The 137,575-nt window shown below is 48.9% G+C and overlaps 11 protein-coding genes across 19 annotated transcripts in view; 7 read left to right on the top strand and 4 right to left on the bottom strand.

The window, feature by feature from the left end:
* Positions 1–9,479, bottom strand: part of Mapk8ip2 (mitogen-activated protein kinase 8 interacting protein 2) — a 10,585-nt gene extending 1,106 nt beyond the window's left edge. Inside the window, exons 1-12 of the mRNA XM_032919570.1 lie at positions 8,690–9,479; positions 7,715–7,820; positions 6,202–6,480; positions 5,986–6,085; positions 4,635–5,885; positions 4,193–4,268; positions 3,904–4,076; positions 3,703–3,812; positions 2,773–2,880; positions 2,538–2,608; positions 1,863–1,961; positions 1–1,690 (exon numbers count right to left, since the gene is read on the bottom strand). The exon at positions 1–1,690 is cut by the window's left edge and continues 1,106 nt beyond it. Coding sequence (XP_032775461.1) covers positions 1,618–1,690; positions 1,863–1,961; positions 2,538–2,608; positions 2,773–2,880; positions 3,703–3,812; positions 3,904–4,076; positions 4,193–4,268; positions 4,635–5,885; positions 5,986–6,085; positions 6,202–6,480; positions 7,715–7,820; positions 8,690–8,754 — 2,511 coding nt within the window. The 5' untranslated portion in view covers positions 8,755–9,479 and the 3' untranslated portion in view covers positions 1–1,617. The remainder of the gene's footprint in view (positions 1,691–1,862; positions 1,962–2,537; positions 2,609–2,772; positions 2,881–3,702; positions 3,813–3,903; positions 4,077–4,192; positions 4,269–4,634; positions 5,886–5,985; positions 6,086–6,201; positions 6,481–7,714; positions 7,821–8,689) is intronic.
* Positions 9,480–32,376: 22,897 nt separating this feature from the next.
* Chkb (choline kinase beta) lies at positions 32,377–35,801 on the top strand. Of its 2 annotated transcripts, none has more exons than XM_032919567.1 (11): positions 32,377–32,932; positions 33,145–33,253; positions 33,480–33,593; positions 33,760–33,893; positions 34,076–34,171; positions 34,318–34,376; positions 34,465–34,546; positions 34,666–34,774; positions 34,910–35,013; positions 35,268–35,349; positions 35,498–35,801. In XM_032919567.1, the coding sequence occupies exons 1-11, from the start codon at positions 32,709–32,711 to the stop codon at positions 35,567–35,569; spliced, it is 1,185 nt and encodes a 394-aa protein (XP_032775458.1). In that variant the 5' UTR covers positions 32,377–32,708; the 3' UTR covers positions 35,570–35,801. The 2 variants fall into 2 exon arrangements, with proteins under 2 accessions (XP_032775458.1, XP_032775460.1); XM_032919569.1 differs by lacking the exon at positions 32,377–32,932 and adding an exon at positions 32,942–32,960.
* A 107-nt stretch (positions 35,802–35,908) lies between these two features.
* Cpt1b (carnitine palmitoyltransferase 1B) lies at positions 35,909–45,325 on the top strand. 2 transcript variants are annotated; one of them, XM_032919565.1, is made up of 18 exons: positions 35,909–37,005; positions 37,334–37,473; positions 37,772–37,949; positions 38,167–38,268; positions 38,429–38,566; positions 38,653–38,730; positions 39,572–39,679; positions 39,756–39,840; positions 40,370–40,565; positions 40,865–41,050; positions 41,748–41,853; positions 41,933–42,049; positions 42,391–42,555; positions 42,639–42,773; positions 42,867–43,019; positions 43,776–43,889; positions 44,499–44,591; positions 44,765–45,325. In XM_032919565.1, the coding sequence occupies exons 1-18, from the start codon at positions 36,865–36,867 to the stop codon at positions 44,846–44,848; spliced, it is 2,319 nt and encodes a 772-aa protein (XP_032775456.1). In that variant the 5' UTR covers positions 35,909–36,864; the 3' UTR covers positions 44,849–45,325. The 2 variants fall into 2 exon arrangements, with proteins under 2 accessions (XP_032775456.1, XP_032775457.1); XM_032919566.1 differs by having other exon boundaries at positions 36,846–37,005; positions 37,772–37,969.
* Positions 45,326–53,695: 8,370 nt separating this feature from the next.
* Syce3 (synaptonemal complex central element protein 3) lies at positions 53,696–79,033 on the top strand. The gene is made up of 3 exons (XM_032890909.1): positions 53,696–53,773; positions 71,455–71,563; positions 78,764–79,033. The coding sequence occupies exons 2-3, from the start codon at positions 71,455–71,457 to the stop codon at positions 78,919–78,921; spliced, it is 267 nt and encodes an 88-aa protein (XP_032746800.1). The 5' UTR covers positions 53,696–53,773; the 3' UTR covers positions 78,922–79,033.
* A 1,410-nt stretch (positions 79,034–80,443) lies between these two features.
* Positions 80,444–84,247, bottom strand: Klhdc7b (kelch domain containing 7B). The gene has a single exon (XM_032890908.1). It carries the CDS (start codon positions 84,245–84,247, stop codon positions 80,444–80,446), a length of 3,804 nt encoding a protein of 1,267 aa, XP_032746799.1.
* A 4,724-nt stretch (positions 84,248–88,971) lies between these two features.
* On the top strand, positions 88,972–92,212 carry Odf3b (outer dense fiber of sperm tails 3B). 3 transcript variants are annotated; one of them, XM_032919561.1, is made up of 7 exons: positions 88,972–89,193; positions 89,552–89,818; positions 89,913–90,116; positions 91,226–91,330; positions 91,445–91,566; positions 91,789–91,926; positions 92,069–92,212. In XM_032919561.1, exons 2-7 carry the CDS (start codon positions 89,707–89,709, stop codon positions 92,153–92,155), a joined length of 768 nt encoding a protein of 255 aa, XP_032775452.1. In that variant the 5' UTR covers positions 88,972–89,193; positions 89,552–89,706; the 3' UTR covers positions 92,156–92,212. The 3 variants fall into 3 exon arrangements, with proteins under 3 accessions (XP_032775452.1, XP_032775455.1, XP_032775442.1); XM_032919564.1 differs by lacking the exon at positions 88,972–89,193 and having other exon boundaries at positions 89,294–89,693; XM_032919551.1 differs by lacking the exon at positions 88,972–89,193 and having other exon boundaries at positions 89,295–89,818.
* A 619-nt stretch (positions 92,213–92,831) lies between these two features.
* On the top strand, positions 92,832–95,976 carry Tymp (thymidine phosphorylase). The gene is made up of 9 exons (XM_032919539.1): positions 92,832–93,039; positions 93,176–93,378; positions 93,823–93,921; positions 94,278–94,407; positions 94,512–94,630; positions 94,980–95,142; positions 95,235–95,465; positions 95,578–95,718; positions 95,798–95,976. Exons 1-9 carry the CDS (start codon positions 92,847–92,849, stop codon positions 95,953–95,955), a joined length of 1,437 nt encoding a protein of 478 aa, XP_032775430.1. The 5' UTR covers positions 92,832–92,846; the 3' UTR covers positions 95,956–95,976.
* Positions 95,649–97,657, top strand: LOC116915068 (protein SCO2 homolog, mitochondrial). Of its 4 annotated transcripts, none has more exons than XM_032919487.1 (2): positions 95,649–95,718; positions 96,825–97,657. In XM_032919487.1, exons 1-2 carry the CDS (start codon positions 95,705–95,707, stop codon positions 97,612–97,614), a joined length of 804 nt encoding a protein of 267 aa, XP_032775378.1. In that variant the 5' UTR covers positions 95,649–95,704; the 3' UTR covers positions 97,615–97,657. The 4 variants fall into 4 exon arrangements, with proteins under 4 accessions (XP_032775378.1, XP_032775401.1, XP_032775386.1 ...); XM_032919510.1 differs by lacking the exon at positions 95,649–95,718 and adding an exon at positions 95,754–95,772; XM_032919495.1 differs by lacking the exon at positions 95,649–95,718 and adding an exon at positions 95,870–95,976.
* On the bottom strand, positions 96,482–114,224 carry Ncaph2 (non-SMC condensin II complex subunit H2). 2 transcript variants are annotated; one of them, XM_032919520.1, is made up of 20 exons: positions 114,022–114,224; positions 109,816–109,917; positions 105,877–105,932; positions 105,676–105,760; positions 105,528–105,596; positions 105,363–105,442; positions 105,140–105,285; positions 104,499–104,582; positions 103,861–103,958; positions 99,989–100,060; positions 99,719–99,785; positions 99,369–99,476; positions 99,200–99,253; positions 99,011–99,081; positions 98,832–98,925; positions 98,669–98,743; positions 98,534–98,589; positions 98,298–98,399; positions 98,051–98,200; positions 96,482–97,983 (listed from the first exon to the last, which is right to left on the bottom strand). In XM_032919520.1, exons 1-20 carry the CDS (start codon positions 114,127–114,129, stop codon positions 97,843–97,845), a joined length of 1,818 nt encoding a protein of 605 aa, XP_032775411.1. In that variant the 5' UTR covers positions 114,130–114,224; the 3' UTR covers positions 96,482–97,842. The 2 variants fall into 2 exon arrangements, with proteins under 2 accessions (XP_032775411.1, XP_032775418.1); XM_032919527.1 differs by having other exon boundaries at positions 98,669–98,740.
* Positions 114,225–114,318: 94 nt separating this feature from the next.
* On the top strand, positions 114,319–118,818 carry Lmf2 (lipase maturation factor 2). Its single transcript, XM_032919478.1, has 14 exons — positions 114,319–114,599; positions 115,123–115,376; positions 115,482–115,510; positions 115,631–115,845; positions 115,923–116,101; positions 116,353–116,494; positions 116,601–116,735; positions 116,807–116,912; positions 117,013–117,109; positions 117,183–117,365; positions 117,443–117,611; positions 117,690–117,801; positions 117,876–117,972; positions 118,067–118,818. Exons 1-14 carry the CDS (start codon positions 114,506–114,508, stop codon positions 118,361–118,363), a joined length of 2,109 nt encoding a protein of 702 aa, XP_032775369.1. The 5' UTR covers positions 114,319–114,505; the 3' UTR covers positions 118,364–118,818.
* A 10,206-nt stretch (positions 118,819–129,024) lies between these two features.
* On the bottom strand, positions 129,025–131,538 carry Miox (myo-inositol oxygenase). The gene is made up of 10 exons (XM_032890907.1): positions 131,496–131,538; positions 130,947–131,027; positions 130,631–130,711; positions 130,328–130,490; positions 130,090–130,157; positions 129,874–129,983; positions 129,719–129,786; positions 129,573–129,622; positions 129,374–129,486; positions 129,025–129,284 (listed from the first exon to the last, which is right to left on the bottom strand). The coding sequence occupies exons 1-10, from the start codon at positions 131,508–131,510 to the stop codon at positions 129,176–129,178; spliced, it is 858 nt and encodes a 285-aa protein (XP_032746798.1). The 5' UTR covers positions 131,511–131,538; the 3' UTR covers positions 129,025–129,175.
* Positions 131,539–137,575: the final 6,037 nt, after the last annotated feature.

Raw genomic sequence — 137,575 nt, 5'->3', positions numbered from 1 at the left:
ATTTGCACATATCGTGAATATTTTTGTTTGTTGGCACACTGAAGAGACCTTAAGTAAAGATGATTTTTATAGTTACTGTTCTGGTGTGGGAGGGGGAGGATCACATCATAGAGCCTAGGTTGGCCTTAAGGTCACAGTCATCCTGTCTCAGCCTCCAATGTTCTTCTGTTAAATATGTGCTACCACGCCAGGCTAAGACGATGTTTTTTGTTTTTATATAGCAAACTGTCAAATCATTCCTTTGTTCACTGTGTGGCTCACAGCCGTCACCTGTTCTCTTTCTGTGGTGCTGCCTAAGGTCAGGGGCCACCTACTGTCAACCACCTACTGTCAAAGGATCATTCCCCCGAGGTTGGAATCACTCAGGGGTCCCAGGAAAGAATCTTGGTGAGGATCTAAAGTACCCTACAGGCACAGTTTTTTGTTTTTGCTTTGTTTTTGTTACTTATTTTCTGCTGGCTTACTGTGTAAGACTTTGAAAAAATACCAATTTGTGAGACCCAAAGACATTATTTCTCAAGTTGTTCATGGCATACACACACTCGAGCACACACATACACCCCCACCACCATCATCACCACTACCACCACGGTCTGAGCCACAACTCTCCCCATACCTCACATGGGAAAGACACAGCGTCCGTGGCCAGTACTTTCAGACCTGGGCTATCTCTGCAGGAAATCAAGTGCGTTTGGAGTAAATCCTGTGAGCACCTCCAGACAACACCTTCAGCAGGGCTCTAGCATAGCATGCAGTTATCCGCCCTCAACAGGACTTCAGGAAGCACTGAAGACCCCTCCCGTGACCCCTTCACCCTGGGTCCTCCCTTTCATAACCACAGGCAGCACCTGAGACCTGGACCCCACCTGGGCACCACCTTAAAAACAGCCAGCGTCACACCAAGCAGAGTTTATTGATGCCGTGGGCAGGGCCCACGTACACAGCAGGTGGCGCACGCAGGGCAGATACTCACTGGCTGGACTGCAGGGGTGTTAGCAGCGGCAAAAGCAGATGACCTGTGGGGAGCACCCTTTGAGGGTGCCCTCCTCCTAGCAGCATTGGGGGCTTTGGGTGAGCATCAAGAACCACCTAGTCACCCTAAGGTTCTCTTGGAAGCCCCTCCCCCTCCTTCCCGAGCTCCTTGTGAATTGGGGCCTAGGATCCCTTCCTGTGATCAAAGGTGGGATGATCCCTTGAGATTCACTATAAAAATTAAAATTCATTTATAAATCACAAGAGAAGGGCAGGAGGGAACACCGGGGGAACCTGACTTCATCGGTTACCTTGAGCCTACTCCCCTCCCTCAGGTTCTAACTCCAAAAGAGAGAGCAAAGAGCTAGGTCTACAGGCACAGAAAGGGGCGAGAGACAGAGGAAAGGCAGTCGGAAGAACGGGACGAGAGAGGAAAAAGATGCATCGGAAGAAAAGTATGGCTGCTGAGGCTCCTCTCCCCAACAGCTCCCGAAAGCCATGACCTGGGGATAAAGGAGAAAAGTTCCCAGCCCAGAGACTCCCACAAGGTAAGGTTCCAAATGTCCCCGATCCGGTCCTTGCTCAAGCCATGGCGGGCCTTGAGATACTCAGAGCTGTGTGGATGGGAGCTGAGGGAGGTGAGTGCTACTCCAGGTAGATATCTTCTGTGGGGCAGGCGAATGCCAGGTGCTCCTGGTAGTACTCCAGGAAGGCCCGGCTGCAAAGAGGGAGACGCAGGGCTTAGCTCAGTGCTCTCCCGAGTCTTGAGTAGCAACTGTGTCCACACAGCACCCTTTCTAGCAACCGCCAGTCACGCCCCGCCCTGTCATGCACCCGAGCCTTTCCATGCCCTGTGTCCTCCTGGGCCCCTGCTCCACCTTCCTACTCACCCCACGCTCCTTGCCACTGGCCTCATAGACTCCTGGGACACAAAGACGTGGCAGGCAAAGCGGCTTAGCAGCGGGTGTTTGGTAATGAAGCCAAAATAGCTGTGGGGACATTGACAAAGTGGGTGTCAGAGCACTGGCCTAGCCTTGGGCACCCCGGTAATACTAATAGCAACTGTTACCCAGACGAGTAGCTTGAGACTCCAGACCCCACCCCCAAACTGCGGCTAATCAGATCTACTATCCCCCACCTAACAGGTATTATTTATAAGTATTATTAAGGCCCCGCCTTAAGCATTCATATTCATTCACACATTTCATAATAGCTCTCTGAGGTACGTGCAGTGACCAATAGTAACACAGAGAGCATTAGTATCTTGATGAAGGGCACGGTCAATCGGCGGCAGCTAAGGGAGGCCGTCTGTGACCTTAGTACCTAATACCATGTATCCCTAACCGTATACAGACGTGGCACGCCAGGTACTCCTCAGCCTCCACCGTAGTGGAACTGGGGTGGATTCTGTTGCATCTCTGTGGGTGGACCAGCATCTAGCCTGAATGGCATGGATTGGGCACCGTATTGGTATGGGTGGAGCCCTAAGGGTGGGCGGGGATTGGAGAATAGGCAGCCCTCGGTGGCCTTTGAAGGAATAACAGACAGAGGGAACAGGTTCTTACCAGCTGTTTCGGGGATGACAGCCACAGAAGGAGATGTTCTTCATCTGGAAAAAGTGGCTGCAACGCTGGAACTAGAGGTGAGCAGAGTCGTCCCTGATTGGCTAGGGAGAGCCGTGACCACTCCCACTCCATGCCTCCTTGATGCCCCCGCCCCACAGTTTTCCTTGGCTTGAAACTACCCCACCACCACCACCTTCAAGCCTCCCTCTGGTCCCCAGTCTGTCACATTCCCCACCTCAGGTCCTCCTCCACTCAGACTCAGCTTGACCCCCCGCAGAGAGATCTCAAGGTCACAAGAGGCAGGAGGGCGCAGGTGGACCGTTAGTTTCCGGGCTGTGGCAATCTGAGGGAGAAGTCAGAGAAGATGGTGGGGAAGGGGGCCTTGAGGACCCCATCATGGGTGCGCTCTCTCTCTCTCTCTCTCTCTCTCTCTCTCTCTCTCTCTCTCTCTCTCTCTCTCTCCCCCTCCCTCCCTCCCCCTCCCTCCCTCTCCCCTCCCTCCTCCCCCTCCCTCCTCTCTCTCTCTCTCTCTCCATGCCTCTGTTCATTTTAGATTGTCTTCGTACTCTTGTCACCTAAGGCCCCACAGACAATTCTGGAAGAACAAAGGATGACCTTGGCTATCTTTGCCCTCAGAACAAGCCAGTCATCACTCTGTACCTGGCCTCCCTTCTGTTCCAACAGCTTCTCTTGGTTCAGGTGCCAAGAACTTATTCTGCCCACACTTCCAGCCACCTCACTGCCTGATCTCCATAACCTGGCTGGAGTTCTTTGGTATAGATGTGGTCTGTCCTGCCACCCAGGGCACATCAGGCTCAGTTTCTGCATGGCAGATCAGCAGGTACTGATAATTGTCTCAGGGAAGGGGGCATGAGCATTGACTTTAATTTCAGACAGAAGGTTGATGGCTTTTGGGAGGAGGAATCAGCAGAGAGGGGAAAGATTTGCTTGAACTGACCAATAGACCCAGAGGTAAGAGAGACAGGTGCTTTGCTCTGCTCTGAGTTTTTCTGACTGGGCCTCTGAATCAGGCCTGAGAGCCAGCCCTATATATAACATCTCTCTTCAAGAAGGCTTAGAACCACGGGAGCTGTGCCACCCTGTGAGACTGGAGTGACATTCAAGTGGGCCTCCAGCCTGTGCCTGACGCCATCTCCACACTGACCTTTTGCATGGCCGCACACAAGATACCATTGCCCTGGTGACATGGTACCTCCACGGACCCCAAGAACTGCACATCAAAGCGATCTACCCAGCAAGGGCTCCGCTTGCTCCCTGGAGGGTTGGGAGAGGAAGTCACATGGTCAGAGGGTGATATAGGGGGAAGTCTGTGGTGGCAAGCTTTCTCTGGTAGGTGGGATCTTACCCAGCAGGTCCTTGGCAGGACCAGGTACTGCATGGGCGTAGAAGGCAGGGAACACTCCACGCTCGCCGGTGCGCATGTTGAAGCCACGGAACCAAAAGTCATCCTCTTCGGCTTCCACCAACACCGGGTCGTCCACATCTAACTCTAGTTCATCCGGATGTCGAGGGATGAACCTGAGGGCAGGGGAGAGGTTGACTGAGACCACACTGGCCGAGATAAGTCACATACAGTAGTGTCCTAAGGAGTCTACAGACTGGGCCTGGGGTGGGGCTGAGGGAGGGTAATGTACCTGAAGACAGCCCGGTGTGTCTGCTCTCTCTCTTCTCCATTGACCACACAGGAAAAAAGACCGAAAGACTCAGTGCCTGAGAGACAAGAGAGACAGCGGTGGGGAGAGTCAGCAGTGCCATGGAGAAAGAAACGTACTGAAAGGCCTGGCCTTGGGCTGGAGCCAAATCCCCTCCCTGCAACAAACTGTTTGGACATCCTAAGTCAAGGAAGAAGGAAAGGGTAACCCACTACAGGCTGACTCCCTGCCACTTGGAGATGAACATTGCCTATTGTTCTAAGAAAGAAAGAAAAGAAAAAAAGAAAAAAAAAAGAACGGTCCAGCCTTGACCAACTCTAGAATTTAAGGCCCCCTGGACACTTCAGGGGACCAGATAGGGGCTGGGGCCAGGATGGCACTTCTTCCTCTAGGGCCTCCACACATCTCCCCACTTCCCACTCACTGGAAGATCGAGATGTGCTGTTGACAAAGACATTGAGGAACTTCTTGGAGAAGGTGAGGTCGGGACTGTCAGGAGAGGCGTCTTCTGGCACTTGGTCACTGCCTAGTAACGTAGCTCCCGCCTCTTCCTCACTGGCCTCGCAGCTGCTGTCCTCTTCACTGTCGTTGTCCAGGCCTGCACAGCGCCGCAGACTCACCAGCTCTAGCTGCGTGTGCTCATCCACCACTAGTGTGTATTTAACTGCGTCGTACACCAGCGAGGCATCCAGCGGCGCAGTAGAGCCTGTAGTCCTGGAACCAGGGGGAATCACGCTGTCCTCAGCATCCTCCTCATCCTCCTCGTCCTCTTCCTCGTCATCCTCCTCCTCCTCCTCCGAACAGGCAGCAGAACAGGAGCGGCCAGGGCGAGCAGTGCGTCCGGGTGGGGCCCAAAGCGGGGTGATGGTATCACGTGTTGGGTTACTAAGGAAAAGGCAGGGCCCAGGCTGCGCTGGACCAAGCCGAGGTGCTGCAGGGGCCGGCGGAGGTGGCCCGCAAAGGGTGTCCATGTCCACTAACTCCACGTGGGGCCCTGCTACTGCCTCAGGGTCTTGGCAGTCCTGGGGTACCGGGTTGGCCTGGGATGCAGCCTCTTCTGGCGGGCGTGGTGCAGGAGGAGATAAGCACTGGCCAGGGCAACGAATAGGCGAGGAGCCCTCGGAGATCATGCGGCTCACCAGGTTGCTGAGCAGCCAGGGCGAGTCAGCATCCTCGCTCAGATCAGGCTCAGACTCAGAGCCCGACTCATACTCGCTGTTGGTGTCGTCCTGGCCCACAGGCAGGAAGGCAGGGCGGCGGGGAGGTTCATGTAGTGGCTCGGGCTCGGGCTCAGGTTCAGGCTCTGAGGCTGGGGACGAAGCCTCCTCGATAGAGTTGGTGAGGTGTGAGGAGCGGCCGCTGCTGCTGCCACTGTCACTGCTCAGCTCCAGCTCCGTCTCAGAAATGGACGAGATCATGCGCCCTAGGCGTGCGCCGCCTGCCTCCTCAGAGTCCGAGCCTGGTGATGAGAGCTCCTGGCTGCTTCGCCGACCTTCATGGCCTCCACTAGAGTGGCTTCTCAAGTCAGCCTCGATACCAGGATCCGAGGAAGGGGAAGCCCCACCTGATGCTGGTGGCTCTGGGGGCTGGTTCCCTTCACAGTCACAACCAGGGCGTGCAAGGGACTGTACCTCATGGTGCTCCTCTTCTGCTGGCAAGAGAGGGGCTGGTAGCTCTGCAGGGCAGAGAGTTGGGTTACTGCCTCCTTCAAGCAACCAGCCATCCCTCCCTCCCCTTCCTCTTCCGCTGGGCTCCTAACTGCCCCCATCCCTCACCTTTAAGGGGCTCCTGGGCTGGTGAACGCAGCACTGTTTCCTGCCAGGAAGATGGGGGTGCAGAGGTAAAGCCTCCATTGCTGTTGTTGTTGAGGGAGTCCTAGGTAGGAGAACAAATCGGTATAGCTGAGGACCACTCCGTCAATAAGGAGAAGAAAGGGCCCGCTACAGCGGCCCCGAACTCAGCTCTAGTACTGTGGGTCTCAGGAGGCTCACCTGGGCTCCAAGTGTAGTCAGGTGGAGGGTGGTGGGTCGGAGCTTGTGGGACTCCTCTATGGAAGGAGAGGGAATAAGGGATTCTCCAGCAAGTGCCTGTGAACCAGATCCTCCCCCTGCTCTGCCCTCCCCGTCTCCATCTTCCTCCTCTTCCTCCTCTTCCTCCTCCTCCTCGTCTTCCTCTTCCTCATTGTCATCGATCATCTCAAACTCCTGGAAATCATCTTGGAAGGAACAGATAGGGTGCGGCTGCTCTGAGCGACCCAGGGAGAGACTGTCCTGCAGGAAGGAGGAATAAGACAGGGCTGGACCAGAGTACATCAATCACCTGGAGTCCCCGGCACTAGAAGAAGCGGGGAAGCAGGAAACTGGAGAGTTCCTTCCAGTTCACTGTACCCCATCAACAGAGCGAGGTTTGATTGATTAAGAAAAAAAAATCTGCTTAAGAGACATATTAACCACACTTCTGGGAAGGTCCCAGAGTCTGAGACATTTCACAATAACCTCAACTAACCTCCCAGCTTTATTCACCCCCTCCCCAAGCCCCATCATATCTACCCTGTTGGTCTGCTGCCTTCCTCGCATTTCTTTTTAATTCACAGTTTGTGGCTTACGCATCAAACTGTAAGACCACCAGAACAGGTCATGTCCACACTGTGCACTGGGGTACTCACCCATGGGAACATCGTCAGTAACTAACAGATGAATACATCAGTGTGGAAAGCCTTCACTCTGATGATTCACCAAATCTGTACCAAACTCAGGGTCTTTGGCGTAGCCAGACCTTCTGCCAGCAATTCCTCCCTTCCACATCCTCCTACCTAACCCCATCTGCCTGATTCCTGCTAACCTTGGGGGTTCTAAGACTGACATTTCCTCTGGAAAGTCTTCCTGATTCCCTCAGTCTGGATTGGGTTCCCTCCCCCGCTCTCCTCCCCCATCATGCTTTGTGTCCAGTTGGAACGGGGCCACTGGCATATGGGTGAGCACTACCTCTCACTTCTATTTGCCCCTCCGCCCCCGCTAAACTGAAAGTTGGGGTGGGGTGAGGCTGCTATCTGGCTGTGCTCTCAATGCCTGTAAGCCCCCCTGCACTTGACACGTGGCATTTCCTCAAAACGAATGGAAATGGAAACATGTATTAGCGGAGGGTTTGAAGGGGAAAGATGTTAGAGGGAGATGAGATTGGACAAGGCCACGGAGGTTGAGTTTTGGTAGAAACTGGAGGGTTTAGATCTTCGTGGTGAGTGATCTTAGGACAGAAGCACCCAAGCAAAGGCCCACACCTCCTCTTGTGGCACTACGGTGGGGAGGTCTGCCAGAGAAAGCCCTCTGATTGGCCAACAGTGTGTTAGGAAAGAAGACCAACACCAAGGGGCTATCAGCAAGAGCAGAGGAATTTTTACATGGAAGCTGAACTCGAGACTCCTAAACCCACAAGAATGCTGGGGAAACTGAGCCTATGTGGACCTCTCCTTTACTCAGACCCTGCACACCCAGCCCTTTCCCCCACCTTCTCGCAGTGGTCCGAGTCGTAGCTAAGGCCCAGGCCACAGTCGTCCGTGATCTCAGATAGGTCTTCATCATCAAATTCTTCCAGGCTTATGTCCTGGGGAGGCCTGAAGAGGATGCGGGGGTCAGAGAGTCACCTGTCTTGGGCTCCTGACCTGAGAGCTGATCCTGAGGACATTGGTGGGATATGTCCAGCTCCCAGGGCCCTCTACTCATATGCTAAAGCCACGTCATTTTGACCCCAGGCACTGCTCTCCCCTGGGTCCCCTCCTCCACCACTGCAAATGAGCCCAGAGGAGGCATCGGTCCACAAACCCCTCCCACTCCTTTTCAGCTCAGCTCCCAGCCCCTGTGGGCCACAGTTTCAGCCTCAGGGGAGACACCTTGAACCGACAGGGGGAGGGGTAATGGCGACAACAGGAGAGGGAGGGGTCCAGCTGTTCTGCTTGTGTCCCCACCCACTCCTACAGAACAGGCCTACATCCAAAGATCCAGCCCCCTCCAATCCCAACTTCTCCATCTCACCCCCAGAGCTTCAAGCTTGATTTCACTCTCTGCCGTCCTGGGGGGCTGGGGGACAGGCCCTAGCCTCTATGGAAGGAGACACAACAAGGCCAAAAGGACACTGCCAGGAACGGAGTAGGTGTTGAGCACCCTGCCTAAAATCCCTCAAAGGGTCAATCCAGAGACCCCACCCTTGCTAGGTCATCGGCCTTGACTGGGTGCGGTTCGGTGGCCCAACGGGAAAAGTGAATATGTGTCTGTGTTTGGGGAGGGGTGGGGGAGGAATGGGTGCCATCGGGTCTGCGCGACAAGGAGCAAACACGGAGGGACCCGGAGCCTAGGATGGGGGATGGGAGCATCAGGCAGAGGCCTGCAAACCAAGGAGGCGCTCCGGCCTGGGTAGTTGAAGTCGATGGGGTGGGGTGGCAGGCCGAAGAGACCTACGTGAAGATGAGCCCCGCCGAATGCGTACCTGCAGCCCGGAGGCGACAGCGAGTGAAAGGTTGAGAGAGAAAACATCTCCGCGCGATCCGCCATCTTCCCAGGAACCGCCGGCCGGCAGTGAGGGGGAGGGGTGAGGAGCACCGCGCGCCCTTGGTACTCAGGCTCGCGGCCTCTGTCTCCCCACTCACCTCGTGACACGCCCTGCGACACCCGTCGGCGACACACCTCAGCGCCCTGCCAGGACACCGCGGCAGCGAGCCGCGCCGCAGGGGTGAGGGGAGGGAGTGGCGCAGGGCGGGGCCTGAGGTGGGGGCGGAGGAATGGGGGTCGAGCCGAGGGGGGGGGGTGGGATGCGGGATGCGAGGTGGTGGTGGTAGCGGTGGTAGTGGTGGTGGTGAGATTCTGGTCGGGAAAGCTGGCGTGCGGCTTGCGTGGTTCTAGGCGACGAACTGGCGAGAAGGGATAGGTGGAAGCAGAGGCGCTGGTAGACCAAAGGTTTCTGCAGGAGCCGAAGAGATGCGAGGGGGAAATGGGTGCGGTAGACCCAGGAGCCAGGACCAAGGCGGCCCGGGTCTGTGCGCCTCTAGTTACGGCGGTGTGCAATGCTTCTGGGAGGTGGACGGCTCATGTGGGGTGATGGGCGAGGACTTAGGAACAGCATTCATGCCCGGTAAATTCGAAAAGCAGAGTTGGTCAGGAAGCCCCTCAGACCTCCTAACCAACCAGACCTACGAACCCGCTAGACCTCCTAACCCGCTAGACCGCCTAACCGGTGGCCGAGGGAGCTGTCCACTCCAGGGTGCTGATCAGACCTTGTCGGAGCTGTTCTCCACTGGGTGCTGATGGAGCCAAAAGAAACTTAAGATTTGCTGACTCCAGCTAGAGAAGTCATTATCCTCACAGTGCTAATGGGACCAGGACAGTGACTCTACCTCAAAGGATGTGAATAGATCTGGAATCAGAGTCCAGAACCCAGAGGCCGACGCTGAACTTTCTCTGTGTGGTACAGACTGAAGAACCTGGACAAAGATAGTGGTGGGCACCAGAGAGTTGAGGCTCTGTTCATTCAACCGAACTGCTGTTTCTTGGGGCCACCTATGCTCCTGGCTCTGTTCTGGGTATGGAAAACCTCCAAGTTGAAACATGGGCTTACTACGGAGTTCTGTGTGGAGAGAAAGGGCAGAAATGGATCCAACTGTGAAGTGAGAGAGAGGATCAAAGTTATGTTGGACAAGTTAGAGGAGGAGGGGTAGGGGACCTCACACTGGAATTAGTTTTGAAGGAAGAACCAGACACTAGAGTGTTAAGGCTGGAAGTCACAGAGCACAAGGGGCTCAGAGAGTCAGGTGGGGTGCCCTGATCAACCAGCTTCTTCATTTCTGAATGGCCAAGTGTGACTTCTCCAAGAAGTCTCCAGGCTTTCTCAGGATGCACTGGAATTGTCCAATCTAAACTCATCTCAGACTATAACTTCCACACCCCACACAAGCCTCCCTCTTACCAGATGATCACATCCAGATCCCCAAAGCATGAACAATCTGGGGAGGGGTCACCTCCCACTTCTCCTGTGGAGTTTCTCTTTGGCTCCAAGAGCACGGATTCTCCAGACTTAGGATCTGAGAGTGAATACCCATCTTCATTTAGCCACAAATGTTCTGGACATAAGGCAACTGTTCAGTGCACCAGAACCCAGTTTCTCCATCTGAATAAAGGCGCTGTCACACACACACACACACACACACACACACACACACACACACACACCACGCACAATGATTTAATAACGATCACTCAATAGTCATGCTTCAAAGGTGCAGCAGTCGGGCATGGAGGCATGTGTCTTTAATCCTGGCATACAGGAAGAAGAAGCAGTTGGGTCTCTGTAAGTCTGAGGCTAGCTTAGACTCCACAGGGAGTTCAAGGCCAGCCAGTCAGGACTCCATAGTGGGACTCCCACACACACACACACACACACACACACACCACACCATACACACACACACACCACACACACACACACCACACACACACACCCACACAAAAACCACACACACACACCACAACTCACACCCACACAAACCACACACACACACACACACACACATACCACACACACACACACACCACACCACACACACACCACACACACACACAACACACACACACCACACACACACACACACACCACCACACACAACACACACACACACACACAAACACACACACACACACCACACACACACACACAACACACACACACCAACCACACACCCACAACACACACACACACAAACACAACCACACACACACAACACCCACACACCCAACCACACCAACCACACACACACACCACACCACACCACACACACACACACACACACCGCACACAAACACACCACACACACACACACACACACCACACACACACACACACACACACACACACACACACACACACACACACCACACACACACACCCACAACAACACCCACAACAACACCACCAACCCAAACACCCAACCAACCCACCCCACACACACACCACACACACACAACACACAAACAACCACCACCAAACACAACCAACACACCAACACACACAACACAACACACACACACACACACACACACAAACCATGCACACACACACACAAACCATGCACACACACACACACACACCACACACACACACACACACACACACACACACACACACACACACACACACACACACACACACGACAAATAATGTATGAAAGGGCAGCGGTGACTGGCACACCTTCCTTACCAGAGCAGATTTTGGGAGAGCCTCCTGACCTGCTGACATTGGCTTAGAGCCCTTTTATATATCATACTCAGTGTTTTCCAACTTCACTGTTTTAATGTTAACTTTTCCTTTTGCCTTAACATCCATTTCTACTGCAACACAACACATTGGCACATCTCTTTCTGCTTCAGCTGCACATAGACCATTTCCATTGCTGGTGTTCTGAGGCTTCGGTCCGGTGTATCTTTGTGTAGGTTTATTTAACATGTCTTCTCTGCCTGAGGCTCACTGATCTTAATTACACGAATCTCTATTTCATTAATGAAAAAAATCTGACAACCATTACCTCCTAAAAGTATACTTCCCCATTATCTCATTCAATACTGTCTCGGAGCCAACTATGGTGGTGCACGCCTGTGATTCCAGCACTCACTATGCTGAGGCAGGAGAAGCTCAGGGTCGAGGCCAGCCTGGATTACATAGTGAACCTCTTGACTCAAAAAAAAAAAATGCAAGCAGAAAAAGATGGTCTTTGCTCCATTCCTTATTTTCTTCCAGTACTCCCATTGGTGCTTACGAGGCATAGGCATTTAGTAATTTTTTAAAGATATGATCCCTTGATTTTCTTGGGCTTCAGTTCACACGCTGGTGAACTTGTAGGCTTTTGCCACTTCTGCAGTCTGCAGGTCACTTGGTGCCTGGGGAAGAGCTACTCAGAGAACAGCTGTTAGATCCTTGCCTGGGGGCTAGAGAGATGGCTCAGTGGTTAAGAGCACCGACTGCTCTTCCAGAGGTCCTGAGTTCAAATCCCAGCAACCACATGGTGGCTCACAACCATCTGTAATGAGATCTGATGCCCTCTTCTGGTGTGTCTGAAGACAGCTACAGTGTACTCATATACAAAATAAAATAAATAAATCTTTAGATCCTTGCCTGGAAGGGTCACGTTCCTGTTCAGGTCCAGCTCAGTTTCTCTACCTCTCACAATTACAGTAAATATCTCAGTTTTAGTTGCTTTGTGAGAGCAGGGAAACTTTCCTTCAAAGGTCTGCCCTCTTGACCACCCCAGGCCTGTCTCCACTGATGAAAACCTGGGTTTGGAGATGCAGGTCGGGGGGGAGACTAGACCATGTCCAAGTCTGGTTGTCCACACAGAATTCCGACCTTGATCGCTGTGACAAACTTCCCAACAAAAGCAAAAAAGCAAATAAAAAGGAGGGGGGTTACTTAACACACACTCTCAGATTACAGTCCACCATGGCAAGGCAGTGCAGGCAGCAAGAACTTGAAGCATCTGGCCACATCGAATCCACAGTGAGGAAGAAGAGAGGAATGAACCCACTCAGATCAGTATCCCATGCACATACCCCAGGCCTCACCCACAGTTAAGAAGACAGTCCCCCACAGGTATGCCTGAGGCCCCTCTCCTAGGCAGTTCTAGAGTCTGTCGACAAGACTAACCATCACAACTAGAAATACATATTTGTTATTCAAAGACATGTTTCTTAGGTCTATGTAAAAGCAAAAATGTGAAGCCATAGACTCCCTGGAATCTCCCCAATCCCAGGTCTCTGACCTAGAGATGACCTCACCCCCACATCCACCAGTTTCCTGTCACTCTCCCAGTCCTCTTTGCCCAGCTCTCTCACACCTGATCCCCCTTCATTCCCCTCCCTGTGCCTTCTCTCACCCAGTTCCCTCCCTCCACCCACCTCTGGATATTTTATATCCCCTCCTGAGTGAGACTCAAGCATCCTTCCTTGAGCTGTTAGTGTCTTTGGGTCTGTGGATTGTAGCATGGGTATCCTGTACTTTATGGCTAATGTCCACTTGTAAGTGAGTACCATGCATGTCCTCTGGGGTCTGGGTTACCTCACTCAGGATGATACTTCCCAGTTCCATCCATTTGCCTGGAAATGTCATGATGTCCTCATTTTACATAGCTGAGTAATATTTCATTGTGTAAATGAACCACATTTTCTTTATCTTTTCTTCAGTTGAGGGACATGTGGGTTCCTTCCAGTTTCTGGCTATTATGAATAAAGTTGCTATGAACATAGTGGAGCAAGTGTCCTTGTAGGATGGTGGAGCATCTTTTGGGTACATGCCCAGGAGCGGTATAGCTGGATCTTGAGGTAGAACGATTTCCAATTTCCCGAGGCTCCAGGGAGTCTATGAGACTCTGAGACTCCTAGCAGTGGGAGATGTGGAGCCTGAAGTGGCCACCTGCTGTAGTCAGGCAGGACTCCCAGTGGAGGAGTAAGGACACTAACCCACCCACAAAACCTCTGACCCAAAATCTGCCCTGCCTAAAGAAGGGCAGGGACAAAGATGGAGCAGAGCCTGAGGAAACGGCCAACCAAAGACCGGTCCAACTTGAGAACCATCCAATGGGCAAGAACTAATCCCAGCCAGCATTAATGGTACTCTGTTAGGCTTGCAGACAGAAGCATAGCATAACTGTCCTCTGAGAGGCTTCGCCCAGGAGCTGGCGGAAACAGATGCAGAAACCTACAGCCAAAAATTAGACAGAGCTTTCGGAGTCTTGTGGAAGAGTTGGATGAAGGTGGGGGACCTGAAGGTGATGGGAACTCCACAGGGAGACCAACAGGGCCAACTGACCTGGACTCTTGGGACTCCCAACCAAAAAACAAGCATGGGCTGGACCAGGTCTCTCCACACATATGCACATGTGCAGCTTGATCTTCATGGGGCTCCCCCAGTAGCTGGAGTGGGGAGGCTGCCCCTGACTCTGTTGCCTGCCTGTGGAGCCCATCCCCCTAACTGGGCTGCCTTGTCCGACCTCAGTGGGAAAGGATTTGCTTAGTCCTGCAGTGTTGAAGTGCCAAGATGGGCCTCCGCCTTCTCAAAGCAGAAGGGAAAGGGGGGCAGGAGGAGAGACTTGTGAGGGTGTCTTAGGGTTTTTATTCCTGCACAAAACATCTTGATCAAGAAGCAAGTTGGGGAGGAAAGGGTTTATTCAGCTTACACTTACACACTGCTGCTCACCACCAAAGGAAGTCAGGACTGGAACTTAAGCAGGTCAAGTAGCAGGAGCTGATGCAGAGGCCATGAAGGGATGCTGCTTACTGGATTGCTTCTCCTGGCTTGCTCGACTTGCTTTCTCATAGAACCCAGGGCTACCGGGCTAGGGATGACACCACCCACAATGGGCTGGGCCTTCTCCCCTTGATCACTAATTGAGAAAGTGCCTTACAGCTGGATCTCATGGAAGCATTTCTTTCTCTGTGACAACTCCAGCTTGTGTCAGTTGACAAACAAAACCAGCGGGTACAGAGAGGGACACTGGGAGGTGGGGGACTGAGACTGGGATGTTAAGTGAATAAATAAATTAATGGGAAAAAAATGTAAAGCCAATCTGAGTATCTAATCAGGAAAAATAAGAAATTTTAATAATTTATTACCTGAGGGCATATGAGCAAATGGTATATAACCATGCTTTCAAAAAATATAAAATTATAGGGAAATTATGAATATATGATGTCAAATAGAAAAGCATGGTATGTGGTTGTATATAGTATAGCCTTGCTTATATAAAAGATTTGGGGGGTGGGGTTGGGGATTTAGCTCAGTGGTAGAGCGCTTGCCTAGCAAGCACAAGGCCCCTAGGTTGGTCCCCAGCTCGAAAAAAAAAAGAAAAAAAAAAAAGGTATAGTCTCTCAACAGCCTGATCTACAGAGAGAGTTCCAGAACTACAGAAGAGAAACTCTGTCTCAAAAACAAAAACAAAAACAAAAACAAAAACAAACAAAACAAAAGAAGAAGAACAACAACAACAAAAAGTCTGCGTACGTAGACCAGGCTGGCCTTGAATTCACAGAGATCCGCCTGCCTCAGCCTCCCAAGAACTGAGTCTACAACCATGGACCACTGTACCCGGCTTAAAACTCCAGGGTGTTTTTTGTTTGGTTGATTTTGTACCATGCATGTATGTCCATGTGTGTACATTCGTGTACTGGAAATCAACTCCAATGTCTGTACGCACTAAGCAGGCACTTTACTACTGAGCTGAGTTTGTCCCTCATTGCCCTTGTAAACTGAGTTAGGCTTCAGGAGAGTTAAGTGCTAGCACACAGAGAACGTTCTCTTATGTGTGCAGTTTGCAGTCAGTGCAATTGCAATGTAGGGCCTGAGTTTGATTCCCAGTGCCCACATGGAGGGAGGTTCAGCACCTCCTCTGGCACAAGCATGTGTGGTGTTCATGCACATGAAGGCAAAACTCTCATAAACATAAATAGAAATAATGAAAAACTGTAAAGAAATGCATATTTTAAAAAATGCTAGACCTGCAATAAATCAGTGAAAACTGAGAGGAAAAACTTAACTCCACACTGACCCACACGGGACAGAATGAGCAGACACGGACTTTAGGATAAAGAGCTTTTATATTTTATAGTCACATATATAAAAAAACATGGCCATAATAGCCAGCAAAAAGAGTCATAAAGAAGAAACAAATGGGGCTGGAGAGATGGCTCAGTGGTTAAGAGCACTGACTGCTCTTCCAGAGGTCCTGAGTTCAAATCCCAGCAACCACATGGTGGCTCACAACCATCTGTAATGGGGATCTGATGCCCTCTTCTGGTGTGTCTGAAGACAGCTACAGTGTATTCATATAATAAATAAATCTTAAAAATAAAAAAGAAACAAGTGGAACTTGTCTGTGGGTTTAAAAATTAATAAAAATAAATCTTAAGGGGCTGGAGAAGACACCTGCACTTATACACATAACCTACCCCCAAATATGTACAAATATACATTATTAAAAAAATAATAAGAATGAATTCGTAGACACTGTGACGAAGAGGGCTCGCGTCCCTTTTATAAATGGCTTGCACACTTATAAAGAACGTGTGCACTGGCTGCACCAGCCTGGCAATGGGAGATCCGCTACGTGGAATCCACACAAATGTCAGGTGTGATGGTGGGCATCTGGTTTGGATCTCAGTATGCCTCTAATGAGAGACAGGAAGCACCGATAAGAGAATTGCTGGAAGCTGAAAGAGGCCAGCTGGCCCGACACAGGGAGCACTGAACAAGAGACTGAAAATAAGTTAATAAACTGCCAAGGTCACCCTCTGGTTTCACGCGTGTGTGCATACACACACACACACACACACACACACACACACACACACAAAGTTCAGTTGTTTAAGGCCTGTAATCCACTCTAGAGCCTGGGGCTGGAAGTTAGGATTTGAGGCCATCCTCAGCTACATAAATGGAACATAACTTATAAAAGGCAATTTTAATTTGGGCTCATGGTTTATCCGAGGTTGCTTGATCCTGTGCATTTGCACAGAACTCGTGGCAGTGAGAACAGGTAGAGGAATAGATTACTCAGCTCTTCAGAGACAGGAAGCACGTAGTAAGGACCATAGCTAGGCAAACCTTCAGTGCGCATCCTCAGTGACTTACATCCTCCCAGCAGGGAACAACTTAACAGTTCTCAAAAACTAGCAAAACAGCACCGCGGCTCGGAGCCAAGGGTCTGACGCGTGAGCCTTTGGGACCGTTTATATTCAAATGATTATCGCATCCATAGATCCGAAGCACTCAACAAATCCCACAAAACATAAAAGTGCTGGAAATCTGGGGCTAAGAGGAAAAATCTTCAAAATTAATCAGGTTTTCCACGCTCTGGAAACACACATCTTTCTCATCAGGAAAATTGCTTGGTGGTATATTTTTACTTTGCTCAGATAAATGAACTCACATTAAGCCTCTGCTGGTGTCTCTGTCACTGAAGTCTTTCTCTGACCAAGAACCCCAGCATCCTTGGTCTGATATTCTCTCTTAAGGACCATAAGGGATGGTAGAGAAGAACCCTGGTCAAGGTTACTCCCTCCCGCTCTGTAAGCGTTCCTCTTCCTGCCTCCTTTTCTAACATCAGCTGCTTTATGTGGGGTTTTGTTGCTGCTCATTTTTCTGCCATTTTCTCCTTATTCTAAGCTAGCTTTGCTACTCAAAATGTTAAAATTTTGTTGTCTTGGTCAGCCAGGGCTACAGATAATCTTTTGTTATTCTTAGATTCACGTGAGACCAAAGAGGGGAAAAAATGTAAAAGAGCCTTTCGAAACATTATGCATGAATAAAGTCTATATAAAAACTTGAACAAAAATAGGAACTTGTAGTTTAGCTACGTATGGATAAATGATGTCGTTTCACCCTGTTATAAATCCAGTTTGGATTCAGCTATCTATTGAAAAGGTGGTGAACGTAGTTTGATATGTTGCTGTCTCTTGACTAGATCGCTAGTGTATTTTGTTGTTAACAAAGCAAACAGGGTAAAAATGTTCTAATAAGAGGGTGAAGAGAAGAAAGGGGAATTATGAGTAGGACGTTTTTGAATTAAGGATGGACTTTGTCCTAAGAATTGTTCCAAAATGGAAATAGATAAGGGCCAAACCAGAAACTCAAATGTATGTTGCAGAAGAAACACGACAGGACTTTTGTCGTGCGGGCATGCCATAAAATGGAGCTGAAAGAACTGTTCATTTCAGTGAGTGAAATAGTTCCCCCGTTCAGAAGCTGTCCATCTTGCTCTCCTCCGTAAAGTGGCACAAGTGAAGGGGCCGTGGGCCGTTGATGCTTTAGTTAGCTCCTGCGGTCCATGTTTTTATTTTGTCTGTTGTCCCTGTAAGCCTCCCTGTGCCCTCCCATCCCACGGGTGCAGGGATGCTCACACTTATTTTGCTGCTCTAGCTCCACACGGTAGAGAAAGAACCTATGTGTGTATCTTTGCTATGTGACATGAAGCCATTTCCCTCTGGGCATTGTCCAGTCTACGCCAACCTCCAAACCTGTTCTCACAGATGGGAGCAGCCAGGGCAGCGCCACACTTTTCCTGGTACCTCACCCAGCCACCTGAGGAACGCTGCAGAGATGTCCGCTCAGGTAAAACGGGGTTCCTGGCCTCACTGAAGAAACGAATTTTCAGGTCAAGCCAGCATGTTAGAGTTTATTAAAAGATATTTGAAACACAGATTTAGGCACACAATGGTACCCAGGAAAGGAGTGAAGCACATCCAAGAACACGAGTGTGCGTGACTTAGTGTCTCTGTTGCTGTGATAAAACACCATGACCAAAGGCAACTTGGGAAGGGAAGAGTTCATCTGGCTCATGTGTTACAGTCCATATCAAAGGAGGTCAGAGCAGGGACCTGGAGAGAGAACCGAAGCAGAGCCAGGGAGGGGTGCTGCTTACTGGCTTGCTCCTCAGTTGCTTAGACAAGCCAGGACCCTGGGGACACCACCCACAGTGGACTGGGTTCTTCCACATCAATAATTGATCAAGAAAATGGCCCCTAGGCTGGCTTGTGGGTCGATCTGATCAAGGGTTTTCTCTGCCGAGGTTCTCCCTTCTCAGATGATTGGCTTGTGTCAAGTTAACAAAAGCAAAACGATTGAGCAAACAGAAAAAAATAAAATAAAATAAAATAAAACCAACCAGGACTTCTTAAAGTGAGCTCCTTAAACAGAGTTTATTTCATTTATCTTAACAATAGCCATACATACAGTTTTTGCTGAGTTATGAGATCGTGAACTTGAAGAAGTTGCTAAGCAGCTTAAATGAGATCACAGAACGATGACCACTGTTATCCACAGCTGATGAGGTAAAACCCTACATCACACAGATGCAGAACTTAGGATATCTTTACTAAAAACAAAAGCCAACAATACAAAACTGAAGTTGTATTTCTGAGGCTCGGGAACTATGCAGAGAGGAGTGAGCCACGCCTAAGGACATATATATACCCCAAGCCTTTGACCTGGTTTATTGCTACTTTAACATTCTTCCTTAAAAATATCTCTATATAAAAGAAATAGTGTCCATGGAGCAGCCTTCACAGCAAATGACAATTGTGCTGCTGTCCTTCTGGCGCTCTACTGTTAAGTCTTACTTCCAACTGCCCCACCCCCACACTTCCTGCACCCATCTGAAGGGCACGTGGGCCCTGCCATCAGAGGAGTGGGCATGGGGTTGTGAGGTGGAGCATGTTCAGACCCTGGAGATCTCAGCATCTGAGACGCAGCAGAGCTAACTCCCTCCTTGTCCTCATGCCTACTTCCAGGCACATAACCGCTACCTCCAACCAGGTGATCACAAGCACCAGTCATGTAGCACAGCACCTGGACTTCTTCCCCATGCAAACAGAGCATCACCAGCATCACAGCCTCAGCCAATAGGATGTATTTATCCCCCAAATCCCATCCCTCTCCCCAAGGCTCATAGTCCCTGTCGACCTGGAATAAAGCACACAAGTTATTTCACCAAGAATCCTCGGAGACTGACTGTTTTTACTGAGCTGTAACACTTGGGGGAAGGCTCTCTACCTGGACGCTCTCATTGTTGGATCTTGGACCCAATTGCCTAGCCAGGCTCCCATTGCTAGCAGAGGCTCAGATCAGAGAGCTGGCTTCAGTTCACTTTATTTCCCGGGAACCTGCTTGGTTTCCAGGGAATGCTTGTTCACACCTGCCACCAGGAACTTTACAGGCTCTAAGTCTTGATTCTATGCCCCATGTTGGGCACCATTCGCAACTGCAGGCTTTCCTGCCTGCACATAAGACCCCTAAAATAACTACTCTGAGACTTAATCATACTTATGAATAAAGACTCAGGCCATGAGCTTGGGCCTGCTCCCTGACTAGCTCATAACTTAATTATCCTGTTTATCTAATCTAAGTCTCACCACATGCCTGGTCACCTGGTCCTCACTTTCATGCAGCCATCTTCCTCTGTGTACAAGTGAATCTCTCCAGCCTGACTCAAACCCAGAATTCCTCTCTCTCTCCTTCTAATCCTGCCTTGGCTCATTGGCCAATAGCTTTTTACTGACAGGTGACTGTTTTTACATAGTACACAAGAAACTATCTCTATATTTTTCCTTTTAGTGCAACAAACTCTCTTATAATAATAAACTATATACAATAATAATTATGAAAACTATCAGGTAAGATTACATCCACGATGTCTAGCTCATATGTATTGGGCAACCTTGGAGAAAGTATTCTATTATCTATCCAAACTTGGTGAGTTCAGAGTTCTGTACTTAAATAAATTTCTATCATAACTTGCATTAGCAACTTAAAAACATCTTAGGCCTTAAGAACATTTTCTTAAATCCTAAACAACTTAAGCTTAACTGTGAGACTCTATCTAGTCTTAAACCCCGTCAGAGACATAAGAAGGAATAAATATTACCTGAGGAAGTGCAGGCGAGCCATGTTTAAAACTAGAGAAACGACAGACACACAGCTGGATGCTTAGAGAGCCCCCCAAACTTCCCTGTGTTGTTGGAGCATCACCTTTAGTCTTCTGGCCCAGAATGTCTGACGGACTTTCCTGTGAGGCAGGAGTTATGAAGGACTGCTTACCCTATCTTGGCAGAGCTCTGCAGTTGACTTCTCTGCATCCACTTGTCCATTTTGGACAGCATACTGTCAACAGTTGATGTGAGGGCAGTTTCTTGCCCAGTGGCTAGCTTGCCACATACAAAGCAAACTCCATGAGGAGATTCCTCAATGCTCATCATCTGCCAGGAAGAGAACTGTCTCGTCAAAAAAGCCTTTTAATGATAAAACATTTTAAAAGCCGTATTGTGGATCTCTGAGGTTTTTGAAAACCATCTATCAGTAGTATTTCTGAATAAACAAACATGGCTTGTTTCTAGCTATCTACTATTTGTTTAACCTTGGAAACATATTTTGGTAATAAACTAGACTAGTATATAACATGATCATAAGTTTGATTAACTATTAACTAACATTTAATTATCCTAAAGAGCTTGTAATAGCAGCTTTCAAAAGGACTAGAACTTAACACTGTATAGGTACAATACCATAAACAAGAGTTGAAACATATATACATAGCAATTTTGTAGCAAAATATAACCCTAATCTGTACCAATATACAAAGATCTATACAAATGTAACTAAATATGACATTAATTTTGTATCGCTATACAAAGATCTATACCAATATACGATTTTTGGCTAGTAGTAGCTCTAAAATTTAAGAGCAGATTCAAGACTCTATCCTTTGTTCCTATTATTCCTATATCTCCCTTTCTCCTTTCACCCCTCCCCTTCCCTCCAATTTCCCCTAACACTATATAGGAGAGAAGGGAAAGAAAAAGAAATCCTGAGTCTAACCTCCCTCATTTTGATTCCTCCTTGTTCAACACCATAACAACTTGTAGCCACCACCCTTAAATGATTTAAACACTCATTGTGAGGAAACCCTGCTAATTAAAAGCTCAAAGTCTACCATTGTCCAGAGCCTTCTGAGCTCAGAGCAATACGGGACTCCCTTCACTGGCATGGTTTGCCTCTCTGACCTTGTCTGGGGAGTTCGAAAATTCCCCCCACATGCCTCTACCTGCAGACCAGTTAAGATTAGACTTTCTCTCTCCCCACAAGAACCCATTCAGCTAGCACCTGAGATTCCTGGAATGCCTCTCTATGCTAATGAGGCATGTTATTTTAAGCTTTCAGCCAATGATCTTTGCCCATCCTGGATACTCTGACCCTCATCCCCAAAATTATTTAAATCTTGAATCAGTCCAAGTAATCTGCCTCCCCACAGCTGGTCCCAGGGTGGGCTTCTGAATCCTTCCCCCCCAATTCAGTCATCTCTGCTCCCTTTGCCCTTCCCCAGAGACAGGGAGGGTCACAATGCATCATCAAAAACCACTCAACTCACCTCTTGGGGATGGGGGTGGGGTAGGGGTGGAGAATCACTCTCTTAAAATTGCTTACTGCTAATTTGGGACATCATTTTCCTTTGGGGGCACCCTAAAAATGGGAATATTGGTCAGTCTTAAGAAAACTAGCTGTAGGGGTTGGGGATTTAGCTCAGTGGTAGAGCGCTTGCCTAGCAAGCGCAAGGCCCTGGGTTCAGTCCCCAGCTCCGGAAAAAAAAGAAAGAAAAGAAAACTAGCTGTAGCATTTGTTATCCAGTCTCTGTATGCTGAGAAAGTTCAGGGCTTAACAGTCTGTGATGCTGGATGAATTGGGGTCATCTGGTGTCAGTAGCTGTCTTTGTTAGGGTTTCCACTGCTGTGAAAGGACACCATGGTCAAGGTAACTTTTATAAAAGAAACCATTTAATTGGGGCTGGCTTACAGTTTCAGAGGTTCAGTCCATTATCATCATGGTGGGAAGCATGGCAGTGTCCTATAAAAATAACTTTTATTCTTCTGTTGTAACTGTTGTCTGGGAGGCTTACTGCCTGTCTGCTAACCTAGGCTTAGTCCTGGAAGATTCTAGGCTCTGTACAATCTTATCTAGGCCTAGAACGTTTTCAGCCTCTGAGACTTACTGCTGAAGCTCACCCCTTCCTAGTTCTTTCTGATCTGTCTAGTTGGTTAAACTCAGCCATTCTGCCTCAAAGTCTTCTCCCAGCTGACTGATTCAATCTGGCTTTTTTTCTGGGCCTCTGAACTGCTTTGCTTTACCTCAAACTAACTCTAGCAATCTTTTCTAATCATCTGGCTCCTAATTCTTGTTCATTCTGTCTTTTTTTTTTCTTATAAGGACATTTAATTGGGGCTGGCTTACAGGTTCAGAGGTTCAGTCTATTATCTTCAAGGTAGGAATATGGCAACAACCAGTTAGGCATGGTGCAGAAGGAGTTGAGAGTTCTACATCTTCATCTGAAGGCTGCTAGTGGAAGACTGGCTTCCAGGCAGCTAGAGTTCATTCTGTCTTTACCTGTGTCTAGCTTGTTCCCTTCAATCAGTCTCTAAAACTCTCCCAGGAAACCTGCCTCCTTCTCCCTTTCAATTCTACTGCACTGTGCTGCTCTCCATGAACTCTACTGTATTCCTGTGCTGTCCTCTCTTCCTCCTGTACTGTCTCTCCCTTAAGTAGCTTCCCTTTCCTCTCTGTTCTCTTGACAGTTGGGCATATCCTATTCTGTCAAACTTTTCTCTGATTTGTCACTTTGTCTGCCATTCAATTAGACATCACTTACAAACATGGGTCCTTCCTTCTATAAACTAGCTTCATCTTTATTGTTTAGGATTAAAGGTAAACACTAAGGGCTGAGCCACACCACAACTAAATGGGTTTAACCGTCCTGTAACAGTGTCCAGGCAGACTTGGTACTGGAAGAACCGCGTTCTACATCTTGATCCACAGGCAGCCAGGAGGAGGGGTTCATCTGCACTGGGTAGAGTCTGAGCATAGGAGGAGACCTCGAAAGTCACCCCCACATTGACACTCCGAGGCCACACCTACTCCAACAAGGAGTACTACTCCTGATCGCGACACTCCCCATGGGCCAAGCATGCGCACACGAGTCTACAGGAGCCGAACTATTCACACCACCACAGCAGCTTGCTTTGAAGCCGGCCTGGAAGTGCGTTTTGATGAAACAGCTATTAAGGCCGTCTGAGGCTGGATCAAGCAGGATACTGGAATAAATATGTCCTAGCATCCTCAAGGAGAATGTTGTCAGGGCTGCATTGACTTTATTGGTGTGTACAGACATAAAACTGTCACAGGTAATATACATTTCCGAAATAACATGTATAGATGTGCAGTATGCACAACTCAGTTAAAGATGATTCTCCACTCTCTGTTCATGCAGGTAAGGCATCTGTCTTTCTTTACAAGTTAGTTTGGATTGTATGACCAAACTGAAATAGAAATTTCTATCTATGCCATTTGTAAGCATGGCGTAAGTCTTGAGTACTCTGTAGCCCACAATTATTGGCTATGCATGGCTGGTCTTGGCTGGAGACATTTTCATGTTCCCATGTGGAGCTGTTCCCATGTAGGGAGATGAGCACATACTTCACCTGTTTTGTTGGTCTTCATGATTTCTTTCCATTTCCAGCCAATATCTTCAAACCTGATTATCTATTTGGAACGAATCCATAATTTTTCTTTCTTTTTTTTTTTTTTTTTTTTCGGGGCTGGGGACCGAACCCAGGACCTTGCGCTTCCTAGGTAAGCGCTCTGCCACTGAGCCAAATCCCCACCCCCAATTTTTTCTTTTCCTGTGAAAACAAGTGTAAAATCTCTCCCCTAAAGGAATATTTCCTTCCTCCCATTCTGAGACTATGTATTTATGCTGATCTAATTCAGTAGTCCTTGATAAATTTCAGTTGATTTTAGCATTTATGTCATTTACCTCACTGACATTTTACATTTTTTAGGTCAATAAAGCATTATTTGATCGATCTCTGGGAGATCTCAAATCTCCCTCGTGTCCTTTTAAAGTTGTTAGACCTCTCTACACCTGCTTGACCCGTAGGATTGTAAGGTGTTTCTGTAACATGTGTCAGGCCATGATGTCTAAAATGTTGTACTGTATTCTATGGATACATGCTGAGGTATCACCAGCTTCCATGTGTAAAGGCATCTCCACCAAAGCCACTGTTGGAGCCTCCCCAGCATGGCCGTAGCCATTCTGCTCATGCCTGCTACTCATTCCATACTGTTACCGACACAGGAAAACAGCTTCACTCCGAGCAGGGTCATGCTGACCACACACCGTGTTATGCTCTGTATGTTCTGAGGTTTGTTAACCCTAAGAAATTCCACAACTGTGGAATCCACTTAGGACCAACCAGAATAAAGGTCAGAACTGCTCTGTCTGCCCAGCCTGAGTCAGAGCCGACCACTGGGCAGTGCTTCCTGCACCTGCACCTGCACATGCGCTCACTGTGGTTTCTGCCTTTAGACACCAGCCCTGGGAAACACTCATGGTTGCGGTCAGCTCCCAAGTCTGGTCTGCAGCTCTGATCAATACTTCCTGGGGATAATGCTCAATAATCTATCCCTATCTACCTGGGGTGGCTATACCTGTGGTTTGTGGGGCGATTCCTGGACCCCGACAGCCATCCACTCCAATAAATGTGCGATCTCAGATTCATCTTCTTCAGAACTCAAGGCAAAAGCCCACTGGGATTCTGCGTGCGGATCAACAGTGTGATGTAACAACACGTGTTAACACATCTTAATTCCCCAACTACAAGAGGGAACATGTAGTCTATTGTATGACACTGCTCTAAGGTGTTTTTAACTCAGCATATAGATCTTCATCTAGTAATTGATCCAGTCTGACCATGGTGATTTATGACTGAAGCTTGTTAATCCTACATCTCTATAGGCTGCCATTCTATAATCTCCTCAAGCCTCTGTGGCTCTTATCTGGAATTACTTTTTGCTGTTACTGTAGGTTCCAGACTGGATTCTTCTGAAGGGTTTTTATTCTGATTTAAAGAATCCTCTAACCTCTGTTCTATGTTTAATACAGTAATGCATTTCTCAGTCCTTTTCTAAGTCTGCCTTTTTTTGATCTTTTCAAAATGATATATAAAATTGTAATCATTATTGAAAAATAATTACTTGTATGCTGATAAGTGAAACAAAATCAAATGGGATCCAGATGCCTGTGTTATTGTATTTCTTTCCATTTTTTAACATAAAAAATATTTTTTCTTTTTTAATCTCTAATTCTTCCCTTCCCTTCAGAGACCTTCTCCCTATGACTCTATATTTTATTATATTAATTATACACTATAGTATTGTATATTATATGTATTTATATTCTTTCTTTAGCATTTAGCACAATTTCAAAGAGATTTACTTGGCCAGAGGTTTGTGTCTGGGCTTGGATTTCCTCTGTGTGCTGTCTCTGGAGCGCTGGAGCTTCTCAGCTTGTTCTTGGAGATGCTAGCTCCGGGCAGTGCCCTCCACCTACTTTGGGCCTATAGCAGGCTGCCTCCTTTGGGCTGCAGCCTGCTGATTCCTGTTTTTGCTCCACCATACAGATTTCCCTCACATGGACCAGAATTGGGTTGTTTTCTCACAAGCTGCCTAGCTTTTTTTTTTTTTTTAAACTGATTTAGCCTTCCCCTGCCCAGCGAGGCAATTGCCTCGGGCTTTGGGAAGTGCCTTCCTGTGAGGCCGCCTAGGTTCCAACTCTCCCCAGGCCTCCACTCTGCCCAGCAGCTAGCTTTGCTGCAGAGCTCTAGTTCCTTAAAGGAACCATGCCTGTGAAATGCATTTGGCTTCATTTTCCCGTATCTACCCAGGAACCTGCTTTGTTTCCAGGGAGTGCTTGTTCACGCCTTCCACCAGGAACTTCCCAGACTCTAAGCCTGGTTCTTGCTAAACCTGTTGGTGCCCCTGTTGGGCACTATTTGTAACTGCAGCTTTCCCAGCCGCACATTGTTCCCCAAAATAACAACTGTGAGACTTAATTACATGTATGAATAAATGCTTAGGCCAACTAGCTCATAACTTAATTATACTGTTTATTCTAGTTTAAGTCCTGCCACGTGGCTGGTTACCTTGTCTTCACTTTCACCCAGCCTTCTTAATCTGTGTCCCAGCAAATCTCTCCAGCCTGACTCAAACCTAGAATTCCCCTTCCTCTCTAGGATGTCCCAACTTCTAATCATGCCTCGGCTCATTGGCCAGTAGCTTTCTATTGACAAGTACACGCTTCTACACAGTACAAAAGAGATTATCGCTACCCTGGCTGTCCTAGAACTCACTAAACCAGGTTGGCCTCAAACTCACAGAAATCCACCTGCCTCTGCCCGCCAAGTGCTGAGAATAAAGGTGTGAGCCATTATACCTCACTTCAATTATTTTTTGAACTAAGATGACTTATTTCCAGGTTCTTGGTCAAAAGAAACCCTATTGGAGGGCTGGAGAGACAGCTCACTGGTTAAGACTGCTCTTCCAGAGGTCCTAAGTTCAAATCCCAGCAACCACATGGTAGCTCACAAGCATCTGTAATGAGATCTGATGCCATCTTCTGGTGTGTCTGAAGACAGATACAGTGTACTTATATAAAATAAATCTTAAAAAAAAAAATAAAAAAAAAAGAAACCCTACTAGAGGGGTTTGCTTCCCCCTTCCTCTCTCTCAAGATGAATGGGCTAACTACCCCCTCACTCTCACTAAACCCATGCCAACCCTGTAGTGGTTTGCCCTGACATTATCTGTATTTTGATATTAATTCCACTGCCCCAAGGACAGCTGCCTAGTCATGTATTCAGGAATCTGGTGACTTCACCAGAACCACCTCCCCATTGAATTTGTAAAGTACAGGTAAGGGGCAGGTATAGGATAGAAGGAGGCCTGTCATTGGAGGAGAAGGAAGGATGGGCGGGAGAGAAGTTTGAAGGAAGAGGAGACTAGAGAGAAAGGAAGAGAGGGAGAGGAGAGGGTGAGAAGCCATGGCAGGTGATGTTAAGATTGTGCTCTGTGTATTTACACGTTGTTATTAATGTTCCTAAGGGATGGATGGTACTGGGCTTTGTATGTTTAAGTGGGCAATTATATCTTATCAATTGGATCTAAGATCTAAGGAGGATCTAAGATCATTGTGTTGTGTGTTCTTTTTTTTTTTTTTTTTTTTAAAGATTTATTCATTTATTATATATAAGTACACTGTAGCTGTCTTCAGACAAACCAGAAGAGGGCATCAGATCTCTTTGCAGATGGTTGTGAGCCACCATGTGGTTGCTGGGAATTGAACTCAGGACCTCTGGAAGAGTAGTCGGGTGCTCTTAACCGCTGAGCCATCTCTCCAGCCTGTTGTATGTTCTTTTATGTGAGGGTTTGAGTGTAGGAAAGTGTGCAGCTGGGATGTGTCGAGCAGATATCTTGGGGCACCATGGTGGGGACCTAGCAGGGAAAAAGACAACATTAAATCTTTTTATTTTTATATTTTACAACAACAAACCCAACCCAAGCAAAAACTTTATAGGTCCCCCAACCTAATCTCAGCCAGTCAGGTTCCTGCTGTCATTCAAAATAACCCAACTCACAAAGTGTATCCTGCCAGGTCTAATTCAAGTCCTGTCCAATACCCTAATAAAAACATAAAACTCTGTCCCCATGGGTACAGCGGAGGGCAACACAGGGGCTGGGAAACGAGAGTAAGGATAGACAGAGACATGGGGCTCTAGGCTCGCTTCAGGAATAAACAATTTTTATTTCCCCCTGCTGTTTTTATTTAGCTAGTTACTAAAGACAGTTCAGCAGGCAGAACTTGGTCAGGCAGGCTCTGGCCCCTTTGTCTGAGCTCCCCCTTCTCTACTCCCCTATCTTTGCAGTCTTGTTTTGCTTTGCAAGACATTCCTTCTAGGTCTTACTTGGTGCCTGTGGTTTTCCACAATCGCATATAGGTCAGAGTTTGGCCCGAGAAAGGAGCTGCAGACCATCTGGACACTCCCAGGGGCAACTGCTGCTCTGCCAACACACACACACTCTCACACACACACACTCTCTCACACACTCAAACACACACACTCACACACACACACACACACACACACGCACACACACTGTGTTATTCAGTGAGCTATGACTTGGTATGCTGTGCTCTCTGTGTGTGCTATTTTTGCTGGGATAAACCTGGTGTGTACAAACTTTCCATCCTGTAACTATTTACTTGATGGAGAAACTGAAGCAAGAACTAGCAGGCTACAAGACTATTTGCCTTTTCTTGCAGGTTTGCACAGAAGTCTGTTTTGCATATTTCCTAAAGATTCTCTTGTTTTGGTTTTTCTGTCCTTTAAGACAAATTTAAGTACACTGCAAGAGAGAAGCTAATAGTAGGAGTGCCTACTCCTAACACAACACAGAGATTCGCCAACTTTTCCCACTAGTAACTTTGTTTACCTAAGAAATTTATACTGAACCACTGAACCCCAGGTATATAGGTAATATAAAGTATACCAGTAAACATTTGGTGGTAATTCATAAAATACATAAAAACAATTCTTAGGAATAGATATTATACGTGTGTGTGTGTTATGTGTGTATTTATATATTATATATATATATATATATGTAAAACTTTACCATTTGTTAAGATGGGAAAACTGCTTCCTAACGAAATATATGCTTAAGTTTAAATTTAATTTAATGTTTAATTTAAAACATTAAATTCTGGCCAGACAGTGGTGGCTCACACCTCTAATCATAGGACTCAGGAAATAGAAGTAGCCTGACCTCTGAGTCAAGACCAGCCAGGCCACTGTGCAGTGACTTCCAGAATAGCCATGGCGATGCAGAGAAACCCCATCTCCAAAACCCAAAGAGAAATACCAAAATATTGAATTTTGGCTGAATATTTGATACTCTGGGGTGCAGAATATCAACATTTTTTCAAAATTGATATTTTATAATTTTCAGTGCCGAGAGTTTGGCTTTAAATGTGAAGTACAAAATAGCAGAAATATGTTTAGAGCCATTTCAGAAATATGTCTTGGGGGCTGGAGAGATGGCTCAGTGGTTAAGAGCACTGACTGGGGGTTGGGGATTTAGCTCAGTGGTAGAGGGCTTGCCTAGCAAGCGCAAGGCCCTGGGTTCGGTCCCCAGCTCCGAAAAATAAAAAAAAAAAAAAAAGCACTGACTGTACTTCCAGAGGTCCTGAGTTCAAATCACAGCAACCACAAGGTGGCTCACAACCATCTGTAATGGGATCTAATGCCCTCTTCTGGTGCGTGTGAAGACAGCTACAGTGTACTCACATACATGAAATAAATAAATCTTTAAAAAACGAAAAAAGAAAAGAAATATCTCTTGTCGCTGAGGCCCTTGGGATGTTTTATTACCACAAGGCAAATAAAGTTACTCATGGTTTCCTTTGTTGTCTTCCCAGTCCATGCCTGGAGGAAGGATGAACAAGAACCTGGCCAGAGATAGGAGACCAACTTCACTGAAACACCAACTGTTTCAAGAGTATACCTGTCTGGCTGTCTCAAGTATCTGTTCCCACTCAGGGGCACAGCAGCACAAAGTGTGTTCAAAACCGAGGCTACCGTTTAGCTAATGATCAGCAACACCTTGAATTCTTTATGTCTGTTGGTTTTTTTTTTTTTAAGATTTATTGGGTTGGGGATTTAGCTCAGTGGTAGAGCGCTTGCCTAGCAAGCGCAAGGCCCCAGGTTCGGTCCCCAGCTCGAAAAAAAAAAAAAAAAAGAAAAAAAAGATTTATTATATACACTGTAGCTGTCCTCAGACACACCAGAAGAGGGCATCAGACCCCATTACAGATGGTTGTGAGCCACCATGTGGTTGCTCAGCACCTCTGGAAGAGCAGTCAGTGCTCTTAACCACTGAGCCAGCTCTCCAGCCCATGTCTGGATTTTTTTTTTTACATTAATTTCTGGTTATCACTTGTTCAGAAACCTCTACTGTCATCAAGTCTTCCCCAATCCCTACATTCAGCCAACCTCATAGGGTCATGCACGACTCACAGGTTAAGAAGCTGACCTCTAATAAGTCACAAAGGACAAGCTATGCCTATCCAGATCCAACTTTGTTTACTGATAGGAGTTATGTAAACACAGACTGGAATGTCTGCTCCAATCAGACAGCAGAATCAAGGCCACTTTGACCTAGAATCTCTGCCCAGAAAGCAGAGCTTAGACCCTCCCCGACGCTAAAAGCTAGCCAAAGGTGAAATCACCTAACGTCTCCAGACTCCTCCAGCTTTTTAACCTTGCAACATGACACAATGTCATCGCCTACAAAGTTCATTCTCCACAAAGTTCACAGTCTACAGTAATGCGGAAGTTAAAATACCCACCTGCACACGAGCCTGCATGTTTGTCTGTGTCCTGACCCTGTCCCCTCTGCTTCTCCAGTGCTAGGATTAACGGGGAGCTAGCCTACCTCTTTAGGTCAGCTCCCACAGCCTGAAGCAGGGGATACCTCTCTATAACTCTCGGTGGGATGTGGAGTGGAACTGCCCATGTTGTGACGTGACAATCTGTACACGGCTGCATGCTAGATAAGGTGACAGAAAACTTCCTGACAATCCTAAAAGCTTTTTTTTTTTTTTAAAGTTGATTTTCTCTTTTCTTTAGGAGATCGGTCTGGAAACACCTCAGTGGTCTGCTTCAAAGAGTGCTCTTAAGGCTGCTCTCTGATTGGCTCCTCTGTCCAGCCCACACCCATTAATTCTCACAGTATCTTTCTTCTCTCAGGGTTTCACTCCGTATCCTTGGCTGGCCTGGAACTCAATATGTAGACTAGACTGTCTTCAAACTCACAGGTAACCAACCACTGATTTCAGCCTTCTGAATGCTGGAGAGTAAAGGTTTGCACCACAGCTTTTACACACACACACACACACACACAGAGAGAGAGAGAGAGAGAGAGAGAGAGAGAGAGAGAGAGAGAGAGAGAGAGAGAGAGCGCTTCCTCTAGGCTTTTCAAAAAAAAGAATTATTTTTATGTGTATGAGTACACTGTAGCTGTCTTCAGACACACCAGAAGAGGGCATCAGATCCCATTACAGATGGTTGTGAGTCACCACGGGGTTCCTGGGAATTGAATTCAAGACCTCTGCAAGAGGGGTCAGTGCTCGTAACTGCTTAGCCATCTCTCCAGCCCTCTCCCTACTTTAAAGAGAAATCTTAAAGGATTTAATTCTCTCTCCTCTAACCCGAAACTCATAACCTTGAGGCCCTTTCATTCTAACAAACCTCATCCTTCATATGAATTATGAATTGTGTTGGCTTCCTTTCTGAGTTAATGCCCGCCCCCCGTCCCCGATATTTAACAGGAGACACACACTCTCGAGAAAGAACCAACCCCATATTTTTTTTTTAAGTTATTGTGTTGGGTCACATTAGTAGCGCTCATACGGTCCATGCAGGGCTGGACACGCCGGACTGATCCCTATTACGCCTTCCAGCAATGCATACACATGCTGCTTTGGGAAAGGGGGAATCGCTGCAATTTTTCATTCTTCCATTCACTTACCCCAAGTGCCACCATAGGCTCGATTACTCTACTCCCTCCCTAACCGGGCGTCTCACAGGGCAGATGCTATAAAGGAGCCACAAACTATCATCACTGTCCATTCATTGGCCAGAGCCTCGCTCGTAAGCTTTGCGGAGCTACTGTCCAACCGCCCAAGGCGCTCGGGATTGGCCTACGTCATTTCCTTAGTTCCGGACACAGTCCACGCAGTAACCTGTCTTTGCAGATACTGATAGGCGTGTCGGGCGGGACCAGAGCGCGCCCCACTCAGCGAAAGCTGCCGTCCCTCTTTGCCTTGAGCGCCGCAGCCCTGAGAATCGCATCTGGCTTGGAAACAGTCCTAAGACTGGAGTCTCGAAGAAAGCCGGAGACAATCGCGAAGAGCGGAGGACGCCCAGAGACTCTTCGGCTTCCCGGAAGTGGAACCGAGCATACCCGGAAGGAGCTAATCCCACCTGAAGATTGCTGAGCACCCGCAGGCGTTAAGCCTAACGGAGTCCACGTCATGGCGGCGGATGGGACAGGTGTAGTCGGAGGAGGGGCTGTCGGCGGCCCCCAGTCCAAGGACGGTTTGCTGGATGCTAAGTCCCCAGAACCAATCCCCAATCGGCGGCGCTCTTCCTCGCTGTCTCGTGACGCGCAGCGCCGAGCCTATCAGTGGTGCCGGGAGTACCTGGGCGGAGCCTGGCGCAGAGCGCGGCCGGAGGAGCTGAGCGTTTGCCCCGTGAGGTCAGGGGTCAGCCTCACACTCCTCCGGGTTCGGTTGCCGTCAGTGCTATGTGGGGGGAGGGGGAGGGGCACGAGGGAAGGGGCGGGGCCCCGTCGGGGTGGGGTGTCGCGGTCTCCCTGGGGGCATGGGAGGTCCTCTCGGGAAGGGTGTCCAGAGTGAGTCCCACCACTCGGGGCGACCTTTGGTGAGCCTGACCTGTGTGGATCTGCAGCGGAGGCCTCAGCAACCTGCTCTTCCGATGCTCACTACCGAACCACGTGCCCAGTATGGGCGGGGAGCCCCGGGAGGTGCTACTACGACTGTACGGGGCTATCTTGCAGGTGAGGGGGAGTGAGGACCAAAGCTTGGAGTTCTGACATCTGGAGCAAGTGGTGCAGAAAGTGTTGTCTTATTTGTGTAGCTGAATATACTGATGCTCTAGAATTCCCAGTCAGTAAGACCAGAAGTACAAGTTATCATAGATGAAGAAAACACCGATTTGCACCAGTACCCACGTACCTCTAACTCTTTCTGACTTGGGCCCCTTTGCCATACATCTTCCTTCAGGGTGTAGACTCCTTGGTATTAGAAAGCGTGATGTTCGCCATTCTTGCAGAGAGATCTCTAGGGCCCCAACTTTATGGAGTGTTTCCAGAGGGCCGCTTGGAACAGTACCTCCCAGTAAGAGCCCAGTTTTGTTGTTTTTACCAAATCTTTACCCTTCCCAAAGTCTGCCTTCTCATCCCAGGTAGGGAAATTTCCCTAAGACCTTGATCTCCTCCCATCCCGTATCCCTTCCCCCTCCCGCCCCAGCCCCCTCACCACCCTGAAAGGTTACTGGGTACAGAGCCGGCCATTGAAAACTCAAGAGCTCCGGGACCCAGTGTTGTCAGGAGCCATTGCGACAAAGATGGCCCGTTTCCATGGTATGGAGATGCCCTTCACCAAGGAGCCCCGCTGGTTGTTTGGGACCATGGAGCGGTGAGTCAAATTTGGGAACCGTGCATTTAAACTGAACCTCCAGTTGAGCGGATAGGTGCCCCGGTATCGTGGACTCTGTTTCCTAACCAAGTCACAGTGACAGGAAAATTTGTCCTGAGAGTGGATCGGGGAAGCGGGTGGGGAAAGAGAGACCGAATATATCCTATTTGGGCGGCTTACAGGTACCTAAAGCAGATCCAGGACCTGCCGTCCACTAGCCTTCCCCAGATGAACCTGGTGGAGATGTACAGCCTCAAGGATGAGATGAATCACCTCAGGTGAGGGCAGACGACTCAGTGGGTGGCGCTAGGCATTTATCAGTGTCCTCTCCAGACTTTGCTGAAGACTAGAGCCAGGACGTAGCCTGTGAAGGTGGCTGTAGTCACAGGACCTTATAACCACCTATGCCTCTCTACCACCACAGGACGTTGCTAGACGCTACACCGTCCCCAGTGGTCTTCTGCCACAATGACATCCAGGAAGGTAGGAGAGCATTTGTGAGTCCTTGAGCCCAAGCTAAAGGGGGCAGCCTGCCCTGGAGTGACCAACAAAAAAATCCCCATTCCCTCAGGAAACATCTTACTGCTCTCAGAGCCAGACAGTGATGACAACCTCATGTTGGTTGACTTCGAGTACAGTAGTTACAACTACAGGTAAGCGTGGGAGGGCGGCGGCCTCCTGCGGGTCCTGTTCCCACAGGGTCCTGGCCAGGCAGGCCTTCACCGCCACATCCCAGCTGCCCGTGGACTGAACGCTAGCTCTATCCTCCCAGGGGCTTTGACATTGGGAATCACTTCTGTGAGTGGGTTTACGATTACACTCACGAGGAGTGGCCTTTCTACAAAGCAAGACCTGCAGACTACCCCACTAGAGAACAGCAGGTGTGTAGTCTGGAGGTTGGGACGGCAGGGGCATTTCTGGTTCTCCGTTCTGCCTTGTTCGGAAAGGGAAGTAAAAGGCTACGAAGGGTGATATTCCAGTCTCCCCAGTCCCTGACTCTTGTCCATTGATCTCAGCTCCTTTTCATCCGTCATTATCTGGCGGAGGTTCAGAAAGGTGAGGTCCTCTCCGAAGAGGAGCAGAAGAAACGGGAAGAAGATTTGCTGATAGAGATCAGCCGGTGAGAAGGGATGGGGAGGAGGAGGGGGGAATCCTTACAGAAGAAAGGGAGAGCTGCAGGTGAGGTGCCAGGATAGAGGTAGAAGACCACGCCAGAGGCTAGCAGAGCAAGAGTCGCAGTAGGGCGAGCATTAGGAAAGCAGCAGAGCAGTGGGAGCTTTGGAGGCTGAGCAGCCTAGGGAGGTGGGGGAGGAGAGTCAGGCAGTATGAAATGGGCTCTTGATTGCACCTCCTTTCCCCACCCCTGTCCCCTAGGTATGCCCTGGCCTCTCATTTCTTCTGGGGCCTATGGTCCACCCTCCAGGCTTCCATGTCCACTATAGAGTTTGGCTACTTGGTAAGTAAGCCCTACCTACCGTGGGCCTTGTGGGTTGGGGCTGCAGAGCAGCACATGTTCCCTAGGGAATCTGGGCCGTCCTTGGTGGCTTTGGGCAGAGTCCTGCTTGCAAGCCATCTCACAATGCATTATGGCTTCCGTTCCCTAGGAGTACGCCCAATCTCGGTTCCAGTTCTACTTCCAGCAGAAGGGGCAGCTGACCAGCTTCCTGTCACCTTGAGGATCCAACCCCTACCTCAGATTTCTCCTGGAGCCTCCGGGGCAGGCCCTCGGAGGGAGGGGCAAAGAGCAGAAGCCCCCAGAGCTTGGGCTGTGCCTCTAAGTGAGACTGTCATTGAAGTAGCTGACCTCCGTACTCCTTTCTTAGTACTTGCCCAAGGGGGGCATCTGACAGCCCCTGGGGCTGTGCACCTAAATAAATGAACTTCACAAATACAACTGAGGAATACAGATTCAAGTGATTTCTGTTGAGTGCACTGGGCTTAAAAGTGGGAGGGGTCCATTCCACTCATTGAGATCTCCTATCCCATAATACTCCCTGGCTTCTGTTTAGAAGTAACAACTACTGAAGACTGGGCTTATGGCTAACCGAAAGGGGGTTTGGGGAAGAGGACTGGAGAGGAATGGGACAACAGTGGGCCCTGAATGCCACTGCCAACCTTGAGCCCTGGAATTAGGGAAGAGGCTACACAGCTGACTCCTGGTGACCTTTTCCCTACATTCAGCTATTTTTAGCACTGATGCAACCATGCTCACGTGAGACCCTCCCTTTCCCCAGTCCCAGACCTTCCAGCCACCTTCAGCAAGCTTGTGGGAAAACTCTACCCACCCTCCCTAGGCGCTCCCCCAAAAGGAGGGTGTCCTGGTTCCCGCCCATATCTGTTTTCTCCACCCCAATTTGGGAGTGGGTATCAAGTTCCCAGTGAGGACAGGGCGGGGCCGGGCAGGGGTGGCCAGGCCTGAAGGACGTGGGGACATGGGCCAGAGAGGCCAGACCCATACACCGACAGAAGCAAACCTGAGCTGTGAGTTGGGGACCAGCACAGGGACGCCATCCGGACCCAGAACCATTCCATCCCTCAACGCTTCACCCTTACTCTCAGCCGAGCTTTCCGAGCGAGGACAGTGCTGGGACCACACGAACCTAGTCTCTGTCCAGGCCCACTCCCTTCCCTGGGCGTCTTTCCCAGACCCCAAGCCGCTCTTCGCTGCCTTTGGGGCACCTAGAGCCAGACTTCGGCACCATTGCAGATCGGCCTATCCGGAACCCCACGAGGGTTCGGTGGCAGCGGCGGTTGGCCAGGCTTGGAAGGGCCCAGCAGGGCGCGTAGCGTTGGGGCACGGGCGGGTTTGGGGGTGGTCGTATAGGGGACGGGGAAGGGGTGGGGGAAGCGAGGACCAGATGGGGAGGTGGGGGGCGGAGCCTCAGCTAGAGGTGGCTGGGCGGGGGCGGGGCTGGGCTGGGCACACTAAGCACCTTCTGGCCCTACTCTTAGGTGCTGACTAAACCCCAGGATGGCGGAAGCACACCAGGCAGTAGCTTTCCAGTTCACTGTGACCCCAGACGGGGTCGACTTCCGGCTTAGTCGGGAGGCTCTGAGACACATCTACCTGTCTGGAATCAACTCCTGGAAGAAACGCCTTATTCGAATCAAGGTGTGGGTTGATTCTCCGTGTGGTTCTCCGGGGCCTCTTTTTTCCCAGCAGGTGCCTAGGCAGAAGCCAGCTGTCAGAAACTAAGTCTCATTGTCAGTGTCTGTCTCCGCTTTTCACAAGCAGTGCTGGTGGTTATAGATAGCCTCTATCCAGTAGTGCAGAAGCCAGAAAAATGAAGGTGTGGTGGGGACATACAGTGTAGGTGTACGTGTATGGACGAAGAACACCATGAATGGATGAGGCAAGAACCAGGAGCCCTTTCTCCAGACTTCCCAGGGTCCTAGTGATGTTTTCCTACTCCAGTAGGTTGCCTGTTTCTTCCCTACAGAATGGCATCCTTAGGGGTGTGTACCCTGGCAGCCCTACCAGCTGGCTGGTTGTTGTCATGGCAACAGTTGGTTCCAACTACTGCAAAGTGGACATCTCCATGGGGCTGGTCCATTGCATCCAGAGATGCCTCCCGACAAGGTAAGACACATGGAAGACACAAGTTTCAGAAAAAAGAGGCAGAACAGTTCCCAGCGGAGGATTCTTGTACTGAACAGATTCATAAAATCAGTCATTGGTGGGCAAGGGTCTCTCACAGGGCTGCCAGCTCTCAGTTCCAAGGCAGTTTGTAATTGGTACACTCCGACCTGAGTGCTCCAGAGAGGTCTTTTCCCATTTCTTCCCCAAGGGAGGGAGTTCACAGCCAACCACTACAGTCAGAATTCCCTGAAGGATGACCTCAAAGGGATACCCTGAAGTCCCCCCCCTTCTCTAACAGGTATGGCTCCTATGGGACCCCACAGACCGAGACACTTCTCAGTATGGTCATCTTCTCCACCGGAGTCTGGGCGACAGGCATTTTTTTATTCCGACAAACCCTGAAGCTGCTGCTTTCCTATCATGGGTGGATGTTCGAGATGCACAGCAAGACCAGCCATGCCACCAAGATCTGGGCTGTGAGCAGAAGCATTGGAGGGTGCAGGCATCTGGTTTGAGATCATGGGGAATCTCATTTGGGGTTCTGAGAAAGAAGGGAGGACTGGCCACCAGTGCTTGGTGCCTGGGTTCGTCCTGAAGTAGCTGGGATGGTTCTGAAGGTCTTAGTTGTTTTCTAGCTTGTGCCCATTCTTCCCAATAGCCCTCTACCCCAACGCTGTACTCTGTACTCTTTAGATCTGTGTTCGTCTCCTGTCCAGCCGGCGGCCCATGCTCTATAGCTTCCAAACATCACTGCCCAAGCTTCCTGTCCCCAGTGTGCCAGCCACAATTCACCGGGTAAGAGCCTGAGTACCAATGAGCCCAAAAATCCTCCATTCCCAGAACCAGTCCAAACAGATAAGGACTGGTTTGAGAAGAAGGGGGTCTGGTGGAGGAGAGGTGGCGAAAAGGTTAGGATGGAGGTAGCCGTCCTCATGATAATAATTTGGCTGAACAGTACTTGGATTCTGTGCGGCCCTTGCTGGATGACGAAGCCTATTCACGCATGGAGTCGTTGGCCAAAAAATTCCAGGACAAGATTGCCCCCAGACTGCAGAAATACCTGGTGCTGAAGTCATGGTGGGCAACCAACTATGTAAGTTTGCCCAGCCAGGCTTGTTCTTATCCACATATTCTTGGTCCACCCTCCTCAGCCCTAACCTCCAGCCTGCTTATCCACAGGTAAGTGACTGGTGGGAAGAGTACGTCTACCTCCGAGGCAGGAGCCCCATCATGGTGAACAGCAACTATTACGCCATGGTAAGAACCAGAGCCTCCTGGGGCTCCTGTGTGCCCAGCTCTGTCCCCAAGTTCTGGACCCAAGGATCTAGAGGACATCCCAGAGCCTTTGCCTCAGTAACCGTGCACGAGGGGAGTGAGGCCTGAGGGAGGGAAAAAGGGAAGAATAACAGGAGTAATGCAGAACCAGCCTAGGGGAGATGGGGATCCCGACCACAGCCAGAATTCTGATGCTGCCCTTGAATTTCCCAGCTACAGCACACTCCACTGCTTCCTAGACCGTGGCCCTCTCTGCCCTCTCAGGCACAGATCCTCAACTCTCTTGACACCATTTTTAGAGCTTCTTTAAAACATACTTTTTGCTTCTTGTCCCTTTGCGGAGCCAGGCCACAGGATGAATGCCAGCTTCTTGTAGTACTCAGGAAGTCCCTGTCTGCCTCACTTCATGTGACTGGTGTCCCCACCATATACCTGTGGACAGATAGCTGATCTTCCTGCTGCCCGGCGCCCAATCTCTCCTAGTGTCCAAAATGTACCCTGCTAGCCTCCCGGAATTCCCCTCGTCTAAGAACTGTCTTTCTAGCAACTTGGATTCTGCCCAAACCAAAGATTTGTTCTCGTTATTGTTGTTCCGTGGTAGAACCTCTTTGAAGCAGAGTATGAATGAGGAGTGAATAGCTCTGGTTGAAGCTGGAGCCTGTTAGCTTACGTTTCTGGAAGAGCACCCTGACGTGATGTCGGATGGAACAAAGACCGGGGGTACAATGCCTCGGGCCCCTGAAAAAGTTCCCTTAGGCTATTGAGACTCAGGTGACCGCCCCAGCCCGAGGTACCCAGCCTACTGACTCTGCTCCATCCATAGGATTTTGTGCTTATTAAGAACACAAGCCAACAAGCAGCACGTTTGGGAAATGCCGTTCACGCCATGATCATGTATCGCCGCAAACTGGACCGAGAAGAGATCAAGCCGGTGAGTTACATCAGGGTCAAGGGGCGGGGTAAGGAGAAGAGGCCTGAATCTAAACCACGCTGGGCCTTCCTCCCAGGTAATGGCACTGGGTATGGTACCCATGTGCTCCTACCAGATGGAGAGGATGTTCAACACTACACGCATCCCAGGCAAAGAGACAGGTACTGGGCTACAACCAGGCACCCATGAAGAGAAATCCTACCCTCCCTGGCACTCATGAAAAGGAAGTCGTAGCCATGGCAGCTAAGTGCCCAACTACTATTCGTCTCTAAGCACTCCAGTGTCTCAGGGCCATGAATGTGTAGTCAGTTCGAGAGAGATTCTAGGTGGTCGTTACTTACAGACATTGCTGATGCTGGGACCCCTGAGGGGTCCTTCTAGGGTCTCCATAGGGAGGTCGTCATGAATAAAGAGAAATGAGATGAGCTCTGCTGGGGTAGTGGAACTCAGGAGAATAGAGTCCATCCCTCATGGATCCATATAAGGAGGCAAAAGAGACTTACTGGGGAGGGGGGCGGGAGTGCACAGGGACTGACTGGCTTAGACAAAGGAATGCCCAGGTCAGATGTGCTGCAAATCAGGGTCTACAGGGACTGTGTGTTGGGGGAAGATAGCCCCTTTCTGGGCTGGAGAGGGGAACTGGGTATTTTCTGAGGTCCTGCCTCAGCTGCTTCCGGGTTTCTGTCACAGACTTGCTACAGCACCTCTCAGAGAGCAGGCACGTGGCTGTCTACCACAAAGGTCGCTTCTTCAAGGTTTGGCTCTATGAGGGCTCGTGCCTGCTCAAGCCTCGAGACCTCGAGATGCAGTTCCAGAGAATCCTCGATGACACCTCCCCGCCTCAGCCTGGAGAGGAAAAGCTGGCAGCCCTCACCGCAGGAGGAAGGTACCCAGGGTCTGTAGGGAGGGTTTGTCCAGGCCCAGGTTCAAGGCTTCATGAGAAAAAAAAAAAAAATGCTTGGCCCCACCTCCATCCTAGAACTGGGGGCCAGAGGTGCAACTGAGGCTAGGCACATAAAACCTAGTGAAGGGCACTGGTGGTAAGGACAGAGGCCATCTTTCAGGATCCCCAAGTGGCTATTCCTCATCTCGCCTCCAGATTCAGTCTGATCCTAAGAGGTACCCTGGTTTTAAAATATACAAACATACATCAGTTCCACTGCTTCCCTGACCTTGCATCCCCAGGGTAGAGTGGGCAGAAGCACGTCAGAAGTTCTTTAGCTCTGGCAAGAACAAGATGTCCCTGGATACCATCGAACGTGCTGCTTTCTTTGTGGCCCTGGACGAAGACTCTCACTGTTACAACCCTGATGATGAGGCCAGTCTCAGCCTCTACGGCAAATCCCTGCTGCACGGCAACTGCTATAACAGGTACGTGCCGCCCTAGGCTCATGGGTCAGAGGTTAAAGTTCAAGTTTAGTGATGACCATTATAGGCCAGTGGTTAGGGTCAGAAGATTAAGGTAAAAAGTCAGGTGCAGTGTTAATGGATAGATAGCATTATTTACAGGTAAGGTCGGATGTTGAAGATTAGGAATGGCGGTGGGGAGCGTGGGACTGGAGAGATGGCTCAGTAGGTTAAGAGCACTGGCTGCTCTTCAACCCCCAAATCTGACGCCCTCCCATAGGCACACATGCAGGCAAAACACCAATACATATAAAATAAAAATAAATAAACTTTCTTTTAAAAAGGCGAAGAATGGAGATTAAGAGGGCCAGTGGGGTTGCTCAGTGAGTAATGGTACCTGTGGCTAAGTCCTATGACCTGAGTTCAAACCTCGGAACCCCAATGGTGGGATGAGAGAACCAGGACCCCAAATTTGTCCTTTGACACCACACAGGCGTGTGCACACACACGTACATTATTTTTGCGCACGCGCACGCACACACACACACACACGCACAGAGACACACGTAATTTTATAAAATTTAAAGAACAATAGAAGTTGAGGTTAAAGTTCTGGGTTAGTAATTAGAATTGGATCATGAGTGTTAGCAGTATACGGTTAGGGCAGTGGGCTGGAGAGCTAATTACCCAGCTCTGGGTCTATCCTGATCTACTCCTGCAGGTGGTTCGACAAATCTTTCACTCTTATCTCCTGCAAGAATGGCCAGCTGGGCCTCAACACAGAACACTCATGGGCAGATGCTCCCATCATCGGTCACCTCTGGGAGGTAAAGTCGCGGACAGGGCATCGTCAGGGCAGGCACCTGTGACGAGGCTTATTTCCCAAGCTTGGTTTTATCCCTGCAGTTCGTCCTGGCCACTGATACCTTTCACCTGGGCTACACGGAGACAGGACACTGTGTGGGTGAACCCAACACCAAGTTGCCGCCGCCTCAGCGGATGCAGTGGGACATTCCCGAGCAGGTATTCAGACTAGAAATGGCCAGGTTAAGTCCCACCCTCAGGACAAAGGGACAAGAGCTTCTCGGGGTGCCATGTGGGACACAGGGAAAGCAGAGACCCCAGGGTTGTCTGGTTAGAGAAAGACTGAGATCCGTAGCTCACAGTGCCTGGTAGATGGCACCTCCCTCTCCACCAGGCTCAGCGTGGCCTCATGCCATATCCTCCCAACCTGTCATTTGTGTGTCCCGATGCTATTGAGCTGACCCCGCCTTCCATCACTACGTGAACCTTACACCTTCTTAGATCTAGAGGCCTCCTTTGAGGACTTTGCCCTCAACTGACCCCATTCCACGTCTTGGCAGTGCCAGACAGCCATCGAGAATTCGTACCAAGTAGCCAAGGCCCTGGCTGATGATGTGGAGTTATACTGCTTCCAGTTCTTACCCTTCGGCAAAGGCCTGATCAAGAAGTGTCGGACCAGCCCTGATGCCTTTGTGCAGATTGCCCTGCAGCTGGCTCATTTCCGGGTAGGAGCTTCTGAGGGCTGCTGCGGAGCGTGCAGGGCATCCTTGGGGTCCGCCTGCTTGATTCACCCCACTGTGTACCCCAGGACAAAGGCAAGTTCTGCCTGACCTATGAGGCCTCCATGACAAGAATGTTCCGAGAGGGGCGGACAGAGACTGTGCGTTCCTGTACTAGCGAGTCCACAGCCTTTGTGCGGGCCATGACGACGGGGTCCCATAAGGTGAGCCCCACACACCTAGTCCCCCCTCCCTTCTTTCACCCCTGTCTACTTCAAGGGCCAAGGCCACTTTACGCCTCTGCTTTTGATCCCCAGAAACAAGACCTCCAAGACCTCTTCCGGAAAGCCTCCGAAAAACACCAAAACATGTACCGCCTAGCCATGACAGGGGCTGGGATCGACAGGCACCTCTTCTGCCTCTACATCGTCTCCAAGTACTTAGGGGTTAGATCTCCTTTCCTGGACGAGGTCAGTAAAGTCGTCGGGCGCGACCTCTGTCCCCTTGCCTTTAGGCCCAGACCAAGGCCTTCTTGCGATAGGGCACTGCGGGATTAATGCTCTTACGAGGAAAAGCCGACAAACGTGTGTTCTGCCAGACGGTGACCGTACTTGCGAGGAGAGCGAAAACAGGCCAAGGCCAAGGAGGGGCGAGTTAGACGGGACTCAGGCAGCCTGGGAGAGTTTATGGCAGACACTGGGGGTTTCAAATCAACCATAGGGGCCTAAGGAACAGCAGTAGTTAAGTCCTGTGCCCTCGAGTAGAGCCTTTTGTACTTTGGTTTTGTTTGTTTTGTTTGGTTGGTTGGTTGGTTGGTTGATTGGTTGGTTGATTTTTGAGACAGGGTTTTCCTGTGTAGCCCTGGCTATCCCAGAACTCACTCTGTAAACCCAGCTGGTCTCCAACTCAGAGACCCACCCGCCTTCTGCCTACCAAGTTCCGGAACTAAAGGCATGCACCACCGCCAGCCAGTTTATGTTTTGTATCGTCTTGTTGGTTTATTTAAGACAGAGTTTTGTTATGTAGCTTCGGCTGGCCTGGAATACAGGCTGACCTTGAACACATGAATGACCCTCCTACCTCTGCCTCCTGAGTATTGGGATCAGAGGCGCTTGCCACCGTGCCCGGCTGAGAACACCTGTGTGGGAGTAGTTCTCTGTCACTACCAGAAGGACAGGCGTACACTGAGTGCCCAGTGTCTGACAGGCTACACCTTCCTGTTACAGGTGCTTTCGGAACCCTGGAGCCTCTCCACCAGCCAGATCCCCCAGTTCCAGATCTGCATGTTTGACCCAAAGCAGTACCCCAATCATCTGGGTGCTGGAGGTGGCTTTGGTCCTGTGAGTCCCCCCAAGAGGGTGGTGGTTGGCAGCACTGAATCCCTAGAGTTTGAGTTTGGAGGTGCAGGGCCTCCACCAGGGATATGGGTGTGAGCACTTTATTTATAGAGACCTGTGTAGAATAAAAAAATGATAGTTGCTGACCCAGGCAGGCAGGTACGAGAACTCACCCATTGCGTATGCCTCACCAGGGAGGCATCACCATGCCCAAGGCTAGCTTCCAGGGGACAAGCAAACACACCCAGACCCTTCAGAAGTGTCTTCACCTGAATAGAACAGTTCTTCCCCCTACAGAACATTCGCATGAGCTACTCTTGTCAGAAGACAGAGACTGTTACAGAGAGGGCTGGGGTGATCTCTAGTGTGGGCCCCCGAGGAAATGTGAGTCCTAGACCCACAAACACAGAGGGCAGCATCCTTTAGATGGAATAGAAGTTCCAGTCTTGGAACCAAAGGCATAGTCCTTTGGTTTGCATACAGTTTCCTAGATTAGGAGAGTGGGGGCTGATCTCAAGAATGCAGTAACCCACACGGGACCCCTTCCTGTGAGTCCATGGACAGGGAAATACATCAGGCTGTCTCTGGGTCTCATTTTCTTCCGGTCCTCAGGTGGCCGACCACGGCTACGGGGTTTCCTACATGATCGCAGGCGAAAACACAATGTTCTTCCATGTTTCCAGCAAGTTATCGAGTTCAGAAACGGTGAGTCTCCCCTGTTCCCACCAGGGGTTGTCCCAAGAAGAGGTGCTGTCTGGGACCACCCAGAAACACACTTCCTCCGTGGTGGGGAGGAGTCCAGTCCGCCGGTGAGGCAGAGTGAGCACGGCAGGGTGGGAGCGGTCCCGAAAGCATGTCTGAGCCCTCAGTTCCCACAGAACGCCCTGCGCTTCGGGAACCACATCCGTCAAGCACTGCTGGATATCGCCGACCTTTTCAAAATTTCCAAGACTGACAGCTGAGACCAGGAGAAACACCAGCTGCCCTTTGGTCCCCACCTGGTGGAGGAAGAGGTCTGTGGCCAGTTCACAGGCATAAGGGGTGGCATGCACACGTGCCCAGTTCTGAGACCAGCTCCAGCGGCAGGGGCTCCCCAGGCAGACACTGCTCCTCCAGGGCCCGGTCGGAGGTGGGATTGGAGTGGCGAGGGAACTTTGATCTTTTTTTTTTTTTCCCCCCGGTCTTGGTAGATGCTAATAAAAATAAGGCTGTATAATTCTCTCTCAGCCCTAAGATGCCTATGTTTGGTTAGAGAACTAGAAGGCCTTTCCCCTGCCCCTGCTCAGGTTAGGGTGGTGGCGACTGAAGGGCCGAGTGAATGTTCATAATGGCTTTTTACCTGCTTTGAAATGTGTGCTTTTCCTGAATAATGTGGACTTCGAGAGTGCTGTCCAACCTCTCATGTGCACTTGGAATAAATTCTTACTTTAGAACCTTTACCGGCTCCACGGGACTACTTCCGCTTGTCTGCCAGGGAGCGGGACCCACCTGTCCGTTTCATTCACTGGTATGCCTTCTGCATCAGTCTGGGCTCCAGCACAACCCTCCCAGGCCTGAGGCCAGATTGTCAGGTCTGTGAGGCCACACAGGGCACCGTGCAGCAACAAGCTACTCCAGTCTCGTATTTTTGAAATAACATCCAAGCGAGTTGGACATGATGGCTCAATACCATTTAGACTTGCCTTCAATACTTCTCAAACAACAGTGCCTCGTGCTCAGAGGGATGAGGCAGGAGGATTGCCGAAAGTTCAAGGACAGTCTGAGCTGCAGAGTGAGACCCAGTGAAAGAAACAAAAAAGAATAAACCAATAACAATCTCTTACGAGAGCATTAAGTAGCACTCAGTAATTATAGCTGCATACTCGAATGAGCTAAGACTGCGCTCTCCAGACGCTGAGAACCCACAAGCAACTCGGATTTAGAGATCACATTTGTTGAACACAGGAACGACCCTGTTCTGGAAACGCAGCGGCGAACAGGAGACCGTCTGTGCCGGTACAGAATTCACCACTAGAAGAGGCTAGTGTGACTGAGGCACAGGGCAGCCGATGGACACAAGGCTATTTTTAGGATGACCCATTTAGCAAGTGTTCGCTGGACACCCGCAGTGTGAGAGGCAAGTGAACTAGCAATGAAACGAGATTAGCAAACAGCCCTTCCTTTGGCACCCAAAGACTTCAGTAAGGGACACAGATGACGACTAAGAGTGTACACGGCAGTGGTCAGGCGAAGGAAAATGAAGGGACGGACAAATGCAGGGGGGCGATTTCAGATGATGGTGAAAGCAGGTTTTTTAAAACTAGGCTGCCAGCTTACAGAGCAGGAGGAGGAAGGAATAAGCCCCGTTCTCCCTGTCGTTCATGTCTCAAACTTGAAGGCAGAACATCCCCGGACAGAGGGAACAGCCAGAGACAAAGGTGTATGTCGAGAAATAGCTGTTGTAAAGGGTTAGCGCATGACAGACAGCCCACGGCTGGTGCGAAGCAAAGAGCAGGAAGGCAGACACGTCAAGATCGAAGACCAGATTCTGTCTTCCTCCAGTGATGGGATAGTGAGATCCTTCTGGCCAACCAGGATGGTATAGCCAAGTGGTATGCAGCCATGGGAGAATCAGGAGGCCTGACCAGAGGCAGTGGCTAGGACGGCAGAGGGAAAAAATGTCAGGGCTTGCACCAAGGCAGTGCCATACACAGGACAAGAAAACCCAGAGGCTGAGACTCTCAAAGGTAGGACTAACAAGCCTGATAAGATCTCAGAGACAGTTCAATTAAAAAATTATTACATTGACATTTTTACACCTACATATACACACACACACACACACACACACACACACATATATATATATATGAGTGTTTAATGGCAGGTATGCATGTGCGTGTACCACATGTGTGTCTGGTGCCTGTGGGACTCAGAATTGGGTATTGGATTCTTTGGGGTGCTAGGAACTAAATCCAGGTCCTCCACAAAATCAGCAAGTACTCTCTTAGTCAGGGTTTCTATTCCTGCAAAAACATAACCAAGAAGCAAGTTGGGGAGAAAAGGGTTTATTCAGCTTACACTTCTACATTGCTGTTCATCACCAAAGGAAGTCAGAACTGGAACTCGCAGGTCAGGAAGCAGGGCTGATGCAGAGGCCATGGAGGGATGTTACTGACTGGCTTGCTTCCCCTGGCTTGCTCAGCTTGCTCTCTGATAGAACCCAGGACCACCAGCCCAGGGATGGTACCACCCACAATGGACTGGGTCCTCCCACCTTGATCACTAACTGAGAAAATGCCTTACGGCTGGGTCTCATGGAGGCATTTCCTCAACGGAGGCTCCTTTCTCTGTAACTCCAGCTTGTGTCAAGTTGACACACAAAACAAGCCAGAACGTGTTCTTAACCATTGTGCCATCTCTCCAGCCACCAAACTATTACAGTTTTATTTTGCATGTATGTGTGGGTACATGCATGCTACTACATATGTGTGGAGAATAGAGGACAACTTTATAGGAGCTGATTTTCTCTTCCAACCATGTGGTTCTAAGGACCAAAGTCAGGTCTTTAGGCTTAGCAGCAGATTGGGCCATGTTCCTAGCCCTGTGATTTACCTTTTTTAAATTGTTATTTTGAGTAATATGGCAGTTAAATGAGAGGTTAAAATGTTAAATTTAAGGTCTGTAAGAAATATCTGTGAGGGACTGGAGATGTGTCTCGGCTGGTAGAGAGTTTGATTAGTATATATGAAGCTCTGGGCTTGGTCCCCAAGGCCGTGTAAACCAAGTATAATGGTGCATATGACTGCTTAGCTTGAAGCCACTGAAGTCAACAAGGAGAAGAGGAAAGAAGAGGAAAATGCTTGAAAATGTCTCATAGGTCCTTAGAATATAAATTAAAAGTTGAGAAAGATCTAGGCTCCTTAAAATAGGTATTATAATAGTCATTAAAACCTTAGTAGCGAAGCTAGGCATTGGTGGCACACTCCTTTGATCTCAGCACTTGGGAGGCAGAAGGCAGGCGGTTCTCTGTGAGTTCGAGGCCAGCCTGGTCTACAAAGCTATTCCAGGACATCCAAGGCTTGTAACAAAGAGAAACTCTTCCCAAAAGGAGGCAGAGGAAGGAGAGGGGAGGAGAAGGAGGATGGGGGGAAGGAGAAAAAGGAAGAGGAGGAAGAGGAGGAGGAAGAGGAGGAGGGGAGGGGGAGGAAGTAGAGGAGGAAGAGAAGGAGTGGGGAGGGGAGACATAACAGTAGGTGGGACTGGAGAGATGAGATGGCTCAGTGGTTAAGAACCCTGATTGCTCTTCCAGAAGATTGAGTTCAATTCCCAGCACACACATGGCATCTCACCTCTGTCTGGAACTCCATTTCCAGAGGATCTGTCACACTAAAACAGATATACATTCAGGAAAACCACCAATGCACATAAAAGTAAATCTTTAAAACAACCACATAAAGGGCTGGAGAGATGGCTCAGCGGTTAAGAGCACTGCCTGCTCTTCCAGAGGTCCTCAGTTCAAATCCCAACAACCACATGGTAGCTCACAACCATCTGTAACGGGATCCGATGCCCTCTTCTGGCACATCTGAAGACAACTACAGTGTACTCATCTATAATAAATACATAAATCCTTAAAAACAAACAAACAAAAAAAAAAACACTTAATAGCACAAAAGAGGGGCCCCAGAGCAGAAACTCCTAATGTCCTTTGAATCTCCACAAGCTTTAAAAGTGTAAATATGCTCACACAAGGTGACATCCCATGCTAGAGCACCCTCCTTGAACTTGGCAAACTGCTTTCACAGACGTCCTTCTCATGAGGCCCAGGTCACCTCCTGGGAAGAAGTATCCAGGTTTCAATAGGTTTGGCCAGCATCAGTTCACCCAGTCTGGGAAAACCAGGGGATTTCCCATGAGCCGGTTTGTAACTCACGGTAAAATTGAATCACTAAAGTTCTTATATCAAATCTGTTCTTTGTCAAAACACGTGAGAACAAACTGTGATGTAAAGCCACTCACCTGACCTGAATATACACCAGTAAGTCCTATGTGTTTGGGAAGTCTGCTTTAGTTGACTTTCGCTTTGGAACTGGAGAGTTAGCTCACTGGTCTCTTATGGCCTCTTGCAGACCATAACCCCAGTCTTCTATTTTACATATCAATCCAGTCATTTACTCCAGGTTCCCCTTTGAAAACACCTGTTGCCCAGGTTCAGTTACCAGCACCCACAGCCATCTGGACCTCCAATCCCAGCAGATCCGACACCCTCTTTGGACCTCTACAGGCATCGCGCATGACAAAACATGCACACCTCATGTCCAGACGTAAAATAAATCTTTAAAAAAAAAAAAAAACCAAACCCCTCAGCTTTAACAGACAAATCCGAATCTCACTGCCCAGTACTTTATAGTAGAAGACTCTAAGAAATGTAGTCACACTGTGTGCCTAGGATATAATAGGAACATCAAGGGGCAGTCTGCTGGTCTCAGATACCTGGACATACCTGGAAGATCCTCTGAGCTTCCTGAAAGCTCTAACTTTCATCTCTGGCTTCTGTAAGATGTTTCAGATAGCACAACTCTTTTCCAGAAGATACCACTCACATTCCACCTGAGCTGATCTCCCCTTCTTCCTCACTTCCACCACAGAGACAGACCCATCTATATCTATATTTTGCTCTTGCCATGTTCTCTGCCTGGGATTTCGGTCCCTTTAACTTCATTTCCCACCAGAGTTAATCGAGATGCATAGCTTGTTTACGGAGTGTTATACAACAGAAGTCTGGGGTGAGCTGTTTATGCAGTTGGAAAATGATTGGAAGTTTGAAAGGTTACTCAGGTTGAAAAAGGGAGAGTCAGAAAACCAGGTTCAGAAGAGAGGCAGGGGGAGCCCGACAGTATCTGGAGGGATTTGATTAAACAACTTTCTCAATAAACAATAAGTGGAACAGGGAGGTGGTGGCACACACCTTTAATCCCAGCACTCAGGAGATAGAAACACTCAGATCTCTGGGTTCAAGGCCAGCCTGGTCTACAGAGTGAGCTCCAAGACAGCCAGGGCTACACAGAAAAGCACTGCCTCAAAAAACAAAAACAAAAACAAACTATGAATGGATGGATGTTCACAATGTCTGTGCCAAGACCAGCCTCAGCTTGGAGAGGAGTTCTTCGAGAAGGGGTGTCTGGGAGCAGTGAAAACAAACTTCTCAAAGTCAAATCGTGGGGCCAAGCTAGCAGCCCGTGTTCTGCTCCAGATAGCTTTATAGCAATTCATAGATTGCTTTCTCTCTGTACTGCTCTTTCTGGAGATCTCCAGACATCCATCTCTCTGTCTCTGTCTCTCTCTGTCTCTCTCTGTCTCTCTCTCTGTCTCTCTCTGTCTCTCTCTGTCTCTGTCTCTCTGTCTCTGTCTCTCTGTCTCTGTCTCTCTCTCTCTCTCTGTCTCTGTCTCTCTCTCTGTCTCTCTCTCTCTCTCTCTCTCTCTGCTTGAGACAGTTCTCCAAGCAGTTCTCTCTTGCTATTCTAAAAAAAAAAATTTCCCAAGATAGCTCATCTCCTGCAGATCACAAGCCCAGTCTTTTACTTTACATTATCAAATCAATCCAGTCATTTACCCCAGGTTCCTTTTTTATTATCCTATGAATCAGCATCCCATGATTCCTAGGGGACAGCAAGATGCTTATTTTTTAACATTGCAAAAGAATTCCGAGATCTTCCTGCCTGTGTTAAGCACAGACAATGAGCTACCTGGTTGGGATCCTTTCCTGAATTTACCATTTCTACCACACCTGAGCCTACCCTTGTTCTGTCTCAGGCCAACCCTGAACTCAGGACTCTGCCTGCCTTTGTATCTTTCTGACAAGCTGGCTCATTAATGGGGCTGCCTTCATTCGTTTAGATTTGTGAAGCCCCTCATATAATTCATATTGCATCCCTATATTTCACTTAGTTGAAAAATTATGGGTTTTTTTTTTCCTTTTTTTCGGAGCTGGGGACCAAACTCAGGGCCTTGCGCTTGCTAGGCAAGTGCTCTACCACTGAGCTAAATCCCCAACCCAAAATTATGTATTTTTGAACTCATGTTTTTAGAGTTCTTTTCCACAGCCTTAAGAGCTGTCCTGAAGGTCCCAGCATTTACCATTTTCTTGAGACATCAGTCACACCTTCACCTCTCAGACTCATGCTATCTCTGATTTTCATGGAGTCATTAAAGTCAGCAGGGAGGCGATTCCTCGAAGGAAGAATATAAAAATATGTACATTATTATACACACAAGCCTTATGCCACATTGACACTCATGGAGCCCCATGCCCTGTTGATCCTGTCCCAGGGTCGGGAGTCATGTCATTCCATCCCCACTAAGGCCATGCTGAACTCAGCATGTCCAGAACTATTTGTCTCAACACCCGCTGTTTTCCCTTCAGACAGTCTGCTGAAGATAAGAATCCCAAAGAGAAAATTCTGTGGGTTAGTCCCAAACTGACCTGTCCCCTCCCCATCACACACCCCCATCCCCTATGCCTCTATGAGGGTGCTCCTCCACCCACACACCCCACTCACCCATTCCCACCTCACTGCTCTAGCATCCTCCTATGCTGGGGCATCAAGCCTCCACAGGACCAAGGGCCTCTTCTCCCATTGACGCCAGACAAGGCAATCCTCTGTTACATGTGTAGCTAGAGTCATGGCTCCCTCCATGTATACTCTTTACTTGGTAGTTTAGTCCCTGGGAGTTCTGGGGAGTCCGGTTAGCTGATATTGTTGTTCTTCTTATGGAGTTGCAATCCCCTTCAACTCCTTCCCCTAATTCCTCCATTGGGTTCCCTAGGCTCAGTCCGATGGTTGGCTGTGAGTATCTACATCCATATTCATCACCCGTCTCCTGTCCTCATACCTTCCAGCCACTGCCTATTTCTCTTTCCCTCACTCCCCCCACCCCACCAGGCCCCAATCAAATTGTCTTGGGTTTTGACTCCACACTTCCCTCCTTTGTCACCACACCTCCTTTGTTTTCTCTCCCATCATTCTGCAGCCTACTCTATCTCCATCCTGCCTCCAACAGTTAGAATTTCACTTAACCATTTCAGTCCTCTGCTGGCATGACCCAAACAGTACATCTGTGGCCTCTGAATAAAGATGAATCTGGGGTTGGGGCAATGGCTCAGGGAGGAAGAGCCTTTGCAACACAAGCATGAGGATCTGTGTTCAAACCTCTGGCACTCCCGTAAAAGTCAGGCACTGGCACATGGGTTTGTAACCCTAGTGTTGGAGAGCGGAGAGAGGCAAACCAGAGGCATTCACTGGCAAACCAGTCTTGTAGAAGCAGTGGGCTTCAATTTCGTTGACATACCCTGTCACAAGGACATAAGGCAGAGTGACAAAGCAGGAGAACCAACGTCCTCGTGTGACATTGTAAACATACTTGCATGTGTGTGCAAACACACACACACACACACACACACACACACACACACACACACACAGGCTAGAGAAGTAGTAAAGTGTTTGCCTTTCAAGCAGGAGGACCAGAGTTTGATCCCCAGGGTGAGACAGGGTGGTTTGGACTAGACTTAGTAGGGTTGGTATTGACCTCTTCCCAACTAGATTTAGGTTTTATTTTTCTTAAGGTATATTTGTTTATTTTTTGTATTTATGAGTATTTTGCTTGTATGTCTGTATGCATACCATGGAGTAAGGTGCCCTTGGAACTGAACTCAAAATTGGTTGTGCTGGGAGCCAAAATCAGGTCCTCTGTGAGCTATAATGCTTTGATTTGTTGTTTTTTTGGTTTTAGGGGTATGGGGTTTTTTTGTTAGGTTTTGGGGAGTTTTGTTTTGTTTTGTTATTGGTTCTGTTTTGCTGTTGGTTTTGTTTTGGTTTTTTTTTTCTTTTCTTTTCTTTTTTTCAGAGCTGGGGACCGAACCCAGGGCCTTGTGCTTGCTAGGCAAGTGCTCTACCACTGAGCTAAATCCCCAACCCCTTGTTTTCTTTTAAGACGGTATTTCTCTGTGTAGTTTTGGCTGTACTGAGACTCCCTCTGTAGACCAGGGCGGCCTCAAACTCAATTGCTGGCATTAAAGACCTGCACCACCAGCAGCCGGCTGCAAAAATGCTCTAAATGGCTGAACCATCTTTCCAACTCCACACTGAGACTCCACCTCTAGGTAGAGCATTAAGTTCTTGGCCCTTAAGTACTGAGTGGCTCTGTTGTCCATCCTTGATTATTGATATAGGGACCTATTCTGTAGAGAAACGGCCACTACAGGGCAAATTTGGGCTAGAATTGGTGTACAGCACTTCATCTGCGTGTGCTGTGTGGTAACACCCCTGCCTCGTCCCTTCCCTCACCCAGTGTCCTCCCTGCCTTCCTCCAGCCCCATCCCCACCACCCATCCCGTCACCCACAAGCACTGATTTCCCTGTAAGGCATGTACAACAATGTCTGTCACACATAATGCTGGACATTTAACAAATGTTTATAGCACCTTCCAAGCTGGGTGCTACCCTGAACACCAGGGACACAGTAGTTAGACAGGGCCCTGCCCACGTGACTGTACACGAGGCGCGTAAGAAAGGAACACAATTGTCAAGCACTGGGGACTGTGGGGGGGTTGGGAAGAACACAGGCAGGAGGCAGCTTGGGGCTTCCTCATCTCTACTCTGCCCTCACTCAACCTCCGGCCACCAAAACCCAGGATAAGACCAGGTTAAGGCCAAGTCGAAGACCACAGAACAGGCCCCGCCCACTGGAAAGTCCCGTCCTTAGAAGAACCAATGAGGGCAAGAGGCCAGTTCCAGTGGGCGGGACTAGCAACGGACAGGGGCGGGGCGTCGTTGCCAGGAGTCCCTCCTTCCTCTCCCGCCGCGTGGGCTGTGGAGCTGACCAGAGCGCGGGCCCAGCCAGAGGTGAGCGAGGCCGGCGCGCCCTGGGATCCGACTGTCTCGGCATGCCCGGACCTTAGGGCTTCTTGGAGTCCGGTGCGGTTCCCCACGGTACTTACCGCCCCACAGGAAAATCCTCAACCCTATAACTCACCACTTGCTTACGTCCCTCACGTCTCACCTGCCTCTTTTAACACCCCACCTTTCACCTTGGTTCGTTCCTACACCCTCAAAACCTGACATTTTCCTTCATGTTCTTATCCCACAGCCTAATATTCCATCCTTCAGTCTCCTCCTCCCACACTCCAGGTACCTCCCCTCAGTCTCTTCTTACCACAGCAAAAGTAGCAAAAGTAGGGATTTCCTCACCTACACCCTTGTTCCCCTCCCCTCAGCCTCTTCAACCCATACTGAAAATGCCTCTCCTCATCTCCCATATCTTTATCTTCTCAGCTTCCTCACCCCATACCCCTGATGCTACCCTTATCTCACCCCACATCCTTACCTCCCCACCTCAGCTTTTTCAGCCTAGACCCCCAGATGCTTCTTCTTATCTCAACCCACATTCTTTTGTTTTATGTTTTGTTTTGTTTTGGCAGGGGGTAGGGAGTCGGGAGTGGGGAACTTTCAAGACGGGGATTTCTTGGTGTAGCCCTGGCTGGCCTGGAACTAGCTCTGTAGACCAGGCTGGCTTCAAAGTCACAGAGATCTGCCTGCCTCTGCCTCCTGAGTGCTAGGATTAAAGGCCTACACCATCACACCAAGGCTTCAACCCAAATTCTTACTCTCTCTCCTCTACTTCCTCACCCCTCAGTCCAGATGTCTCTCCTTGTCTCTTCACTCCACATTCTATTATCCTCCCCCTTAGAATCTTCAGCCCACACCCTTATCTCTCTTCCCTTATCTCCTATACCGTTGCCTCCTTTCACCTTCCTCAACTCATACCCTAGAAGCCTCCCTTCAACTCCTCACTCCACACTTTATCTCCCTTCTATCAGCTTCTTCAACTCATATCCTTACCCCCTTCCCTCAATCTCCTTGTTCCTCTAGGACTCTGGTCAAGTCTTCAAATTCTAAAGGTCTCTTCTTTCAGTCTCCTTACCCTATATCCAAAAGAAAAAAAAGTGCCCTTTAGTTTCTCATTTACATCCAAAGCCCCCACTCCTCAGCACAAACATCTCCTTCAGCTTCTTCTCCTCACTGTTGTGTGGTTTGAATAAGAATGCTCCCATAGGCTCATGTATTTGAATGCTTGTCATGAGGGAGTAGAACTCTTTGAAAGGATTAGAAAAGGATTAGGAAGTATGGCCTTGATGGAGTAGCTGTGGCCTTGTTGGAGGAATTGTGTCACTCGGGGTGAGCTTTGAGGTTTCAAAAGCCCTTATCAGGCTTACAGGCCCTCTCTGTCTATGGATCAGGACATAGCTCTCTGCTACTGCTCCAGATCCCGCTTGCATGCTGCCATGCTTCCTACCGTGATGATAATGGACTACACCTCTGGAACTGTAAGCAAGCCATCCAATAAAATGCATTCTTTGATAAAAGTTGCCTGAGTCATGGTATCCTCACAGCAATACAACAGTGATTAAGAAAGAACTTGGTGGGGTTGGGGATTTAGCTCAGTGGTAGAGCGCTTGCCTAGCAAGCGCAAGGCCCTGGGTTCGGTCCCCAGCTCTGAAAAAAAAAAAGAAAAAATAAATAAATAAATAAAAGAAAGAACTTGGTTCCAGAGAGTGTGTATTGCTGTGACAGCCCTGACCATATGGCTTGTTGGGGGAATATAGACTTTAGGACTTTGGATTTGGAAAGCAGTTGAAGGCTTTACATGGGTCTTAATGGGCCATACTAGTAGGCACATAAAAGACGACGGTGCTGAGACAATGTAAATTCTGACAGCTCAGCTCATGAAGTTTCAGAGGTGAAGAATATTTGTAAGTGGCCTGGAGACAATTCTTGTGATAATTTGGCAAAGAATGTGACTACTTTTTGCTCTTCTTCTCAAAAAAAAAAAATCTGCCTGAGATTAAATTTAAGCTTTTTTTTTTTTTTTTTTTTGACTAATGGCATTGGCATAGGAGGTTTCAAGACAGTCTAATATTGATTGTTCCACATGGCTATCTGTGACTGTTCTTACACAGTATCTACAGTGAAAAGGAGCAAGTAGAGCAAGAAAAACATATAAAATGTGCAGTGCGAGGAGGAAAGTAACCCCAGGGAATGTTTTATGGGAGCCAAGTTCAGTAAGAGAGGGGAGGGGGAAGGGAGGGGAAGGCGGAGGGACAGGAGGGAGAAAGTGGAGAGGGAGGGGGGAGAGAGGGAGAAGAGAGAGAGACAGGGAGAGAGAGAGAGAGAGAGAGAGAGAGAGAGAGAGAGAGAGAGAGAAGCAGAGTTTGAAGTTTGCCCTTCGGTCTTGCTTTGGTTCAGTATTTCCTTGCTGTGCTCCCTTTTCTACATTTTGGAATGTTGATGTATATCTGTGCTATAATATGTTGGGAGTATGTGATCTGCTTTTTGATTTTTATTTCACATGGGGCGTACGGTTAAGAAAAATGCCACGAGTTTCAGAAGAGACTTTGAAAGCCTGCGCTAGACTACGGACAGGACTGTTGAAGTTGGAGTGAATGCATTTTTTGCTTTATGCCGTGACTATGAGCCAGTGTGGGCCAGGGAATGGAGTGTGGTGGTGGGAAGAAGAATGGCCCTCATAGGTTCACATGTTTGAATGCTTGGTCACAAGGGAGTGGAACTCCGAAAGGATGAGAGGGATTAGGAGGTGTGGCCTTGCTGGACTAGGTGTCCCATGGTCAGAGGAAGTGTGTCACTGAGGGCGGGCCTTGCAAAAGCCCGTGCTAGGCCTAGGTGCTCTGTGCCTGTAGAAGAGTTCGTAGCTTTCAGTTCCAGCTCCAGCACCTGCCTGTATGCTGCTGTTCTCCCTGCCATGGTGATACTGGACTAAGTCTTCTGAAAGTGCAAGCAACAACCCCCCGCCCCCCGCAGTTACATGCTTCCTTTATGAGCTGCCTCTGTCATGGTGTCTCTTCACAGCAATGGAACAATGACTAAAACAATACTCAAGTCCCCTCGCCTCACACCCACAGCCTACTCCTGCTCTCCTCACCTTCCTACCCTACAGGGTCATAGGACCCTTCCCTCCATCTTTTCTCCCCCAAACTCCAATTAGACCATACAGTTCCTAAATTTCTAATATATTCCTTTATATTTCTAATAAGCCTTAAAGCATTAGAGCTGGGCAGATATCAACCCTTTATGCTATTTTTGTCTACTTTCCTGTCAGTAACACTGAGATATGACATGCCGTGTTCCACCTGGGCTGCTCCTGCCCTGACAGGCCAGCCCTCATGGCCATGTGCTCATGATCCACCTACCCTATGATGACTTCTTCCTTCCTCCCTCCTCTCTCTCCTCATCATGGTCCTTGCCTGAGACCCCAAGCCCCAGAACCTTACCTCTGCCCCTTCTCTGCTGCCCAGCCCAGGTTATAGGCATCCTTATTAACCAATCAGGAATAATTTGGGGGACAAGATTTACACAACAGAAGCTGTTGTATGCGAGAATTCACTTGTCTTGGGGCAACCAAATCTTGGGATACAGTGTTTAGCATTTGAATACATAGCAGAACCAGACCAACCCCAACACACCTTCCCTCAAGTTCTTCACACCCTAAATCCCCTGACTTCAGTCTCCTCATCCCTAATATTCCAGATGCCTCCTCTTACTCTCCCTACCTCATACCCTAAGACCTCTTCCTGCAGTCTCTTAACTTCCTGCAGGGACCTTAAACTCCCTGCCATCATTCTCTTCTCTGCACACCCTAAGCTCCTTTTCCTCAAAATTCTTACATTACATCCCAAGACTCCTACCCTTAGTCTTTCCCTCCAAACAGAAGAAGCAGGAGGGTTCTTCTCACCCCACATCCTAAGTCCTCCCCTTCAGTCTCTACTTCCCACATCACAGACATTTCCCCTCAGTCTCCTCATCCCCAAACCCTGCTCCCTGCTGCATTCTCCAAACACTACACATCCCAAATCCTGAAGTCTACATGCCCTAGACTAATGCCATATGCCCTGGGTCTAACTCACCAATCTCAATACATGAATTCTAACCCTGAGATATTCTTCACCCACCTCAGCGCTCAGATTCTCTCCCTGGATCTACTTCCTGACTTCATCAATTTCTAGAATCCAAAGTCATGTGGCCACAGCTCCTATTTTTCTACCTGCCTCATGCTCTGTGCCTCAGTTTGTCTGATCCTCTGTTTATAGCAATATGTTTTGTTGCCTCATCCCCCCCCCATTATCTTGCCTGCCCCTTAAACATTTTCTACTTGTCCTTCAGTGTCCTTTATCTTGTTCATCCTCCACACCTATGTTTTATACCCAGATGTGTTACATACACGTCATCCATCTTCTCAGTACCATGTTAGGTACTGAGGAGCCTTCAGTCTTTGCTGAACTACCATTGCTTCTCTGTTGTACACCTAAACACCTGGAGGGAGGCAGTGAAACACCTAAACCAAAAGCAGGTTGAAGAGGAGAGAGAACTCAAGCAAGGCAGGAACCTGGAGGCAGGAGCTAATGCAGAGGTTGTGGAGGAGTGGCCCGTAGTGGTTTGCTCCCCTGAATTGCACAGCCTGCTTTCTTACAGAACCCAGGACCACCAGATGAGGGGTGGTCTCACCTATAATGGGATGGGTCCTTCCTGATCAATCACTAATTAAGAAAATGCCCTGCAGGCCTTCCAATAGACCAGTCTTACATTTTCTCAATTAAGGTTCCCTGCTCTCCCTCTAGCTGTGTCAGGTTGACATAAAACTAGCCAGCACATCTGTCCAGGTGCTAGTGACCTCCAGATTGTTAAATGTGATGATCACTTTTTATTTATTATTCTACTTAGAATATTTCCCTTCCTCGGCTTCAAAGACATTAATCTAACCTGGTTCTGTTCCTTTCTCCCTGACAGCTTCTTTTCCCTTTCCTTTGCTAGTTCATCTTCCCAATCAGACCTCTTATCAATTTTCCTTCATTTCCTAGGATGCTTCAACTAGTCGTGTGATTTTGAAAGTCATCTATACTCCAAAAACTCCTAAAAGGAGTGTGCAAACACATTTTTTCACTATACTGTTCACAGTATTTATGACATATTCACAATCTAGCTACTTTTTACTACTTCCATTTCTAACCAAGAGTCTGTTCCAAGCTCTCTCATCCTTTATCTGAGTGGGATTTTGAATCAACTCATCTTCTTTGGTCTATCCTTAATGGTGTGGCTACCATGATTCTTTTAAATTATCGTTGAAGGTGTGTTACACCTCTTCAATCCTCCAAAGAAAAGCCAAAATTCTACAGAAATACCCCCCCCATCTCTTAATGTCCCTCTCTCCACTTCTCTTCAGCTTTGCTAACTTTATTTTGCTTACCCACACCCAACACACTTGGCCTCAGGACTTTTCTTTGTTGCGTTCCTATACACTGAACTCTTCCCACAAGATATTCATAGAACTCTTGGGCTCAAGTACTTACTTCCTTCTAGTCTACTTCATCTTTCAACCAATCAGAGGACACTTTCCGGCCCACGCTAAATGGAGTGGTTCCTCCTACTTCATGAACCTCCGAAACTACTCCATTTTCTCCTTAGCACTTTTATCATCACCTGATATTTATATATGTGTGTTGCTGGCTGCCTCCTCTGACTGAAATGAAAACTCCACAGGGACCGAGACTGCTACGTTTTGTTCACTGATGTCCAAGCACCTAAAGTGCATAGTATCCAATAAATATTTGTTGACTACCCAAATTAGTCAGCTACACGGTCCTCTGTTCTTACTGGCTTTAATATTATACTCCTTGGCTCCCTACATTTCTGACTGCTTATCAGTCTTATGTCATTGTTTCCTTCTGCTTTTTAAGATGTTTTGGTTGTTGTTTTGAGAGCAGAGTGCAAAGAAATCAGAGGTAAAAGATTAAGAATGGGAAAATAGGACTCCTGCCTTTTACTTAGAGTTGGGGTCCAGGCTAGCCTCAAACTGATGATCCCCGTGTCTCAATTTTCTGAACAGCTAGGATGACACGCATCCTGCCACACCCAGCTTCTGCTCATTTTCTCTTCTTTCTAACTCATTGTGAATGATATCTCGCACTACATTTTGGGAAGAAATTGTACAGTGAAGAGAATCATAGTATTTAATAGCACTTACCTTGGGTTTTTATTGATGTGATAAAACACCATGACCAAAGGCAACTTGGAGAGGAAAAGAATTATTTCAGCTTACAGTTCCATTTCACAGTCCATCACTGAGGGAAGGCAAGGCAGGAACAAAGCAGGAACCTGGAGTCAGGAACCAAAAAGACCATGGAGGAATGCTGCTTACTGACTTGCTCCTCACAGCTTGTTCAGCCAGCTTTCTCTGAGAACTCATGACCACTCACCCTGGGTTGGCACCACCCACAGTGGGCTAGGCCCTCTCACATCAGTCATTAATCAAGAAAATGCCCAACAGACTTGCCTATAGGCCAGTCTTATGAAGGCATTTTCTCAATTCAGAGTCCCTCTTCCCAAACGACCCTAATTTGTGTCAAGTTGACATAAACCAAATACAACACTGTAGGGAGGACAAAATCTATGCTTGTTTAGACACTAATTATTCAAAGCTCTTTCTCACCTAATTTTAGTTCAGTATTTTTCATCTCTCTCTCCAGTCTAGAGTTTCACATGTTACCACTTTTCTACAGGTATAAGGACAACTACTTAGAAAGTAGTTGAAAACTACACTGGTTTAGGAAAGTGACAGCAGGGGCTGGAGAGATGGCTCAGTGGTTAAGAGCACCCGACTGCTCTTCCAGAGGTCATGAGTTCAATTCCCAGCAACCACATGGTGGCTCACAACCATCTGTAAAGAGATCCGATGCCCTCTTCTGGTGTATCTGAAGACAGCTACAGTATATATAATAAATAAATAAATCCTAAAAAAAAAAAAAAAGGAAAGTGACAGCAGTAGGTGCTCCTCTTGTTCCCATGACCTCGCCATCCACAGGCAGTGACTGGTTTTACGGTGCCAAGCATGAATCCCCTCCTCTTAAGAGGGTCTGTCCAATCAGGTGGCTGTTGGTTACCCACAAGCATCACCATTGCATCTTTTGGAATTCCCCGTTGTGCCTGTCATTATTGTGGTTCCTAGGCATTACAGCTGGATAGGACTACTGATCACGTTTTTCCTCGGCAGCTTGCAGGGCTCCTTCCAGTACTATGAGAGCTATTCCTCAGGGATGAGTCTTCCAGGTCACATCCAAATTGGCTCTTCCAATTCCAGTGTCCAAAGAGTGTGGTATCATCAGCAAAAGGGACTTACCTTCTTTTTCCATAAGGTACTAAGGGCACTGGCTGTAGCGTAAGTTTTAGGGGTGTCTTTTGAATTGCCCTGACCAAAAACGGAAAGGAAGTTACCTATACCTACCTAGCAAAGGGCTTTCTGATAGATGATAGTCTATGGATTTTGGGGTGGGAGGAGTACTGTCACTCTGGTTGGTGTAACTTCAACTAAACTCTGTGTGTGTGTGTGTGTGTACCCATATATACATAAAACATATAATGTAATTTTAAGTAACATAATTCCCTATGGCATTTTAAATATCCTTAGTGTTATTTGCCCCCTTCCTCTGTGTTGCCCTCCCCAACCCCTCCTTAGGTTAGTTTCCCCCACATCTATTTTTTTCCCATTTTCCCCTTCATAGCCATTGTATCCTACTATTCCCCTCTCTTGTCCCCCTACCATATATGCCACCCCCCCTTTTTTTTTTTTTTCTTTTTTTTTTTTTTTCCCGGGGCTGGGGACCGAACCCAGGACCTTGCGCTTCCTAGGCAAGCGCTCTACCACTGAGCCAAATCCCCAACCCAACCACCCCCCCTTTTTTGATACAGGGCCTTACTCTGTCGCCTTTGCTGGCCTGTAACTCCCTGTGTAGACCAGGATTGCCTTGAGCTCATACAGATCCACCTGTCTCTGCCTCCTCAGTGCTGGGTTGTCATCATTTAGACTTTCCTGGTATCTGTAGCCATTCAGACTAGACACTTGCTGTGGTGGTTTGAATGAGAGCGACCCCCATAGGCACATATGTTTGAACGCTTGTTACCCAGTTAGTGAAACTGTTTGGGAAGAATTAAGAGGTGTGACCTTGTTGGAGGTGTGGCCTTGTTAGAGGAGGTGTGGCCTTGTTAGAGGAGGTGTGGCCTTGTTAGAGGAGGTGTGGCCTTGTTGGAGGGGGTGTGGCCTTGTTATAGGGGTGTGGCTTTGTGAGAGGAGGTGTGGCCTTGTTGGAGGAAGTGTGTCACTGGAGGTGGGCTGTAAAGTTTCAAAAGTGCTTGCGCTCTCTCTCTCTCTCCTCTCCTCTCCTCTCTCTTCTCTTCTCTTCTCTTCTCTTCTCTTCTCTTTCTCTCTCTCTCTCTCTCTCTCTCTCTCTCTCTCTGCCCGCTGCCTGCCAATCAGGATGTAAAGCTCTCAGCTCCTGCTCTAGTGCCTGTCAGCTTCCCATCAGGAAGGTCATGGACTCTACTGCCCTTGGGAACCATGAGCCCCAAGTAAAATGCCCTCTTTCAGAGAAGCTGCCTTGATCATGGTGTCTCTTCACAGCGACAGAACACTAAGACACGATTATTTAAAAGTTCAGAGCTTGCATCCACAAGCAAGGGAAAAGGTGGTATTTCTCTTTCTGGGTCTGGATCACCTTACTGGATATAACCCACTCACCTGCAAATTTCCTGATTTTATTTCACAGCTTAATAGTATTCTGTTGTGTTTATGGACCACATTTTCATTATACGTTTTTCAGCTGAAGGGCATTTAGGTGTTTCCATATCCTTGATATTGTAAATAGAAAGGCACTGAATGTGTGCAGATGATATCTATGGAGTAGAATGTCAATGGCATATACCCAGCAGTGGTATACCTAGCTATACAGAGGTTTTATTTTTAGCTTTTAAAGAATTCTCCAGATTTCCAGAGTGACTGCAGTTTTAGTTTTATTTGTTTAAGGAAGGATGTCATGTAGCTCATGCTGGCCTCAGACCTGTTACATGGCTGACAATGGGATAATCTTGAATTCTTTCTCCTTTTCCCTCTAACTCCCAAGTGCTGGATTACGGCATGTGTCACCACGGCCAGGCCCTTCAACTCTTAAATGAACAGGTATGCAAGGACGGTGGTACACGCCTGTAATCCTAGTACCTGAAAGAAGAGGAAGAAGGATCAGGAGTTTGAGTATCTTTTATTACGAAGCAAGTCTGAGGCCAGACTGACCTACATGAGACTTTATCTCAAAAACAAGCAAAAAAAGTCAATACATTGACATTTCACTAAAGTTTAAAGATCTTTTTTAAAAAGTTACCTTTACAATTCTCAAATTTTTAGAAAATTGTACACTAGGGAAAAAATGTAAGTGCATTATTCGTGTCCCTCTAATTCTGCCTATATACCTATATACCACTGCCAGCTCTTGATTTTGTTAATAGATTTATTAACAGAGCCAACCACTTAGGGCTGGGTGCTTGACCCTGAAGAGAACGTGTTCTTCTTTCATCATCATTGACTGAATACCTGTCGATATTCACCTAAGAAGATAGCCATGTGACATCTTCCTCCCCTCAGGTTGGCATGTTGACTTCTATGGTATTTGTAGGTCATTTGCAGGCCGTATAACTAAGGTCCTGTGGTCACAATCTCCCTGTCGTGTCCAGGAGAAACAGTCTTGCAGCAGTCATTCCGGTCCTCAGGCTCTTACAGTATTTCCACCTCTCTTCTGTAATATTCCTTGAACTTTAGGCTGAACACCCCACAGTCACTTGGACTATGGGTTTTGACCAGTTGAAACAGCCTCTGTAATAGACTATCTGTAGTAGCCTCCGTCTGCTACAAAAAGGAGCTGCTTCAATGGCGGATGAGAGCTGCTCTTATCTAGAGTGTAAGTCTTAGAGTATTAGAGGACAGTTGGAAACGATTATTTACCAGCATGCTCGCACCAGGTCGTCCTCCAGGGCCTATGACCTCTGCAGCCACAGGCTCTTGGCTAGGTTTACAGTACCAGGCATGAGTTCCTCCCAGTCAAGCAAGCTTTTTAGGTCCAAAGAGATAGCTCTTGGTTACCCCCAGGATATAAATGCCACTGTTACAGCATTGAGAGTATCTTGCCTGCCCAGTAGGTGTGACTTTCAGGCTTTACAGTGGAGTAGATTTGTTGATAATTTTCCCCCTTTGGCAACTTATACATCACCTTTTGACACTATGAGACCTAACACCAGCTTCATTTCTTCACGCCCTGTGACAGACTTGTACGGGAGCATCAGCTATAGGGTGTTGCCTTCATGTTACGGCGAGCAGCAAAGAACAATGGCGATCACCTATATTGATTTGTGTGTCTCCTAGACTTCAGTCTTCATGTTTGAGTGTGTAACTTGGAGTAGCCGCCAGAAAAGCAGAAAGGAACCATTGTGGGGTGGTGGTGGTGAGAATGAGCTCTAGAGAGGAGTGTGGCAGGAGACAGATGCTAGAAAGGGAGCTACATGAAAAGTGGGAAGGGGGATGATACGGAGGGAGAGGAAGGAGGGGTGAATAACGCTAAGAATGTTTGGGAAAGTCACTGGGAAAGAAGCACCTTCCTCATGTCTAGGTCTCACAGTGTCAAAAGATGATGTATGAGTGGCCAAAGGGGAAAAGTACCAACAAATCTACCCCTCTGTAAAGCCTGAGAACCAGCCTACTGGACTGACAGGTTGAACAATGCTACTCCCAGGAGCTACATGCAAGAAAACCCCAGTCCCAGGCAAATGAAACCTCCCTGTGAGTTGTTTATAAAGCATATAAAGTCTAGCAGCAGATTTTAGTAATAACTTTTAAAACGTTTTGGTTCTTCCATGTACAAACTTAAGCTCATATCATTATAATCGCAATATTGTCTATATTTTTAAATGCCTCAATTGTGTTAACACCTGCGTGATTTTTTAATAGGTTCTTTTGTTTGGATGGGTTTTAGTTTTGGTTTGGTGTCTGTGTATGGTTCTTTGGCAGATTTCAATATGTAAAGCAAACTGGCTTAAAGCTCATGATGATCCTCTTGCCTCTGCCTCTCAAGGGCTAAAATTGTGGGCAAATACCACCAAGCCCAGTTCTCTTAATAAATTCTTACAAATATCACATCAGGCTTACAACGAAGCTTGCATTCTCTTAAATGCTCCCAAACTGTTAATAAGCTTTAGTTAAAAATTCTGGTCTGTAATCAAGTATACTTTTTAAAGTAGAATAGTAAGATTGATCTAATACTCTAATGTGCCAAATTCTTTTCTATATCCAAACGCACAGAATCATGAATATTCATAATTATTGCTTTATCCTTGTTAACATTTTCCACTTTAGTATCCTACTTTCTCAGGTTGTAAGTTGCTTGCATACTAACAAACACATCATCCCATACAATTTGGGAATTTCCACTCTTTACTTTTAAGTGCTTCCTTTTCAGTTCAGGAAATTCTTCACACTAGGAGAATAATGGTTTAAATGCAGCAGACTGGGCTGGAGAGATGGCCCGGTGGTTAAGAACACTGACTGTTCTTCCAGAGGTCCCGAGTTCAATCCCAGATGGCTCACAACCATCTGTAATGGGATCCGATGCCCTCTTCTGGTGTGTCTGAAGACAGCTACAGTGTACTTATATAAATAAAATAAATAAATAAATCTTAGAAAGAAAGAGAGAAAGAAAAGAATCTTCCTGCTCAATACCCCCACCTCTCTGATTTACCCACCAATGCACTTTAACCTTGCCTGAGTCATAACTTTCCTTGTTATTTAAACTCTAAAACTTCATGAAACTGCTTCAACATTGGAACATAAGGGTGGTTCTGATTGATTCCTATTCCCCAATTGGCTCTTGATCCACCAATACTGATGCTACTGGCCAATGGGTGTGACTCCCCCCACTCAAAAAAAAAAAAAAAAGAATGCAATGGACTTTGAGAAAATGACTCTGCCCTACTTTTACCTATCTGACACTGTATCCTTAGTCTCTGGGTAATTCCTGCACATCACTTCCCCATCTTGGTGCCAGGCCTCTCCACCTGTACTCTCCCCCTTGGCAATCTGATCTTTGTCTTTCAATAGCATCTCTATGTGGATAGTATTCATATTTCTATCTCTAGCCCGCCCTCCATAACTCAACCCATCTAGCTTCCTACCCAGCATCCCCATTCAGATGCATAGCAAGTACAATAAATTTAGATTGTAAAGGTTAGCTTTAATTGTTGCCAGGGAATACCATCTCAGTGAGAAATATCTGGATAAGGTTGGCCGGTGGGGGGCTGGAGGGATGGCTCAGTGGTTAAGACCACTGACTGCTCTTCCAGAGGTCCTGAGTTCAATTCCCAGCAACCACATGGTGGCTCACAACCATCTGTAATGGGGATCCTGTCCCCTCTTCTGGTGTGTCTGAAGACAGCAACAGTATACTCACATACATGAAGTAAATAAATAAATTCTTAAAAAAAAATAAAAAAAGGTTGGCCTGTGGACAGTCTGTGGGAGATTGCCTTGGCTGTGAAGTACGTGGATGGCATCATCCCCTGGGAGCTGGGCCCTGTCCTCTAGAGGAGTGGAGAACGTCAGCTGCACATTAGTAAGCATGCATGCATTCTTAATCTCTGCTCTTCTCGACTAGGGATGTGACTTAATGCTTCAAGTCTCTGCCTTGACCTCCTCACAGTGATAGACTGTGACCTGGAAGTGTAAGCTGAATAAACCCTTTCCCTTAAGATGGCGTCTGTCAGGGTATTCTATCATAGCAATGGGAAGCAAAGCTAGGACAGAAATTGATATAGAAAGTGGGGCTGTTGCTGTGATAAACCTGACCATGTAACTTTTAGGCCTAATTTCTAAGACATTTACTCTATGTGTGTGGGGGGCGGGGAGGGGGGAGACAGACAGAGACAGAGACAGACAGAGAGAGAGAGAGAAGGGAGAGAGAGACAGAGAGAAGGGAGAGAGAGACAGAGAGACAGACAGACATGTGGAGAACAGAGGACCGTTACAAGAATCGCTTCTCTTCTTACACGATGTGGGTTTCCAGGAATTGAACTCAGGTTTTCACGCTTGGCAGAAAGCACCCTTACCAGCCAAACCACCTCACATTCAAAATTGCTTTTTTTGTGGAAAGGATGTGAAACATTTGATACTTTGGGCTAGAAAAGCTATTGAATGACTGAGTGATGTAAGCAGAGCTTACTGGGCCGTTTTTGTGCTTGGAAGGGGAATGCAGACAGACAGTGGAGAACCAGCTCAGTGGGTTCAGATGCGAACAAGAAGTCTATTAGGAACTAGGCTCGTGAGCACTGGTGTGGATACTCATTCTGTTCATGTCTTGGGGCCTTGCATGAAGTTGGATTTGAAAGTAATGGACTGGTTTATTCAGCAGAGGAAATTTCAAAGCAAGACAGTATTCAGGCTGGTGTTGCAGAAGCAGCTGAAACTGAGAGTGATCAGCACCATTGTGGAGAAGCTTCCTGCTCTGCAGCAGAACAGTAGGAAGGGTTCCTTAGGGTCAACACAGAAGCTATACAGCTATGGTCCAAGGAAGCCAGGGTACACCATAGCTAGCAGCAGAACTGGGCAGTGTGGTAAGCATGGTTCCACGTGGTACTGGTTTGGGAACCATGCTAGACACCAAGATTCAGATTGGGAAGAATAGCTGAAGCCAGGCACCATGCGTAAGGGTCAGAGACCCTGTGGAAAGGCCTTAAAAGGCCACTGAGTGACGCTGTGAAGGTGAGGGCTCGGTGAAGGCATTGGAGTGCTGAGACACTGGAGATGCTAGGACAGATTTCTGTAGCCACCCACAGAGCAGAATTTTTCTCTTTCATTTTGTATTTCTTTTGGTTCTTGCAAGAGAACCATAAAGATTTTAACTTTATCATCTTGCTGGTCCTTAGTCATGGATTTCCTTCATCATATAGCATAGATTTTTAAGGAATAGCCATGATTTCTTTGTTCAGCTAATTGGGTACAACTCACGATTGGATAAGAAGAGTCATCAGAGCTACACTGAAACTCTTCAAACTATAGTAAAATCATTATCTTTTGAGTATTCATAATGCTGTACCTTGAACCCAGGGCCCTCACTGAGCTACATGAAGACTGTGTTTCATCCTGAAAGAAACAAAAAGCTCTTGAGTTTCAGTGGTACCATATTTTCACATCATTAAAAAAAATAAGTCAGAGGGGTTGGGGATTTAGCTCAGTGGTAGAGCACTTGCCTAGCAAGCGCAAGGCCCTGGGTTCGGTCCCCAGCTCCGGAAAAAAAAAAAAAAAGAAAAGTAGAAAAAAAAATAAGTCATCATGTAAAATGGGCAGGACAAGACAAAGTACAGGAGGAGGGTCTTTTACAGACTACAGAAATAGCCCAGGAGAAAGGTGAGGGTCTGCACTTCTGTTCAGATGCCGTGCCCTCAGGTTAATCTTCCTCTCCTTCAGGTGTACTCATTCAGCTGCCTCCTGAAGGCTCGGTTAGAGGCCTACCTGATAGAACAAGGCTCGTGGTTTGCCCTCTAATCAGCTCCTTCCCCCAGGCTTCCCCGTGTCCTGCATCACCCTCTGTCATTCGTTCCTGCAAACCTAGACTCATCCAATCCTCCTGGTTCTGCTAGAGGATTCTCATCCTGTGGATGTATGCTGGGCTCTTCTACTGCGTATCAATCATTACCACGCCATGATGAGCTCCACAGGGCAAAGTTTAGTTTGCCAGTAGCTCCCAAGCCCTGGACTTTCTTGAACCATGAATGTTCTACAAGCAGATAAGATTGGTGGCTTTCAGTGACTTACTGTGTTATATAAGAGGGCAGGCTTCCGTGCAACTTCCTAGTCCTGACTGGAATTATTTGATGAACAGTGATGCCATCCATTTGGCTAAAGATTGGGAAGGGGGAAACATTAAAGTTGAGTTTGACATTCCCTAAGGAGAAGGGTGTAGGCAAGTGTCCAAACAGACTGGGGTTTAAAAGCACGACTTGAAGACCAAGTGGTGGCAGTGCACACCTTTAATCCTAGCACTCGGGAGGCAGAGGCAGGTGGATCTCTAAGTTTGAGGCCAGCCTGGTCTACAGAGTGAGTTCCAAGACAGCCAGGGCTACACAAAGAAACTGTCTTAGTCAGGGTTTCTGCTCCTGCACAAACATCAGGACCAAAGAGCAAGTTGAGGAGGAAAGGGTTTATTGAGCTTACACTTCCACATTGCTGTTCATCACCAAAGGAAGTCAGGACTAGAACTCAGGCAGGTCAGGAAGCAGGAGCTGATGCAGAGGCCATGGAGGGATGTTTCTTACTGGCTTGCTTCACCTTAGCATGCTCTCTTATAGAACCCAAGACTACCAGCCCAGGGACAGCACCACCCACAATGGGCTGGGTCCTCCCCCCTTGATCACTAGTTGAGAAAATGCCTTATAGCTGAATCTCATGGAGGCATTTCCTCAAGGGAGGCTCCTTTCTCTGTGATAACTCCAGCTTGTATCAAGTTGACACACAAAAGCAGCTAGTACAGAAATTTTGTCTTAAAAAAAACAAAAACAAAAACTAAAAGCACCATCCAAATCTACAACATAAACAGGATAGTGAAGCAATGGGCATCACCACTGAGTCTGCTTTGTGCCACAAGAAAAGACCAAGGGGCCTTCACTGACGTTTGAATGCCAGTGAAGGAGACGGTCCAAAGAGAGCAGAGAAGGAGCGCTCAGGCAGTCAGAGTTTTTGAGAGTACTAAGTTCAATGCCAACAGGAGGATTTTGACCAGGAGAAAACAGCTGAGTGGTAGGTACTGAAGAGAGGTTAAATATAAGGAAAGAGGCACCGTGAATATGCCATTTGTCACTGGTGAGACCAGTTTCAGTGAGAGGCGAGAAATATCAGATTACCAGCGTGAAGAGGTAGGAACTCCAGGACAGGTCAGTGCATGCAGCCTGACTATAAAACAGGGAGGAACCCTACAATAAAGGTTCAAGGAACATGTTACAGGCCTTTTGTCAGACACTCACACTCAGCCCACTCTCATACGCACCACCCGTTCTTAGAAACCATGTTACTTACAAAAACAGAGCAACAGAGAGGTGAGTTCCCCAATGAGAAATAGCACCACATTCCAGAAGTGACACATTTACAGATCCCCAAAGACCATACGCCCTGGCCCAGACCCCAGATCTGCCTCCTGCTTGTCGGGGGCCTTCTGTTCTACCCCCAGAATTTCACCCTTATCCTGATGTGCTGACCTGTACCTGTAACCCCAGCACTTTGGAAGCAGGGGCAGGAGGATCAGGCGTTCAAGTTCAAGGCTAGCCTGGGCTACGTGAGACCAATCTTTCAAAACAAAACTTTCCTTTAACAGTTTAAGGATGGCAGATACTGACCAAAAGTAACTTGGGGAGGAAAGGGCTTATTTTGTTTTACAAATTTCAGTCCATAACCAATGGGAGCCAGAGCAAGAACTCTTGAGCAGAGCTCAAGCAGAACCGGAGAGGCAGAAACTGAAGCAGGGGCCGTAAGGAGTGCTGCTCACTGGCCTGCTTTCCTATATAGCCCAGGCACTCCACCCACCTTGGGCTGGGCGCTTCCATGGAAATTAGCAATTGCAAAATGTCCCACAGGCGGGGCAGCAGAGACGCAGCAGTTAAGAACACTGGCTGCTCTTGCACAGGACAGGAGTTCAGTTTGCACCAGCCACGGTGGCTAGCAACTGTTTAACTGTTTATAATGCTAATTACAGGGGATTCAGTGCCCTCTTCTGGCCTTCACTCATGTGCACATACCCTCCACAGACAGACAGACAGACACATAGACACATGTAGTTTAAAAATAAATCTTTAAGACTGCAACGATAGCTGAGCAGTTAAAAGCACGGGCTGCTCTTCCAGCAGACCTGGAGTCAGTCAATCTCCAGGACCCACAAAGCCCTTACAACTGTCTAACTCCAGTTCCAGGGGATCCGATGCCTTCTTCCGCCCTCCTCAGACACTGTAAACATGAGATGCACAGGTGTACAGACAGACAAAACACCCATACCATCAAAAAATAAAAATAAATGAACCTCTAAAAGTAATATTAAATTAAATAAATAAACCTTTTTAAGGAAAGGAAAGAAGGAACAAAGAAAGACAAAAGAGATTTTCCCACAGGCCAATGCAGTGCAGACAGTTCCTCAGCTGAGGTTCCAGCTTCTCAGATCTGTCAGGTTGACAACTGACAATAACTATGACACATAATAAGGGTCAAAAAAGGAAAAGAGCAGGGGCTGGAGAGATGGCTCAGCGATTAAGAGCACTGGCTGCTCTTCCAGAGTCCAATTCCCAGCAACCACATGGTGGCTCACAACCATCTGTAATGGCCCCGATACCCTCTTCTGGGTGTGTTGGAAGACAGCTACAGTGTACAAATATACATATCTTTAAAAACAGGAAGAAAAAAAGACAGTTCACAGTGCCATAGTCTGTGCAGACCCTTCCACACAGTTTTCGTCTAACCGGCACAGTACCTCTACTCTGGGGTGTAAGCGGTGATGTCTTACTCTGAGAGACAGGGAAACAGTTGTCTGAGGATTGCTCATTGGTGAGCTGTAGAGCGGGAGCTAAAATGTCAGTAAGTCCCATGCAGCTCCTCCTTCTTCCCTGCCTAGATGGCTGATTCCGATCCTGGGGAAAGAAGCTATGATAACATGCTGAAAATGCTGTCCGACCTGAACAAGGACCTGGAAAAGCTGTTGGAAGAGATGGAAAAAATCTCAGGTAGGATGCCTTCCCAGTCAGCGTGCCTCCTCCTTTCCAATGGCTTCACTGGTCCCCAGACATCCGAACCTCTATCAAGTGCTCTCTCTAAGGAGGGTTCTCCTGACATCCTTGCGACTTTTACGGCTTGTAACTATAGCAACACAACAGTTGACAGTTACAGTGATCGAGTTGTTCTGTGCTTTTCTTCCATGGGATGGCACCTAACTTCCACCATTGGACCCAAGTTGTCGCCTTCATGGGGCAGAGTACAGAGGCATGCACATGGCATAGCACCAGACGCTGACTCACATGTGCAGCAAACAGCGAGCAGGGGTCGCTACTGCGCTTGTGAGCAGAAGCTGAACAGTCTTTCTGTGAACTATTTCAGTAGGAAGGTTTGGAATGACCATGGTAAGACTCGTGTACCTGAAAACAGGAAGCACAGTACTGCGGGGTAAAACAGCAACAGGGTGGGTGCATTTCTTCATTCTCGAGAGGGAATGTGGTTTTATTCAACGTGTTTCCATGAAGCAGTAGCAGCAGCAACATAGTTTTATATGTTCTTAATTCAAAATATGTATAATTCCAGAGGCATGCGCGGATCTCTGAGTTCTAGGCCAACCTTGTCTCCAAAGTGAGTTCTCGGACAGCCTGGGCTACACGGAAAAGCCCTGTCTGAAAACAAAACAAAATACTTCTAAAAAAATCATAAGTCTTATAATCCATGAGCCCATATTTTGCTACAGAAAACAGGAGGGGCCACTTTACAGGGCACAGAACATAGATACTTTACTCAAACGAGAGCAAAGCTGGCTGTGAGAGCGTAAGGGTAGCTGAGCCTGACAACCTGAGTTCAGTCCCTGGAGCCCACCCAGTCAGTCAAAGGAGAGAACTGACTCCTATAAGTAGTCAACCTGCGACCTCCACACGTGCACCATGGCCCACGAGCATGTGCACACCAGCACACGTACACAGGCTCCTACGTGCACACAATGCACATAAACTCCTGTAGGCTCACACACATACCCATAAATACAAGATTAATGTTAAAAATGTATACCGAAAAAGCTAAATAACTCCAATCTAGTTGTTTGGCCTTTTATTGAATAGGTCCACTATGTGCCATTTTAAGAATAAACTTGAGCTGAGTGGTGCGGTCACGTGCCTTTAACCTCAGCCCTTGGAAGGCAGAGGCAGGTAGATCTCTGTGAGTTCGAAGGCAACCTGGTCTGCAGAGCAAGTTCAGGATAACCAAGGCTATACAAAGAAACCTTAAAAATTTAAAAATAAAAATAAAGGGCTGGAGAGATGGCTCAGCGGTTAAGGGCATTGACTGCTCTTCCAGAGGTCCTGAGTTCAAATCCCAGCAACCACATGGTGGCTCACAACCATCTGTAATGAAATCTGATGCCCTCTTCTGATGTGTGTGAAGACAGCTACAGTGTACTCATATACATGAAATAAATAAATGTTTTAAAAAAAAACCTTATCTGGAGGGTGGGGGAATATAAATTTGAATAAAAATTATTCCTTTCTTAAAAGTGGGTAAGGGCCAGGGATAGACATTGTGATGGTTTGTATATGCTTGGCCCAGGGAGTGGCACTATTAGGAGGTGTGGACTTGTTGGAGTATGTGTGTCACTGTGGGTGTGAGCTTAAGACCCTCACCCTAGCTGCCTGGAAGCCAGTCTTCCACTAGCAGCCTTCAGATGAAGATGTAGAACTCTCAGCTCCTTCTGTACCGTGCCTGCCTGGATGCTTCTGGACTTGATACTGGACTGAACCTCTGAACCTGTAAGCCAGCCCCAATTAAATGTTGTCTTTCATAAGACTTGCCTTGGTCATGGTGTCTGTTCACAGCAGTAAAACCCTAACTAAGATGGACATTGATGTGACTCTTTGTAATCTTAAAATATAAATTAAGATGAGAAATATGTACATGTTATATTAAAATGGCTAACACTAATAGCTATGTAGTGTTAGGTCTGAGAAAAAAAATTTCCACGACTGTATTTAGAAATGTACAAGGGACTGACCAAACATCTATCTTAGCCTAAGTTGGTGTTTGAGAGAGTAGCCCCTCACTGGCTTTTCAGATCCTTTTTATGGGGAAGGGCTAGGGTTCCTCGAAAACAGCTGTCAAGAGAATGAACAGAAGAGTGGGGGACTCAGGGATCATGGCCACCTGTGGGGTAGAGAAGTGTGAGAATTCATCCCAAGAAAGGGGAGTCACCACGGGTGTTCAGGAGGTTAGCAAGGTGAAGAGGGGGGCATACCTCATGGGGTTACAAGTTCAGCATAAGTTGAAAAACATGGTTTGCAGGATTCTTTGGCTCAGGAAACAGAAACCCATTCTTGTAAAGCATGGAGCGTTAGTAACAAAGTGTAACAGTGTGGTTCCTTAATAATGTGGCTGCTCTCTGGGCTTCATAATAGCTCTGATTGTCCTAGGATTCACTGTGTAGACCAACCAGCCTGACCTCAAATGCCCCATGCCCCTGCCCCTGCCCCTGCCCCTGCCTTGTCTCATAGTTCTGGATTAAAGGGCTATTTAGTATTCTTCTGAGTTATTGAAGTGTTGATAATAACAGTGTATGATTCTTATACACCAAGTTGATGTCTTTTCCCATATGCTCTAAATACATTATCTCTTTTACTTATAACAATTTAAGGGGAATGTATATAATTATTATCACTGTTTATGGATGACACAACTTGGTGGTGGAATGTGGCTACCATGTGTCCAGTGCTCTGGGCTCATTCCCCAGCACTAACTCTACCTCTCCTCACCCCTCCAGAAAAGGAAAGGAAAGAGTAACCTAACTAAGTTTTCAGGAAGAGCTCTCTAGGTCTTTATTGGCAGTTCTGGAGTCAGTGCACCCAAGGAACTGTACACTTTTGCTGATTCTCTCTTCACAGTCATCACAGCTTTCGTGCTCACTGTCTTTTTACAAAACTACCCCAGCAGCTTCCTAGTGTCAGCATCCAAATCTGTATCTGCTCTCTACTGCTGCAGGGCCAGTCCAAGAGGCTGAAACCAAAGCATCGGCTATGGCCCAACTTTGGAAGGTAATAAATCTGGACTTGGTGTAGCTTGCTGGTTCTAGCTGTTTCTCCTAAGATTGTAGTCACAATACCAACCATGGCTTCAGTCTCTGAACGCTTGAGTGGGTTCAGGAAAATCTGCTTCCAAACTCATGTAGCTAGTGACAGAATTTTGTTTCCCTTTCTTTCTCTTCCTTTTTGATGATGATGGTGGTGGTGGTGGTGGTGGTGGTGGTGGTGGTGGTGGTGGTGATGGTGGTGATGGTGATGATGGTGGTGGTGGTGATGGTGGTGATGATGATGGTGATGGTGGTGGTGGTGATGGTGATGATGGTGGTGGTGGTGGTAATGATGATGATGATAGTGGTGCTGGAACCTTGGGAATGACAGGCACATAGTCTCTCCTTGAGCTATGGTCTTAGCAGGTTTTTCTGTGTGGCTTCATAGGGCAGGTCTTAACTTTACCTGCCATTTCTTTGTCACAACACATACTGTTTACTTCCTTCTCAGCATGTTTCACAGCTTCTGGCGACTTGTTTCCTGATGATCTGATGATCTGTCTCCTACTGCAACTTATCACGGACACTTCAGGAGCACAGATGTGTCCACTCTATACCTTGCTATATAGTGCCAGAGATGCCCCAGCAAATGGCAGCACAGAGTGGCAATCAGTAAATAGTAAACGAATGGAAACCTCAAGAGACACTTCTGAAGTGGAATGTAGTAACACACACACACACACACACACACACACACACACACACACACACACACCTGTGTAACTCCAGTGCTTTCAAGGTACAGGCAAGAGGACCAGGAGTTCAGGGTCATCCTCAGCTACATAGCAAGGTTGAGGCCAGCTTGCACTACATAAAACTCTATCTTTACAAAACAAAACAAGACAGACATATCTCCTATTCTATAGATTCTAAAATATTTCCCTTAGATCAGAGGACACGAGAGCTATGCAAACGACAGAGTGCCTGCTGTCTTACTGCTTGTCTCCTCACAGTGCTCTGAGCCGTATGGCTAGCTAACCTTATTAATTATTCTAACTATCCACAGGCGTGAAGGGGCCTCCTTGTATTTAAAATACAGATGTCACCAAAGTCATTTGCAGCTACAAGTACTCTTTTTCTTGACTTTCATTTTAAATACATCTATTTTATGTGTAGGAGTGTTTTGCCTGCCTGCATGTATGACTTGCACATTTTTGCAATGCTCATAGAGGCTAGAAAAGAGGCTCAGATCAGTCCCCTGGAATTGGAGTTATAGACAGTTGTGAATGGTCGTGTGGGGATTAAATCCCTGTCCTCTGGGAAAGCAGCGATGCCCTCAACCACTGAACTATCTCCCCAGAATACTCTTTCTAGAGGAACCTCCTTGGGAAATTTTCTCTTAGGATAGAGTTCTTGCTTCTCTTTGTTGACTTTTTTTTTATTCATGAGGTTTATTCTTCCCATGTTAGGAATCAAACAGAGGTTTCATATATGCTATGAAGGGTGTGGTGTTTGAATGAGATTGGCCCCCATAGACTTGTACATTTGAATACTTGGTTCCCAGTTCATGGAACTGGGAAAGATTAGGAGGTGTGGCCTTGCTGGAGAAGGTGGGTCAGGACTCTCTGTCTTTGCCTGCAACTCATGGTTCAGATATGAGCTCTCAGCTACTTCTCCAGCACTCTGCCTGTCTGCCTGCCTGCCTGCCTGCCTGCCTGCCTGTCTGCCTGCCTGTCTGCCTGCCTGCCTGCTTCCATGTTCCCCGACATGATGGCTATGGCTCACTCTGAAACTGCAAGCAAACCCCAATTAAATGCTTCCTTTTATAAGTTGCCTTGGTCATGATGTCTCCTCACAGCAATGGGAGTGACCATGACAGAGAGCTTGACCACTCAGCTCCAGAACAGAGTAGTTTTAAAGGGTGCGTTCATCCCTGGGCCTTATACAAGGATTTTTCTTTCTCTGCCTTGGCCTAGGAAGCTCGGAGGAGTTAGTATGTAGTGCTGTGGGGTACTATGTGCGATTCGTTCTTTGAGCTTTTTATCCCCTACTGTTATTTTCTTTCTTACCTTAAGTCTTTGCCCTGAGCACCTAAATTATTTACTTTATAATAAAACGTTTCTAATTTTAAACAATTCTTCTCTTCTGGGTGTCTAGTTTCACTGCTCAGTATTCTATCTTCCGCACAATATTGAGTATGGACACAATCCAGCCAGGTCCTTTGACAGTCATGACAAGGGTCACCTTTCGTTTAGTCCCTGATAAAATTCCTTATTTCCATCTGATCTCTCATGGGATGATCTTTACGATCTGTAGGTCTCCAAGCATTCTGTCCAGCATTGCCTATATTCTCTATGAAGACACGGTTTCTCTCCAAATCCCTCTTCTCTTCCTGACCCAGGGTTTCTGTTAGGGCTCCACTTACTCACCGTGTCATGCACTTCTGTCGCACACTATTACCGCTGGCCACCTCTTCCCACCACCAAAGATGCTCCCATACTTTCGGGTGTTCGTTATAGCAACTCTCTCCATCCAGGCACCAATTCTGACTAATCATCTGGGGAGTCTATAATAAATGTCCACAGACAAGGTGGCTTTAAAAATAAGTATTTATTTTGCATGGTCCTAGCATCCAAGACATCCAAGATCAAGGTGCCAGCAGGTTATCTGGTGAGAAATCTCTTCAGTGTTTGTATAGTCGTCCACTTTCTCGTTGTCTCCTCACATGGCCAATTGCAAGTGCTGTGTCTCTTATAAAGACACCAACCCCAGGAGTCGTGAGGACTCCACCCTTATTGCCGTACGTCTGCCAGAGGCCCATCACCTAATACTGTTAACTTGGGACCATACTTGTACATAAATATAGAGCTGCACATACATTCCGTTCATAGCATGTATCTGTTTGGTTCTCACTGGAAGATAGTAGACGGTCTCTATTTTGTGAATGAGGAGACTGAGTTTGCAAATTTGCATCCTTGTTCCAGCTCACAGAGCTAGCAGGTAGGGAGAGGGCAAGCAGCTCTGCTCTGGCTTCCAGATCCATATGTCATCTGCTGTCTGGGGTTTGGAAAGGGTGGTCTGCAGATCCTTTGTGCTAGAATGATTCCCAACCTGCTAGGCCAAATATCAGTGTATAATGAAATGGGCCAGTGTTCTACATTATAGGAAGTGTCCCAAGTGCCACTCCTGATCCAAACACCAGAGACTCCCAGTGCTAGGAGTAGAGACGTACGCACTCTGTTGAGACCATGCATGATCTCATTACCTTTTCTGGTAATTTTTCTCTCCACTACTTCGAGTGTGTGATGAGGTGATGTCGCTTGCATGTATGGACACATGTACGTCTCTCCCTAGTCATTTTCCTATAGCCTCATTGGTTAATTTTCGTGGTGATATAATTTCCCAACATATCCACTGTTTTTTTACCCTCGTAGAGGAATCTTAAGGGCACATGTCTGCTGTGCTATGCTGTCATGCAGAGGGGCAGCCCATGTTCTGCTAAAGTTCTAGAGGGAAGGACCAGAAGTGGACGCTGCAGAATGAGTCACACACACACTTCACTGCGTTTGCACAAGAACCATGTGTTTACTTCGAGGCCTAGTAGATGCTACTCTGGAAAAAGCAGAGACGCTTGTCTGTGTGACGGTGAATGTTCAAGGATTCCTAACAGCGAGGCTGTCAAACCTTTCCAGGAGGAGGACCCCTGTGCCTTACAGGTGTCAGGGACAAGTAGATAGGTGTCCCAGGTCACTGAGCACAGGAAAACATACAATTTGGATCTTGTGGATCTAGAAATGGTCGGCTTACCTGAGCCTGTAAGCTTGGGTAGTGTAAAAATGCTGACTTCTTAGGTGTCACCGGCAACCATTAGCTGTGGACTACATACAGGTAAGAGCACATGTTTTGCTGCGGTTTTCCTCCCATTCCATATCAGATCAGCTTCCAGCTTGTTACTGTTACTGACTCAGATACTGAGAAGTTAAGACTTCTAGAATACTAGCAGGTGTCATTGTTGCTAATGTAGAAAGACGTTTTATAGGGGTTTATAGCACCTTATAAGCTTTCTCTCCTTGGGATACTCAGTGTCCCCAGGGTCTTACCCTAAAGCTGAGCACAGTGGGGCCTCCACAGCGTCAGCACCTGTCACCTAACTGGGCCTGTTTGGTTGTTGTAGTGCAGGCAACCTGGATGGCCTACGATATGGTGGTCATGCGTACCAACCCCACACTAGCAGAGTCCATGCGCCGGCTAGAAGATGCCTTCCTCAACTGCAAAGAAGAGATGGAGAAGAACTGGCAAGAGCTACTCACCGAGACCAAACGCAAGCAGTGAGCCGCCATCTGTCACCAGCCTGTGGGCCGAAGCCAGGGACATGGGTCCAGAAGCCCAGACGTGTAGCCGTGTGCATGGTACTTGTTTCTCAATAAACTTATTTTCAAGCAAACCAACGCCCCCCTCTCTGTCTTGCACAATAGTTGACCCAACTTGACAGCAGATTTCGTAAGCAAAGATGAAAAGCGTGAGGAATGCTTTCAGTGAGCCAAACGCCGGTCTGTGTCAGTTGTACCAAGCATAGAAGAGAAAGAAACAAAACTGGGCTGGCAAGATTGTGGATGCAGACACTTGCCCAAGATTGATAGCCCGAATTCAGTCCCTAGTCCCACATAGAGACTCCGGAGAGAAGCAATTCACAAAGCTGTTCTCTGGTCTCTGCACTCCCACCATGACACATGCATTCCCCTCACAATAATCATGAATAAACTCTCTTTAAAATATTTTATTATTTGACGTGCATGGGTGTTTCGCCTGAATGTATGTCAGTGCACGACCTGCACGCAGTGCCCACAGAGGCCAGAAGAGGGTGGTGTACAATTCTCTGGGGTTGGAATTACAGACAGTTGTGAGCTACAGTGCGGACGGATTCTAGGAATCAGACCTGGGCCATCTGGAAGTGTAACCAGTTCTCTAAAACACTGAGTCATCTCGCCAGCCCCTAAATTGCTTTTTATTTTTTTAAGGAAGAAAATGGCCCATTTGAGATAAACCAGGTTGAAGGTCAGGACAGACAGCAGCACTCAGACTTATCTACCTGCCTAAGTGGGCTCTCCCTGGATGAAGGGAGAAAGCACGTCCTTTTGAATGTGGTTTGCAGAAACAGGTGTCCAGAGAGGTTAAATGCCTCGTCCTGGTTCGTCCTGGTTCACACCAGTAACAAAAGGGTATATCTAGAGTAAAGCGCAGGGCTCATCTAGAAGGGAGCTTGTAAGCCTGGTGTGGGAGAAAGCTTTAGAGAGACTCACTGGTGCCAAGTGGTCCTGGGCCAGTCTGGGCTAGGACTGTGGGCCCTAGAGTGACGATCCAATCAGGAAATAGGATATTTAAGTATCTTTCAGACCTGGGAGGAGAGTCAAGCCTGACTCCCAAATGACTTCAGGATAGCAAAAAATTCCCAGAATGAGGACGTTTCCTGAGGAGCTCTTTGCGTCCTCCTCCATCTTGAGGGAACATAGAAGTTCAAATAGGTTTCTAGTGAGTACCAAAGGATCCCACAGACAGACGCAGCTTTGATAAAACTAAGACATTCTAAGCAAGTAAGGGCCTGGGCCAAAATCAGCAAGGTGTAGTGGGATCCAAGAGGGATTCGGGGAGCCATGGGTCCCCCAAGGGTCAGAAAGTAGAAGGGATCTCACTTCAAACATAGTTAACAGTCCTTAACCTGCAGGGGAAAGCTTTGGGCACAAGAGCAGGAAGTTCTGACCCTAGGCTTCTTCCCATGTTCCAGGTCCACTCAGACCCACCCAGAGCGGGGGCGTCCCTGAAGAGCTGCCGCACAGATCTGGTTGTTTTCCAGCACTCAGATTGTGGTCTGCAGCCAGGTCTTAGGGGGCAGAGTCAGAGTGAATGGATAGAGGACCCCCTTACTTCCCAGCGGGAAGGGCTGCAGCTCCTTGGCTTGAAACAGGGCAGTCCCCTCTGAAACTGTGAAGGTAGCGGTGACCTGGTGGTTGAGACAGTAAATGGTGTTGCCCAATACTGTGCAGTGGAGCGGGGCGGGGTCAGGCAGTGGCAGGGAGGCAGCGCGGCTCCAGGAGCCCGTCACTGTGTTGTAGCGCATCACCGCAGCACCTACACCCCGCAGCAAGTCAAACCGGTATAGGAAGCCCCCGAGCGCCACCATGTCACTGGAGCGTCGGTGGCTGGCGCTGTAGGGACACTCGTCCCACGAGTCTTTCACAGGGCTGTATCTGAGCAGGCGATAAAAGAGATGACCCCCGGTGACATAGATTTCTCCTCGGCACACCACAGCCTCATGGGCCACAGGGAAGGTGCCCTCAGGGAGGGATGCTCTCAAGGTCCAGGAATCTGTGCGTGGGTCATAGCGCTCCATGCTGTACAGGCACTCGCCACCAATGGCGTAGAGCATTCCATCCAGGGCCACCAGCTTCAGCTGAGCCCGGGCTTGCTGCATGGGCCGAACCTGGCTCCAAATGTTGGTCAGAGGGTTGTAGCAGAACACCTTGTTGGAGCAGACAGCCTTGGCACCAGAACCCCTGATGCCACCCGCTAGAAACAGATAGTTATGCATAGTGCAGAGGCCACAGCCCCGAAGTGGGACCTCCTCCGGTACTTGAGTCAGGGGCCGCCACACATTCTCTTGTGGGTTGAACACATGGAGATATGTGTGAAGGGGCAAATGCTCAGACTTGGTTGCAGGCGCTTCCTCGCTATGGGGGCCCCTCGTGAGCCCCGAGCGGCTCACCTGATAAAGGCTGGGCAGCACAAGGACCCCCAGCACTGTCTGGCCCTGGCAAGTCCGCAGGTTCAGGATGCGCTCCCTGTCGGCTCCGCTCAGCTGTCGGTAGAGGTGCGGGTCTCCCAGAACGTGCAGTAAATTGTTGCTCATCAAGGCATAGGTCTCCTGGGCTAAGCCCAGCTCTCCATGCTGCTGGGCAAAGGCCAAAACCTCCAAGCAGCTGCCTAGATCGAGCTTTGGGGGCCACAGTGCCGCGGTTGTGCTAGGCTGCGAGGCCTGTGAGCAGTACTTCTGAGACCCCTCCACCACTCCCCAACTCCCAGGCTTCTGCAGAAAAACCATAAGCTTTTGGGTCTCTTTCTGCTTCTCTGTGAGGATGTCCCTGCTGTCTGTAGGTCTGGCTCCCTCCTTTAGCACCTGCCCCTGGGGCTGCTGGGGTACTTCTTGGGTCAGTATGTGTTCAGAGCTCTGAGCTATGCTGCGTTTCCTCCTCCGTTGCCGAGGCTGAGGGATGGGTTGAGCATCCTGCCTCATAGAAGGAGATTGTACAGGACCCGCAGGGACCTGTGGGGCAGCCATAGGCTCTACAGCTGGGGACAGCAAGTCTAGACTCTTCTGCTTAGTTTCATCTCCTCTAGGGTCTGGGGTGAGAGATGCATTAGTCTCTAAACTCATTGGTGGTGTTTTACATCTTGCCTCTGCTAGGCTCTCGGAGCCTGCTGGTGTGCCTAAGGCTGGCCTGTGTTTGCTCTGGAGGCTGGAGACAGCTCCTTCAGAGGAGGGCCCTGGCCGTATATCTTCAGAGTATGTGGTTGGCCTGGGCCCTGCAGGACTCTCCAGATCTGCCCTTGGGGCACTGCCTTGGGCCTTGTCTTGCCTGGGGAAGGGGTGGCTTCTAAGAACCATAGTAATTAAATTGCCCCAGCTATTTGAGATACGTCTTTCTGAGGAGCTCTTGGAGAGGCCCTCATTAGACTCCACAGACATAGGCCTTGGCTCACTGTCTGTTGCAGGATCTTGGGCTGCAACTAGGGCAGAGGCTAGAGTTGGGGGTGATGTTGGAAGTGGGGTTGCCGTTGAGATTAGGGTTAAGGCTTTAACTGGAGTTGGGGATGAGGTTGTGGGTGATGTTAAAGATGGAGTTGGTGTCGAGATTGCGGTTAAGGCTGTAGCTGGGTCTGGGCAGGGGGACAATGTTAAAGATGGGGTTGCTGTTGAAATTGGGGTTGGGGCTGCTGTAACCGGGGCTGGGGTTAAGGATGAGGCTGAGGTTGAGTTTGGGGATGACTTTGAGGGTGGTGCTAGGATTGTTGCTGGAGCTGAAGTCGAGGCTCCTGCTGAGGTTAAAGTTGGGGTTGGAAAGGGAGCTGGCTCTGCCCTGAGACTGTCACCACCAGAAGGACCCTGGCTAACCTCCGGGGGCAAATTGTTTAAAGGAGCAGAGGTGGAGACTGCATGTAGGAACCCAGGGCTGGAGTGCCCAGCCGTGGCAGAGGATGGATCCAGCTCAGGGGCCCGGGTCGGAGCAGAGGCTGGAAGGTTGCGGGAGGCAGTGCAGCTGAAGCTATGTGTGGACTTCTTTGTGTCCACGATAAGTGCAAGGCTCTGGTCTGTAGCTGTCCTGCCAGCAGTGCGCTCACGTTCCTCGCCTTGACTTGACTCTCTCCCTTTCCCAGTGACGTGGCCCTCCCCACCTAGTTTCTCCAACTTGCTCTGGTCAGCAGCTTGGTCCAGCGCACAAGCCTCAGAGCGCAGCTCCTCTGGCAAGACACCTTGCGAGGGGCTGAAGTTGCCAGTGACAACAGCCACCCCCCTGTCCCGGGACCAGGCTTCCTCACTAGCCAGGATGTCCCGAGTCTCCCTAGCGGCCAGGGATCCAGTCTCCTGACCCTTACCCCTCTTAGCCTCTGACCCTGCAGTGCTGGTGGGAGGGAAATGGAGGCTGCTTTTCCCACACACATCCTGGAAGGAGTCCACCTGAGGTCGACTACCCACAGCATCAGCTAGGCCCATCTCCTGAGGAGCCTTGAGCCCCTTGTCTGAGCGGTGTGGTGAGGGGCCTGCAAGGGAACTGCTGGTGAGGATGTCCTGGCTGGCCAAACCTCCCATGTCCACAGCATCCCATACACTCACCACGGTGCCCAGGCGGAGAGGGTCCAGCCTCAGAGGACGGCAGGGTCTGTCTCCTGAGCTGTTACCAGGCCGCCGCCGCCTGCGCAAGCTGCCTAGGCCTCTCCCCAGAGGGCCGGAAGGCCCCACAGCCAGGTGCCAGGGGCTGGTGTCCTGTTGCCCCTTACGGACAGGGCCTTGCCCAGCTGCCCCTGTACCATAGGTTCCAGTTGCCCCCAGCTGCACCTCTGTTTTGCTGTCAAGACTTCGAGGGGTAAAGTGGATCATGATGGGAACAGGGATATCCTTTGCTTTGTGGTAGCCCAGGGAGGGGGGTTCTGGCCTGGCTGGCTCCTTTCTTTTCTTTCCCAGGGCTGCTGGGATGGTCCCTCTGCTGGCCACCTCTCCAGGTGTCCTATGAAGAAGCTGGTCATCTGAAGCCACACTTCTGTCTATTGAGGGCTCTGGGCCCTGGGTCCCAGCTGTAGCAGATGTCCCCTGGCCACCTCCGGGAACCTCTGGTTTCTGCTGTCCTTCACTGGCATCACTGTCCTTGGATGTTGGGTGCAGGGCCTGCTTGACTCCTCCGGCCTGAGCAGGTTGTGTACCTGGAGCCCTGGATGGGGATCCTTGTGTCTCCTGGTCCTCCCTGGAGCCAAACCAGTGCCAAGACAGTGCTAAGGTGGCCACCACTGCTAGTAGCAGCCAGGTGAGTACAGCTGCATCCCAGTCATCATCTCCTTCGTCATCCCAGCCCCAGAGGGGCCCTCCAGCCTCTGGAGCCCCCTGAAGCATGGCGAGGACCGTGGATCTGCCTGTGAAGGGCCTGATCTGCCAGGCAGCTAGACACACCCCACACCCACCCAGGGCTGCTGGGGTACAGATGACACTGCAAGCAGTTCACCTAGGACAGCCCTGTTAAGGTGGACTGGTTCTCCAGGCCCTTGAGGGATCCTGTCTGCACTCAGGCCTGCAGGCTTGTCAATAAACCCAGTTGGGCATATCGAGAGCCTGGGGTTTGCAGCAGCCTGCCCTGTGGTCCGCCCCCATCCCAGCCCCGACCCTTCCTCTTTGCTCAGGGTACTAGGGACAAATGGCACTGTTCGTGTACACTCTACCAACATCACCCCATTATCCTCTGCCCTAAAGACCCCCATACCCCTAAGTTCACCCTACACCCTATAGGCTATACAGAGATGCTGGCAAGGAAGGGTTACCACACAGGGAGATGTTATCTTGAATCTTAGCAACATGATGCAGCCCTGATGAAGTTACCAGAAACCAGAGAGGCCAATTCCACCATCGCCACCAGGGGCGGGAGTGGGGGTGGTTATTCTGGTGGGCTTTCAGGCCGAACACGAGAGCCCGGGTTGAGGGTCATGTAAGTGGCCATCTGGGTGTGGTTGGGACAAGTACGGTTCTCATCCTCCCTTGCCCACCAGCTACCAAGCATTGCTCCAAGAAAAAGTCAAGAGGGTAAAATAGAAGTGAGGAAGACTGAAGGAAACCCAAACACTGTACCTCCTTCTCTCCCTGTGACCAGTCTTACGCCATCCCTAACCTAACACCTAACGCTGGAGCCCTCCGGCCTCCCTTCACCCTCTCGGCCGGCTCATGTGCCACCCCAGTGAGCCTCTGAAAAGCTCAGCGCCCAGCCTGCCTCTCCTGTCGTCACTCGCCAACATGCGCCCAGACCCTTCAGAGACCCTTGCTTGGCTCAGGTGTTTTCAGGCCAGTTCCAAAGTACCCTCCCACTCCTCTGCCTTTCCTGTGTGAACCAAACCTCACACTGTCCCACCTCCTCGCCCCGCTCGCTTCTCCCAGGCGGGCACGTGGACACTCCATTAGGCATAGGTACTCGCTTTGTTTCTTTCTTTGTTTTAGGAAGGGACCTTCTCTACCCGCTCACCCCGGAAATCTACATCAGGAGTGAGTCTTAACATATTTACCAGGTAGGACCCAGACTCCTAAAAGAGACCGGGGTCCCCCAGAATAAAGGTAGCCCTCCCAACGAGAAGTAGACGTCCTCTGAAACAATGGGCCCAAGGACTCCTTTGACTCAGCCATCAAAGAGGTGCCAAGAGTGTCCCTGGCACCTCGCCTGGGCTCTGCTGAGCCTCGAGTATCTCATCTGGCCTGGGCCCATCCCAGCTCCCACAGTGCTATTAAGTGACAGTAAGAGGATGGGGTGAGCCCCACACCTTAAGGTGGACTTCAACTGCAGAGGACTTCCTTGTCTTTATCCTCTGCCCCAGTCTCGGGCTCTGTCTGCTCTTGTAGTTATGTTTGGAGACCCCAGGCCCAGCTGTAGATATAGTGGGCACTTTCCCTGGAGTCCTTTATGGGCTGGTGAGCGCCTTGTTAGCTCCTGAAAATCCAGGGCAGTTAGAGTGAGGAGGGTCACAGGGGAGCCACAGAGGGGGAGAGGATTGCAGGAATCAGTACAAACCCACAAGGAAGGAGGGTCACCTTGGGGACAGGGGCTCAGGAGATGGGCTGGGTATGCTTGGTACTGTCAAAAAGAAAGCACCCACCTTGGCCAGGGTCAGACAGAGGACAAAACTTCATTGTGTCTAGAGCAGAGGTTCTCAGCCTTCCTAATGCAGAGACCCTTAATACAGTTCATGTCATAGTGACCCCAACCATAAAACCATTGCTACTTCATAACTGTAATTTTGCTGATTATGAATCATAATGGAAATATCTGATATTCGGGATAGCTGATGTGTGGGGGTCGCAACCCACAGGTTGAAAACCACTGGTCTTGGGCGATTCTCTTGGGGTGCCCCACCAGCCCCCACAAACAGACAGCCACTAGCACCCATCATTTACCAGACCAAGTTTTTAAAGAGAGCACGGCTAGAAAGGTTACAAATTGTGAGTCGCACAACCAGTCTGTGTTGGCTTTAATGGCATAGGCAGCACAAATATTGAAGAAAACAACAAAAATTGGGAAAGGGGGGCCCAGGAAGATCTGATTAACATTAGCAACCCCCCAGGAGCCCTCTTTCCCTGGGCTCACTAAATACTACCCTCTCCATCTCCATAGGAGGGGACATCTGCTTGCATAGTTAAGGCTGGTTTCTACAGAGAGGGGCACAGCACAGCACATACATAATTCCAGATGTAGAGCTGAACACCAAAGAAGACACATAAACTATGCAGACTCGCCAAAGTCCATCCCATATCAAACTTCTCCATTAGTGAAATTTCTTAAGTTAGTTATAATCGAAACATCATGTGACATTGATAATCCCATCTCTAGATTAATTTTAAAACTTAGAAAATCTTAACCTCTGTCAAGCGTGACGGTGCACGCCTTTAATCCCAGCACTTAGGATTGAGAGTCAGGGGGGATCTATGTGAGGTTTTGGCTAGTCTGGTCTACAGAGTGAGTTCCAGGATAGCCAGGGCTTTATAGTAAGACTCTGTTGAGAGAGAGAGAGAGAGAGAGAGAGAGAGAGAGAGAGAGAGAGAGAGAGAGAGAGAAAGGAAATAGGAAGAAAGAAAAGAAAAAAGGAAACAGGAAGAAATTTAGATCTGTCACAACAAAAGTTAATGAAATGGGAGTTTTAAAGAGAAGCTGGAGAGATGGCTCAGCAGTTAGGAGCACAGGCTTGCAGAGGACCCGGTTCAGTTCCCAGCACACACACGTACCATCTGTTGACTCACGTCCCAGAGCATCCATCCCTCCGTCCTGGCCTCCTCAGGTGCTGCATGCAGATGGGGCACAGAGCTACTCTCAGGCAAAGCATCCGTACAAGTAGTATCTTTTTAAAAGAAAGTTAAAAACAGCACAAAAAACCAACAAAACAATCAGCAACGTCAATATCAAAAACAATATCAATAAACCCCTAGCCAAACTAAAAGAGAGAAAGGACAGGCCAGTTTAATCCCAGTACTTGGGGGCAGAAGGTGGATCTCTGAAGGTGGCCAGCCTGGTCTACAGAGCAAGTTCCAGGATAGCCAGGGCTACACATAGAAACTCTGTCTCTGAAAAAAACAAAACAAAAAATAGACTTTAGTTCCTTCCAGAGATTCTAAGATGGTTCAACATATGTAAATTAATGTAATTCAAGCCTTAATGACCTCAAAGACAGAAATCACATGGCCATCTTTTTTTTTTTTTTTTTCCATCTTTATTAACTTGGGTATATTCTTACTTACATTTCGATTGTTATTCCCTTTCCTGGTTTCCGGGCCAACATCCCCCTAACCCCTCCCCTTCCCCTTCTCTATGGGTGTTCCCCTCCCCATCTCACATGGCCATCTTAATAGATTCCCAAAAAGGCTTCAACAAAATTCAATTATGATCAAATCCCTGAAGAAAACGGGACAGAAGGAACATATTTTAATACAATAAACACTAGGTATGCCAAACCTATAGTCAGCATCACGCTAAAGAGAAAAACACTTAAAAGCATTTTTACTAAAACTAGGAACAAGGCATTTTTACTCAGCATTTTTCCTGAAGCCTTAGCTACAACAATAAAACAAAAGAAAATAAGACTGGCCACAGGTAGGAATAGAAAACAAAGTAGCCTTGTTTGCAGACTATACATACAAGACCCTAAAGACTCATTATGTAGACTAGGCTGGCCTTGAACTCACAGCCAACCTGCCTCTGAGAACAAGGATCCTACCAGGTGTGCACTGCCATACCTGGCTTGGTATGAAATTTCTTTTTCTTTTTTTCGGAGCTGGGGACCGAACCCAGGGCCTTGTGCTTGCTAGGCAAGCGCTCTACCACTGACCTAAATCCCCAGCCCCGGTATGAAATATTTTGTTGGCTATTGCCTTCTCCCTTATCAAGCCCACTGAAAGGCCATGCTTTTGCAAACAGATATTTCTCAGTTCTGCTATTTTGTATCTTTTTGTTGCATTTCTTTTTATTTATTGAGTCAGGATCACACTGTGTCTTTCAGGCTTGTCTCCTTCCCCCCCCCCCCGGGGCTGGGGACCGAACCCAGGACCTTGCGCTTCAGGCTTGTCTTGAACTTGAGATCCTCCTGCCCCAGCTCTGAGTACTGGAACTACCTGCTTACTCTGCTTACTCTGCTTTCTTTTTTTCTTTCTTCTTATATTCTTTTGTTCTTTTGCTGTTATTTTTTTTCCCTCTGCTTGCAAAATGAATTCTAAATGTCCTTAACATTTTCACTAACACTGAGGTTGTCTTAGGGCTATGACTTTTTCTCTACTCCAGATGCATCCTAGGCAGTTTTCCTCTGAAGTACTTTGTATCATTCATGACTCAAGATTTGAGTCTTGGTCCCAAAGGTTGTTTTTTTTTTTTTTTTTAAGTTAATTTTTAAGAAAGTTTGTTCGAGAATTTGTTTTGGAGTGTGGTCAAGTCTTACACAGTAGTCTCTCTAATCAATTTGTATTCTTTTCTGGCCCAAAACATTAATTTTGCAAATGTTAGTTACATGGGCTTACATTGATATATATTAGAGCTTTCTCTATCATTTCATTCTTCTTAAAGCCTTTCTGTCTGCAGATTTATCTCATTCTGGAATGGTCAGTGACCCAGCCTAATGGCCATCCAGCACGCAGTCTCCGCAGTAACAGGAGAGTGTCCCAGAGCTCCTCAGGAGATGTTATTGAAGGCCCGCAAGGGTGGGGCCAAGCACTTGGTCTGGTTGCCAGGAAGCCAGACGGGACATAATGGGGTATGAGAGTTTGACAAGAGGGTTGTCAAGCTCCCCAGCTTTGCTTCCCCAAGAGGGTAACCACCACAGCAGGTCAGTGTGTCTCCAGGCCTTCCCTCAGAGCATCCTGTGTCCCTATAAGGGCCCCCCACCCCGGGATGTCCTTTCCCAACATCTCTAAAACCCCTCTTCCACCCAGAAACTCCAGGCCGTTCCCTTTCCACGGTCTGGGTTCAAACGTGGCCTGTACTTAAACACTGGTACCGAAGCGCCTGGGACAGAAAGCCAGAGATGGCTTTGAAGCTCACTCCTGCCCCAGTGCACCCGCCTCCTATCCCGGGAAACTATTGTTTGTTTCCCAGTGCCCTGGGATACGTGTTGGCTCTGCCCTCGGTCGTGCTGGTCCTGAGTGGAGCTGGGGAAGTGTGTCTCCTACGAATTCTGTCCGCAGGTGCTGCCAGCCATAAGCGCCCCCACCTGCGCTATGGGCTCAGAAGTCTGGGTCGGCACTTGGCGGCCACATCGGCCCCGCGTCCCCATCGCGGCGCTCTACCGAGGCCCGGGGCCCAAATACAAGCTGCCACCGAACACCGGTAGCAAGGGCGGATGCAGGGGAGGAAACAGGGAAGGTGGGACTGTGGGCGGTCTACACTGGTGCCTGGAGTCCAGGAACAGGAGAGCTGTGCCGAAGCAAAAAAGGGAGGCCAAAAGATAAGAGGTTCTGTGCTGGGTCTGCCTTGGTGACATGGGAGAGGGAACGGAGCTGGCAGCCTCTGGGCACTGCGGGAGGTGACACAGGAATGCTCCCGCAGGTTACAAACTGCACGACCCATCTCGGCCGCGAGCCCCCGCCTTCTCCTTCGGCTCGCGTCTTCCCTTGCGGCATGCAACCTGCGGACCGGGGCCGACTTACCTGGTGCCTGCCGGCATGACTGCGCGCGGCAGCGTTGTCTCCCCGGCCTTCTCCATCTACGGTCGCCTAAGCCACATAACGCCTGTCCTCACTCCGGGACCGGGTCAGCACCCTGGGGCCCGGGTCTCCCTAACCTGGAACTGCCACCAAGAACGCCCACTGGGAAATTTTCCTCCCAAACCCAGAATCCCGGGAACCTCCTACCCGTAACCCCAAACCGGAACCTCACCGTGGCTCCCATTTCTCCAGAGTGCCAAGACCCCAGGCTAGGCTTCCCGTACCTCACCCCACCCCAGTTCTGGCCCACGCTTTTTTTTTTTTTTAAATTGAATGACCTACTCTTCCCCCCCCATCTTTATTAACTTGAGTATTTCTTATTTACATTTCGATTGTTATTCCCCTTCCCGGTTTCTGGGCCAACATCCCCCTAACCCCTTCTATATGGGTGTTCCCCTCCCCATCCTCCCCCCATTACCGCCCTCCCCCCAACAATCACGTTCACTGGGGGTTCAGCCTTGGCAGGACCAAGGGCTTCCCCTTCCACTGGTGCTCTTACTAGGCTATTCATTGCTACCTATGAGGTTGGAGCCCAGGGTCAGTCCATGGATAGTCTTTAGGTAGTGGCTTAGTCCCTGGAAGCTCTGGTTGCTTGGCATTGTTGTTCATATGGGGTCTCGAGTCCCTTCAAGCTCTTCCAGTTCTTTCTCTGATTCCTTCATCGGGGGTCCTATTCTCAGTTCAGTGGTTTGCTGCTGGCATTCGCCTCTGTATTTGCTGTATTCTGGCTGTGTCTCTCGGGAGAGATCTACATCCGGCTCCTGTCGGCCTGCACTTCTTTGCTTCATCCATCTTATCTAATTGGGTGGCTGTATATGTATGGCCCACTTGTGGGACAGGCTCTGAATGGGTGTTCCTTCTGCCTCTGTTCTAAACTTTGCCTCCCTATTCCCTCCCAAGGGTATTCTTATTCCCCTTTTAAAGAAGGAGTGAAGCATTCGCGTTTTGGTCATCCTTCTTGAGTTTCATGTGTTCTGTGCATCTAGGGTAATTCAAGCATTTGGGCTAATAGCCACTTCTCAATGAGTGCATACCATGTGTGTTTTTCTGTGATTGGGTTACCTCACTCAGGATGATATTTTCCAGATCCATCCATTTGTCTATGAATTTCATAAAGTCATTGTTCCTGGCCCACACTCTTGGTCCATCCTATAGGCAGGTACTTCCCAGAACGTGCGGGAAATGTGACGTATCCCAGCGCCCCTCGGCATACCATCGCTTCCCGAAACTGGGGCATCGTCTCAAAGCAACAAACCCCAGGTGAGGCCCGAAGGGCTGGATCCAGCACTAGGGACCTTCCCATACCCCAACCCGCAGTCTGCGATAAAGGCAAGGAGATTGGACCAATGTACCCTCTTGATGGCTTCTCCTTAGGCCCTGGGTCCTATACCGTGCCTTCGCTCTTGGGCTCACGTGTCATAGGCAAAGTCTCAGCTCCAACTTACTCCATCTACGGCCGCAGCGCTGTAGGCAGCTGCTTCGAGGACCTCAGCAAGGTGGGGAAGGGGCTGCCGGCTGCAAATGCAGCCTCTTGTAATCAAGAGGGTCAGTGAAATTGGGGGTGGTGCAGAACTCCAGATACCTCACCACTCAGGAAACTGAGGCAGGAGGATTGTGAGTTCAGAGCCAGCCTGTGAGATTTTTAGCTTGAGGGGGGAAAAAAAGAAAAAAAAAAAAAACAACAAAGCTGTTCACAAGGACCCATCCTATTATCCTAGACCCCAGGCCCTTGTGCCTACCACGTTGTGAACCCAGGGATCTACAAGGATCGAGCCCCGCAGTTCACGATGCTGGGGCGGACTTTGCCACCAAAGAGCCCCAAAGATCCAGGACCCGCATCCTACGCCGTGGACAAGGTGGTCTGGAGTCGAGGGTCAAGGGGCAGGGGATGAGGGTCTGAGGTCTAAGGCATGGGTCAAAGTCCCCGGGGAACTGGTATCCCTGTATGAAGCCGAACAGCTGGCTCGGTAAGGTAAGCGGCGTCTCCCGGACCCGCAGCACCGGAAGCCTCCTCCTGGCTGGACCTTCGGGATCAGGCACTCAGACTACCTGGCCCCCATGATACAGTACCGCGTGGACGACTGACGCCAGCAAGCACGCATGCACGGGCCCTCGGTTGTTTATTTAAAGCTTTCAAAGTCAGTGTTGTGTGTGTCTCTCTTTTCTCTCCCCGAAGCGGGCAAGGAGGGGCTGGGGCAGGAGAGGTGAGTTCGAGCCTCGATAGTCTCAGTGGTATCTGAACCTAGAGATCAGTCAGACAGGACAAGTAGTGCCCGGGGCCCATGGATACTCATAGGGAACTGGGCAGAGCGAACTCTGGTCTAGACCGCTGTAACCCGACCCTTAAGGTCCTGGCAACGTCAATTCGCCACAAGTGAGCAGGTAGGGAGCAGCTTAAATGGTGATTGGCCTTATCTTGACAAGTACCGCCTACTGGGACAGCCCTATTTGTCCGCTGTCCCTAACCGTAGTCCCAGTCTGAACTGTCTGCACCTAACTCCACACCTCGGGGCTGAGGGCTACCAGGCCGGAACGGAGCCAGATCCCGGAAACTGGTAAAAGGCCCCTGAAGGGGATCAGGTTGTGAGGTCGAGAAATGGAAGCCAGAGGTGGGTGGGGATGGGGTAGTGCTGGGTGTTGAGGAAAACATGAGCCTGTGGACGCCAGAGACATATGTAAGAGCAAGGTCTGGACAGATGACCATAGCTTCAAGGACATGGGTGGGCTGAGGGGGATGTTCCAGGCGTGTGTCAATATCCCTTTATAGGCTGCAGCAATGGCAGCTCCAGGGACACCACCTCCCTCGGCCCCAGAGACAGCTGGTGCCGACTCGGGGGGAGGGAGTGGGGAGCACAGGCAGCTGCCTGAGCTGATCCGCCTCAAGCGAAATGGAGGGCATCTGAGCGAAGCAGATATCAGAAACTTCGTGCACGCGTTGATGGACGGAAGAGCACAGGACACACAAATCGGTGTGTGGGAAGCCCTCACTAGACCCGGACCCCCAACTGCCCCATGTGCACCTCCAGGAACCACAGTACCCCACCACCATCATCACAGCCCCAGAAAACTCATGCCTTGTGCACACCTCATTATATCCATACTTAGGGGCCATGCTGATGGCCATTCGGCTGCAGGGCATGGACCTAGAGGAGACATCTGTGTTGACTCAGGCCCTCGCAGAGTCTGGGCAGCAACTGGAGTGGCCCAAGGCCTGGCACCAGCAGCTTGTGGACAAACACTCCACAGGAGGTGTGGGCGATAAGGTTAGCCTGGTTCTGGCACCTGCCCTGGCTGCATGTGGCTGCAAGGTTAGTGACCGTCTCCTCTGCAGATCTCTGATCCACTCACAAGCACCTCCTACCTCAAGCCTGGCTCAAAGACAAAACCCAGGGCTGTTCTATCCCCCGAGACACAAGTTCCACCATGGAATAGAGCTGCCTCCGTATCCAACAGAACCTTCTAAGAGCTAACAGGACCCAAAAAGGAAGAACAGGGCCTTTCTCTTCCTGTCCCTCAGATTTGGGTCCCAGATGAGTGAGTCCCAGTCCTTGCCCTACTGACAAACTGCTCCCATCAAGTAGTTTAGTTTCCTTTCTACCAATTGGGCACCCACATTAACTGCTTAAAACTTTAAAATATTGTATAACTTTTTTTTTTTTTTAAAAAAAGCAATTTCATCTGTTCTCGCTAGAGGATCGAGAAAATGGTGACTAGGGGGCTGTGCAGGGCAGATCAGCATCCCTCTCCACCAGGTACCAATGATCAGCGGACGCAGTTTGGGACACACCGGGGGCACGCTGGATAAACTGGAATCTATTCCTGGGTTCAGCGTCACCCAGAGCCCAGAACAGGTACAGGTGGGCCACTAATTGATCAATGATCTGGGTTGAGAATCACAGTATGATCAGCAGACAGGTTATTTATCTGGGTCACTAATGAGAGAGGTCATTGACTATTCTAAAGGTCATTGGTTGTAAACAGGCCTGGAGTCATCAAGCAGACTTTGATCAGGGCCGGTAGTGGGGAACAGGTAGGAAACACCGATTAGCTGCTACACATTAATGTGTCATAACTAATCAGGATCCTTGGCAGGTTAGTCAACAGAATCAGACTCTCGCTGGCCGTGTTTTGAACTTTTGCCGGGTCAGTGGTCAGGGCCAGTGACCGGGTCCTTCCTCAGAAGTCAATGAAGGTGTCTGCACTGCAGATGCTGCAGATACTTGAGGAAGTCGGCTGCTGCATTGTTGGCCAGAGTGAAAAGCTAGTTCCTGCTGATGGAATCCTGTATGCTGCACGAGATGTGACAGCTACTGTGGACAGTGTACCGCTCATTACAGGTGACCTGAAATGGGGTGCCCTGGCTGACATACAACCCGCTTTTCTCAGAGAAACCCTTCCTGTCCCCAACTATACCCTGGGATGACGTTTCTGTTCTCCACAGCGTCAATCCTCAGTAAGAAGGCCGTGGAGGGACTGTCCACTCTGGTGGTAGATGTTAAGTTTGGGGGGGCTGCAGTCTTCCCAGACCAGGAGAAGGCCCGAGAACTGGCAAAGATGTTGGTGAGCCGTTCTAGGCCACAGTGGCCTTTCTATGAAGGAACATGAACTTCACATCCCGTCGTATCCCTACCTCTGCCCACTCAACAGTCCTGGTAGAACCAAGCCGCAATCCCTCTTTCCAGTTCTCCTACCCTATCCAATCAAAGCTGTCCTGACTGTGGACCTGGGGAAATCCTCAACAGAGCCCCTCCACTTAGGGCGACCGACAAGACCCCCCCTCCCATCCCCTCTGAGGCCTGGCAGTGTTGGTTTCTGATTTCTGTCCTAAGCCTTTACTGACATCCTAACCCAGGGGCAGCAGGTATGGGATTTGATAATGCCGGCTGGATATTGAGTAGTGTTTCCCCAGGTTAGAGTGGGAATGGGTCTGGGGCTGCAGGTTGCTGCAGCCCTGACCGCCATGGATAACCCTCTGGGCCGCAGCGTGGGTCATACCCTGGAAGTGGAAGAAGCGTTGCTTTGCCTGGATGGTGCGGGGCCGCCGGATCTGCGGGACCTGGTCATTAGGCTAGGTGAGAGGGCTGGGGTTAAGACTACCAGTCTAGTCCTTTTGCCAGGAGCTCTCAATCCCTGCAGCTTCTGCGCTCCACCCTCCCGCCAGCAGGAGGCGCCATTCTTTGGCTTAGCGGACAGGCGGAAACCCAAGACCAGGGTGCCGCCCGAGTGGCCGCGGCGTTGGATGATGGCTCTGCGCTGCACCGCTTCCAGCTGATGCTTTCGGCGCAGGGCGTAGACCCCGGCCTAGCTAGAGCATTGTGCTCCGGAAGCCCCACGCAACGCCGGCAGTTGCTGCCTCACGCCCGAAAGCAAGAGGAGCTGCTCGCACCGGCAGACGGTGAGACCGGATATCTCCGGCACCCAGGTCCCACCCACTTCCTCTCCGTGTCTTTCCTGATCCGGGCTCGTGCGTCCTTCCGTAGTTCCTCAGTGTCCATCCTCTCTCTTAGGCATTGTGGAGTGCGTTCGAGCGCTGCCGCTGGCCTGTGTACTGCACGAGCTCGGAGCCGGACGCAGCCGAGCAGGGCAGCCGATCAGACCCGGAGTGGGTGCCGAACTACTGGTCGACGTGGGCCAATGGTTGTCCCGCGGTAAGCGCTGTCTGGAACCCTTAACAACCCTTCCGGACGTCCGCTGTGACCTAGGTAACCGCCTCCGTCGCCCTTGCAGGGACACCCTGGCTCCGCGTGCACCTGGACGGCCCCGCGCTCAGCAGTCAGCAGCGCCGCACTCTTCTGGGGGCTCTCGTGCTGTCAGATCGAGCACCCTTCAAGGCCCCTTCACCCTTCGCTGAGCTTGTCCTCCCACCGACCACCCCACAGCCCTAAATCTCCAACCCACCGCTGCCAGTGAGTTCTCCAACAAGGGATGGGACTGGTGAGGACACTGCTAACATGTGACCCGTAGCTTCATCTAGCTTACCACCTTCTGAGGCCCAGAAAATAGATGTATTGTGAATATTTACCAATCCCAAATTCTCAGAGTGGTCCCAGCTCAGGGTCGATGGTGCTCAAAAGAGCTGAGTTCAAGCCACGCGGGGACAACATACTGGGGGAGCCTAGTAGGCTGGATGCCAGTGGCTCCAAATGCTAGTTGGAACACCCTCCCCTTGACAAAACCCCAGGGGCCAGAAAAACACAAAGGGAGAAGACATGGGCTTCGGGGCTGCAGAGGTGTAGGGTATGGCAGCCAGGTAAGTGCAGAGGACTCTGCCTGGAAGGTGAAGGTAGGACCAGTTCTAGGCACACTGGGCTGAGCTCTAACATTGGTGGCACGTTTTCCACTGAACCCCAGATTACCCTGAAGCTAGAAAGGATTCTCTCTTAAAGGTGGTAAGCCAGAGTATCAACATGCTCCCTTTTTAAAAAAATCAATTTATTGTAAATAGAGACATGCACTCATACTCTCCGTGCTTCCAGGCACCCACAGGGAAGTCTGGCAGTTGTGGTGTGGGTTCTCCATAGGGTGGGGTAATGAGGCTGAGAGTCCCTGGTTAAAGAACTAAGTTAGAGCAAACCAGCTATGGATACTTGGTGCTGCCTGAAGTGCAGCTGAAGGCAGGGCAGTTCTGAGTTCAGGCGAGCCAGTGCAGGGAGCTCTCTAACCTGGTTGAATGTGGAGATGTTTCTCCAGCAGTGGAGGCCTAGGCACCTTGTCCGTTCTTTTCTGACTTCTGCCACCTCTGTTCTTTTTTCAGGAGCTTCAGGTCCATGATGCTACTGGCTCTAGGGCCCAAAACTTGGCCCAAGCTCTCTCAGTTCAAACCCCTTCTCAGGATCTCAAGGGGTGAAACTCTGCACATAAATTCCCGGCATTGGTCGGGGCAAGGCCAAGGCCAACGCCAAGGCCCTGGGCTAAGGACTAGACTGTTGATCACTGCCCTGTTTGGGGCTGGGCTAGGCTGGGCCTGGCTGACCGCTCGAGCTGAGAAGGAACAGTGGCGCCAACAACAGCGGACAGAGGCCCTGCGCCAGGCTGCTGTGGGCCAGGGTGACTTCAGCCTACTGGACCACAAAGGCCAGCCTCGATGCAAAGCCGACTTCCGAGGCCAGTGGGTGCTGATGTACTTTGGTTTTACTCACTGCCCTGATATTTGCCCCGATGAGCTGGAAAAGCTGGTGCAGGTAGTGCAGAAGCTCGAGGCAGAGCCTGAGCTGCCCCTGGTGCAGCCTGTCTTCGTCACTGTGGACCCAGAACGAGATGACGTGGCAGCCATGGCCCGATATGTGCAAGAATTCCACCCAAGGCTGCTGGGTCTGACTGGTTCTACAGAACAAGTGGCCCATGCTAGTCGCAACTACCGTGTATACTACAGCGCTGGTCCCAAGGACGAGGACCAGGACTATATTGTGGACCATTCCATTGCCATCTACTTGCTCAACCCAGATGGTCTCTTCACGGATTACTATGGTCGTAGCAGGTCAGCAGAGCAGATCGTAGAGAGTGTACGCCGGCACATAGCTGCCTTCCACAGCATACTGCCCTGAACTGTGTACTGCCTAGGCCCTGTCATTAAATGGATGTACTTAATCTGTGTGTATGCTCTGTACCAGCAGCCCATTTAAATGGTTTGTTGAGTGAACAGGTGGGGTAGCAACGCTTTATTAGGCTAGGCCAGCCAGGAGGCAGCACTGGAGTGAATGGCCCCATAGCACATTACGGGCAAAGACTTCCAGGTATATACTACCTTCCACCCCTGCTTAAATACTGTCCACTCAAGGCTGGGCCATAGATGGGGCAGCATAGGTCTGGAAGCGCATGTGGGCTCGCTGATGTGTGAGCAGTCTCAGAGACATCGTGTCTACAGCTGCCTCCAGGCCTGGCTGCTGGGTGATCTCCACCGTGTAGTCATTGGCCTGTGGAAACAAGGGATCAGCACAGTCCAGGGGTGTCGCCCCACCCCTTGGGTCCCAGGCCACTTACCAGTTGCAAGGAAGCCAGCATGGAGCGGCACACCTCAAAAGCAGGCTGCCCAGCCACAAGCTCTGCAAAGGGGCACCATTCATTGAGCTGGGGGAACCGTGAAACCAACTGGTCCCCGTAGGTGTGGATATCAAAGGGCACATGCTGCTCCTGAGTAGAGGAAGGACATGTTAGCTTCGAGTGGAGACACAGTTCTGGACAACCCCACTGCTGGTAGGAGGCCGTAGTTCCCAATAGCACAGCCCACCTGCTCCTGGAGCAGGGGCTGGATGGTATCTTCCCAGTCCCTGATGCGCTGGCTCAGCTCCGTCTCCTGAATAAACTTCTGGGAGGTGGCAATGAAGAGTTCCTACAGAAAGACCAGGGGGTTCTCCCTTGCACGTATGGGCCCAGGATGTCCCCGCTGTCCCCCCTTTGTGACCCAAGCCTACCACATTCCTTCCCAGGACACCCCGCTGTCCCCCCTTTGTGACCCAAGCCTACCACATTCCTTCGGACCAGCTCCTCGTATTTCAGGGCCTCTGGTATGGCCTCTGCATCTAGAAAGGTCCGACCATGAGCTGCAGCAGCTACGGGGCTGCACGCTCTCCCCTCCTGCAGCTCCCCTTCCACACCTACCTAGGCCAGCAGCTTCCCTAGGCATCACCCCCTCAGACTCTTCTACGTACTCTTCAGCCTCTAGAAAGTCATCTGCTGAGACACAGGAGAAGTGACGGCCAGCAGTCGGTGCTGAGTACCGACACTGGACCCTGACCACACACCCTCCAGCAATGGCACCTACCTGCTACCCCTAGGTCTTCTAGGGGCTCTTCCAAGCGTTCCTCCTCTGCAGGCCACAGGTCCTGCTTGGCCCCAGGTAGCCATCTCTCGGTCATCTGTCCAGAGAACATCTGTCAGGAAACTCATATATTCCATGCCTCAGACCTGTGGGGTTTCAAACCTCAGTCCTATGGTGCTTGCCTTACGTCTCCGCAGCTTCTGAAGGGTCTCGAGCTGTTCTTTTACGTGTTTCCAATACAGGACTTCCATGTCTGCAGACAAAGACCTTATGAGGGGATTCCCCATCCAGCCCAAGCTCCCACTCGTCCACGCACGGGGAAGGTAGATGAAGACTATTCTCTGAACGAGCGCATAGGACCCTAGCCTCACCTGCAAAGCTTGGGCCCTTCCGCCGAGCCCTCCTGCCGTCAGGGTGTTCAGCATCTGTGAGAGCAGTAGCAAGTGCAAGGCCAAAACCTTAGTGTTCCACATGGGTCTGCCCACACACCCAGGAAAAGGGTGTGTCACCTTAGTGTCGCCTTAGCCCACACTCACTCACAGGCATCCAGGTACCACTGGTGGAAGTCCTGCAACTTGGTGGCACCCTTCCTTTTGCGCTTCTGTCCTGGAGCCTCCTCCACACCGGGTGGCACAGAATAGGGTTTACCTGGCAGCAGAGAGGGACGGCCTCAAGGGTAGCCACGGGAAATGGATACAGAACCCACCTCCAGTCCATTACCTCATTACCTCAGGAAATGGATACAGAACCCACCTCCAGTCCATTACCTCATTACCTCAGGAAATGGATACAGAACCCACCTCCAGTCCATTACCTCATTACCTCAGGAGCCCCAGGCAGGGCAGGGCAGGGCAGAGTAGCACAAGCAGGATCCTACCAATCCTACTTACCTTTCTGGAAGAGCTTAGAGTCCAAGGAGTCAAAAGGGTCCAGGCTTTGCCAGGGGTCTGGGGTCTCCTGAGCAGAAAACAGAGGGGAAAGTGAGGGGCCTCCCTACCAGAACTGACATAAGTGGTAACAGCCCAGGATCAGAGGCCCAGAGTGGCACAGAGAGAACTTCAGAAGTGCCAAGGGTCTAAAGGCTAAGAGGGCAAAGACAGGGCAGATGATGCCTTGTACACACCCTCTCTGGAAGGGTCCAGGGACCTAGCATCTCTCACCTGAGGCTGGGAGGCAGGTTCCGGGGCCCCTTGCCGTTCCCGAAGCATGTATCTCCTTGGCAAGATGGCAGTCTGCAAGAAACAATCAAGTTCTCCTCTTCTGACTTCTGTGCCTGGCTCTCCAGATCCCAAAAGAGCTTAGGCTTACCTCAAATACATGGTTCAAGGGCCTTTTAGGGCCTGACTCAAAGACTAAAAAGTAAAACCTTGGGGAGGGGCTGGGAAACACTGACAAAGTGCTTGCCCCGCAAGCCTGGGACCTGAGCTCAATCCTTTGCATCACACGGTCAGCCTGTGCGGTGATGCTCACTTGTGTTACTCAGCAGTCCGCCCAGAGTCACACAGGATGTGAGGGGAAGTCAAACAAGACGGCTCTGAGGCGGTTCTTGGCCTCCCTGATGCTGCGGCCCTTTCATACAGATATCATGCTGTGACCCCAACCATAACGTCATTTTCATTTCTACTTCATAGCTATAATTTTGCTATTATGAACCGTAAATATCTGACGTGACCCCTAAAAGTGGTTGTGACCCACAGGCTGAGAATTGCTGTTCTAAGGGGAGGTGAAATAATCCGTCCTGCAAGGAAGCTCCTTACACTTAGGGAAACCTCAGCTTCAGGAAGTGTCTAAAACCAACCAGATTCACTAGGCCCCACCTTCCCAAGATTAAACACAGTAAAGACTGCTAAGAGAAGATTCTCCAACGCCCAGCCACGTAGAAGGTTTAGAAGCAGAGACTAGCCTAGCTGTGCAGAAGCCTCAGACAAGCTGTGCTGCCTGGAAAGGGCTGAGAGCAACTGAAGCAGCAGAAAAGGACGCTCCAACCGGTTGAGCCTCCTGCGAGCTGTGCAGTGGGCCCAGGTCCCCTAGACAGGAGTAGACTGTTTGTGTAAGAGAAGTGCAACAGCACCTCTGCTCTGGCAAGGAAACTAGACAAATGAGAGGAGGAGACAAAGAAACTGACCTGCCACCTCTTAGAGCTTGGAGGCTGAAGGGAAATAAGTAGAAACCAGATTCGTGTGTGAAAGCCCTTCCTGAGATCTAAGAACTTGGAAGCCATGGGATAGGAGTGAGGAAAAGAACAGGATAGAAAGTGACAGAAGATACCTCTTGCTTGGGTGACCTTAGTAGTAGAAAAAGGGAGAGTCTGTCATCTAGCGTGAGATGGAATCAACAGTGGCCTCAGCGTGTGAACTGCTACAAGTGGGGAAGACGTTTAAGGAAGCAACAGAGAGGCCATCACAGCCTGGCTTGTGAGGCTGTGGGACCCAGAATCTGACAGGGTTGGTCTGACTGCTGCGGAGGCGGAAAGTGAGTGATTTAACCACCCATTCCTCCACAAGGCAAAGGCTGCGTAACCTGAGACATGGAAGGAACTGGTTGGACTGCTTTACCAGAACCATCAAGAACTTGGTTACCAATCACAGACAAACACACATAGTATGCACTCATTGAGAAGTGGCTATTAGCCCAAATGCTTGAATTATCCTAGATGCACAGAACACATGAAACTCAAGACGGATGATCAAAACGTGAATGCTTCACTCCTTCTTTAAAAGGGGAACAAGACTACCCTTGGCAGGGAATAGAGAGGCAAAGATTAAAACAGACACAGAAGGAACACCCATTCAGACCCTGCCCCACATGTGGCCCATACATATACAGCCACCCAATTAGACAAGATGGATGAAGCAAAGAAGTGCAGACCGACAGGAACCGGACGTAGATCTCTCCTGAGAGACACAGCCAGAATACAGCAAATACAGAGGCGAATGCCAGCAGCAAACCACTGAACTGAGAATAGGACCCCCGTTGAAGGAATCAGAGAAAGAACTGAAAGAGCTTGAAGGGGCTTGAGACCCCATATGTACAACAATGCCAAGCAACCAGAGTTTCCAGGGACTAAGCCACTACCCAAAGACTATACATGGACTGACCCTGGGCTCCAACCTCATAGGTAGCAATGAATATCCCAGTAAGATCACCAGTGGAAGGGGAAGCCCTTGGTCCTGCCAAGACTGAACCCCCAGTAAACGTGATTGCTTGGGGGGAGGATGAGGAGGGGAAGCCCATATAGAAGGGGAGGGGGAGGGGTTAGGGGGATGTTGGCCTGGAAACCGGGAAGGTGAATAAAAATCGAAAGTTAAATAAGAAAAACGCAAGTTAATAAAGATTAAAAAAAAAAAAAAAAAAGAACTTGGTTACACCTGTCTGAGGTCCACATAAATGTCTGAGAATGGAAGATAGTAGAAGGGTAAGGCCTCCTAAGGGACTGGGACTAAAAGCAGCTGTGTTTGAACCCTAGTTCACCAGGCCACATAGAATTATGTTTACAAGGAAGTTTTTAAAAAGGTTGATTCAAGGGCTTGAGAGATGGCTCAGTGGTTAAGAGCACTGATTGCTCTTCCAGAGGTCCTGAGTTCAAATCCCAGCAACCACATGGTGACTCACAACCATCTGTAATGATATCAGATTCCCTCTTCTGGTTTGTCTGAAGACAACTACAGTGTACTCATATATAATAAATAAATCTTTAAAAAAAAAGTTGATTCAACAGTGGCCTGGAAATGTGTCTGAGGATTTAGAGGCTCTATTGAGTCCCATGGTAAGATGTGTTTGAGGTCTAAGGGATCCAACAGATACAAATGCATGCATGCATGCATGTTTACACACACACACGCACAGAATCTTAAGGAGAACTAGTCAGCAGGAAAACCTTTCCTTTAAAACACACTGTTGCTGGTGGTGTGACACCACAGAAGGATCCTCACCCAGCATGTGCAGTGCCCAGCACCGTATAAATGAGTAAATAAACAAGTAAGGAGAGAGCATGATAGCCTGGCCTGGTTCATATCTGCCCCAACACTTGAAATACTGAGGCAGAGAGAGGATCACACAAGTTCAAGATTAACCTGGGTTACAAAACGAGACCCTGTCTCCAATAACCAATCCAAACTGAGTGAGTAGTAAACTGTAACATCTGTCTACAATTAATAAATGTTAATATTTCCTCCTAACATCAGATTGGTTTTAGAAGCAATATTTCCCCTTTTTGTGTATAACGTGCATTACTTTTTTCTGTTTGCTTGAATGTGGATGTGCACGTGTGAGTGCACTTGTGAACTGAAGTGAATGTTAGGAACCATCCCCAGTTGTCTTCCCCACATTCAATGAGGCAGTTTCTCCATCAAACCCAAAGCTCACCCCGTGTTCAGTCTTGCTAGCCAGCTTGCTCTGGGTAGCCGTCTCTGTCAGCCTCCAGAACTCCAGGCAGGCCACCACACCTACCCGAAATTCAGGTGGCTTCTGGTGATGTGAACTCCGGCTCTCCGGCCTCACTCTTACACAGCAAGTGCTTTAACCACTGGGCCATCTTCCCAGCTCACCAGGAGATTTTTTTTGTTGTTGTTTTTTGTTTTCAAGACAGGCCCTCAATAATAGACCAAGCTGACCTAAAACTTCAGGCTGCCTCAGCCTCCAGGTACGGAGATTAGAAGCAGGGCTTCCGTGGGTTAGTCAAGAATGCCCATTCTCTGCTGCCAGCCTGACACAATGGCACTTGGGGTTCAGCTGACATCGCAGGTCACTGGAATCACAGCCTTGAACGCCAGCCACTCCATCCTCAGGGAGCAACTGCCGTTCTGTTTACAGAGGGAAGGGATATGGAAGCTGCCATTAAAGCGTCCGTGAGGAGGATGGCCGGGCTTCTGGGCAGACACCTCCTCTGAGAGCATACACAAAATTAGCGGGATGGACAACACCAAGGTGGCAGACAGGAGCCAAGAGCGCTGCACTGCTGCCCAGTGCAGTGTTAACCCTGCCCCAGAACAGGGCTTGCCCTGTTGACAGCTTGGACTCTGCAGTGTCCCACCTGCTGTGAGGTCCTGGGCTCTGCAGGCTCTAGAGCAACCTCCGGGAGCTCTGCTACATCCTCTGCGTCCTCATCTCCACTGCTGAGCGCTGGGCCATCTAGAAAAACGGTTGGGCAGGAACCAAGAAACCAGTTAGCCCTAAAGAGGCTGGAGGCCAGGCCACAGATGCAGCTCCCATTTGGAGGCTCATGGCCAACTCTCAGAGGAGCCAGGCAGGCCATTCTCTGAGCGTTACACTTGAGCGTTTGAAACACTGCCCTAAGCTCTATGCTCTCTCCCTCATGCTGGTATGCTCTGACTGGTTTACGTTACTTCTTGGCAAAGAGCTGTGCATTTGCCTATTTACTTGCTTATGAGGGGACTGAACCCCAGGCTTTGTATGGTCATGCAAGTGCTCCAGCCAAGCAACAGCCCCAGCCCAGATATTAGTTACTGCCTTTCACATCCACCCAGAAGAGACCCAGAAGCAAATCTCACTGAAGATTGAGCCCCAGCACAGAGAGGCAACAAAGACAGTGTCTGCTACCATTAGGCCTGTTCCCCAGAAGCCAATGACAAGGAAGCAGCCAGGCCAGGGGAACCGAGAGCACCCCAGGTCAGAGTCCCCCTAGCTCAGCCTCCCTGATACTCCTCTCACCTGGCTCTTGGGAGATGCTGCGCACAGACACAGGACTCCCGTTCCTCGACACTGCCATCGGCTGCTCCTCAGCCTCCTCAGCATCTGGGAGAGACAGACAGACAGGGTCGGCTCTGTCCTCAGCCTCCTCAACGTCTGGGAGAGACAGACAGACAGGGTCAGCTCTGTCCTCTGCCTCCTCAGCATCTGGGAGAGACAGACAGACAGGGTCGGCTCTGTCCTCAGCCTCCTCAACGTCTGGGAGAGACAGACAGACAGGGTCGGCTCTGTCCTCAGCCTCCTCAGCGTCTGGGAGAGACAGGCAAACAGGGTCGGCTCTGTCCCTAGGTCTCAGCTGGTACCCAGTGAGCCTCTTTGGAACGTCAGCTGAAAACAGTACCCAGCAGGCCCCACCCTAGGACACCAGGTACCAGATCCCAATATTGAGCTGAGCTATGACCTTGTTGCTTGTTGGCTGGCAATCAAGGTACAAAGAAAGATGAGGGAGACAAGCTCTGACCAACCTATCCAGTGGAAAAGGAAGATATCATGGGATAGCTTCTAAGACTAGAGATGACAGGCATAAGGTACCTAACAGTAGTCTCCCAAAAGAGAGACTTCTACTCCTTCCCTCCCAGTAAGCCCCACCTCCAAACCCTTACCTTTCTGGTTCCTTGGCATGGGGTGCATGTCTACAGGCTCCACAGGACGCATTCCCACTGGATCCAACATAAAGGAACCTCTGGGGTCGGGGGTACATGTGTTCATCCTGAAATCCTTCCGGCTGGCCAAGACCTCACCCTGACAGCTGTGTTGCAAAAGCATGCTTGTGACAGAGTCCTTTCCCAGGCAGACCCTCCCTTCTCCCCATGCTAGCCATTGTACCTATACAAGGGGTTGCTGTTCTTTTCCACTTCATCAGGGGCCACCAGGGCCATGGGCAGAAGGGGAATGATAAGCAGTTCCTGTGGGTGGGGAGGGAGAGCTCTAACTTCTACACAGAGCAGCACTGATATGCTATCCCCACCTCCCAAGGACCAGGACACTCACACTGGATGCCTGGTCATTTTTCAGATCCACGTTAGCCCGGGAGTCGGGGAAGTCATCCAGTGACAGGAACTGCAGGAGACAGCAGATACTCATGAGCACAGGCCAGGCAAGCACCCAGGGCAGAGCTCACGCATGCGCCTCAACTCACCTCATCCTCTGTTTCACAGGGAGTCCCTGAGTTGACAGCCCGGTTGCTCCCATCTTCCTGCACTAAAGAGAGCTGCTTGGCTCGCCTGAAAGAGGAAAACATACCAAGAGCATCCTGAGAGGCTTCAGGAGCCTCCCAAGCTGCAAGCAGGGCACAGCTAAGAGGAAGACGTCCTCCTTCTGGCTCACTTCTCACACTCACCTCTTGCCAGAGATAAAGTCGAGAGCCTGGTAGACCAGCGAGTAGAGGTATTCCACCTGCAACCAGAGCAGGAGTGAGGGTGTGAAAGGACGGTGTCTGAAATGCTGCTTGGAGTACCCCCACCCCAGGGCAGGGACCTTTCTTTTTTCTTTTTCTTTTTTTTTTTTAAAGATTTATTCATTTATTATATATGAGTACACTGTAGCTGTCTTCAGATACACCAGAAGAGGGCATCGGATCTCTTTACAGATGGTTGTGAGCCACCATGAGGTTGCTGGGAATTGAACTCAGGACCTCTGCAACAGCAGTCAGTGCTTTTTTTTTTTTTTAAAGATTTATTCATTTATTATATATAAGTACACTGTAGCTGTCTTCAGATACACCAGAAGAGGGCATCGGATCTCTTTACAGATGGTTGTGAGCCACCATGTGGTTGCTGGGAATTGAACTCAGGACCTCTGGAAGAGCAGTCGGGTGCTCTTAACCGCTGAGCCATCTCTCCAGCCCGCAGGGGACCTTTCTTACAGACTGGCACACACTAAATCTGGCTGTCACCTTCAAATCTCCATTACAGCCAAGCCCATTCTCCTACTGTTAAGTAATTCTCACTCCCCTGAGTAGTGGTATGTGCCTGTAACTTTAGCACAATGGAGGCTGAAACAGGAGGATTATGAGTTTGATGCTATACAATAAATTCTGGATTAAAGTGAGACCTGTCTCAAAAAAGAAAAAAACAAAAATAAAATCATCAACAACAAAACCTTGATGAGCCACTCCAGCACTCAAAAACAGAGGCAAGAAAATCCTAGATTCAAGGCCAGCAGGTTACATGCCAAGCTACTGCCTAAAACAAGTGTACGCACGTGCATACACACACAAAAACATTGAGATATAAACATAAAATAATTCTCTGGCGCTGGAGAAATGTCTCACAGTTACAGTGCTTGCTCTTTCAGAGGACCGGGCTTGCTTCCCAGCACCCACACCAGCTACTCATGACCACGAGTAACTCCAGCTCCAGGGGAATCATGCCTCAGGCTTCTCAGAGCGCCTGCACTCATGTGCACACACCCACACACAAACACCTGACACTCATGTGCACACACCCACACAAGCACCTGACACTCATGTGCACACACCCACACACAAACACCTGACACTCATGTGCACACACCCACACACACACAAGCCCCTTATACTCATGTGTACACACCCACACACACAAGCACCTGCACTCATGTGCACACACCCACACACACGCACTCATCTGACACTCATGTGCACACACACACACACACACAAGCACCTGACACTCATGTACACACACCCACACAAGCACCTGACACTCATGTGTACACACCCACACACAAGCACCTGACACTCATGTGCACACACACACACCACACACAAGCACCTGACACTCATGTGCACACACCCACACACAAGCACCTGACACTCATGTGCACACACCCACACACACAAGCACCTGCACCATGTGCACACACACACACAAGCACCTGACACTCATGTGCACACACCACACACACAAGCACCTGACACTCATGTGCACACACCCACACACACAAGCACCTGCACTCATGTGCACACACCCACACAAGCACCTGACACCATGTGTACACACCCACACACAAGCACCTGACACTCATGTGCACACACACACACACACACACACGCACCTCACACTCATATACACACATCCACACACAAGCACCTGACACCATGTGTACACACACACACACAAGCACCTGACACTCATGTGCACACACCCCCACACACACAAGCACCTGACACTCATGTGCACACACCCACACACGCAAGCACCTGACACTCATGTACACACACCCCCACACACAAGCACCTGCACTCATGTGCACACACCCACACACAAGCACCTGACACTCATGTGCACACACCCACCCACACAAGCACCTGCACTCATGTGTGCACACACACCCACACACAAGCACCTGACACTCATGTGCACACACCCACACACACAAGCACCTGACACTCATGTGCACACACCCACACACACAAGCACCTGACACTCATGTACACACCCACACACACAAGCACCTGACATGCAAAAGGAGGAATCTGAGTTTGCATCATCAGAATCCATGTTAAAAGCCAAGCATGACAGTGCCTGCTTATAACCCCATCTTGGAGAAGGCTGGGGAAGCAGAGACAGAAGGACCCTGACATTCATTGGCCAGGCGACCCAATGAACCAGCATTCAGGTTAAGTGACAGACCCTGTCTCAAAAAGTGAAGTGGGGAGAAATCAAGTAAAGACACAACTTCCACCTCAGGTTTCATACCATATACACGCACAGAGCACACATATACAACAATAACAATAACCTCAAATCAAATCAGTCAAATCAAATCAGATCAGAATTACCTGGACAGCCTCTGTCCCATATTCCACACGTCCACAAGCACAGCCCCCTTGACACAGGTCATGGCCATGTCATGATGGGTGCCCACTACGTTTCAGGCAGCTCTTGGCACATGCCCCACAGGCCTGAACCCTCACACATGGTACCCACTGTTTTTTTGCTGCAGCTTCTCCTGCTAGCTACACTACCCTATTCACAGGAGGGTGCTGTGAGTCTGATGGCCCTGTCACCACATAACCCATGATGGCCTATGTGATAGACCTTTCAATACTTTTGTTTTTGTGAGGTTTCTCTGTGTAGTCCTGGCTGTCCTAAAACTCACTTTGTAGTTTAGGGCTGGCCTCGAACTCACAGAGATCCACCTGCCTCTGCCTCCCAAGATGTGCACCACCACCCCCACTCCCCCAGCTTTTCACTTGCTTCTTATTGGTCTCCTCCACAGAACCAGAGAGCCCACACAGGATGAGACTGGAGTTGTTCTAGATGATGATGCAGCACAACTGCAAGTACATGTGGAAGTGAGGAAGGTAGAGTATCCACACTATACCTGAAATCATGCACATGAGGGACAGCAGCGCTCACAGCACCCCTGACCCTCTCTTCCTGGCCACTTTACTTATTGTGTTTTATGGAATCACCATCAGAGCCCTGTGTATGCTAGAAGTGCTATACAAAATGAACTTGGCCACACCATTTTGTAAGTATGTGTTGTATATATGTGTTTGCATGTGTGCAAACGCGCAGAGGTGCATGTACATTGTACAGATGTTTGTGGAAGCTAGAAGCTAACCTCAGGTGTCCTCCTTAACTACTTCCACCTTGTTTTCCTGACTGAACCTGAGTAGAGTACTCATCAGCTGGCTGGCTGGCTGGCTGGCTGGCTGGCTGGCTGGGCTCAGGGTTCTCGGGTCTCCGCACTACCGTGCTAGAGTTACAGATGCCTGCCATCATGCCCGGCTCTTTATGTGGATGTTGAAGATCCACTCAGGTCCTCAGGCTTATGCAGCAGACTTCTGCCAACAGAACCGCCTACTGGTCATGGCATTTTCAACTCGTTTACCTGGGCATTGTAGAACACGCCTGTTTCCAAACACTTGAGATACAAAGGAAAGAGTATCAGGAGTTCAAGACAAGCCTCAGCTACAGAGCGAGCTCAAGGACGGTCAGAGCGAATAAAATCTTGACTCCAAAAACCAACAAGTTGGAGATAGAGCTCAGGGGGTGAAGCACATGCCTAGCATGCACGAAGCCCTAGCTTTGACCCTGCCCGCAGGACTACAAACACTAGACATGGTGATTTACACTGTCACACTAGCATTCCAGGAGGTGGAGGCAAAGGAATCAGAAGTTCAAGGCCATCTTCCTCAGACATGTGTAGTGTTTGAGATCAGCCTGGGATGCATGGGATGTGTCTCAAAATAAAAGCCAACAGTACACTCCAGTTGTGAGCTAAGGGTAGGCAGGTTACAGAGAGAGCTCAACACGAAGCACAAACACCAGCAGTGTGTGGAACCCACCTTTTTACTGTAGACACAGGCTGAGCCCTGGATCAACAGTGCTGCCTCAATGAAGTTCATTGTGGTCTTGCCTTCATCAAAAGAAATGCAGATCTGGTCCAGCTGCAAGAAAGAACGTTAGTAAGCTGGGCTCGGTAAGGGGGGGGGAGTATGCCTATGACCCCAGCAGCCAGGAGACTGAGGCAGGATTCAAGGTCTGCTGGGTTACATAGTGAGACAGCCTCAGAGAAAATAAGACAGCAGTGCAGGAGGAGCCTGTGTTCACTTCCTTCCTGGTAGCTCAACCTATCACCTACAAACACAGGTACTCCGAGTCTACTCTTGAATTTGCCAGTTCTATCTGGGTGTTTCTAGAGAAAAGCTAGATCTTTGTGATTCCCCCTAGTTCCTAGATCCTTCCAGACCAAAGGTTTTACAAGAGGGAGGTCCCCAAAGGACACTGACAATGATGGCCAAAGCTACATACCAGCTCTCACCAGCACTCCAAATTGTACACGCGCCCCCCACAAGGTCAAAAGCCAACTGGGACAAACTACAGCAGACAGACCCTTTACACTGAGAAGGAAAAGACAGAGACAAATGCAGTCCACTCTATCCTTTAACTGGAAAACTCAGGAAACAGGTGCCATAAGTAGTTCCCCTCTGCAGCCCTCCTTGGCCTCTGGTAGCCTCAGCTATGTGTTTTAGCTTTTTCCCACTTCTACCTTCTACCATGTGCCCCTACCCATCTCTGTTCAAGCTACCAGTCACAAATGTCAACAAAGTGCCAACGTATCCTCGGAACAGCTTTCTCTGAGGCTCTGGGGTTCCAGTTAGATACCTACTGAAGATCTATAAATAATAAACAAACAAACAAATAAAAACACCCCAGAGAATTATTCTTCACGGTATGAGGGATTGAACTGAAGTCTTGCAGACACTCTTACTGCTGCCCAAACCGTTGTCCATCTGTCTTATTCAACTCTCCAGATTTTTATAAATGAGATCCAATGAACAAGTCCATCCTGGCATTCCTACTTATCCCCCAAACTGAAGGGTCTCCACCCCTTACTACTTCAAGCTCCTCTCTAATGACCTCTCCCTAACCTCTTACAGACTTTCTGCCACTCAGAGGGAGAACCTGAAATTCTACACAAACCCCCCAGGGGAGGTCTCTAAACTCACCAGTCTTTTCCAGCCACAGCCTTCCCCTGTGAACTGTACTTTCATGCCTTCTACTGACTGAGGCAAGCCCCATGTCCCCACTACATACAAATCTTAGCTTACCAGACATGGAAACTCCTTTTACCTCAAATACGATACGATCAGGTCCCTCAGTCTACATCTTCCTGACATCCTAATCTCTTCTTTCCAGTTTACTACTCCTTTGTGAAACACACAATACAGACAATGGGGAACAGAGCTGCTTTGTCCACTGTCAGCTGTGACTTCCAGCAAATCATTTTATCTCTCTAGTGGCGATTTCAGCCTTTGTTGTAAAGGCTACATTGATTTATATGAAACATAAACAAACAGTGCTTAGGCCAAATAGACACCCATAGGAAGGAACCAATAATGTGGTTCCTACCCTGATACCCATCCTCCCTAGAGAGCAGAAACTTTATCAAAGGATGAATTACTCTTTGCTTTGCTTGCCATCTGTTTTTGATTTTTAATTTAAAGTGGTTCTTGTCACATAATAAATACTTGATAACAATAAATAAATAAAAGAAAGTAATACCATAAGGCATGTTAGAACACTGATAATAACTATATGGAAAACAAAAAGAACACATACAGCATCAATGGACAAGACAGCAAAACGTAAGGAGATGTAGAAGTCTTTCTGTTGTTATTTGAAAATTGAAACAGGACCTCATATATAGCTCAGGCTAGCTTCAAATTTATTCTGAAGCCAAGAATGATCTTGAACTGATCCTCCTGCCTTCCCCTTCCAAGAACTAAGATTAAAGAAATAATGTAAACAGACCTGGGGGTGGGGAAGTAGTTTTATTTGAAGCAGGGCTGATGGAGCCAGGAAACGAATTTAACAAGTGTGCCCACAGACCCTTTTAGGAAAACTTGATTCCACAGTATGACCTCTAAACACTGCTCTTGGCATTGCTCAGCCAATTTTGTGGTGCAGGTTGATCATCAGAACACATGTTCATGTAATAAGCATTTATCCTAAGCCTACTCTGTGTCGGACACTCCACAAAGTACAAGAAAGCATATATACAGCCTCTACCCTTCTAGAATTACACTGTAGGGTAGAGACACCACAAACAAGAGAACAAACAGCTAGGCAACATTGTGGCCTGGCTATAATGATTTTTCTAAGATGTGTGTGTGCCTGCATTTATGTGTGTGCACCATGTGTTTGCTGCCTTCCATGGAACCAGAAAATGGCTCCAGAAGCCCTGGAAGCAGAGTTATAGGCCATTGTGAGTTTTTTGTTGTTGTTGTTGTTGTTTGTTTTTGTTTTTGTTTTGGCTCTGAGAACTGAACCCAGGTCCTCTGCAATAGCAGCAAGTGCTTTTAACCAGAAGTCATGCATCTCTCTGGCCCTAATTTAAATTTTTTAAAAAAAAAAAAAAAAAAAAAAAAAGTGGGTGTTTTGCCTGTATCCATGTCTGTGCACGTGTATGTCTGGTGCCAGTGGAGGCCAAATGCAGGCTCTGGATTCCCAGGAACTGGAATTAGATAGCTGTGATCTGTCCTGTGGGTGCTTACACTTGAACCCAGGTCCCTCTGAAAGAACAGCCAGTGCTCTGAAGTGATGAGGCGTCTTTCCCGTTCCCTGCACCCCCATCCCTGTCTCCAGTCTTAACTCTCCATACTGGATGGTGTCCAATCTAGGAACCTGGATGAGAAGGCTTTAAATATCTAGGTTTACTAGATCAAGACCAGATATGATGAGCAACGGTTAAACTGAAGTGATATTCTGGCGGTGTGACTGACAGAATTCATTGGTAATTTGGTATGAGGCCTTATTACATCTCTTAATTTTCACCTCTAAACAGTAAAACCCTTTACCAAGACAGAGGACTAGAATCTGAACCAAAAACCAAATCTTCACTTTAAATAAAATCCAAGAGATCATGTAACGTCCCAGCACATGCCAAGGGAGTGGCTAGGGCAAACAGATTTGGTGACAACCCTGGGACTGCTTACAATGAAGAGCGGTATGGGTTTATCCCACCGCACTGAGTTGAAAACCTGTACTTTAAAAATCACACGAGTTAACATCTTTCTATTTTTAAGGGAAAGAAGCCTCCACCCCGAGAAGCTCAACACTAAAGAGAGAAAAAAGAAGCGGTGAAAGAAATCCAAAAAGGAAGCTGTCAGACCAACAAATGCTCCCAAGAGGACATTTCGAGTGTCTCTTTTACTTTTAAATACGAAGACCACTACCGTTCAAGGCGAGATCTGTAACCATTCAGTAGTGGAATCCTGAACAAGCAGAAACTGAGCAGACAGTGTCTGAAAAGACCTGCAACTAAAAGAGGAATGAAATGCTGATAGGATAGATTACAGCGAGGGGCTGGGCCACATACGGAGGGGTGGGAGAGGAGGGCGGATACTTCTGGACAAAGCTGGCTCAAGTTAAGAGCCCCGGGTATGGGTGTGTCGTATGACAGGGAGACAATATGGGCGGGGCTTGAGATCTAAGATACAAAAATCCCTTCTTCAGGAACCAGATCTTTCAAATACAGTAAGAATCCAGGCTTGGCAGGGTCGATTAGTACTCGTGAATACGCAAATAATCGGGAGACTGAGATAGAAATTTCAAGTTTATGACCTGCCTTGGCCTGACTCAAGAAGAAAAAGGGGATTCAAAAAAAGAAAAAAAGATCAGTGGTAGAGTGCCTGCCAAGCTTGTCCAAAGCCCGAAGTTAAATCCGCCCCAAAAAAAGAGAAAACAAAGATTATGCTTCTTAATGTACCCCCAACAGAAAACAGGAAATAGTGTATGTGTTGGGGGAAAAAATGATTATCATCTAACCAAATCGATTTCGCAGCTCGCTAACCGACAGAGACCTGAAAATGACAGCTCCAGGATAATCTAGCTGAAGGTTTCGAGAAGCAGGCTGGATTTGGGGGGCGCTGGGGGAGGGGGAAGAAAAAGGACTGAGAATGAAACATCAGACGGTCACAGACCTGGAGGCGGGGGGTGGCAGTGCCGCCTGAGTCCCCAGGCCGGTGCCATTCCCCCGCCGCCCTCACCTCCTCCAGATACTCGCCCAGCTGAGCCGCCACGTCCACCTCCCAGTTCTTAGTGAGATCTCGGATGGGCTGCAAGAGGTGAGCAAAGCGCACCTCCACATCCTCCATGTCCAGAAAGGGACTAGAGGCCCGGAAACTTGGTTCAACCTGCTACTGGTTCTGGCGCCATTTTGGTGTTCCCGCCCAGGAAGTACGTACCCAGGGCACTGAGCGCACACCTATGACGTAAGGCGGGCCCAGTTTCGAAGAGGTAAAAAGGCGGCCCTGACGGGGGCGGGGCCTACACCGAAAGGCGTGGTTCCGCGTCGGGGGAGGGCCCTGGAGAAGCGGAGGGGACAAGTATCTTGGCCGATTATTGATGAGTTCCTAGGCACTGGGTGGAGCTCAGTGACTGGAAGGATTCCGGGTGGGGCGTGGGCCAGAGGCGGGACTGGGGGCGGGTGGGAAACCAGAGGGCACTGCTTCAGCAGACCGTGTAGCGGACATGGCTAGCTCCAGGGTTCCACAGCAGCTTTTCCTACAGGGTGTGGCCGCTGTCTACTTGTTCGCCTTTGCGTCCCTCTACACCCAGATCCCAGGTGAGGGCGTGGAGGGTTGGATAGTCACACGTGGTAACATCCCTTCCTTCACTCTGCATACTGCTCTCTGGTGAGGCGGGTGTGAAGTCCAGGCCTCTCTCTACGCGGGAATAGGCGGGGTGGTAGTTTGCGGGCAGCAAGAGTGTGGAGGGAAAAAGATGTGCACGGGTTGATTTCCCTTAACTATTAGGATTCTCCCCGAGGGGTGAGGGTGACAGATTTCTACCTGGACTCTGTGGGCAGGTAGGAAAGGGATGAGCTCTGCTTGATGGAAGGTGCTGACCCAGAATCAGGTCTTCTGAACCTGGTATTGGGGTTCTAATTTCTAATTTGAGAGAGAGCATCTGGTAAAGCAAACCCTACCTGGGATGGGAACATCTGCAGGCACAACCTGGGGTTGGGGGTTTGGGACATCTGCAATGCCTGGAGCTGGTGGTGGAGCATCTTCGGGGGCCTAACTTCAGGTGCATTGAGTCTGGGAAGGTGTCTAAGGTTTGGTTGGCTCTGACATGCTCTCTCGCAGGCCTCTATGGCCCAGAGGGCATCCTTCCTGCTCGGAGAACACTGCGGCCCCAAGGCAAGGGTCGGTGGCAGCAGCTGTGGGAAACACCAACAATTCTGTGGGAGGCACCAAGACTGGGGCTGGATACTGCACAGGGCCTGGATTTACTGACCTTACTGGGCACCGTGCTAGCCCTGGGTGCCCTGCTCCTGAATTCCCTGCGACACCCCTTCATCTACCTGCTGCTCTGGGCTGCCTACCTATCAGCCTGCCAGGCAAGTGAGACACTTAGAACTTTAGCCTCCATCTTAACCCACCCACTCTGCCTCACCTGATGAAGCAGACACACAGTGGCTCTCTAACTGCCCCTCTCCCTACAGGTGGGCCAAGTGTTCCTTTATTTCCAGTGGTGAGTGACTCCGGGGCCAATCTGCCTGAGGCTGGGCAGGGATGTTTGCCCTTCCTGGGAGAACCCTGTAAGGGAAGCAGCCTTAATAGGAAAGAAACAGGATGTTTCTTCTCCCTATAGGGATTCCCTGCTGCTGGAGACAGGCTTCCTGGCTATTCTGGTAGCCCCCCTGAGGCGGCCTTCCAAACACAAGATTCCCCAGGGTGGATTAGCAGGAGCCTTACCCCATGAAGACCTCCCATTCTGGCTCGTACGCTGGCTGCTGTTCCGACTCATGTTCGCCTCTGGTGTGGTCAAGCTGACCAGCCGCTGCCCTGCGTGGTGGGGACTCACTGGTGAGGGCCCAGGCCTGAAGCTGGGATGGTCTGTCTAGAGGTTCTAACCAGCCCTGACCTCCAGCCATTACCTGCAGCTCTGACCTACCACTATGAGACACAGTGCCTGCCCACACCAGCTGCCTGGTTTGCCCACCACCTGCCAGTCTGGCTGCACAGGCTCAGCGTGGTGGCCACCTTCCTCATCGAGATCGCGGTGCCACCCCTGTTCTTTGCCCCCATTCGCCGCCTACGACTGTCCGCCTTCTATGCTCAGGTGGGTGGAAGAGAGCGTGGCCTTTACCACTGACCAGTGAGTCTTGCTGGGGGGGGGGGGGCGGAGCAGCCCTGGGAGTGGTCAGGTGGCGGGTGCAGTGGGGAAAGCATTACTGGCAGAAGGACGTGTTACCCAGTTCGGGTGTGTACTGTCAGGTAAGGCTGTGGCCTTTGGGCAAGTGTCGGTCTTGAGGTCTGCGGGGCCCAGGAAGAACAGCCCTCCATAGCTCTGACTGCAGGCCCTCCTCGCAGGCCTTACTGCAAATCCTGATTATCATTACGGGTAACTACAATTTCTTCAACCTGCTAACCTTGGTGCTCACCACTGCCCTCCTGGATGACCGTCACCTGTCCGCTGAGCCCGGACTCAGATGCCACAAGAAGATGCCCACCTGTGAGTATCATCCTGTCACGACCACCAAACTGATGTCATCTTGCCAAAGAACCCTTTGTTCCTTGGCTGCAGACCCTCAGCCAATCTGTGACTGTCCTGCCCACAGCCTGGCCCAAGACCCTGCTGACCTCGCTGTCCTTACTGCTGGAACTGACCGTCTATGGGCTGCTGGCCTACGGCACCATCTACTACTTTGGGCTGGAGGTCGACTGGCAGCAGCAAATCGTTCTCTCTAAAACCAGTGAGTGCCAACTTGGGGATCTAAGGGAGAGGGCTGGATCGGTCCCTAGTCACACTCCCCTCCCTTGGCAGCTTTCACGTTCCATCAGTTCTCCCAGTGGCTGAAGACGGTCACCCTGCCAACTGTGTGGCTGGGGACAGCCTCCCTAGCCTGGGAGCTGCTTATTGCCCTCTGGAGGTATGTGTGTACCTGAAGACTGTGGGCAGGAGCTGCTTTCAGATCAGGTCTGACCATGCTTGCCCCCACCCCACCTCCCCACCCCTCACCCCATCCCCAGGTGGATCCAGGTACAAGGATGGTCACGGAAGTTCTTTGCGGGTATCCAGCTCTCGGTCCTGGGCGCTGCTACAGTGTTCTTGTTCCTGATCAGCCTGGTAGGTAACCCTGTGAAGACCGGGGTGCGGGGGAAGATGGGGCAGCAATGAGCTATTGTCTGTTTGCCTGCAGGTGCCTTACTCCTACGTGGAGCCTGGGACCCACGGTCGTCTCTGGACTGGGGCTCATCGCCTGTTCAGTTCTGTGGAGCACCTGCAGCTGGCCAACTCTTACGGCCTTTTCCGTCGGATGACTGGCCTGGGGGGGCGACCTGAAGTGGTGCTAGAGGGCAGCCATGATGGACACCATTGGACAGTGAGCCCTCCCAGAAGATGTGGGAGGTAAAGGGACCAAGTCCAGCCACCCCAGCTAACCATATGTCCATCTGTCAGGAGATTGAATTCATGTACAAACCTGGGAATGTGAGCCGACCACCCCCTTTCCTGATTCCTCACCAGCCGCGCCTTGATTGGCAGATGTGGTTTGCAGCCCTTGGCCCACATACACACAGCCCCTGGTTCACCAGCCTGGTGCTGCGCCTCCTGCAGGGCAAGGAGCCAGGTGAGGGATGGGCCAGGAAAGGGGCTGGGAAGGAGAGACAAGTTCAAAGCCTTGTTAACTTCTCCTCCTGTGCCACAGTGATCCGACTGATCCAGAACCAGGTTGCCAACTACCCCTTTCGTGAGCAGCCACCCACCTACCTGCGGGCCCAGCGCTATAAGTACTGGTTCTCAAAGCCTGGGGATCAGAGGTGAGGCTGCAGTGGTGGATGGATGGGGGCAGGGCCTGCCGTAGCTGCATGCTGACTCTCCAGTTCTATTACAGCCGGTGGTGGCACCGCCAGTGGGTAGAGGAATTCTTCCCATCTGTATCCTTGGGGGACCCAACCCTGGAGACACTGCTCCAACAGTTTGGACTAAAGGTATGAAGGAGCTGGCCGAACTGTGAGAGGTGGCAGGACGCTTGCCTGTTGCCAGAGTAAACCTTGTGGGCTTTTTTTGGTTTTGTCTCCACAGGATAAGAGTCCACCCCGGGCCCGCAGCTCCAAAAATGCCCTCGCTCAGACACTGAACTGGGTGCGGGCACAGCTGTCTCCTCTGGAGCCTTCCATCCTGCTATGGGGACTCTTAGGGGCAGTGGTGGCTATCCGAGTTGTGCGGACCCTACTCACCCCCCGCCCGCTCCAGTCCTCAAAACAGACTAGAGAGGAAAAACGTAAGCAGGCTCCCAAGAAGGACTCCAGAGCTGTCTCTGAGCAGACCGCCCCCAACAGCAACAGCAATGGCTCCTGGGCCCCTCGGCGGAAAAAATAGCTTCATGTGCAATCAGCCAGACATATGTCCTGGTGAAGTCAGAGCCCCAGGATCCCAGCCCCTACCATGACACAGCCCAGCCACTGTGCCTTAGCCAGTCCTGCCAGGGCAGATACAGACTGGAATGCCACCCCTGAGGATTGCTAGGTGTCACCTTGAGAGTCCTGCTCATCCCTCTACACCAACCACATCATTCGCTAGTCACCTTCTACTCTCTTGGCAACCAACCCAGAGTGGGCCTGTGGCCTAGCTCAGGGCTCTTCCTGGAACACTGTAATCAGTGTACCCACAGATGCAAAGGCCTGAATCTGGAACTCCAACCCATCCCCACTGTGGAGAGGGCGAGCTAAACCTGCTGAGGACAGGAGCCAGGGGAAGTGGGTCCGAGAGACAGTGCCTGCCTGCCTGCCTGCCCCTCAGACTGCACCAATAAAGGCCCCATTTTTACATACCCATTTACTGTGGTTTCTTCCTTCTGAGGAGGCCTGAGGACAGTTGGCACAGCCTAGACTGGTACTGACCAGGCTAAATGGGCTCCCTCCTTGTCGCTCAATGTTCTCCATAAAATAAACCAAAGGCCTGGTTACAGAAGTCTCGGCACGGCACAAGCTGGCAGACCTGCACTGTGAGGCTGCAAGGCCAGGGAGGCGGACGAGACTGGAGAGCACTCCAGAACACAGCCCTCTCTCCACCTCTTGCTTTGCTTCTGGTCTTCAGAAAGGTCAGACTATGAAAGGACTAAAGGGGAAGAGTAGGGATGGTTGTTACAGGTATAAATATAGATGGGGTGGATCTGTATCCCAGAGGTACAGGACCTAGGATGGAAGAGAGAAGGTGCATGTGTCACCTCTGGCCTCGTCCTGGGCAGAGCACAAAGGATCTGGAGTCCGTTTCCCAGGGCCCGGCTGTCAGCTCCCTCCTTCCCTGGGGTCGTGCAGTACAGCACAGCACAGCTTCCTTTATTCCCGCTCTATTGTTGGTCCCCACCTCTTCCTTTTCCTCTCCCAAAGTAGCTTCCAGGCTCAGCTACACTGGCTGGCCGACAAACCCACGGACTCTGCTGTCTATTTATCAACAACACTGGCATTGCTGGCATGCGCCACCATGTGCGCCTGTTTTTGTTTAGTGTTTCATTTTGGTGTTTTGTTGGCTTTTGGTTTTGTTTGTTTTGCTTCAAGACAGGGTTTCTTGTGTAACCCTGACTGTCCTGGAACTCGCTCTATAGACCACGTTGGTCTTGCATTCAGAGATCCACCCACCTCTCCCTCCCAAGTACTGGGATTAAAGGTGAGCGCCACCATGCCTAGCCATGCCCCATTTTTTTATACGTATTATGAAGATCCAAACTTAGGTCCTTGTGCTTATGTGGTAAGCACTTTACTGACTGAACTGTCATCTCCCCAGCCCCTTAACACTCTCTCTCTCTCTCTCTCTCTCTCTCTCTCTCTCTCTCTCTCTCTCTCTAATGTTTATGCGCACGTGTGTTTGACTGCATGTGTCTATGTTTGGGTGTCAGACCTTGGAGTTACAAATAGTTGGTAGCTGCCATGTGGGTGCTGGGATTTGAACCCTGGTCCTTTGGAAGATAGTCAGTGCCCTTAACCACTGAGCCATCTCTCCAGTCCCCTTAATCAACTTTACGTATTTCTTTACTTACTTACGTACATTTATGTTTGGTTATGCACATGGAGGCACAGCTGACAGAGCCGTTAGGTCCCCTAGAGTTACAGTCGTGAGCCACTAGGTGTGGGTGTTCAAAACTGAACTTGGATCCTCTGGAAGAGCAGCACACACTGAGCCATCAGTGTTTTGTTTTGTTTTGTTTTGTTTTGTTTTTCCCCGTTTTTCTTTTTTTCAGAGCTGGGGACCGAACTCAGGGCTTTGCGCTTGCTAGGCAAGCGCTCTACCACTGAGCTAAATCCCCAACCCCCAACCATCAATGTTCTTAAGTATATAGTTTTGTAGCACTCAAAGTATTTTGTAGGGGTTGGAGATTTAGCTCAGTGGTAGAGCACTTGCCTAGCAAGCCCAAGGCCCTGGGTTCGGTCCCCAACTCCGAAAAAAAAAAAAGTATTTTGTAACTATAATCTCTTGTGATTGTTTCTATAACTTTCCTAATACCCCAAAAAGAAGCCCTGTATTCCTTAAACAATAACTCTCCTTAGTCCCTAGCAACCTGTGTTCTGCTCTCTTTTCCTTTCTTTCTTTCTTTCTTTCTTTCTTTCTTTCTTTCTTTCTAATCCTGGACACCTCATAGAGATTGAATTATATTATAATCTTCCTTTTGCCTCTTTTTTTTTTTTGTCTCATACTATATTTTCACACTCCTTGATATACTGTATCAGAGTCATTTCTTTTTTTTTTCTTTCTTTTTATTTATTTATTTTTCTGAGACAGGGTCTCATATAGCCTAGGCTACATTCTATCTATTAAGCCTGTCACCTCTAAAAAGGCCTGGGGGTGCATGGCCCAAGATAGCAGGGTTCCAGATTCCATCCACCGAAAAGCAATGTTGGGCCTTTCTGGGCATAGGGAGTTAAAAATAGCCTTCGACCTCTGACCTTCCACCTCCACCTCCCCAGTGCTGGAACTGCAGACACGGACCACTCGTCTGTATTAGGGGGGGTCATTTGTGGTTTGGGGTCTTGTTTTGGTGAGGGGTATGTGTTGCTTTATTACTGGAGTTTGTTGGTTGGTTTTGAGACAAGGTTTTGCTATGTAGCACTGGCTAGAAAGGAAGTTGCTATGTAAGGCTAGCCTCAAACTTGCTGCAATCCTCCTGCCTCAGCTTCTCAAGTCTTAGATTACAGCATGTCCTACCTCATCAGGCCACATTTCTCAGTTTGTCACACAAAGGGCTAAATACCCATACCAAAGTGTCTTAGTCAGAGTCTCTATTCCTGCACAAACATCATGACCAAGAAGCAAGTTGGAGAGAAAGGGTTTATTCAGCTCACACTTCCACACTGCTGTTCATCACCAAAGGAAGTCAGGACTGGAACTCAAGCAGGGCAGGAAGCAGGAGCTGATGCAGAGGCCATGGAGGGATGTTACTCACTGGCTTGCTTCCCCTGCCTTGCTCAGCTTGCTCTCTTATAGAACCCAGGACCACCAGCCCAGGGATGGCACCACCCACAATGGGCTGGGCCCTCCCGCCTTCATCACTAATTGAGAAAAAGTCTTACAGCTGGGTCTCATGGAGGCATTTCCTCGAGGGAGGCTCCTTTCTCTGTGATTACTTCAGCTCGTGTCAAGTGGACACACAAAACCAGCCCGTACACGAAGGATGAGGCTTCATCAGATTTATCAGCAGTAATCATTTTAATTTCATCATAAACAAAACTGCTCTTTACTTTGTACTTTTGGTCGCAAACCCAGCCTCAAGTGCTGAACCATCTCTGCAGCCCCCGTTTCAGCCCTGAGAGCAGTACTGAAAAACTCGGCCAGCCAAGTTAGTGTCACCGTCTCAGTTGATGCAGGGAGTTTCGTCACTGTGGTTGAAGGAAGCTGATAGTGGTTTTGGTATCCTATCAAAATAGCTTTGGCCTTGCAGCCCTGAGAGGAAATAAGCAGAAACCAGGGGCTGTGTTTTTTGTTGCCAAAGCTGTCTGCATAGGAAGACCCAAAAGAGACAGCAAGGGAAGTGGCAAGGCTGGAGTGGGGTCAAGAAAAAGGCAAGCCCATTCCTTCCTTCAGGCCCCATAGCAGTTCCGGCAGCGGGAGCCCCCAGAAAGGCCTGGCACTCCCCTTGAGTGAGCAGAATCCTGCCCTGCTATCCTCCCATGCACACTTTGGGGGCTTTTTAGAGATGACAGGAAAGAGTCCCCAAGGGACAATAGTCAGGAGGACAACAAAACCAATACTCTGTCCAGTGACCACAACCAGGGTGGAAATGGCCGTTCAAGAGATGATCAAGTCAGATGTGGCTCATGCCTGTCGTCCCAGAGCTCAGTAGGCTAAGCTAGAAGGTTCTCAGTATCAAACCAGCCCCGACTACAGATCAAGGGGAGCGGTGTAAGGCTGGGGATAGTAACTCTAGTCTGTCCACACTAAGTCATCGTACTCAGCCTCCACATGTAGATTTGAAGCCCGATTTCCAACCCAAGGAACCAAACGCCCTTGGAGAAATGGCTGATACTAGGAGGACTAGTACAGCCTTGAGGGGAGTTTAAGACAGCGTCAGAGAGGTCCTCACGTCGTATCCTCAGAGTGGAACAAGCCCTCCCTGCCTTCAGTCTCTAGCACAGTGTTCTCCACCTCCCTAATGCTGAACCCCTTTAATATGGTTCCTTTTTTTTTTTTTTTTTTTTCTTTCTTTTTTTTTTTTTTCTTTTTTTTTTCTTTTTCCGGAGCTGGAGACTGAACCCAGGGCCTTGCGCTTGCTAGGTAAGCGCTCTACCACTGAGCTAAATCCCCAACCCCGGCTTTTCTTTTTTTCTTTTTCTTCCATTTTTCCTTTTGGCTTTTCAAGACAGGGTTTCTCTATGTAGCCTAGGCTGTCCTAGAACTCACTATATAGAACAGGCTAGCCTCAAACTCAGAGATCTGCCTGCCCCCATTGGGAGTGCAAGGATTAAAGGCAAGAACCACTACCACCACCATCCAGGTCAGCTCATGTTCCAGTGACCCCCCTCCCCCATCATAAAATTATTTTGTTAATACTTCATAACTGTATTTTTGCTACTGCCATGATCTATATTTATTTATGCTGTAAATATCTGATATATGATCCCAAAGGGTCCTGCCCCACGGATTGAGAACCACTGCTAAAAAAAACAATGAAGTCTCCAGAACTTGTGACTCTCGCTATTTAGGAAAAGCATTCTGAGCAGGGATTAAGTGACAGGTCTTGAGATAGGATCATCCTGGATTGAGCCACCCCAGGTGTCACAGCAGCAGATAGCACTTGTCCACATCCAGAAGACCTGAGGTACAGAGACACAGCCACAGGTTGCTAAGTGGTCCTGGAGCCACCAGGAGCTGGGAGAGATGGGAAGAAGCAAACAAACATTGACCAGCTCCTCCCAGACAACTGACTTTCCCTTCTGAAAGTGAAATAGTGACTTTCCAGGGGTTTTGTCGTTTGTTTGTTTTCTGGTTCCAGGAAGGAAACTCAAGACTGGGAACATACTGGGTCAGTTCTGTGCGAACGAGTATACCCTCAGAACTGTTTCTTGTTTCTCCTTTTTCTTTGTTTTGTTTGAGACAGGCCCAGGCTGGCCTTGGAGTCACCTTGTAGCTGAGACTGTTCTGTAACCCCTTGATCCTCCTGCCTCTGCTCCTGAGGGCTAGGGTTCACACTGCTTCCCTTGTCTCTTCAAGTGGCAAGCAATGTTTACATTCCCCCCGAGCTGGGGACCGAACCCAGGGGCCTTGCCCTAGGCAAGCGCTCTACCACTGAGCTAAATCCCCAACCCCCAATGTTTACATTTATGATACACAAATATATAATACTTTGAGATGTGTTCAGCACAGGGGGAGGTTAGTAAGCTTACATAGTGTGTGTGAGAGTGTGTGAGTGTGTGTGTGTGTGTGTGTGTGTGTGTGTGTGTTCTGAGTACCTAATTTCTGGTACACTTATTTACTTATAGTGGTTGGTGTGCGCTGCACAGTGGTGCTTGTGGAGGTCAGAGACAGCTAATGGGAGTTGGTTCTCCACTTTGCTGGTTCCAACAGTCACACTCAGGTCTTCCCGCTGGTGGCAAACACAAGCGACCCACCTCATCACGCCTCTCCAAAATGATCTGAAAAAGAAAAGCCTGGAGCGGTGACTCACACCGGTAACTTCAGCACTCGGGAGGCAGAGGCAGGCAGATCTCTGAGTTCCAGACGGGGCCTGGGCTAACGCAGAAACCCTTCGGAAAAAAAAGATCCATTCTGGGCTTGGGAGGGAGTGGGGCAAGTAAAGCCACTCCTGTACAAACTTGAAGACGGAGTGTAGATCCTCGGAACTCATGGAAACGCTGGAGCATGAGAGCCCACTTTTTTTTTTTTTTTTTTGGTTCTTTTTTTTTTCGGAGCTGGGGACCGAACCCAGGGCCCTGTGCTTCCTAGGTAAGCGCTCTAACCACTGAGCTAAATCCCCAGCCCCGAGAGCCCACTTTTAATCCTAACAGGTAAGGGCTGCGTAGAGTAAGCCAGCTGGCCCAAATAGCCAATGGCCAGCTCTGGTTCATCAAGGGACACAGATGTATATGTATATTGACATACATATACATATGCACATATGTGAAGATGTTCCCATATACAGGAGTGCACAGTACATGGAAACATGGCGTGTGTGTGTGTGTGTGTGTGTGTGTGTGTGTGTGTGTGTGTGTTGAGATAGTAGGTAGAGATGCTTGCTGTCTGAGTTTGCCCCCTAGAATCTACATGGTGCAAATCAGAAGTAGACTCCACACACAAAGTTGAGATTTCTAATTTTATATGTATATGGTTCTATCAAGTCAACTGTCTTCCATAATGGCTCTGCTCAGTTATATTTCCAGTAATAGTATGAAGATGAGCCCCGCAGTGGTGGTGCACACCTTTAATCCCAGCACTCGGGAGGCAGAGGCAGGCAGAGGCAGGCAGATCTCTGGGTTCAAGGCTAGCCAGGTCTATGGGGCTAAGTTCCAAGACAGCCAGAGCTACACAGAGAAACCCTGTCTCGGAAAAAAATGTAAAAATAGTCCCTCTCCTCCACATCCTCAGTGGCTTACTATCCTGTTTTGGTTTTTTCTGAGATTTTAACATACATAAGTACATAATTTCCCGCTTCTCTTTCCTCCCCAAGAACCTTCCCATGTCCTCGCCCTTACTCTGTCAAATTCATCACACACACACAGACACACAGACACACACACACAGACACACACACACACAGACACACACACACACACTCCTTAATACATTGATTTAGCATACTCAGCTGATCACATGATATATTTTTGTTTTTCAGGGCTGACCATCTGGTATAAGATAACCAGTCGGTTTGACTTCCCTGGGGGAGACTATTTCTCCTGCTCTTGGCATTCTTCAGTTGCCTCTAGTTTTTTTTGTCTCCGTTGATGCCTCCTGGACTTTGCCCTGGGTACTTTAGTATGACTATTGGTGCTGTCCTTGTTCAGGTCATGCCTAGGCAGCCATGCCAGTGAGACTTCATGGGTGTGACTTCCAACATTTTTAGGAGACAGTCTCCCAAAGTCCTGTCTCTTGCATTCATTCAACATCCTGTTCCTTAAAGATCTCCGAGCCTTATGTATGACAGCTCTGCTACAGCTGTATCCATGGCCCTGGGCTCTACAACTCTGTGTGCATGACTTGTCTGTATGCATGTCTGTGCAGCATGCGTGACCTGCCTTCTATCTTAGGAGGACAGAAGAGAGTCCCCTAACTGACGTCACAGACGGTTGTGACCTGCTAGAGTGGTGCTGGGAATCGAATCCAGTCCTCCGGAAGAACAGCCAGTGTGCTCTTAACCATTTAGCCACCTCTCCAGCCCTTGTAACATCTTTTTCTGTTTAGCCATTCTAAAATTATGAGGTGAGAAGCAAGCCAGGGCCTTCTGCTTGTGAGGCAAGCACCCTACCATTAAGCCTTGCCCCCTAGTGCCTCGTGTGGTCTTTGTTTGCATTTTCCCCAACTCCTAACGATACTGAGCATTTTTTCATACAACCCTTGGCCATTTTTATGTCTTGAGGGAGAGGTAATGAGTGTCTCACTGTTCTACCCATGCTAGTCATGCATTCACAGGCTCAAGTGATTATCTTGCTCAACCAGCCTCACCCGTGTACTTAGTACCACAAGCTTGGGCTACCATCACCAGACCTGTAGTCTCTACAGGCATTTCTGTTCAAGACCTTTGCCTTTTCTTCTCAGTAGTGTTGGGATAGAGCCCAGGCCACGATGCATGCTAGGGAAGCACTCTACCACTCAGCTGTATCCACAAGGGGCGCTGTCTCTCTCTCTCTCTCTCTCTCTCTCTCTCTCTCTCTCTCTCTCTCTCTCTTTTTTTTTAAATGTTAGTGTGTGTACCAAATGCCTGCAGAAGCCCTCAGGAGTCAGAAGAGGGCATCAGATCCCCACCCCCCTAGAGCTGGAATGGAAACTCCCCGGAAGCCATAAGGGTGACCCCAGTGAAGACTCCTAACATGGGGGATGGGGAACCAAAGCAGCCATCTCCTGTAGCCAGGCTTCCAGTGGTGCTGCGACATCATCCCCGACTGGTCCAACTTGAGGTCTACTCCACAAGAGGGAGCCCACTCCTGACACTGCCTGGATAACCAGGAGCCAGAGGCCGGATGGATAGCCCAAAGACCTAGGATAGAATAAACATGGCAAGCACCCACCACCACCCAAAAAAAAGTCAATGAAATTATTCCTAATGATATTCTGCTATAAATGGAAAAGGAGTAAATCTTGGGGAGAGGGGAGGCGGGGGAGACTGGGAGAAGAGGAAGGAGAACAAACTGGTAGAGATGTATGAGAGAATGAAAAATAATCTTCGTATGTGTAACACAAAGTTGTGTATGTGTAGAAGCCCTCAGAAGTCAGAAGAGGGCATGAGATCCCCTAGAACTTGAGTTACGAGTGGTTATTATCTACCATGTGGGTTCTGGAAATCAAATTCAGGTCCTCTGAAGAGCAGCAAATGCTCTCAACCACTGAGCTGTTTCTCCAGCCCTGCCTTCGCCCATGTTTTATTGAGTTATTTACTTTCTGACTATTTAGTACGTCCTTTATGTTTTTTATGGTTCTCTCACATTCTGTAGGTTATCCCTTCCCTAAATTGATTTGTTTCCTTCATGTAGGAGGAGTCTGTTGTAGTCACATTTACATATATAATTTAATGTGTGTGTGAGCACTTGCAAATGTGTGTCTGCAATAGCATGCAAATGGAGGTCAGAGGGCAATTACCCGGAGTTGGTTCCCTGCTTCTATCATGTGGTTCCGGGGGGACTCAAACTCAGGGTGTCAGGCTTGCTAGCAGCAAACAAGCAAGCCTGCTGACCCATCTCAACACACACACTCAAGTGTGCACAAGCACCTTTTAGGGTTATTTTTTTAATTTTTTTTTTTTATTTTTGAGACAGGATGTCAAGTAACCCACGTTGCTCTCAAATTTGGTATGTAACTTCTCTTTTCTGTTGTTTTTGGTTTTGGTGGTTTTTCAAGACAGGGTTTCTCTGTGTAGCCCCGGCTGTCCTGGAAGTTGCTTTGCAGACCAGTCTGGCCTCGGTTTCACAGAGATCTGCCTTCCTGTGCCTTCAGAGTGCTGGGATTAAGGCCCAGCTGTGATATGTAATTTGTGGTCCTCCTGTGTCCACGTCCCAAATGCTGGGATTATAGGTGCTGGGTCTGACTTTGGACATTGTAACAATATTATTACATCTGTAAATATGGGGTATCTTTCCACTATGTGTGCCCCCTGAAGGCCATTTTATCACTGTTCTCTATTTTTCCCTGTAAAAATGCTTATCCCCTTGGTTAAGTTTATTCTCCGCTCCTTTTGTGGATACTGGGAACAGAATTGTTTTTTCTGTTGTGCTGTGTGCTTGTTTTCTTTTGACAGTGTCACACTGTAGCTCAGGTTAGCCTCAAAAGTCCCAACAGTCTCCTTTCCTGTTTCCTGGGTAGTGAGAGTATAGGTAGGAGTCACCGTGCCTGGATGGCTTTTCTTTTTCAGATAGTTATTAGTGGGTAGAGGTTAGCTCAGTGGTAGAGTGCTTGCCTCTAGTATGCATGAGGCTCTCTCTAGGTGCAGTCCCCAGCAACACAGGATGGATGGAAGGAAGGAAGGAAGGAAGGAAGGAAGGAAGGAAGGGAAGGCAGGCAGGCAGGCAAGCCTACTGCCGATTTCTCTCTTGGTGTTAGGAACAGAACCCAGGGCCTCGCACATAAAAAGACAGGCATTCTGCCACTGTGCTGTATCCCTAGCCCACCACTGATTTTTGCATGCTGATTTATTTTTAAAAAAGTCTAGGGGGTTGGGGATTTAGCTCAGTGGTAGAGTGCTTGCCTAGCAAGCGCAAGGTCCTGGGTTCGGTCCTCAGCTCCAAAGGGGGGGAAAAAAAATCTAGCTAGAAAGAAAGTATGAACAGGGCAAACCTTGAAGTCACAATCATTCTGCATCAGCCTCTCAAGTACTGGAGTTATAATCCTGTGCCACTAAGCCCCAGCTTGGGTATCTTGTCACACTAAATAGCAATAAATTCCCTTGAGACTCTTGAAGAGGTAATCAAAAGGATCCAGGAGTCACTCTGGAACCTTCAAAGATCTGAAGCACACCCGATATAATGAAAGCTATGTCTATTTGGGGCAGGGTTGCTTGTTTCTTTCGAGACAGAGTTTCCCTGTGTAGCCCTGGCTGTCCTAGAACTTGGTCTGTAGACCAGGCTGACCTCAAACTCAGAGATCCACCTGCCTCTGCCTCCCAAGTGCTGAGATTTAAAGCATACTCCACTACCACTGGGCTCCCCCACCCCCTTTTCTGTTGTAGGAAGCTAAGTCTGGAAAATGTAATGACTATTTCTAGAATGGGCTCGGGGCGGGGGCGGGGGCAGGGCTCTAACATGGAACCAGAAGGAAAAACAACACGTCCATGGTACTTCATCCCAGAGCTGGGGCCACCACCCCCCCATTCTGCACATGTCTGGGCCCCAGTCATGAGTCAGGTTTGTAATCTCTTTTATGCTTTATTGATAGCCAGGCAAAAGTGACCTCAACTGTGATGGGTGGCGACTGTGGACAGGTGGCATGGGCTATTATTGTCCCTGAAGTTGTCCAGCCTTGGTGACCCTCAGCAGTGAGAGAGAAGGTATTAGAAACCATTCACCAGCTCAGGATGCCGGGGCAGTACTTGTCAATCAGCCCCTGATAGTAGGGCCGCAGGCTCTTCACTTCCGGTAGGTCAGGGCACTTGGTGTAGAGGTCAAACTTGCTGCAGACAAGGGGAGGGACAAAACCAGTCATAAAACTCCTTCACCCCAAGTGCCCTTCACTGCCCGCACCACTTGGGGAACTACACACTTGAACTCTTGCACCCAAGGCAGCATATCCAGGTCTTGCTGACTGCACAGCTGCCGGTAGTCACCGCCGGTATGCCACGGGTAGAAGGAGTGGAATCGGACCATGTAGAAGGCCTGGGGACACCACAGACAGCATGCTCAGCTCTGCTAAACTAGCTGGACTGAATGAGGCTCCTGACTGGGCCCCTCTCCACACCTACCTCTGCAGGCAGGGAGAACTTGTTGAACTTCATCATCTGGTATAGGTACTCTACAGGAGAGGAGGTCGTTAGAGTCAGGCGCTCAGACGGGCAGCCCTCGCCACCATCCCTGCACCGTCCCCTCGCTTGTCTCTAGCGGTCCTCACCATCATGGCCCCAGGACATAAGGACATTCTCAAGTCCACAGTGGGGCTGGTACATGCCAAGTTCTGTGCTGCAATGATCAAGAGATGAGCCTAGAAGGAACTGAAGGGTATAGGGTCCCTGTATTGAGGTAAAGCGAGGCACGATTTCAATGTACCTGTATCGAGGGTCCTGGAGGTCAGGATTGTCCTGGAAAGTAGAGTCGCAGAACACCACGGAGGCCTGGGGACGGCAGCCCACGGGGAAAGTGTCTCCAACAACAGCCCACTAGGAAAGGACAGGCAGCTATGGGTGGGGGGGTGAATAAGTCTCCTCCCCTCAATGCCCCAAACCCAGTGCCGAAGCTGCCCCACTTCCCACACCTGGCCTTTACCTGAGGTTCCCCCCACAGGGCCAGGATTTTCCCCAGATCATGCAAAAGTCCAACCAGGTGGAACCAGTCTGTGGAAAAGGGACACATGACCTAGAAGCCACAGGCATAACGGTAGGCCAGAAAGCAAGGAGCCCAGGGGTCTGCTTCCCTCAAGGTGGGGCCTGTGGGAGAGGGCAGGGCCTCTCTGGTCTCCTAGGGCAATGGTAGCACCTCCCCCACTACAGCAGTAGGGGCACACCCTTGTCTGGGTGGGCTTTTCGGATGCCCTCCGCGGTCTGGAACGCGTGAAAGGAGTTGGGGAAGTCTACGTCTGGGTCAGATTCGTCCACCAGATCATCCAGCATATCTACAGCCTCCATGACCGTCATCTTCTTGTAAGAGAAGCTTCCAAACTGGATGCGCTGGAGAGAAGGGAGAAGTCTGCCATTCTTCATGTCCCACAGAGAGGGCTACAGAGCAGGGTCATTCTCCGAGTACATTGGGCCAAAGGCAAGGAGGCGCCCACCCTCAGAATCGGCATTAAGGAGCAGGAAACTTTTACCTTCCGCATGACGAAGTCCACGGTCTGGTGAGTGTGCATCAGCTTATAGGTGGTAAAGACGCGATCCAGCAGCGGGCCTGACTAAAAACCAGACAATCAGCATAAACTATGTGCCAAACACTAGAGGCCCAGCACACTAGAGGCCATAGCCTCCCCTGCTGTAGGCTATACCTCCATAGGTATGAAGTAGAATGGGGCTTCCACCCCCCCTCCCCCTTTAGAGCTTCGGGAAGAGGAAGGGCTCCTCTTCACAAGGCTGGACCAGAGACTTGAGAAGGCAGAGAAGGTGAGAGGGATCAGCCAGGGAGTCACTCACAGTGTAGTTTCGGAAGCTGCCCTTGCTTTTGGCCATCTCTGGATCCACATCAGGTCGATAGACCAGGGAAGGGTCTGGGCCCTGGTTAAATAGGAGTTTGACCCGTTTCACCACTAGGCAGGTCCACAGGAAGTGAGGAAATTACATTCCCAGGGGACTACATACTACAACACCTCATCCCGTGCCCACGTCAGCTTAACCATGCGCCAGCCAGCCAGAGCCAGCTGATGCCTACTTCCAACGTAAGGATATTAAGTAAGAGAAAGCAGCCCCCACCTGCTTGATCTCCTTGCAATTAGAAGGTAATGTTAGGAGGTTGGTTGCCGCAGCAAGGAGTGTATCTGTAGAGTGGGGGTGGGGGGCTTTCTAACCTCTACCTGGGCTGGACCGCAACAGGAAGGAATTAGCTCTGTGACCTTGAGGGCAGGGCTACCAGGAACCAGGTGAAAGGTAGTACTGCCAATGCTTCTTCCGTTGAGGGAGGGCAGTTAAGCCCATGGCAAGGGATTGGTGAAGCCATCCCTGTTCAGATCATAATAAGGTACTCACCAAGTCGACCTTCATCCTGAGAGGGTGCTTGCAGGAAAGTGAAGTCCTAAGCCAAGGTGTTCTTTATATGCTTGAAGGTTATGTAACTGACCAGACAATGCCTATCTCCTTGGCCTTGACATTTAGTAATAAGTGACCGTGTACCTTCCTCCTGGCCTCGGCAAGTTAATCTATCAGTACAGAAGCAAAACCCGTTAGCCCAGCCCCCTTGGCCTTAATACCCGCCTCCTCTGTCCCTCAGATAAACTGGACCACTCCGACTCTCTCTTGTTGGGGGAACAGAGGTCCTTGTGCTCACAGAGAAGCATCAGAGAACCAGGGGTGTTAATCACACAAGGGTGTCTTCTCAATGGAGGAGGAGGTCTGTATTCTATCCAGAAAGCTGAGAATAGCTCTCGTTAAGGACCTCTTGGCCTTATTGCAATCTGTAGAGGCAGCCCTCATCTACTTTTGCTATAGAAGCAGATTGCGTTCGAATTCTCCAGGATGATCATCCCAGAATCTTCCCTCCCTATACCGTTACCCATCCTTAGGAGAGATGTCACACGTATTTTATAGCCTGCTGACCTTTATGCAATCGGCCAGAGACCACACTAGATTCTAGACCTTTTTAGCTATAGGGTCTCACTCAACTAGCTTCATAAATGCCAATAAATGCAAATACAAAAACAAGTAAAATTAAATTAAAAAAATTAAATTAAGGGTTAGGGAAACTTGCTCCTCTCACTGAAAAAGAGCCTCAACCTTAAGGGAAGAGAGTGGAACTAAATATGGGCTCTTCTCAGTTCTCTGAGACAAAGCGTTTCTACAATTATTAAAATATTTAAGACCCAAAGGAACAGTCAGGCTTTGGTTTAATCTCAGCACTAAAGAGGCAGAAGCAGGCGGATCTCTGTGAATTCAAGGGCAGCCTGGTCTACAGAGCTAGCTCCAGGATAGCCAGGGATATACAAATATACCTGTCTAAAAAAACAAAAATAAACAAGATCTAAAAGAAGAAAATGTTCAGAGCTTCCGCTCTGCAACTTTGTACACAGAGGAGCTAAAGTAAAGAGAGCTCGTGAAAAGGGAGGTAACAAAGTCTCTGTCAATTATTTTAAAAAGACAGAGTTGGTTTTTTTTTTGTTCTTTCCTTAGAGAGGGAATAACTAAAAATTAAATGTCCCTTCATGAGAAATTCCACCCCCAATAGCAGGAATAACCCAGTATCAATGGCTCCTTTGTGGGAGAAAAAAAAATCAAAACAAGCCAGACTTCTAGTATTGAAACAGTGACAACTAGGACATAAAGCACTAAGCCAACACTGTTTACGTTTCCAGAGCTATTAGCCATTCATTATTTAGAGGCTGCTCCCTCTGATCATCCAATAAATTGTTTAAATGAGTGCTTAAATTCCACAGTAAACGAAAAGAGCTATATTTTGGTTCTTTTTTTTTTTTTTCAGAGCTGGGGACCGAACCCAGGGCCTTGCGCTTCCTAGGCAAGCGCTCTACCACTGAGCTAAATCCCGAACCAAGAGCTATATTTTGAACTATATCATCGGATACACTCTTATTTATCAATACTGAAGATTTGCCTCTGCTCCTTAAGTTGCTTTCTGGAAACTCCTGATTAAATTTTATAAAAACATAACACCTGAACCAGAGCAGGTTATTATTAGCTTATTAACTAACGTGGCTGCTAAGTCCCTCATAGAAATAATCTCTTATCGATGAAGAACCTACAAAAATTCTTTTCCCACCAAGTAAAATGCTGATAAATTATGTGTTAATTACTTTTTTAAAAAGATTTTATTTTATGTATATGAGTACACTGTCGCCGTCTTCAGACACACCAGAAGAGGGCATCAGACCCCATTACAGATGGTTGTGAGCCACCATGTGGTTGCTGGGAATTGAACTCAGGACCTCTGGAAGAGCAGTCAGTGCTCTTAACCACTGAACCATCTCTCCAGCCCCACACTGTTCATTATTGGTAGGTTGTATTAACATGTTACTTGGGATCTATAGCTAATTATCCAAAATATTTCCTAGTTTTAGAATTTTTGAAAATGCCCCATTCGTTCTGCCTAAAATTATGTCTAAGATTTTTTTTTTTTTTTTTGGTTCTTTTTTTCGGAGCTGGGGACCGAACCCAGGGCCTTGCGCTTCCTAGGCAAGCGCTCTACCACTGAGCTAAATCCCCAACCCCACGTCTAAGAATTTTTATGGAGATTGCTTTTAATGCTTTCACAGATGGCTCTTCAAAAGGCAAGGAGCTTATGTTTTATATACAAGTTCTCCATGCTCTGCTGTCTCTCTCAGGGTTCTCTAAGAGTCACAGGACTTATCTCTATGTATTAAGAGACATTAGTTTGCAGGGGTTGGGGATTTAGCTCAGTGGTAGAGCTTGCCTAGGGAAGCTGCAAGGCCCTGGGTTCAATCCCCAGCTCCAAAAAAAAGAACCAAAAAAAAAAAAAAAAAAAAAAAAAAAAAAAAAAGAGACATTGGTTGCTCAGTCCCACGAGGCTAGTTGTTTGAGCAGGTCTTCTGCAGAAGGAGGTTCCAACAGATGTGCTGGCTAGTAAGTGCAAGCAGGTGAAGAAGAGTGAGTCTTCCTTCTTCCGGTGTCCTTACGTAGGCCTCCAGCAGAAGGTGTGGCCCAGATTAAAGGTACGAACCACCAAGCCTGGATCTAAAACTTGCTTTGTCCCAGGCTGACCTTGTACTCAGAGATCTGCTGGCCTCAGTCTTCTGGAATTAAAGATGTGTACTATCTTGCCTGAGCCTAAGCTTTTCATGTTTTCATGGCCACTATGCCTCAAGGTCTCCAGGTCAAGATCCAGGTCAGAAACTTCCTGTCTTACAGGAATCTAGATTACAGGTGTGTCCTCCATTTCTGGATTGTAGTTCATTCCAGATGTAATCAAGTTGACATCCAGGAATAGCCATCGCACTACACACACACACACACACACACACACACACACACACACACACACACACACCAACAATAACAACAATAATAATAATTGTATGCCCCGTTTTACAACTCACTCATCTAAACTCACTGTAATCAACCAGCTTTCATTACATGTTTCTTAACCATTGTCTACTGTAACTGACTTCGCTATTTATTTAAACTCACATGACAGTTTATTGGATGGACTAAAAAAGAATCAGAGTCTTCCAGTTACATGGGTAGCTTTAGGAACCCCAGTTTGCACATCCTCTTTCAAAATGGGTATTCTGAAGGAAGACGGAGGCCCAACATCAACTGGTCTCATATGTGAGTTAGCACATGAAGGACAGAGGCTCACAGAGAACCGAAAGTGACCTGACTTGAGAGGAAACAATGTTGCAGACAGAGTGTGAATGTAGAAAGGATACAGTGGATGGAAGGAAGCCTTAGGGCTGAGGGACTTGAGAGTGGAATCTGTTAACAGAGAGTCAGAAGGAATAGGGGAACATGAGTAGTTTGGAGATAGACATGGAAAGGAAACAAAAAATGGAAAACGGGTGCTCCTTTAGCTCAGTTTCCTTGCATTTAAAAACAAACAAACAAACAAACCCATTCTTATTGAAATGTGACAGTAATGCCAAACGGCTGGCACCTCTGTCTCTAGAAAACGGGGGTGGGGGTGGGGGTGGGGGCGGCCCCTCCCTGGGAGGAACACTAAGAACAGCTGTGACTATTATTGGTCAAGGCAACACCTGCGAAATTTCTTAGTCCCACTGTGTCCTCTATTTATTGTTTATCTCTTTCTTTGTAGACTAAGGGGACAACAGCAAGATGTTTTGAATTAGGTGGATTCTTGTATGAGGATAAATTCCTAAGGTTATAAAGGTATACTCAGGTTAGCAAAAATTAACTTAGAGATATATATGTCAAAAACTGTAAAATCCTAATTCTATAAAAGCTACTAAACTGTTATAAATTGTTAAAAGATGAGACGTGAACGTTAGACTGGGGGTTGCAGAGATGGCTCAGTGGTTAAGAACACTGACTGCTTTTCCTGAGGTCTTAAGTTCAATTCCCAGCAACCACATGGTGGCTCCCAACCATCTGTAATGGGATCCGATGCTCTCTTCTGGTGTGTCTGAAGACAGCAACAGTGTGCTCACATACATAAAATAAATAAATCTTAAAAAAAAAGGGAAAAAAAATGTCCACAGAATGTAGTGAAACTAAGGCCTTCCAGCGAGTTCTTCCTCTGTGAGGCTGTTATGCTGGATAGTGTCCTCAGTTTTATTTACAGTGTGAGCTGAATAATTGCTTTTCAAGTTTATGTGGGAAAGCCCAGTTATTTCCTCCTTCAGGGTTTTCTGATTACTTCTTCATTTCTAAATATCCCATTACCTAATAAGAAAGTTGTCTTAAACTCTTAATTGTCCTGCAGTTTTTTTTTGTTTTGTTTTGTTTTGTTTTTTTTTGTCTTTCTTTTTCTATTTTTCTCTCATCTATTACTGCTCAACTGCAGTTTCCCCTCCTCCCCTCCCCCAAGTCTCTCCCCACCTACTCTCTCTTCCAGATCCACCCCTTCCTCTGCTTCCCCTCCTAAAAGAGCAGGCCTCCCGGGACATCCACCAAATGTGGCATAACCAGCTACAATAGGACTAGGCACATACCATCACATCAAAGCTGGATGAGGCAACCCAGTAGGAGGGAAAAGGTCTCCTCACAAGCAGGCAGAAGAGTCAGGGACGGACAGCACTCCTTCCCACAGTTAGGATTCCTCTAAGAACACCAAGCTATTCGGCCATGACATATATACTAGCACAGACCCCTACAGACTCTCTAATCTCTGCGAATCCCATGAGTCCAGGTCAGTTGACTCTATGGGTCCTGTTCTTGTGGTGTCCCTAACCTTTTTGGTTCCTCCAATTCTTCCTCGTCTCCCTATCCCCCATCTCCCACCCCCCCTCTCTGTAGGACTCCCCAAGCTCCACCTAACATTTGACCAAGGATGATTCTCTGCTTTTTCACTGAGTGCCCTGAATTTTAAACATAGCAACTTTTTTGTTTGTTTGTTTTTTTCCCTGAGACAGAGTTTCCTTGTGTAACAGAACCCTGGCTGTCCTGGAACTCACTCTGTAGACCAGGTTGGCCTCAAACTCACAAGACACACCTGCCTCTGCCTCCCCAGTGCTGGAATGAAAGGTATGTGCCACTGTCGCTTGGCTGAAGATATCAAATCTTAAATCAAAAGCCTTAAAATTAAAATTGTAGGGGTTGGGGATTTAGCTCAGTGGTAGAGCGCTTGCCTAGGAAGCGCAAGGTCCTGGGTTCAGTCCCCAGCCCCGGAAAAAAGAAAAAAAAAAATTGTAAGTTAAAAGTTTAAATCTTTAAAAGTTAACGACCATTATTGATTAAATGAATTGTTTCCCCCCCCCCCATCCCCCTCCCTCTCTTTAGTTTTATCCTTGCCCTTAATCCGATTAATGATCAAACTCTGGCAAGGGAGAAAGTAAAAGGAAGCTCGTGACAGCCTATCCTCTATTAAAGATACATTTTTTACACTATTTGAAACATTTTTTTGTTTGGTTGGGTTTTTTGTTTGTTACTTGTTTTGTTTTTTTCAGGAGGGAAGGGTGTTTTTTTTCCACACGGGGTTTCTTTGTGTAACAGAGCCATGGCTATCCTGGAATTTGTTCTAGACCAGCCTGGTCTCAATCTCACAAGGCCTCTGCCTCCCAAGTGCTGGGGTGAAAGGCATTGTTTGGATATCATCTTGACATCTGAAAAGATGGCTGTCTGTATCTTAGACATTCTATGCTGTCAGATATGTAAAGATCTGTGCTCAAAGCGCACTACTGGCAGGCCCAGTGCGTCTCTCTAGCACAGGGTCTGGAAACTCCAGGGGAAAACCACTGTATCATATCTGAAACTTAACTGTCAAATAGCTCTTTATAAATTTCCTTTCTAGGGCTCTCATCACAGTTAAGTCATAGTAATGGTCCTGCTTGTGCTAGCAAAGTATTTGAGAAATTTTAACATTAATTATGCTGCTAAAAATCCCTTACTATCCGCAGGGTCAAGGTATTGATTATCCATCAGATACTTAATCGGCGAATTAAAAAAATAGATAGATAATAAACAGA

Source organism: Rattus rattus, chromosome 1 (assembly GCF_011064425.1).
Source record: "Rattus rattus isolate New Zealand chromosome 1, Rrattus_CSIRO_v1, whole genome shotgun sequence".
Classification (NCBI taxonomy): Eukaryota; Metazoa; Chordata; class Mammalia; order Rodentia; family Muridae; genus Rattus; species Rattus rattus.
This window is presented reverse-complemented; position numbering and strand designations above follow the sequence as displayed.

Bases quoted from the DNA above. Each gene is read 5' to 3' on its own strand.
- Chkb (XM_032919567.1), top strand. From the start codon at position 32,709: ATGGCGGCGGATGGGACAGGTGTAGTCGGAGGAGGGGCTGTCGGCGGC. The intron at 33,594-33,759 runs GTAAGAGCCCAG...TACTGGGTACAG, and splicing joins GCTTGGAACAGTACCTCCCA to AGCCGGCCATTGAAAACTCA. The intron at 34,377-34,464 runs GTAGGAGAGCAT...CCATTCCCTCAG, and splicing joins CCACAATGACATCCAGGAAG to GAAACATCTTACTGCTCTCA.
- Cpt1b (XM_032919565.1), top strand. From the start codon at position 36,865: ATGGCGGAAGCACACCAGGCAGTAGCTTTCCAGTTCACTGTGACCCCA. The intron at 37,950-38,166 runs GTGAGCAGAAGC...TGTACTCTTTAG, and splicing joins ATGCCACCAAGATCTGGGCT to ATCTGTGTTCGTCTCCTGTC. The intron at 44,592-44,764 runs GTGAGTCTCCCC...CAGTTCCCACAG, and splicing joins AGTTATCGAGTTCAGAAACG to AACGCCCTGCGCTTCGGGAA.
- Syce3 (XM_032890909.1), top strand. From the start codon at position 71,455: ATGGCTGATTCCGATCCTGGGGAAAGAAGCTATGATAACATGCTGAAA. The intron at 71,564-78,763 runs GTAGGATGCCTT...TGGTTGTTGTAG, and splicing joins AGAGATGGAAAAAATCTCAG to TGCAGGCAACCTGGATGGCC.
- Klhdc7b (XM_032890908.1), bottom strand. From the start codon at position 84,247: ATGCTTCAGGGGGCTCCAGAGGCTGGAGGGCCCCTCTGGGGCTGGGAT.
- Odf3b (XM_032919561.1), top strand. From the start codon at position 89,707: ATGCAGGGGAGGAAACAGGGAAGGTGGGACTGTGGGCGGTCTACACTG. The intron at 89,819-89,912 runs GTTCTGTGCTGG...ATGCTCCCGCAG, and splicing joins GGGAGGCCAAAAGATAAGAG to GTTACAAACTGCACGACCCA. The intron at 91,331-91,444 runs GTGAGGCCCGAA...GCTTCTCCTTAG, and splicing joins CTCAAAGCAACAAACCCCAG to GCCCTGGGTCCTATACCGTG.
- Tymp (XM_032919539.1), top strand. From the start codon at position 92,847: ATGGCAGCTCCAGGGACACCACCTCCCTCGGCCCCAGAGACAGCTGGT. The intron at 93,922-94,277 runs GTACAGGTGGGC...TCTGCACTGCAG, and splicing joins TCACCCAGAGCCCAGAACAG to ATGCTGCAGATACTTGAGGA. The intron at 95,143-95,234 runs GTGAGAGGGCTG...TCCCGCCAGCAG, and splicing joins GGACCTGGTCATTAGGCTAG to GAGGCGCCATTCTTTGGCTT.
- Ncaph2 (XM_032919520.1), bottom strand. From the start codon at position 114,129: ATGGAGGATGTGGAGGTGCGCTTTGCTCACCTCTTGCAGCCCATCCGA. The intron at 105,443-105,527 runs GTGAGTGTCCTG...CCCCACCCACAG, and splicing joins AAAATGACCAGGCATCCAGT to GAACTGCTTATCATTCCCCT. The intron at 98,926-99,010 runs GCAAGCACCATA...TTCTCTGGACAG, and splicing joins AGAAGCTGCGGAGACGTAAG to ATGACCGAGAGATGGCTACC.
- Lmf2 (XM_032919478.1), top strand. From the start codon at position 114,506: ATGGCTAGCTCCAGGGTTCCACAGCAGCTTTTCCTACAGGGTGTGGCC. The intron at 115,846-115,922 runs GTGAGGGCCCAG...CATTACCTGCAG, and splicing joins TGCGTGGTGGGGACTCACTG to CTCTGACCTACCACTATGAG. The intron at 116,102-116,352 runs GTGGGTGGAAGA...CCCTCCTCGCAG, and splicing joins TGTCCGCCTTCTATGCTCAG to GCCTTACTGCAAATCCTGAT.
- Miox (XM_032890907.1), bottom strand. The intron at 130,491-130,630 runs GTAAAAGTTTCC...CCTTCTCTCCAG, and splicing joins TGGACTTCGTCATGCGGAAG to CGCATCCAGTTTGGAAGCTT. The intron at 129,623-129,718 runs GTGAGGACCGCT...CCTCTCCTGTAG, and splicing joins TATGTCCTGGGGCCATGATG to AGTACCTATACCAGATGATG.